Source organism: Pelophylax lessonae, assembly GCF_965119305.1.
Source record: "Pelophylax lessonae genome assembly, chromosome: 3".
Classification (NCBI taxonomy): domain Eukaryota; kingdom Metazoa; phylum Chordata; class Amphibia; order Anura; family Ranidae; genus Pelophylax; species Pelophylax lessonae.
This window is the reverse complement of record NC_138770.1, coordinates 608664548-608808726: the sequence shown is the minus strand read 5'-3', so window position 1 is coordinate 608808726 and position 144179 is coordinate 608664548. Positions and strand designations below refer to the sequence as shown.

At 45.1% G+C, this 144179-nt stretch overlaps 1 protein-coding gene across 1 annotated transcript; it reads right to left on the bottom strand.

The window, feature by feature from the left end:
- Positions 1-35710: 35710 nt before the first annotated feature.
- Positions 35711-116853, bottom strand: LOC309551785 (calpain-8-like). Its single transcript, XM_082252474.1, is given in 21 exon segments — positions 35711-35812; positions 36773-36831; positions 38440-38556; positions 40669-40747; positions 43026-43094; positions 44040-44104; positions 49224-49287; positions 49410-49472; positions 55587-55623; positions 59173-59378; positions 82446-82454; positions 82456-82634; positions 84897-85054; positions 86796-86870; positions 88902-88987; positions 89087-89170; positions 90551-90722; positions 91570-91703; positions 108090-108208; positions 112185-112254; positions 116426-116853. Coding segments are annotated over 21 exon segments (2109 nt in total). The 5' UTR covers positions 116666-116853; the 3' UTR covers positions 35711-35788.
- Between the last annotated feature and the right edge of the window lie 27326 nt (positions 116854-144179).

The window sequence follows — 144179 nt, the reverse complement described above, 5'->3', positions numbered from 1 at the left end:
TCAGCGTTTCTCTACATGACTACTGAAGTGGAATATTTCTGCAGCTGTAAATCCACATCATACATAAAACGCAGGAGCGTTACAGGGATGAGGGAATCCCACAGTATACTGGGGTCTCTCAGCCTCTCAAATAGGTTGGGACTTTTAAAGGCTAATAGTGAGTATTGATCCTGATAGAAATAAACACAACAATTCTCTAAAAAATATAGATCATTTATTTTACATAGACATGCAAAAGTGTATCAATGAACATGTGTTCAATAAACATAATAAATACATGTGCAAAAGACAGTATAGGTTACCCACTGGAACCCCAAAGCTTCTATAATCTGAGGCGGTCCATATATAATGTCTGACAGATCATGATAAAATCATGATACCAATTCATGCAAACATGGGGTACACTAGTGGTCAATGTGGAATCGCGACGCGTTTTGCTCAAGTCACTTCCTCAGACGATTCCTGTAACCTTGTCTATCGAGCAGACACTATAAGTATGCTTCATCTCTAGGTCAGAGTGAGATATCCAATTCATATGAAAACGTGTCACATATGGCTCCAACGGTTTGACCCTTGTTAGCAGCCAAGCACAGATTGATATATCAATATCCGTTTATTGCAAAGGAATCATCCAGTGCATCCTCGATTTGCAGCATATACTAGAAGGGAAATTAAATTGCCAAAGAAGGAGCCCGGTCACGACCGATACTACCAATAGCCTCTCCTCGTGGTGCTCAAGCCGTCTGAGAGATATATTGATATATCAATCTGTGCTTGGCGGCTAACAAGGGTCAAACCGTTGGAGCCATATGTGACACGTTTTCATATGAATTGGATATCTCACTCTGACCTAGAGATGAAGCTTACTTATAGTGTCTGCTCGATAGACAAGGTTACAGGAATCGTCTGAGGAAGCGACTTGAGCGAAATGCGTCGCGATTCCACATTGACCACTAGTGTACCCCATGTTTGCATGAATTGGTATCATGATTTTATCATGATCTGTCAGACATTATATATGGACCGCCTCAGATTATAGAGGCTTTGGGGTTCCAGTGGGTAACCTATACTGTCTTTTGCATATGTATTTATTATGTTTATTGAACACATGTTCATTGATACACTTTTGCATGTCTATGTAAAATAAATGATCTATATTTTTTAGAGAATTGTTGTATTTATTTCTATCAGGATCAATACTCACTATTAGCCTTTAAAAGTCCCAACCTATTTGAGAGGCTGAGAGACCCCAGTATACTGTGGGATTCCCTCATCCCTCTCTTTTCTCTCTTCAAATGCACTTTCAGGGATGTGGCAATAGTGGGACCCTTAGTATGTCTCTTCTATCTTTTAGATATTTAGCTGTCAGGGATGCTGTAGCTGGAACTTTACAATCAGCATCGGAAAATGTGGCAGACTGCCTGCTTACTCCGCGGCCAGTGGCTACAGTGCTCACAGGAGTTAAACATCCACATGACACTTGCAGCCACCAGTGTTAACTAGCAGAAGTGCCAAAAAAGAGTTCCCACACCTTTTGACATCAATAAAGCCCTGGTGTTTGTCGGGTGTGCCTGGGCATTAGGGTGTGAGCTCATGTGCTTGGGGTCTTTCGGCTGGATAGCGGAGTCCCAGGGGGAGGGGGCTGCTGCCTCCTCCTCTGTAGAGGGGCCATGTGGGCTCAAGGGGTCGACCTGAGGGCTTAAGGAGTGCTAGAGAGGAACTGAACCCAGAGGTCCTGTGAAACTGACTGAGAGGGGAGACACTGGAGGATTTGATTCTGCAATATAGTGAGTACAGATCTGTGTCAAGGGGCCTGACCTGAGGGGCCACCCCTGCAGCTAGAAGGGTCAGTGGACAGGTGCCAGTAAAGGGGATGCTAGACAGTGTCCTGAAGAGAATATAAAATCTATTGCTGGAGAGAAAGAGCAAGGAGACTTAATCCTTTCCATACATGAGGCAGTGTGGATTAAGCAGTGCAGCTGCTTCCACAAGCAACCTGGTGTGGCCAAGTGAGAGTTGTCCTTATCCATTGTGAATAGTTACAGTTGGAGTATCCCACTATTCCCTTCTCCCATCCAAGTTCTAAAATAAACACTAAAAACCAATACCCCTGAACTATTTGAATGGCGAGCTATCGGGAGTAAGGGGGGATGTGTGAACTGTACCCTAAGTGACTGTGTGCTGGTAATCAAAGGAGGCCCAACAAGTCATCATACAGCAAGCCCTGCGGGGACAGTGCTACACAAGAAGAGGAGATAGAGTTATAGGTGGTACTGATGGAGCACTTAGTGTGTATGCACAAGGCCTACTGACCTTACTGACCAGGTCACCAGGTTAGCAGGTAAACTAAAGTTGAAAAAAAAAAAAAAAAATGCAGCCACCACATTTAGGGCTACGTTCACACTATTTCTGCTCTGTGCGAGTGCATTTTAATGGGTTAGACATGTGCATGATGAAAAAATGTATTTCCTTTTGTTTAGATTCGGTAATCTAGGTATTTAGTTTAGTTAAATTTGGTTGATTCCCTCAATTTGTATTTGGAGTTCGTATTCAGAATTCGTATTCGCAATTTATTCTATCTATTTTTTTAATTTTCTTAGAATTTACAGATTTTTTTTCTCGATTCAAAATGTTTGAATCAATAAATTTCAAATTAGTCGAATTGAAAATTTCGATTTTTTTTCGATCCGAATGCGGCAGTCTAAAGTAACCAAACATCTGATTGTTATTTGTACACATTAATCTTGTTTGTATTAATAATAAGTTTATTCAAAGTATGCAAAGTGTTCTAATTAATAAAAGTGGTATCTTACTTTCAACATATTACTGTGTACAATACTGTGCAGAAGTTTTAGCCAGCTGAGAAAAAATAATGTCAAGTACAAATGCTTTTAAATATTTATATTTTACTGGTTTCTTTTAATCAATTTTACACTTGCAAAGTGAACGAACAAAAGAAAAATCTTCATCAAATAATTACAATGACTCTTTAAATCCCCTTTGGCTTAACAAAAACAGCATTATTTTGAAATGGTACACGAATAACACACACAGTCTTTGATTTCAACAATGGAATTCAATGTAAAAATCAAGTGAATTTCAATTTGAATTTTGGAAATTCAGGCAAAGTTAGTTTCGTTATTCAGAGAATTCGGTATATCCAAATTTCAAATAGTGAAAAATATGTCCAGAATGAAACGAACCTCACATGTCTACCTTAGATATGGTGGATCAACTATTTACTGTATACAGCAGGAAAACACTTTTCCAAAACAAATTTCAATCCCAGTAGGAACAAAAACATTTTTATCCTCCTTAAGTAGCCTTTTAAACTCTGGCCATTCTATTGGCCTCAGGCTAGGCCGGAGCCTGTCTGTATGTTGATTGCTGTTGTCATGTGGTAGCTGTCTGGTGGCAGATAATGACAGGACATGTATTATTTTCTGTGTTGATAGTGTGTAGATTGTGAAGGAGGGGATGGGGGTTGGGAGAAGAAAGATGTGACCTGCAACAAAACATTTTATAGGGCCTGGGGTCACTTCAAAGAAAGTTACAGGGTAGTAAAGATAAAAGGGCAGAAGAGGGGAGTGACAGCCCTTATTGCAATGGCATGAACAGAATGCATGCAAAGCAAATACAGGATATATGGCTGTAATCAGCAATAGGCGATCTCTAATCTGTTATGTAATTCTTTTTACTGGAACAGCTCCCATCTGTATCTTCTGTGAAGAATCAGCCCATATTTTGGACCTTTTTTATTTTCTACCTTTTTGCACCTTTTTTTCACCTTGTTTGGCATTTGTTTTTCTTTGTACTTTTTTGAAGCAGGGATACTGTCCCATTTGAATGCAGATTTCTAGTCTACGTAATTATTATTATTATTTTACAGGATTTATATAGCGCCAACAGTTTGTGCAGCGCTTTACAGTGTGGGGGAAGACAATACAGTTACAGTACAATTCAAAACAGGAGGAATCAGAGGGCCCTGTTCATTAGAGCTTTCAATCTAGAAGACATTGCTTATCTAAATTCCTTGGTTTGTGCCCTTCAGTCTAATATCAGGAGGCTGTCTAAGCCAATTTGTTCTGTTGAGCTGTCCTGCAAAGGTCCACCCCTTCCTCAAAGACTGTGCAGGATAAGGGCAGTGTGGACAACTGTTGGGCCAAGAAGAGTGAGGCCTGTGGACCATAAACATGTAGCTTTTGTTGTGACACTGCATTACCCCTATAGTATTAATTCTGAGCTAGAAGCAGATACAAAGGTTGCAAACATAGCTGCTTAGGAGATTGGCAACCCTTCTCTGCACAGGAAGGAGGAACCCTGAGAAAAAAAATTGCAATTCCAAAAGTAACTGTTTTATCTGAGGTTGCAAACCAGGAGAGTGTTGTGGATAAGGCTGCTAAAAGGAGAAGTCATCTTCTTGTTGATGATTTAATTGTAAGAGGTATTTCTTTAGCAAATCATGTGAAAGTGTCAAAGAAAGTGTGATGTTTGCCTGATGCTACTGTTAGGAGAGATAAAAGGCGCATTTTAAAAATGGTAAAAAAAGCTAGTGAAAGGTGCAATGTTGATGTTGTTGTGCACCTTGGCACAAATGATTTGTCCTAGAATGATGTGCGTTCTGTACAGAAGGATTTTAAGAATCTGGGCCAGGATCTTCAACAGTTAGGGTGTACTGTACTCTTACCTGTGCATAATGGACAACAAAAGAAAGTACTTTGTATAGCAGAGTTCAATGTTTGGTTAAAGGATTGGTGCAAAGCTGAAAGTTTTGGTTATGTTAGTCATAATGCTATCTGGGGGTCTGACATTGAGCTGTACAAGAGAGATGGTCTGCATCCCTCACACAAGGGCACTGAGCTTCTTATTATGGAATTTAGGATTTTTTTGGACATGCATTTAACCACTTGCCTTCTGTGCACTTAAACCCCCTTCCCATCCAGGCCAATTTTCAGCTTTCAGCGCTCGCACACGTTGACTGACAATTGCGCGGTCATGCTACACTGTACCCATATGAAATTTTTATCATTTTTTTCACACAAATAGAGCTTTCTTTTGGTGGTATGTAATCACCTCTGGGTTATTTATTTTTTTACAAAAAAAAAGAATAAAGACAGAAAATTTTGAAAAAAAAAAAAGTTTTTCTTATTTTCTGCGAGTAAATTTTGAAAATAAATTTTTCTCCCTCACTGATGTGCGCTGATGAGGCGGCACTGATGGGCACTGATAGGCTGCACTGATGGGCACTGATGAGGTGGCACTTATGGGCACTGATGAGGTGGCACTTATGGGCACTGATGAGGAGGTACTAATATGCCACACTGATGAGCACTGATAGGCGGCATTGATAGGCGGCACTGATAGGCAGCACTGATAGGCGGCACTGATGAGCACTGATAGGCGGCACTGCTGAGCACTGATAGGTGGCACTGAGAGGTGGCACTGCTGGGCACTGAGAGGCGGCACTGACGGGCGGCACTGATGGGCACTGATGGGCACTGGCGGATGGCACTGATGGACACTGACGGGTGGCACTGATGAGCACTGATGGGCGGCACTGATGAGCACTGATGGGCGGCACTGATGAGCACTGATGGGCAGCACCATCAGTGCCCACACTCAGTGCCCATAGTGCTGCCAGTCAGTGCTCATCAGTGCCTAGATGAGCAGGCACTGATGGGCACTGACTGGCAGCACTATGGGCACTGATTGTGGGCATTAATGGGGGCACTGATGGCGGGCACTGATGGGGGGGCAATGTGTGTGGTTTTTTTACCTTCAGTAATCAGGGCACTGGTGATCAGTGCCCTGATTACATTGCTGTGTGTCCCCAGTGGCTGTCGGCTCCCTCTCCTTCCTCACACTGCAGGCTCTGTGTGAGGAAGGAGCGCCGGCGATGAGAGATGATCTCATATGTTTACATATGAGATCATCTCTCATTGGACGGCTTGATCACGTGGTGAATGGCCGCTGTGATTGGCCATTCACCACGATCTGTGATTGGCCGTGTCCAAGGGACACAGATTCTCCCCGATGCGCGCTCGCGGGAGCGCACGGGGAGAGTCTTTAAAAACGGCCTCCCGAAAATTCAAGTCCGCGCTGCAGCCGTATATAGGCTGTAGCGCGGATGTGAGGGAGTTAAACTGAAAAACGGGAGAAGATATGTAATTGATGAGGAGCATTTTTGTCCTCAGCAGGTGGAAAAAATTGTGAGGGTTTGTGTTGCTAAGGATTGGGCTGATGGGGTGGTCACTTCAGTTGAAGTTTCTGGTGCTAAAAATAAAGCTGTACATAGCAATGTTTGTCATATCATGTGCATTAATGCTCGTGGTTTAGGCAACAAGCTTTATGAGCTGACAGCTCTTATGTCTAGGGTCAACTTTGACCTTATTACAGAGATGTGGTTCATAGATTTATATGACTCAGAAATAACTATACCACACTATACAGGAATGACAGAGTAGGGAAGAGGGGAGGTGGAGTTGCCATATATGTCAAAAATAGCAGAACGCTAACATTAATTAAAAAAACAAATTAAATACTCAAAACCCTCTGGGTCTGCTTTCCAACTAGAGAGAGATCTTCTCTTAGAATGGTATAGTATACAGACCCCAGGACAGACTGAAGATTATGATAACTTGTTGATTGACAATATAACTCAAATGGCAATGAAGGGAGAGCTTTTGATTATTGGTGACTTCAACATGCCTGACATTAACTGTAATTCTCTAACTGCTATTACAAGTAGGGGCAGGGATGTAGTGGATGCACTGAATGGGGTTTCTATAAAACAGTTAGTAAAAAGCCCAACTGTCTGATGTGGGAGAGAATTTGGGTTCTAGTGATCACCAAGGTCTTTGGTTTGATATTAAAACAAGAACTGAAAAATCATATACAAAAACAAAAAGTTTTAGGTTTTAAAATGACAACTTTTGCTGAAATGGGAACATTTCTAAAAAATTCATTGAAAGGTTGGAGTAAAATTACAGGAGTACCTAATCATTGGGCACTATTAAAGTCTACTATCCTGGAGTCAACTAGGTTATATGTCAGGCAAGTTTGTGAGAATAAACAGAAGAAAAAAACAATATAGTTCACTAAAGAGATAAGTAGGATAGTAAAGAAAAATAAATTAGCATATAGAAGATTCAAGGAAACAGGAGTTGTAGCTGACAGAGAAGAGTATAAAAATAGACAAAAGGAGGCCAAACACATTATCAGTGTTGCCAAAGCACAGAAAGATTAGGAAATTGCTAAATCTAGAAAGAAGATACAAACATTTTTAAATGTATTAGTGATTGAAGAAAAAAATACATTTCTTATTACACTAATTAAATCTCACTAAAATCAAAACTGGGCACAACACATATGTTGAGGGAGACCTGGAGGTAGCAAACCATTTAAACAATACTTCTGTTAAGTCTTCTCAGAAATAAATTGTACTAACAATAACAAGTTGGGGAATCATATTGGTTTTAGTAATGAAGGATAATTTTTAGGATTTCTGGAGACTAAGGTAGCAGAGGAACTGGCTCCGCTAAAGCTTAATAAAGCAATGGGCCCTGATGGTATTCATCCCAGAGATCTAATAGAAGTTTGATGTATAGTTATTGGACCATTATTGCATCTTCAATCTCTTCTAACAGGAGAAGTTCCCCTTGACTGGCGGACAGCTAATATTGTACCTATCCACAAGCAAGGCAGCAAGGTAGAAGCTGGTAATTACAGGCCAGTGAGTTTAACATGAGTTGCAGTCAGGTTATTGGAATCACTCCTGAAAAGAAGGATCTTTGATCACCTAAAAATACACAACTTGCTAGACCCAAAGCTGTATGGCTTTACTGAGGGCAGATCATGTCAGACTAATCTGACTAAATTCTTTGACTATATTACCAATGTTTTGGACCAGGGAGGTGCTGTGGACATAGCATATCTTGATTTTAGCAAGGCATTTGATCAGTGGCGTCGGCAGGGGGGGGCTGACAGGGGCTATAGCCCCGAGTGTCCCTTTGAAAAGCCCCGAGTCTCCTCTTCAAGTTAGAAAACTGTTAGCCCCGAGCCTCCTCCACCCCCTCACCTGGCTGGCTGACTGCCGCTGTGTACTCCTTCGCTGCCTTCGGTCGTTCTTCCTTCCTTTTCGCCTGCAAGCCGTGGAGCCGCTGACACACTGGTTGCTAGCCTGCCGCTTAGCATCTAGCAACCAGTGACGTCAGTACATGAGCGTCAGGTCAGGTCACGTGACAGCAGCAGCAGAGCGCGCGGCGGCCCAGAGAATTCCGCCTCCGCGCCATGAACTGACTCCACCCACCGGCCACCTCCCTCTTCTGGCACTGGTGCCGTTTCCAGTCAGAGAGGGAGAAGAGAGGACATGTGGTGACCACCAGCCAGGACCAGGTAGGCGGCAGGGCGGGCAGGCGAAAGCTTGCCAGAAGCCGGCGATCGTTGGGGAAGAGAAGAGGATTGTTTTGTGAGGGACCAGGTGATGGCTTAGCGTAGAAATTATAGTAGGAGACCCAGTAACATACATGTGCATTAATTTACCACAGTTGGAACTTGGCAGGACTTTCTTTAATGGCTGGTGTGTGTGTCACTGGGACAGGAAGATGGGAGAAATCTCTGTAAAGGACGCACGGGGAGCAAAGAAAGCTTGCCAAAGGTTCTATGCTTCTTTACTTGAGTAGAAAAAAAATGTTACTAGTAGTACTTAACAGCTGAGCTCATACAGAACTGGGCCTGGTTGAAATATATATATTGAATATTTCAACAAGGCCCAGTTCTGTATGAGCTCAGCTTTTAAGTACTACTAGTAACATTTTTTTTCTACTCAAGTAAAGAAGCATAGAACCTTTGGCAAGCTTTGTTTGCTCCCGTTGCATCCTTTACAGAGATTTCTCCCATCTTCCTGTCCCAGTGACACACACACCAGCCATTAAAGAAAGTCCTGCCAAGTTCCAACCAAAATACTGTCAGCAATACAAACCTAAAATTAAAAGAAAATGTTTGGCTGCTGAAATTCCACAGTGCCGGTTCACACTTGTGCGATGCGGGAAGGCTGCGAATATGCAGTGTGTTCCCGCATCGCATTCGCACATCTGGCAGTTCACACTGCCATATGCGATATGCAGGGGGTGTCAATTAAAAGTTGACACCCCCAGTTGCGATCGCATATCGCAGTGCATTCTGGAAGTTCGCACAGAATCGGATCGCACAAGTGTGAACCACTGTGCGATCCGATTCTGAGGCGGCTCAAAAAATGCCTCATGTGCAAGTTTGCTGCGGATGCGCTGCGAATTCAGCCATACAAAGTGTATGGCTGAACTCGCATCCGCACAGGAGATCGCATGTAATGAAGGAGCAGTGCGCTCCGAATTACATGCGATGAGCGCATCCGCAGAAGTGTGAACCGGCACTTAATATTGCCTATATATATATATATTATTTATATTTTCCATCTCCTGTCTGTACCCTATCTTCTACTTGACTACAAATACCTTCTGGCAGTGCACAGGCCTCTCTTTTCTGCTTTTATACTTGCATGTTAGGTCCCTTTCACACGGTCCGCATTCCATTGTGGACCATGCTCTGCTCAGCGGGGATCGATCCGCCGATCCCCGCTGAGCCGGCGGATGACAGCTCCGTCTCGGCACTGTGTGCGGAGAGGGAGGTGTCAGAGCCCCGCTGCTCTCTATGGGGAATCGGATGAGAGCGGACCACCTGTCCGCTCTCATCCGATCCCCAGGACGGATGGAAAATAGGGTTTCCATCCGTCTGGATTTCACGGACAGGATCCGATTCGGATGGCAGCTGGTGTCAGCGGACATGTCACCGCTGACATCCGCTGCTCCATAGGGCTGAATGGGGCATCCGATCAGATCCACCTAAAAAACTGACAGCAATACCCACCAACATTACCCAGCAGCAGTAACCGCCAGCACTACCCACCAGCGGTAATCACCAGCAGTACCCACCAACATTACCCAGCAGCAGTAACCGCCAGCACTACCCACCAGCAGTAATCACCAGCAGTACCCGCCAGCACTACCTGCCAGCAGTAACCCCCAGCACTACCCACCAGCGGTAATCACCAGCAGTAACCGCCAGCACTACCCACCAGCTTTACCCATCAGCGGTAACCACCAGCATTACCTGCTAGAATTACCCGCCAGCACTAACTACCAGCACTACCCACCAGCATTACTCACCAGCAGTACCCGAAAGCTTTACCCACCAGCTTTACCCACCAGCAGTAACCACCAGCAGTAACCGCCAGCACTACCTGCCAGCAGTAACCCCCAGCACTACCCACCAGCAGTACCCGCCAGCACTACCTGCCAGCAGTAACCGCCAGCACTATCCACCAGCGGTAACCACCAGCAGTACCCGCCAGCATTAATCACCAGCACTAACGGCCAGCACTACCCACCAGCATTACTCACCAGCAGTACCCGAAAGCATTACCCACCAGCAGTAACCACCAGCAGTAACCGCCAGCACTACCTGCCAGCAGTAACCCCCAGCACTACCCACCAGCGGTAACCACCAGCAGTACCCGCCAGCACTCCATGTCTGACCCTCTCTTCTCTTCTCCTCCTCTCTCCTCTTCTCCTCTCCATGTCTGACCATCTCCTCTCTTCTCTTCTCCTCTCCATGTCTGACCCTCTCCTCTCTTCTTCTCTCCATGTCTGACCCTCTCCTCTCTTCTCCTCTCCTCTCCATGTCTGACCCTCTCCTCCATGTCTGACCCTCTCCTCTCCATGTCTGACCCTTTCTTCTCCTCCTCTCTCCTCTTCTCCTCTCCATGTCTGACCCTCTCCTCTCTTCTCTTCTCCTCTCCATGTCTGACCCTCTCCTCTCTTCTCCTCTCCATGTCTGACCCTCTCCTCTCTTCTCCTCTCCTCTCCATATCTGACCCTCTCCTCCATGTCTGACCCTCTCCTCTCCATGTCTGACCCTCTCTTCTCCTCCTCTCTCCTCTTCTCCTCTCCATGTCTGACCCTCTCTTCTCTTCTCTTCTCTTCTCCTCTCCATGTCTGACCCTCTCCTCTCCATGTCTGACCCTCTCCTCTCCATGGCTGACCCTCTCCTCTCTTCTCCTCTCCTCTCCTCTCCATGTCTGACCCTCTCCTCTCTACTCTTCTCCTCTCCTCTCCATGTCTGACCCTCTCCTCCATGTCTGACCCTCTCCTCTTAATGTCTGACCCTCTCCTCTTCATGTCTGACCCTCTCCTCTTCATGTCTGACCCTCTCCTCTCCATGTCTGACCCTCTCCTCTCCATGTCTGACCCTCTCCTCTCCATGTCTGACCCTCTCCTCTCATCTCCATGTCTGACCCTTTCCCCTCATGTCTGACCCTCTCCTCTCTTCTCCTCTCCATGTCTGACCCTCTCCTCTCTTCTCCTCTCCATGTCTGACCCTCTCTTCTCCTCTCCATGTCTGACCCTCTCTTCTCCTCTCCATGTCTGACCCTCTCTTCTCCTCTCCATGTCTGACCCTCTCATCTCCTCTCCATGTCTGACCCTCTCATCTCCTCTCCATGTCTGACCCTCTCATCTCCTCTCCATGTCTGACCCTCTCCTCTCCATGTCTGATCCTCTCCTCTCTTCTCCATGTCTGACCCTCGCCTCTCCATGTCTGAGCCTCTCCTCTCTTCTCCTCTCCATGTCTGACCCTCTCCTCCTCTCCTCTCCATGTCTGACCCTCTCATCTCTTCTCCTCTCCTCTCCTCTCCATGTCTGACCCTCTCCTCTCCATGTCTGACCCTCTCCTCTCCAATTCTGCCCCTCTCCATGTCTGACCCTCTCCATGTCTGACCCTCTCCTCTCCATGTCTGACCCTCTCCTCTCCAATTCTGACCCTCTCCATGTCTGACCCTCTCCATGTCTGACCCTCTCCTCTCCATGTCTGACCCTCTCCTCTCCATGTCTGACCCTCTCCTCTCCATGTCTGACCCTCTCCTCTTCTTGTCTGACCCTCTCCTCTCCTTGTCTGACCCTCTCCTCTCCTTGTCTGACCCTCTCTTCTCCATGTCTGACCCTCTCCTCTCTTCTCCTCTCCTCCATGTCTGACCCTCTCCCCTCCATGTCTGACCCTCTCCTCTCCTTGTCTGACCCTCTCCTCTCCTTGTCTGACCCTCTCCTCTCCTTGTCTTACCCTCTCCTCTCCTTATCTGACCCTCTCCTCTCCTTGTCTGACCCTCTCCTCTCCATGTCTGACCCTCTCCTCTCTTCTCCATGTCTGACCCTCTCCTCTCTTCTCCATGTCTGACCCTCTCCTCTCCATGTCTGACCCTCTCCTCCATGTCTGACCCTCTCCTCTCTTCTCCTCTCCATGTCTGATCCTCTCCTCTCCATGTCTGATCCTCTCCTCTACATGTCTGACCCTCTCCTCTCCATGTCTGATCCTCTCCTCTCCATGTCTGACCCTCTCCTCTCCTCTCCTCTCCTCTCCTCTCCTCTCCATGTCTGACCCTCTCCTCTCCATGTCTGACCCTCTCCTCTCCTCTCTTCTCCTCTCCATGTCTGACCCTCTCTTCTCCGCTCCATGTCTGACCTCCTCTCCTCTCTTCTCCTCTCCATGTCTGACCCTCTCTTCTCCTCTCCATGTCTGACCCTCTCTTCTCTTCTCTTCTCTTCTCTTCTCTTCTCTTCTCTTCTCTTCTCTTCTCCTCTCCTCCATGTCTGACCCTCTCTTCTCCTCTCCATGTCTGACCCTCTCTTCTCCTCTCCTCCATGTCTGACCCTCTCTTCTCCTCTCCATGTCTGACCCTCTCTTCTCTCCTCTCTTCTCCTCTCCATGTCTGACCTTCTCCTCTCCATGTCTGACCCTCTCCATCCCACTCCATGTCTGACCCCCCTGTACTCCTCTCCATACCACCCCTTGACTGACCCTTGACTGAGGGGGGGCATTGGGTGGAGCTTGGGCGGTACTTTTAAACGTGGGAGGAGCTTGGGCGGGACTTCCTTTAAAATGTGGGAGGGGTTATCAAATTTACCTTCGGGCTGAAGCCCCTGGTCTTTTTCCCACCTAGCAACGCCCCTGCATTTGATACAGTTCCACATAATGATCTAATACAAAAGTTGTACTTAGGACTTAACCATTGGGTGGTTCAGTGGATATGCAGTTGACTAAAGGATAGATACCAGAGTGTGGTTGTATATGGGGTTTATTTAGAAGAGAGACCAGTCACTATTAGTGTACCACAAGGCTCTGTACTGGGTTCTGTTCTATGTAAGTGATATAACTAAGGGCTTGTTGAGCAAGGAATGTCTTTTTGCAGATGATACAAAGGAGTGTAATAGGGTTGATATCCCTGGAGGGGGTCTGAAAACATGGAACATGATTTGGCATAGCTGAAAGATTGGTCAATACAGTCCAGCCTGCAGTTCAATGTTTCTAAATGTAAAATAATGCACCTAGGGAAAAAATAATTCCCTGAGAGGGTACAACATTGCGGGTACGGCGGGCGGTCGGCTTTCCCATAAGGGTGGTCCCAGCGGATTCGCCGTGGGATCACCCTTCCTGGGCGGCAGAAGTGTTGCCCCAACCCCTCCCCCCCACCGCGTCCCAGTACTTTTCCCTGCTTACCAGACCCACCGGCAGCGGGGAAAACGATCCTCACTCGACTCTATGGTCTAGGAGGACCGGAGCGACAGCAAACGTCGTTGCCCAGCAACCGGTTTAAAGGTCTCTTTTTTTTAATTTTATTACTTTTTTTTTTTCATCTTTTAGTGTACTTGTGAGATCTGAGGTCTTTTTGACCCCAGATCTCACAAAAAAGAGGTCCTGTCGTGCCTATTTCTATTACAAGGAATGTTTACATTCGTTGTAATAGGAATAAAAATGATCACATTTTTTTTTTAATAAAACGGTGTAAACATAAAAAATAATAAATAAAATAAATAGTAAAAAAAAAAATTAAAGCGCCCTGTCCACGTTAGCTCGCGCGTAGAAGGGAACGCATACGGAAACCCCGCCCACATATGTAAACGGTGTTCAAACCACACATGAGGTATGGCTGCGATCGTTAGAGAGAGAGCAATAATTTGAGCCCTAAACCTCCTCTGTAACTCTAAGATGGCAACCTGTAGAAATTTTTAAAATGTCGCCTATGGGGATTTTTAGTACCAAAATCTGTCGCCATTCCGTGAGCATGCGCAATTGTGAAGCATGACATGTTGGGTATCTATTTACTCGGTGTAACATTATCTTTCACATTATGGAAATAAATGGGCTATTATTGCTGGTTTCTTATTTTTTAATTCAAAAAATTGGGCTATTATTGCTGGTTTCTTATTTTTTAATTCAAAAAAGTGAATTTTTTCCCAAAAAAAATGCGTTTGGAAGCGCAAATACGGTGTGATAAAAATATTGCAATAATCTCCATTTTATTCTTTAGGGTCTCTGAAAAAAAAAATATAATGTTTAGGGGTTTTAAGTAGTTTTCTAGCAAAAAAAAATTATTTTAACTTGTAAACAACAAGTGTGAAAAACAGGCCTGGGGCTTAAGTGGTTAGTAAAATAGAACGAGTCCAGAGACGGGTAACAAAAATGGTGAATTGTTTGGGAGATAAAACATATATCAAGAGCAACTTCATGAACTTAATATGTACAGTCCGGAGGAAACAAGGGAAAGGGGAGACATGATTGAAACCTTTAACCACTTTAAGAACGCCCACTGCAGATATACTGCGGCAGGCAGCCAGCCGCTCCTGGGCAAATCGACGTAGGTATACATCGCTCAGGAGGCTAGGGGGTGAGCGCGTGCCGCCGGTGGGGTGCTTCCGCCCCTGCTCATTAGCGGAGAAGCCTATGCGTGTGTCAGGCGACTCCGATTGTCTCCTGACACCTGCGATCGTTCCCCGCTGAGGAAGAAGAATGGTCAGCAGTTGTAAACATGTCTCTATGGTCATTTCATAAGCCCCACCCCCCCCCCCACAGTTGGAATCACTCCCCTAGGCTCACATTTAACCCCTTGATCACCCATAATGTTAACCCCCTTCCCTGCCAGTGTCATTATTACAGTAACAGTGAATATTTTTTAGCACTGATTACTGTAGTAATGTCACTGGTCCCCCCAAAAGTGTCAAAAATATCAGTCAGGGGTCCGATCTGTCCGCCGCAATGTCGCAGTCCCGCTAAAAATTGCAGATCGCCGCCATAACTAGTGAAAAAAAAAAAACAATAAAAATGACATAAATCTTTCCCGTAGTTCATACACGCGATAACTTTTGTGCAAGCCAATCAAAATATGCTTATTGCATTTTTTTTACCAAAAATATGTGCCATCAGTGCCGCTTCATCAGCTCACATCAGTGAAGGAGAAAAATTACTTATTTTCAAAATGTACTCAAAGAAAATAAGAAAAACTTTTTTTTTTTCAAAATTTTCTGTCAAAATTTATTTTTTTTTGGTAAGAAATATAAAACCCAGCAGTGATTATCTTATATGTGTGAGTGGTTCCTGCGCTATCTGAGGTGGTGTATATTTCCTTCTTACTGCTGCACCACGGTACTGGTACCAGGAACCAGTTTATACAGGTTAAAATAGTGTGGGTATGTGGCGCGCTTCGGAAGTGAAAATAATTTAATTATAAAACAGTGTGAATATATATATGATACTTGAATAAAACCGTGTTCTTATTTGCTGAAAATAGGTGATCACTTAAAAATATAGCCGTGATTAAATATATTGCGAAATATAAATAAATAAATTCAATATGCCTCTATATTGTGCTGACTGTATATCAGTAGTGATTAAATACCACTAAAAGAAAGCTCTATTTGTATGAAAAAAATGATAAAAATTTCATATGGGTACAGTGTAGCATGACCACGCAATTGTCATTCAAATTGTGACAGCGCTGAAAGCTGAAAATGGGCCTGGGCAGGAAGGTGTTGAAAGGGCACTGTATTGAAGTGGTTAAACTGATATTTTATCTTATAGATTTTATCTTATTCTAAAGATGCCTGTGTATTATCCTGTTTTAAACATTGTAAAAAATGTTTCAAGCATCAATGTACCATGTATTTATCAAATCGGTTTGGCATATATGACCATGCATTTTTTTTGTATGATTGTTCTTTACTTTTAATAAATTTAGAAACCATTTTTACTATATATATATATATATATATATATATATATATATATAATCTATTGGCCTCATGTGTTCACCTTATTTAAAGTCCCAGGGCGAAATTTTGTTTTGTTGTGTGTATCTATGGGGATGGAGGTGTATCATTAGTCGCACCAGACCATCTTTTTAATTTTTGTATTGAACCCAGGTGGAAGACACCTATATGCCCAACCTGGTCTGTTGCTATCCTTGGCCCTATTTTTTATCTCAACTGACAATTTAGACTTTTATGTTTTATTTAATTGCTATAGGTCTATGCCCTAGCCTGTTTCCTTTGCGATGTTCCCTGCTGGTGTTTGCGATGCTGGCTATGTCCTGGGAGCTGCGATGTATACAGAAGAGGTTTGCCTCCCTCGCTGTCCCCTCCCTTCTGTTGGACAGACGAGGCCTACTTTACATCAGGGCCATTCCTTTGCGTCCATCGTACGACGTCCTTGGTGTCATTAGATTTGGGCGCAACACATCATCATCAGGCAGCTGTTGAATGTTCTCGTATGTGCACCCTGCACTAGGCAGCGAGCGCCCTTTCTCGTTCACATGCCTCTCATAGCCACATGTACATGGTGTTAGGGGTGGAACTGGTCACGCCTGCCTGGGGGTACGAATAGGAGGGTCAGAATGATGGGGATTTGTTTCTTCTATGGCTCCCTATTCACATAGAAGAAACAAAGAGTTGCCTGTTTCAACCTACTAACCATTATGTTGACCCCCAAGGGCGCTACGTGTTCTTGAAGGGCACTATATGCCCCAAACTCGCAGCAGCTTTCATTTATTGATACCATCCTTCATAGGCTGGCAAACTTTCGGGAGAGTAGACTAACCTTGGGAGGCGACTTTAATGTCAGTCCTGATCCCAGTTTGGATACTTCAACTAACCGCTCTACACACTCTTACTCTTTCTTAAAGCATTTTTGCAAATCCTTTCAGAGTCACGCACTTTTTGACTGCTGGGGAGTTTTGCACATTTCAGAGAAGGACTATAGTTATTATTCTAGTGTCCATGGGTTGTATACTAGAATAGACCTGCTGCTGGTGGACCAAAACACCCTGATTCCACTGTAGAACAGATTACCATCTCTGATCATGCCCCAGTGACCCTCTTCATCACATTTCCTCATGTGGCGGCCAAAGTTTGGTCATGGAGGCTAAACGAGAATTTTCTGGATGATGTGAGGGTGGTTGCAGGGGTGGAAGAAAGCTTATCCTATTACTTTGCTAAAAATGCTAATAGGGAGGTCAGCGATGGTGTTCTGTGGGAAGGTCACAAAGTTGTGGTGCGAGGCTCCTGTATTGCTTGGAGTACTAAACTGAAAAAGGAGAGACATGCAGACTTCCAATGAGTTCTCAGGGAATTGCAACAAGCTGAGTTGAAACACAAAAAAAAGCAGATCCAGAGGTGCTTTGACGCATGACGAAACTACGCGCATTTTTTTCTAAACTTCTAGACCGGAGAATAAGCTGACGGTTGCGTTATATGCCTCCAAAATTTTTATGAACATGGCAATAAATATGTAAAGATGTTGGCACAGTCACTCTAGAAAAACCGTACATCTACTCAAGTCAATAAGCTACACTCTTCTTCTGGGAAGCTGGTACAGTACACTTCAAAAATTGCATTATTGTTTTGTGACTATTGCAGCCCTCTACAACCTAGATTTGAATTCCTCTCCTACAGAAGTGGCACAGAAACAAGCGCGCATAGAAGCTTATCTCTCCTCATCAGGCTACCCCAATTTATCCACTGAGCAGCAGGTCGAGCTGGAGCTCCCCACGTCCCCTACAGAGTTGTTGACAACTGTGAAGTCGCTCCCTGATGGGAAGAGTCCTGTCCCAGATGGCTTCACAAAGGCTTACTTTTTACAATTCTTTGCTTTAGGCCCCTTTGTTTACATTTTTCAACTCCCTTGCCACTAACGGCAGGCACTTCCTCCAAGGAGCCTCCTTGGCCTACATCACTGTCCTTCCGAACGAGGGGAAAGATCATACCCTGCTGCAGAGTTACCGCCAAAACTCCTTATTGAACACGGATCTGAAATTATTAGCCGAAATCCTCGCCAATCGCCTTAAACAGCTACTCCCTGAAATAGTCCGTCCTGACCAGATGGGCTTTATAGTGGGTTGGGAGGCAAGCGGTAATTCCATCAGGGCTCTCCAGCTCATTTATTGGGCCCATACACGCGATCATCTGCCTCCCTACCTGATTCTTTCTACTGACGCTAAGATGGCGTTTGATCGTGTGGACTGGGATTTTCTCAATGCTGTGCTGATGAGGCTAGGTCTGGGTCCACATATGATGCATTGGATTTCGGCACTATACACTTCTCCTACAGCTCAGGTCAGGGTAAATGGGGCTTATCCTCACTGTTCTCCATCCGGAATGGCCCTAGGCAGGGGTGTCTGCTATCACCTCCATTGTTTGCACTGTTCTTGGAACCTCTGCTCCGAAAAATGCAAGCTATTTCAAACATTAGAGGGGTCCATGTGGGCTCTTTGGAGCATAAGGTCTCAGTGTATGCAGATGTAAATGGGGGCTTATCCTCACTGTTCTCCATCCGGAATGGCCCTAGGCAGGGGTGTCTGCTATCGCCTCCATTGTTTGCACTGGTCTTGGAACCTCTGCTCCAAAAAAATGCAAGCTATTTCAAACATTAGAGGGGTCCATGTGGATTCTTTGGAGCATAAGGTCTCAGTGTATGCAGATGATGTTCTTTTCCACATCGTTGAGCCAACTGTCTCGTTGCCAAACTTATGGAGGAACTATCGGCTTAAAACCAAGTGTCCAATTTTCAAATCAATTACACCAAGTCAGAGATTTTGCCAATTACTGTTCCCCTGACTCTGGCCTCAGCCTTGAAAGGGGCTTTCCCCTTTACCTGGCCACCCCCCCCCCCCTCTATGAGATACCTAGGAGTATAACTCACAGACAGCGTGGATACTCTTTACACCCATAATTTTATTCCTTTACTTAAGAAGACCTGCCTAGATTTACAATCCTGGGACAATGAGACCTTTACATGGGTTGGTCACACAAATATCATTAAAATTATCATACTGCCCCGTATACTATTTCTTGTGTAGATGATATCTGCCCCCTACCTAGACGCTTTTTTAACAAGTTTCCTAGCCTTTTCATTGGGTTTGTGTGGAGAGGTAAACAACCAAGATTAGCCATGGTGTTGCTGCAACAGTCCAAATGAAATAGAGGGTCTGGGTTAACCCAATAATTCCCCATATTACCAGGCTATAGCTTTGCAACGGGTCCTCAACTGGAGGTTTCATGCTTCCTCTAAGCTTTGGACGTCAATGAAAAAAATTAATTGCAGGTCGGATTCTGTCATATGCTTCATGGATTTCAATGAAAGACAGGGGCTTTTCTGATTGAGTGTCCCCTCTAACTACCCATACTTTGAAGGTCTGGGATAAATTGGATGGGTCCATGGCCTTGGTTCCTCCAACTTCACCCCTGGCTCCAGTATGTGGCTTCCCCTGGTTCGCGCCTGGTGAATGACTGTCCTCTCTTGGAGCCTGGGTGAGTGATGGAACTTACAGTTTAACACATTTCGTGCAAAGTCACACCATAGTCCCACTCACTACCCTTAGGCTGCTATTGTAGCTTCCCATTTGATTTCAGGAGACATCGCCAGCTTGCCGACTTTTTCACTTCAAGGCATCATGAGTCGCAGATTAGGCCTACTCTCACAGAGTTTGAATACTTGTGGGCTGCTCAGGGTCCTCTGCCTCACATGATCTCTGCCCTCTACAAATTGTTAGATGCAGCTAAGCCTAGTTCCAAACCATTCTTCATTAGGGAGTGGGAACGTGACCTGAAGACTGAATTCACCACTGAACAACTGCATCATCTATACCGCCTAACACACTCTAGTTCTGTGGAGTCCAGGACACAGGAGAATAATTATAAGCTGCTGTCAAGGTGGTACCTTGTGACTATGACTCTAGCTAAAATCTTCCCTTCAACCTCCGACCTGTGCTGGAGGGGGTATGAACAGATAGGAACATTCCTTCATTTATGGTGGGACTGCTCTTTAATACAACCCTTTTGGTCCATGGTTTATAAACATGTTTCGGAAGGGCTCGGTGTAGATCTTCCTTTATCAAAACACTTCCTGCTCCACACCCCCCCCCCCCCCATGCCTATATCTCCCTATAAACAAAGTGCTCTCCTTCACCTTCTTAATGCTGCTAACCCCCCTATACCAGTCCACTGGAAAAGCTCATGAATTCCAAGCAAAAAGGAATGGTTCAAGAAGGTGGGGGAGATCATGGAGGCGGGGGAATGGCTTGCCGCTTGCAGGGGTAGGTACCAGAGAAATATTTGACTCCACCTGGGCACTATGGAGAGACCACGTCTCAGAAACATCCCCAGTCCCATCCAGCCTTGACATTGCTTTGCTGGCCCTGGCTGACCCCATATTTAAACAGCTGGTCCTAGCGAACCAAATTCCTACAGGTGACAACTCTTCAATCAAAGTATCTAATCAAGAGACGAACCAGGTGTGAACTTCGAAATTCAGGTTTTGGTTGTGTGAACTACAGTTCAACTTTATCATCATTGTTTATGGTCATCAGTACTCAGTCATCAGTACTTATTTTGTGAGACTTATGTCCATTATAAAGGGGCTCAATGTTAATAAGGTCCTCCTACCCTCTTCCCAAGGGGAGAGTGGTTATGCCCACAGGGTCTGAATGTCCGGGACATAGGGGAACCTCCATATGTTTTACAGTGCGGACATAACTCATCCTCTTTATTAGTTTCATTTGAATGATACATGATGACTCCTTTTTTTTCCTACCTATTTTTGTCATTGTTTTATTAATTTTACTTATGATTTGTACTGTCTAAAATGTTAAATAAAGATTATATTTAAAAAAAACCCATCTCCACCATCAGGAGCTCTGGTGAATACTGGTTTGTGCTTAGACCCCGCACCTCGGGTGAGCCTAAAGCCCCGTACACACGATCAGATTATCGAATGATCTGTCGTCCGTTTTTGTGGCATGCTAGTCTGATGTGGAAAGCGAAGAGGTTATTTTCATACGAATTTTCCCATACGACGGAATTCTACTTCAGAAATGATTTCATGTGTTGGATTGCTTTGTATGTGTTCTTTCGTCTCTGAGCATGCCTAGTCTTGCTCTTAAGATTTTTTCCCGTCAAAATCTGTACAAATGAGATGAAAATCGGACGCTGATTTGACGGACGACAAAAATTTTATAGCCTGCACATCAGGATTTTGTCAGCCGAAAAGTCGGAGTTGGCGGTCGAAAGCACCATACTAACAATCCGAAAATCGACAGATCGGTCGTCGGATGAATTTTCCCTACAGATTTTCTTATCGTGTGTACGGGCCTTAAGTCATTGGCTAGGGTGGGCTGCTTTTGTACTGATCCAGAGGGTCAGTGGGAGCCTCTCTACTGCCATAGCATTTGGTCTCTGAGCCTAACCCCCTCACCATGACACTTTCCCTATCGGAGGTAGTTTTGTAAGCTATGCCTTGTTTGAAAGGAAAAAGAAAAGTGGAAGAACAGTATACACCTAAGCCACTTCACTTTATATCATTTGCGTTCACAGCCCCCAACTCTATATATAAAATAAAAGTTAGGCATAAAACAATGTGGCCTATTATTCCTTATCAAAACTGTCCTTTTCAATTTTACATGGCTGTATTCTCTGCAGTGCCTTGATTCTTGTAGTAAAGTCCCAGTCTTGGGCTTAGTCTTGCTATTTAAAATTGTCCTGCTTATGGCCAGTTTTACACTACTGTGTCACCTGTGGACTCTTATTTCTTGTAGTAAAACACCTGCCTAGAATTCTTTTTTCTAGTACATTACAGTCGATTCTCCCTTAATAAAAATGTCCTGCTGCTGGCCAATTTTACACTGCTGTATTATCTGTGGTTACTTAAAAAAGTAAAGTCATTTCGAGTCATATGTCTCAAGTCAAAGTCAAGTCTCAAGTCATGAATACCAAGTCAAAGTCAAGTAGAGTCTTTTATTAATTTTAGTCAAGCAAGTCTCAAGTCCTCAAACTGGTGACTTAAGTCTGACTTAAGTCAAGTCATGTGACTCAAGTCCCCCACCTCTGCCAAACGGCAAGAAATTCTCTCCCCGACATTTTGTTTTATGTCAGACAGTAGGAGTGGTGTATCTGATGAGATGCACTTGTCCTGCATTTTACGTAGGTAAGAGGAAGCGTTGGTTCTGGGAGAGGATACGTGATCATGTGGGTTATACAAAGGGGGTGATTTGGAGAGTCCTATAGCTAGACATTTTGCACAATCCCATGGTTCCAAGTCCCAAAATCTCAAATTATTCGCACCTGCGTGGTGGACAATTTGACAAAAGGATATTACAGTGGGAGTGCCAGTGGACCTTTAATTTAAATGCATGTACAAAACCAGAACTTAATGAACAATTACATTTTGCTCCCTTCCTCGAGAGTTAGAGATGGGGGGGGGGGGGGAGAGAAGGGTATGATAGGTTTTTCCCACCCTTTTTTTTTCCCCGGCCCTCCTATCATGTACTGCTTGGATATTTATATGTACTAGCATTGGGGGGAGACGCTGGGGTAGCAAATTGTCTACAATGAATGCTTTTTGCCACACTTATGATTTGTGATGGCCATAATTGGCCTTATTTTTACATTTATTTTATATAATATAATTCACCAATTCCGTTAATTTTATTGTAGCACCACCCCCGCAGGAGCTGCTGATTATATTATTGGGTCTACACCCTGCCTAACAACCCAATCAAATTGGCTCGATCCCTCCTCAGGCACAACTGACCCAGAATAGGACTGGACTATCAAATAGATACACAGGTTGGAATACAATACTTCACTATGCAACAATACCTTGTTACCTTCTTGAATAGTAGTCCTTCTGGGTGACACAATGGAACAACGCACAAGATTGTAATTAACCAAACTTAGTTTACTATGTATCAAATTGAATAGGGGAGATACAATACAATACAATACAAGTCCATAAAAGGTTATTTAAAACAGCTTTAAAAAGGTAAAAGAATACCCCCACACTCCTCCTGCATTAAGGCTAGACACAGTACCAGGTAGGTGGGCCTATCTGAGTCCCTCCCCCAGAGTTCTCTTCTTTCTTGTTGATCTTCGCTAGCAAGGTTATTGAATAGAGCTCATTTGTAATCCAGATTAGGAATAAAGATCAAGAGAGAAAAAACAACGAGCTGTTAGTTGTCACCGCAGGGTGTCTGCGTAACTGAGCAATAACTTCTGCGAGAGAGATAAGCCTCTGGCGACTCCTTTACAGACCTTATTGTTTGTCTATGAGTCTCCTGAGAGAGTATGGTGATAAACCCCGGGGTTTTATCACCTCCTGCTGCGCTACCGCTATCTGTAGATAAAACTGTCTCTTCAGCAGATAAAGTCAGTTATTGGGCATGTGCCCTCTCACCAACAGAAGTTTCTCCTTCGCGCGCTTCCACTGCGGTCTCAGTCCTTTGGCTATATGCCAGCCGCGCGGGGTCCTTCTGGCGGATGACTTCCGGTCTCGGCAAACAGCAGTATGACCTCCAGGAATGTGCCTCGTGCTTGAGATGGGACGGTTCCACGTCGTCCCTCCAGGCTAAAAGGCTCTAGCCCAATATCCAGTGTCAGTCCTTCACTCTCGCTCGCTGGTTCCTCAGAGTCCAGCGCAGAAAGGCCCCCCCCCTTTGCGCGCTTCTCTCTTCCTTTAAATAACCTCCCCCATAGTGCCGTGCGGTGCAGCCGTGCACCCTGGATCTTGCAAAGCAGCCTGGGAGATGTAGTTTCTTCATCTTGTGAAAAGGAAGTCACAGCCCGGGAAATTCCATGCAGCTACCACTAGAGGGAGCCTAGTTCCTGGATCTTGCAAAGCAGCCTGGGAGATGTAGTTTCTTCATCTTGTGAAAAGGAAGTCACAGCCCGGGAAATTCCATGCAGCTACCACTAGAGGGAGCCTAGTTCCTTCCCACATATCAAACAGTGTCTTTAGGCATGTTTAACCCCGCTACACACTCCCCCCACTTGAGAAACTTTGGTCCCCAAAGAGGTCAACAGTATGTACCCTAGTGCATAGGTTGGCATTATACAACAAAAACATTAACATTTTGCTGAAATAAGTCAATCTGAATACATCCAATTTTTGTATTCTAATAGCAGTGCAACAGTAAAACGATAAAGTGCAATTAATAAACAAATAAGTGATTTCTACAGTGTTAATATAGTGCTGATTTCTAGTGCTTTTATATAGTGCTCCTTTAAAAAGCACATGTGCCTTTGCAATTTCTTAAACACTTACATCTTAAAGTTTGTGTTGAAAAAAAAACATCAAAAGGTGAGAAAGAAAAAAAAACATATAGTGAGGTCAGAGCAACAAAATGTGCACAAACATTAACTCACAAAGTAAACCAAATTGTGAACATCAAAAACTGTGCTTATTATAATGGCCAAACCCAATATCCTTATGTACAAACTTAAATGCAAACGTTTTCTACTTCAATACTTTGTTCTCATGATCTCTCACAGACCCCCCAAAACTTGGGTGGCTTGTACAGTTGTGCCTGGGGGTGAGCTAGGGTTGTCCCCCACCAAATCTACAGTGGAGGAACTAGGCTGGTCAGGAGATCTTTTGGAGGTAAAAACAGCTTCTTCCGAACATTCACCCAATTGATCATAGGTCAGTCTCTTAGGTGGATGAATGACTCTCCTTTCCCTCTGTTCCCGTGGAGGCATGCTCTCAGAGGTGCTAGGATCAGGCACTTCTGAGGATTCTTCAATGTCCCCCTCCTCATGTTCCAACACAGAGGAACCTGATGGTTCAAGAGAGGTCAGTTCTTCTTCAGAGAAGGGTGCAACCTCCTCCTCAGGATCTTCATCCTCAGCTGCTTCTTCTGGAAGCATATGAAAGGGTATGAATTCAGGGGCTTCTGCCCGAAGGGCTCCTCTATCAGCCAAGTCAGATGAAGACAGGGAGGCAGGTGTGGGTTCTGGCAACTGAGATGACCACAACCAGTCGGGTACCTCCTCTTCATCTTCCAAATCTTCAGATGGAGAACTTCCCTCTCCCTCATCTGGGAGCGTCGTCTGAGATCTGGTAACTGGTCTGGACCGGCGAGAAGTCGAAGGGGCCTCTGACACGTCTTCCACAGGGGGCATACGAACCGCTTCAGAGAGAGGCAGCAAATGGTTCCGATGCCAAGCCTTCAATGGACCCACACTTCCTTCAGGCCGAATTTGGTACACAGGAAGGTTTGGCAGTTGCTTGCAGATAACATAAGGTTGGGACTTCCAGCGGTCTGCCAACTTGTGTTTTCCCGGGACACCCAAGTTTCTCAACAAAACCCTGTCCCCTGGTTGCAGGTCATGGATCCGAACTTTTAGGTCGAAATTTTTTTTATTCCGCAGTCCACGTTGATCAGATGTGGCCTGAGCCTTGTCATAGGCCGCTTTCAGACTCTTCCGCAGTCGGTCCACATATCCTCTATGCGATGCTGAAGAGGTATGATCAGGCGAAATGCCAAAGGCCAAATCCACTGGCAACCGAGCCTCCCTTCCAAACATCAGCCGATAAGGGGAATATCCAGTAGCATCACTGACAGTGCTGTTGTAGGCATGCACAATGGCAGCTACGTGCTTGCCCCAATGCTGTTTCTTCTCTGAGCTCAAAGTCCCCAACATATCCAAAAGAGTCCTGTTAAATCGTTCAGGCTGGGCATCCCCCTGTGGATGGTAGGGAGTGGTTCTAGTCTTTTGAATGCCTAACATATCTAACAGTCTCTTGATCAGTCTGCTTTCAAAGTCCCTTCCCTGATCAGAATGGAGGCGTTGTGGTAACCCATAATGTACAAAGAACTTCTCTACAAGAACTTTGGCTACCGTTGAGGCCTTCTGATCCCTTGTTGGGAATGCTTGAGCATATCTGGTAAAATGGTCTGTTACCACAAGGACATTCCCCTGGCCACTCAGATCAGGCTCTAAGCAAAGGAAATCAATGCACACCAGCTCCATGGGTCCCTGACTTTGTAGATGGCCCATTGGGGCTGCTTGACGTGGCAGAGTCTTCCTCTGTATACACCGGACACAAGAATGACAGTATCCTTCAACTTCGGCCCTCATACAAGGCCAGTAGAACCTGTCCCTGACAAGCTGAAAGGTTCTTTCGGGCCCCAGATGGCCATGATTATCATGAAGAGCGGCCAGAACTCCCTCTCTGTATTTAGCTGGTAAGAACAGTTGCCACTTCTCCTCCAGATCTTCAGATGGACCTCTCCGGTAGGCCACTCCTTCTCTGATCTGTAACCGGGTCCACTCTCTATGTAACAGACGGGCCCCCTGAGGGGAGTCAGTTAGAAGCAACTCAGGGCTCTGGATCTCCAAGGCTTCCAAAAGAAGTTTTCCCAAAGGGTCTTCCAACTGCTCCTTCCGCAAGTCCCTTTTGGACAGCCGGGGCAAACCCTCCCCTTCAACCTGGGTCACCTGGCAGTAGCATTTGGGTACTCCGATAGCCGAAACCCCAATCTCTTCTGCTCTTGACCCTCCTCGGGATCGAAATTCAGTTCCCTGATATAGGGCACGCACCCCTTCTGGAGCCAAATGAGTCCATTCTTCCGCAGGTTCCTGTGGAACATGCAACCTTCTGGATAGGGCATCTGCATCCCTATTTCCGATTCCTGGCCGATACTTCAGGCTAAAATTGAAGCTAGAGAGGGCAGCCAACCATCGATGTCCTGTTGCATCCAGCTTGGCCGTAGTCAACAGATAGGTGAGGGGATTATTATCTGTCTTGACAATGAATTCAGCTCCGTACAGGTAGTCTTTCAATTTGTCAACCACTGCCCACTTCAAGGCCAAGAATTCAAGTTTGTGAGTAGGATAATTCCTTTCAGCAGGCAGTAGGCTTCTGCTCACATAGGCAACAGGTCGCAGATGACCCTCATGCTCCTGATAAAGTACCCCCCCCAGCCCATCTCGGCTGGCATCAACATGCAATTCATATGGTTTTGTGGGGTCCGCATAGGCCAACACAGGGGCAGTGGTTAGGGTTTCCTTCAGCTGGACAAAGGCCCCTTCGCATTCCGGGGTCCACTGATCCTGGATGGATTCCTTAGCCTTCCGGGGGCCTATGGTGGACTTCGCCGGCTTTACCAACTCAGGGACATCATCTTCTTCATTCTTCAGGAGCTCATTTAGGGGTCGGGCAATCTGGGCGAACCCCTCCACAAACCTCCTGTAATAGGAGCAAAAGCCCAAGAATGACCGGAGTTCGGTCACATTTGTGGGTCTCGGCCAGGAAGCAACAGCATCCAGCTTGTCCGGGTCAGTGGCCACCCCTTCTTCAGACACGATATGGCCCAGGTAATGGACCGAGGACTGATAGAATTGGCACTTCTCAGGAGAAAGTTTCAGACCTTCTTCATGTAGCCTCTTCAAGACCTTTTCCAACCTCTCCTCATGTTCTTCTAAAGTTCTGCCAAACACGATAACATCATCCAAGTATACCAGTACCTCTATCAAATTCATATCTCCAACGGTCCTCTCCATCAGCCTTTGGAAGGTAGCAGGGGCCCCGGACAACCCCTGAGGCATGCGATTGAACTCAAAGAACCCCACAGGGGTGATGAAGGCTGTTTTCTCCCGATCTTCAGGGTGCATGGGGATCTGATAATACCCACTCTTTAAGTCCATCACACTGAACCACTTCGCCCCTGACAGACTCTGTAGGGCATCTTCGATTCGAGGAGTGGTATACTGGTCTGGGATGGTTCTTCTGTTCAGCGTTCGGTAGTCGATACAAAGCCTCAAAGATCCATTTTTCTTCCGGACTACCACTATCGGGGAAGCATACGGGCTCCTGGATTCTCGGATAATCCCGATCTTTTTGAGCTCTGCCAGCTGTTGACGTAGATCTTCTAAGTCACCTAAGGGGACTCGCCGGACTCTCTCCCTGAAAGGCTTGTCCTCACTCAGGCGGATCTTATGAGTGGCGCTCCTGGCACATCCCACGTCAAACTCGTCCTTAGAGAATATTTCCCTACATCGAGCAAGTTGTGCCTTGGCCCTCTTCACCCATTCCGGCGGGAGGGCAGCGTTTCCAGAGCAAAGCTCCTCTATAACCGCTTCACCCTGTTCCTTTTCTTTGAAATCAATGGGGGCAACTGGGGTAGCCGGGTTGACTTGGCCCAGGAGCACTCTGGCCGGTACCTTCACTGGTGTAATAGAGGTGTTTCTGACACTCACTAAAACCCTTCCACGGTTTTCCTGTAACACCTTCAAAGGGATCACCTCAGGGATCACTTCTATCCCTCTCTGTCTCTCCTTTTGACCTGATTCAAAGATAATGAAGGGACCCGGCTGTTGCCATGTGAGTTTAACAGAAGCCTTAAAACAGGCCACCTCTCCTGGCTGTAAGACCTTTTCTGCTCTATCCAGCTTCCAGAGTCGTCCAACTCCTTCTGCGGGGGTCTCTTGCTCCAACACTAATCGTTGGTAGGCCTGCCGTAGCATGGGATGGATCCTTGGCGCCTGAGCATCTTGTCCCTGGACCAGTTGTATCAGAAGGCGCCTTACCAGGTCAGTGTTTGTTCCTACGATGAGAGAGCTTTTGTTGGCCCCTGGTGGACGAGGACAGACCACCGCTAAGGTGTCGAAGGTTTCCGCTTCACCAGCCACTGATGGATCAAAGGTCAACTTGATTGGCAGATACCCGTCATAGGGAAAACTTTGGGTCCCAATACCCCATATCTCCAGATCTTCCAACTTCTGCAAAGGTAGATGGGTAAGATATTTATCATAGAAGTCTCTATACAAAAGAGTCACCTGGGCCCCTGTGTCAAGGAGGGCTCTTGTGTAAATTCCTTCCACCTGAACCGAGACCACTGGGGAGGGCCCGACCAAGTTAGTTGGGAATTCTCTTGATGTAGCCTGGTTGTCTGATTCAGTTCTCTGTACCCTGGCCCTCTTCTCCTTTTTCTTCCTTGATCTGGGCCCCCGCTGAACCCGGTGTGCATTGACTTTCCTTCCCTCAGTAACCCGGAGTCTATAACTGGGGGTATTATATTTGGGTCTGACCCCCTGACTCAGTTTCCCTGATCCTGCACCACTTCTGGAGTCCCTTAAGACTGACGGACACCCGGTTGACTCCTTCACCGGTGTCCTCTGAAGTTTCCCGCTGGCTCGCGAGGTTTCGCGGCAGCATTTCCTGAGCTGGGACATACCCTTCTAACATGCCCAACTCCCCCGCAGTTGAAACAAGTTAACAATCTTGCAGGCCGTGGCTCTGGATCTGTGCTGAGACTAACAGGTTCATCTGGCCTCTCCGATATACTCCCCTTGGGTAGAGTGGATACCTGACCAGTCAGGATGGACACCATTTCTATCAACTGAGACACTTGGGTCTTTAGGAGTTCAACTTGAGAGTCACCCTCTTCCACACTTATCACTCCAACCCGGGCAGTTGAGTCAAACTGCCGACTTTTCTTCTTGTTGTCCAACATAACCTCTTCCTCTCTGACCATTCGAATCAGATCGGGGTATTCTAGAATGCCGCCATCTCGACGAGTTCGTAACAGTATGGCAATGGGATCTAAAGGTTGAGCCCCTTTCAGAACCTGTCGTGCACGAGTCTCATCTATTTTCTGGTGGTCTATTCCTTTCTTTAACAGAATCTGGTGGATAATCCTATCCAGACGTTTAATGAATTCGGACAACTTCTCCCCCTCTTCTTGATAACAGTGGTCCAACTGGTAGAGAAGTTCAGCCGCGTTCTCCGTCCGACCAAACACATCTTGCAGAATGTCCAAATAATCCTGTGCAGTGCAGTTCTTCTTGCTAAGCTTTAGATTACGTACAGCCTCTAATGCAGGTCCCCTTAAACTCTCTGTGATTCTCTGCTTCTTGTGCTGTTCTGGTACCTCCCATTCCTCCAAAGCCTGAGTGGCGGTATCTAACCACTCTTCGAACCCATCTTCTGCTGAAGGCACAGGCTGTTTCCCAGAGAATGTCCGGAGCTTCCTATATCCAGTCATCAAATAGCTCGAGGAGTCCCTACTACATTTTGCCACAATCTCCCCAAGAACAGCACACAGTTCTGAGCTAAAAGTCGACAAAGGTGATGACTCAGGATGCCCTTCTTGGACACCTTTTTCTTGGCTGGATACCCCAGGGGTGGTGGATGAGGGACCCGCAATAGGAACTCCTGGATGTATCAGGAAAAGTTCTGTTTGGTCAGTAGTTTTTACACTGTTTCCGTTGAAATAATCAGGGACCCCCTTCCTCCACTCACACAGTGCATACGTGTGTGGGACAGTGGTGTCAGTTTTCATGTCAATCACCCAAAATTTCCTGTCTGTGGATAGTGCCCTCAAAACAGGGAGGAGCTTTTCTTCAGTCCAGGCTTCTCCCTTGATTTCAACCACCAGGCCATTTTCCACCATGACATTCTCTTCCTTGCACCACTCAGCAGCAGCGACAGGATCCATTTCTGCGTGGGAGGGGATTCTATGGCTGAGAGGGTTGTATTGCAGGACTGTAGAAATCCCGGACGAGCCCCCACGTGTAGCACCACCCCCGCAGGAGCTGCTGATTATATTATTGGGTCTACACCCTGCCTAACAACCCAATCAAATTGGCTCGATCCCTCCTCAGGCACAACTGACCCAGAATAGGACTGGACTATCAAATAGATACACAGGTTGGAATACAATACTTCACTATGCAACAATACCTTGTTACCTTCTTGAATAGTAGTCCTTCTGGGTGACACAATGGAACAACGCACAAGATTGTAATTAACCAAACTTAGTTTACTATGTATCAAATTGAATAGGGGAGATACAATACAATACAATACAAGTCCATAAAAGGTTATTTAAAACAGCTTTAAAAAGGTAAAAGAATACCCCCACACTCCTCCTGCATTAAGGCTAGACACAGTACCAGGTAGGTGGGCCTATCTGAGTCCCTCCCCCAGAGTTCTCTTCTTTCTTGTTGATCTTCGCTAGCAAGGTTATTGAATAGAGCTCATTTGTAATCCAGATTAGGAATAAAGATCAAGAGAGAAAAAACAACGAGCTGTTAGTTGTCACCGCAGGGTGTCTGCGTAACTGAGCAATAACTTCTGCGAGAGAGATAAGCCTCTGGCGACTCCTTTACAGACCTTATTGTTTGTCTATGAGTCTCCTGAGAGAGTATGGTGATAAACCCCGGGGTTTTATCACCTCCTGCTGCGCTACCGCTATCTGTAGATAAAACTGTCTCTTCAGCAGATAAAGTCAGTTATTGGGCATGTGCCCTCTCACCAACAGAAGTTTCTCCTTCGCGCGCTTCCACTGCGGTCTCAGTCCTTTGGCTATATGCCAGCCGCGCGGGGTCCTTCTGGCGGATGACTTCCGGTCTCGGCAAACAGCAGTATGACCTCCAGGAATGTGCCTCGTGCTTGAGATGGGACGGTTCCACGTCGTCCCTCCAGGCTAAAAGGCTCTAGCCCAATATCCAGTGTCAGTCCTTCACTCTCGCTCGCTGGTTCCTCAGAGTCCAGCGCAGAAAGGCCCCCCCCCTTCGCGCGCTTCTCTCTTCCTTTAAATAACCTCCCCCATAGTGCCGTGCGGTGCAGCCGTGCACCCTGGATCTTGCAAAGCAGCCTGGGAGATGTAGTTTCTTCATCTTGTGAAAAGGAAGTCACAGCCCGGGAAATTCCATGCAGCTACCACTAGAGGGAGCCTAGTTCCTGGATCTTGCAAAGCAGCCTGGGAGATGTAGTTTCTTCATCTTGTGAAAAGGAAGTCACAGCCCGGGAAATTCCATGCAGCTACCACTAGAGGGAGCCTAGTTCCTTCCCACATATCAAACAGTGTCTTTAGGCATGTTTAACCCCGCTACATTATATTTCAATTTTTTATTTTTTTTTGTGTGGGGCACCATTTTGGAGCTGGCCATTGTCCTCCTAAAAAAGAGGACCCGGACAGTTTGCTGTTAGCAGGGGCGTTGGTTGGTGCTACTCTCTCCTGCATATGGAATTTCTCCTTCTATTGGATATGTAATACAAATCATAGGTGGTGTTTGGAAGTTATATGTCTTTTGAGCTTTGTGGCATCAACGCTTGATTGAATTTATCCTTAGCTGGGTATTTTTTCCTGCAGGGGTTTGTAAGCTCTTCCTCCCTTTTCATACAAATTGTGTATTTCCCTGTATGCTATTATAGATTTTATGGCTTGGCTTATGAGATTTAGCTTGGTGTTTTTATTAAGGGTGTATATATACACTTTGAAAAAGTATTTTCATGTGCTGTTTTTATTATTTTGTCTTTAATAAAATGTATATTTTTTATGATTTGTTTTTCTTTTGATGTTTTTGGGCACATTAAAATCCCCACTTTCCTCGCCTACAGGGTTTTCCCGGTCAGATTTGGTTCATTTTTAGATGTATTTATTTATTAATATTTATTACAGGTACTTATACAGAGTCGACAATTTATGCAGTGCTTTACATATACAGTATATTGTACATGCACATCAGTCCCTGCCCTCACGGAGCTAACAGTCTAAGGTCCCTAACTCACATTCATACAGTACACATACTAGTACACAAAGGCAGCATGCCTTTGGAGTGTAGGAAGAAAACAGTACTTGGCGGAAATCCACGTAGGGAGAACATCCAAACTCCAGGCATTAAAAGACTTTCTCCCCACCATATAATTTCTTTAAAATTGAATTTGCATTGGTTTGTTAACCTTAAAAAACATACCACTTGCCTCATTCCAAGTTTTTTGGATATCTACAGGTCAAACATTATGTGACATACGATGTATGTTTAAAAAAGAACTGTTTACCTCTCAACACCATTTGAATCCAGGTACAAAGATGATCCATACTCCACTGGACTGGTCCCCCTTTTTATAGCACTTTATCCTCCAGGCAAATTCAAGAACCTTTAAACTATGTTAGCAAATGGGAACAAGATTTACAGCTGCCCATAGATCACAAACATTGGGATCAAATCTGAACTACTACTAAGTCCTGCTCATGCAATGCAACTGCCTTTGAAGCTAACTGTAAAGTCCTATTTTGGTGGTACATGATACCCACTTGACTAGCAGTATTAACTCTGATGCTTCTTTATTCTGCTTTTGTGTTTGTTCGGACATGGGTTTATTTATTCATATTTGTTAGACTTACCAGGTGACCCAATATCTTTGGTGGACTTGCCCGGTGGCCCAGCGCCTATGGTAGCAAGTGTACTGTATCTTGAATACCATTCTTCGGACAACACTTCCAATGAAACCACTTAAAGCTCTCCTCAATCGGAAGACTGAGGGGATATCTAAACTTCAGTTTATTCTCATTTCCCATGTTCTCACTGCCACAAAAGAGATGATAGCAAAAGCTTGGCTATGTAAATATATATCAGTGTCTGAGGTTAAATTCGGAGCCCACTGGACTATACTTAATGAGAAATCGACAGCCAGGCTTCAGGGCAACTTGCCCAAATTTCATTGAGTTTGGGAACCATGGATTTCTCATAACCTTCCATGAGAATTTGACCACCCCCTCTTGGAATTGTAAGGATCTCAATTCCTGCACACACTGACATATGGACACAGTGGTCCCCCCTGGCTGACTCCCCCCTTTCCTTTATTTCCCACATTTTCTAAACGACCTATTCTCTCAAATTAATTAATTTCTTGTCTGACTCATTCAGGCCAGTCATTACTCTTGTTGACAATCATAATATGATCCATAATAGTTGTTCTCCTTTTTGAAGTATATTGTGGTTCTAGCGATAATACCTCCTTAAATAAATAAATAAATAAATGTGTTTACATCCCTGCAAACTGCTATTGTTGTGATTGAGAATTCTTTGTAGCACACCGGGATCATCGATTATTATTTTACATTTTCAAATAGGAAGATTGAACAAGAAAAAAAATTGTGTTGGGACATTTGTACAGTTTACGATGCTTTTTTTTTTTTTTTACAGTAGTTTGTCGATTAGCCGTAAATATAACCAGAATTTATTAACAAGATTTGCCACATAGACATCAAGAAGATTCGCCTTTAAGTTCAGGTTCACTGAATTTTCAGTGAGATTTCCTGAACCCTTGATGAATCTAACCTGGCCAGACTCACCCATCACTACCACTCACATCTATGTAATGGAGAAGTGTAGAGGTGTTTTGTAGTACTGTTCTGTTATCCTGATATAGTAGAGTGAGTAGGTGAACGAGCATTATCACCCTAAGGGCTCTTTCACACGGGCGATCCGATCAGATCCGCCTGTCAGTTTTTTAGGCGGATCTGATCAGATCCTCCATGCAGCTCTATGGGGCAGCGGATGTCAGCGGAGACACCTCCGCTGACACCCGCTGCCATCCGTATCCGATCCTGTCCGTGAAATCTGGACAGATGGAAACCCTATTTTTCCATCCGTTCAGGGATCGGATCGGATCGGATGAGAGCGGACAGGCGGTCCGCTCTCATCCGATCCCTCATAGAGAGCAGCGGGAGCTGTGACACCTCCCTCTCCGCTCTGCAAGTGGAGACGGAGCTGTCATCCGCCGGCTCATCGGGGATCGGCAGATCAATCCCCGCTGAGCAGCACAGATCCGCCTACGGAGGCGGACCGTGTGAAAGAGCCCTAAGACAGTACGTGTGTTACTGATTGAATCACCAGGTGAAAATAAAGCAACAAATGCAGCCACCACACCAAGCCTTAAGACTGGTAAGCTGAAATATGTAAGAGTGTGTTTCTCCTTGTCCTGCCAGACATGACTGTAGTATGTGGGAGAACTGTGTAACCCCCAGGACTGGGTGGACAGAGATACACATCTTTTGGCAGGAAAAATGTCTGCCATATATGTATTTCCTCTGTGTATTTAGTTATTTTCTTTATCTGAAATAGTGAGATGTATGACCAGAGTGACACATTCATTTTCAGCAGCAGAGGATTGGCATTGGGAGTTTTTGGATCAGAGCTTCCGTGCCTCTGCCCTATAAGTTTTCTATACACCCCTGTAGAGGATCCATTAGAGGGCGCTTGGAAATACCTTATCCGGATTCTCCATAGGGAGATACAGGATCTATCACAGACTTATGACACCAGTCAAGCTCAGTGCTTTACAGATGTGTCAGAGATGTGTCAAAGTTGGGAGGTGTATGGGTGAATCAATATTTGTCACACTCCAGCCAAAAAACAACAAATCAGATTTATGTGAAGTTGTTCTTGAAATCAGTGACCATCCATTATACCTTCCATTCCAATGCCTAAAGCCAGGGCCAGGTTTTCACTTTAAATCAATAATCCATCTTAATTATTGATTTTATCACCACCAGCGGAGATGTTCTTATAGCTGTGGATGCCCACAAGTCTGTGGTTGAAGGGAATGGGTTTATACATTACAGCTGAAAATATTTACATAGACAAACCAACCATAACACTCATTTTTAATTGACTTTTATTATGTGTTTTTATATGCAGGAAAAAAAGAAGAATTTAAAAGAAAGAAATACACTGGTCATTTGATATATTCCTGATGAGGGTTATAATTATTTAAAAACAAGATACAGTAATTCTGCCTCTGAGCAAACAGGTAGTCTAAAGACAAAGTACAGTCACCCATTCTGTGTATGTGTATGAGGTTTTCATCATATCAGTGCAGCACAGAGCCACTGTAAGAGAAAACAAAATAAGTTACATTAAATGAATTTTTGGAGGTTTTGTGTGTATATATATATATATATATATATATATATATATATATATATATATTGTTTCTTATGGTCAAGACAAAAAATAAAAAATAAATAAACAATTTTCTTTTATATGTGCATGCATCCAGCAGGTGGTGACAAAGATAGTTACCGTTCCAGGTATCAGCATTCCAAATACACCTCCAAGCCGGTGTTGGCTCTGCAACACAGCAGAGAAAAGAAAAAGTTCTGGATGGCCGCACTCCAAAGCAAACACCTTTATTGACGTGATAAGTCCATACAGCATAAAATCATAGGAGATACTAAGAGCAAACAGCTAACGCGTTTCACACCCTTCAATGGTGCTTAATCATATGATTAAGCACCAGTGAAGGGTGTGAAATGCGTTAGCTGTTTGCTGTTAGTGTCTCCTATGCTTTTATGCGGTATGGACTTATCACGTCAATAAAGGTGTTTGCTTTGGTGTGCGGTCATTCAGAACTTTTTCTTTTCTCTATCCAGCAGGTGGTGCTTTAAAGTTTATCCAAATGCCAACCAAAGCCAGACATTCTTCTTAGCTTAGTGACTGACTGGAGAGATCAGCAACTCAATAGGTGAGGTGGTGTGTTGCACTTTTGCAGAGACCACTGCTTCCACACAGAGAGCAAGGGTCCTTCTCAGCAGCATGCTGGCAGGGGACAGGCAATTCTATTCAATCTGTGACTGCTTTCTAAAGAAAAGCAACTGCAGGACTATGCTTAAATAAAATAAAGGTCCAGTTAGGCTTTAAATGGTAATCTGTCAAACAATGATATTTAAATAGTACAAAAAAGCATCACATCTTATTATATCTCTTCTAAACTTTCCCCCAAAATTAGCTGATCCTACGAGTTGTACATTTTAATATGAAGTCCTTTACGCTAAAATGGAGAAAATTACCTCAGATAAGGACAAGCTGATGCTTCCACCCTTGTCTGCATCCAGTATGTCAAACATTTCTAAAAAGAAAAAAAAAAGTATTTTTACTGGTAAGCTGTATTGCTACAATTACTATTTATACAAAAGATTGGAATATAAAAGCTACCACTTAATTGGCTGTCATAGGAGGTGAGGTAACATCTTTTAATGGGGGCACATATTTAAAAGGGAATGCCACCCCCCCAGATGGAGTTGACAATCATATTCAATAATTATTTACTTCCTATAATCGTCAGCACCATCTAGTGGCCATAATGCAGTTATTTTGATTTAGATTTTTCCCCAGTCACAAACAATGAATGCACTTGCTCTTTCACCGGACAACTAGCTCTGTAATGTATTATGAATACACTGCTAAGAATTTGAATAATATATAAGTGACTTAAATAGTGATCTTTAATATCTAATATATGAAGAAGGGTATTGGACTTAACCTATATCCAGGCATCGCATCCCCAACAAACTACTTAATACCACAAAAGAATGTGTTATATTTCAAGAGACTTTTAAGTTGCCAAATTGAAGTATATAAGCATAAATCATATCATACCAGTATCTTTTATTCAAAAATCCATAAAATCTCATAATAGAGTACTTTTAAGGTCACACAAATACCAAAGTATCACTTAGCCTTGGATAAGCTCTGGTAGCCCAGGACCTTCTCTTATACCCCAATGATCTTTGGATGGAAATAGTTTTTTGGTTCATGCCATGTTTGGTTGTTTTTTTAACATCAATAATGTTAATATTACTATTTTTAGCATTAATATATATATATATATATATATATATATATATATATATACAGTATATATATGTAAAATATATTTGAACAGCTAGTACATGTATTTGTATGGACCTTGCAATATTATTATTATACAGGATATATATGTATATATATATATATATATATATATATATATATATATATATATATATATATATATATATAGTGCAAACAGTTTATGCAGCGCTTTACAATATAAAATGGGGGCATAACAGTTAGGGTCCTTTCACACGGACTTTCTGCCGGCGGACTCAGTTTTGCTCAGTGGGGATCGACCTGCCGATCCCCGCTGAGCAGGTGGATGACAGGTCCGCCTCTGCTTACTTTTCTGACACGGACCTGTCAGATCCCCGCTCTCCTCTATGGGAGATCGGATGAAAATGGACCGCCTGTCTGTTTTCATATGATCCTATCCGATCCGATCCTCCAGGGTTTCCATCCGTTTGGATTTCACAGACAGAATCAGATCAGATAGCATCGGGTGTCAGAGGACATGTCACCACTGACATCTGCCGCTCCATAGGGCTGCATGGAGCGTCCGATCAGGTCTGCCTGAAAAACTGACAGGCAGACCGGATCGGAAACCCGTGTGAAAAGGGACTTACAACAATAAAATAGTCTTTTATATGTGATATATAAACTTATTTTGTGATCTTTAATATCTTCCAGGAGTTCAGTTTAAAATATACAGTATTTTTTTAGCACTACAGTATTTTGTTTATATCCATATACAGTATGTATTCATTTACCTCTCCATAGATCAATGTAGTTTTATTTTCCTAGATTATTTATACACAACAAGGATGACAGGGGGCAGTATTGAGCAACTTGCAACACTTACTGAATAAAGTCTCCAAGCGAATCAAACATGCTATAAAATCTTCAAAATTGAGGGACAGCTCGCTGGAGACGTATCGCTGTACAATGATCTCCTGAATCCTGGTATTGAGGTTAAAACCTGAAAATAAAATAAAATTCATGTAACTGCTGAAAATATATTTAAAGTCCCTCTTGTAGGGGTCATCAACCCACAATAATATTCTCAGATTCCCCTCACTAGCATACAGGTGACTTCTGCTAAGTAATCTGCTGAAAATTGCTGTGATCATCCTACATTGGGCCTCACACATTGCAGCAAAGCAAAATACTTCCATTATTGAAATCTCACTTCTAAACAAATGACACACTGTATGCCTGATGCTATAGCGATTTATTTTTTGAAATTCCACCCAAGTTAAACCTGAGCTCTAGGAAGTTAGGCACGTATTTTAGCTGCCAAAGTATTTGTATTTCTGTCCATCTGCTCCTGAGATTTACACAACTCTGCCACACATCACAGCTGGAGGACCTGAATTTTCTCTATTGCAGTTCAGTAACACGTAGGGCCACCGTGACCATACATGTTACAATCTGACATCTTTCTACAATCAACTTTAGATTTAGATTTACCATAATTATATAATATAAGCACCCTAATCTAACTAATCATTTTGTATCCAATCAGGCAGGCCCTTGCACTACATAGTGTTTGGTAGATCTAATGGAGATTGTACAATCAGACTGTAACATGTGTGGCGAGCTTACAGGTCATCTCCCCACCTTCAGCCTGTGACTGGACAGTGAAAGGAGAAGCAGCAGATTGATGAGCTCATCTCTTTACTGTCTCCTTGTGCTGCTTCTCCCTTTCCCAGTATAAGCTCTGCTGTACAAGGGCTGCAAGGGGCTAGCTAATAGATACCAAGTCAAAACTAGGTACTTACACTTCTTGCATTCAAAAATACAATTGCTGATGTATTAACCCCTTCCTTCCCAGTCCTGTAGTTTTTTTAATTGGGGTCATTAACCCTGGGGAGGGAAGGGCTGCCTGATCACATGTCCACGGTGATTGGCTTTCACAGTGACCACATGATCAAGTGTCGGTCTTGCTGGCTCCTGATCATTATTAGAAAACTGGAATCTGTGTTTGACAGTTTTGTCTCTATGCTGGGAACGCACTGTGAGTGGACTCTCCATACAGAAACCTACCTTCCATGGACGCATATGTGTGGCATGTGGGTGTTCAAGCCTTATCGTCATTGCTGCAGCATATATGCATTACATGGGTGGCAACAGGGTAAAGCGGTAGTAAAGTCTGCTCTATGATTTTTACCTACAGGTAAGACTATAATAAGGCTAACCTGTAGGTAAAATGAATATCTCCTGAACCTGCACCGTTTTGGAGATAATCACACTGGATGCAGCTGGTGACATCACCAGCTCATGTGCTCTTAAGCTGCTCACACTTTCATTCTGGTCCTCATCATTTCATTCCATAAAGTATTTTTTAATGTTTATGGCACCTCTGGCATGCCCGGATGTGTTTCGTCATCCTTGTAGCATTTGGAAAAGAATATTTCTTTTCACAATATTTGCAAATTGCAGCTTTTCACTCAACAGAAATTACCCTGTGGAATTGTTTTGAAGCTCTAAAAGTTGGTCTCACCATTTTACTGAGAGGAGGAAGAGAAAAGCTCATTTACTGACCAGACTATAAGGAAATGTTATGCTGTGATGGTGGGAAACAATCATAGGAATCACTAAACGGTTATAAAGATATACTCATTTGTCAGACAAATTATCCCCCTTACCTGTCAGTTAAGGTCTGAGAGGACAGAAACTATCATCTACTTTATCCCAACAATCACCCAAATGTAGGCGGTACAAGACGGAGCCCACAAGCAAACTACACCAGGGCCTTTTCCCTGCAATGCCCCCTAGTGGCAGAAATGCATATTTATCTTGTTTGATAACTGAATTGAGAAGTGTAGTGATACATGACTTGTATTCCAGGATTTGCTTGTCTTCAGAGAGAGATTTTATATAAAGTCTCAGAAGTCATTAATTAAGGTCTTCTTGTTATATAGTTTGAATACCATATTATTGATATATTATTTATCATTGTAAAAGAACATATTTTTTTTTAAATTTCCAGAAATAAATAAATAAATGTTTTTTTTCTCAGTGTTTCCTTTTTTTCCCAGGCCTTTCTATCCCTGCCCCTGTCAGTATGGAAAATTAGGAGTTCGGTCACCTGCTGTTTGCAAGGCATTTCTCATTTCATGGGCATCAATTGATCCTGAGTGATTGGTGTCCACTTCCAGGAAGATTTTCTGCAAAGGGAATCATAAAGAAGAACAAATAGTAATTACTGCTAGTAATATGGGCATTTCTGAATGTGAACTCTAGGCAGCCCAAGGCTATGCACTGAAAGTTTTGGTTCCTTTCTGGCCATTTGACGGAGTGAGAGCCTCTCTGGTGTGACGGTTCATATCTGCTATTACCTCTTCACCTCAACATCAGTGACCTCAGTCATCCCTTCGGATTATCCATCCATTGTACAACAAGCTGATTTGACTCGTATGCAATATGGCATTTTGAGTCCTATCGTTCTGGTGAGCACATTATATCTCTATATCTTGTTGGTGTTGGGATCCAGTGAGCACTTCAATTATCACCGTTGTGGACTGTTTTTTTTCACTTCACATATGGGACTGTTGATTTGATGTTCACTTTTATTCATTTTGCAATTTATTTGTATTTACCTTTCTTGGTTTATATATAAACACGTTTATATTGATAGTATTTATTAGCGCTGCACTTTTTTTCCACATTATGCACTGAAAGTGGCCATACATGCAGGGACCAACGGAATTTCGATCTATGTATGGGCACTATGGGTGTACATTAGTGAATCTACCAGCGCATTTTTGGAAGGGTCCAGTGCTGTTTTGGCGCCACTGCAGTGCGATTTTGACCCCATAGACTTTATTGGAAAGCACCAAAATCATACTCTATAGCCCCGTACACACGTACCGATCGTCGGCCGAACGATCGGCCGTCTTTTGTCCAGGGCTGTCGTGTCTGTTGAAAACTGCAAAAGACTGCACACGAATTTTGTTGGCCAACAACAGCCGACTGCAGAAGTGATGTCATGTGATGGTTAACTTTCCTTGTCTTTTTTCTTTTCTGAGCATGCCCAGTCTTGCAAATCTGCTGTCTGTCGGCCGAAATCTGTACTGACTGGCGAACAATCGGCCGTTCTGGTGTTGGCCAACAAAAATTTTAATGCCTGCATGACAGATTCTGTTCGGCCGAAAATGCGCTGTCGGCAGCATCATACTAACAAGCCTACAATCGGCCGAATATTTACGGCCGACAATCGGTACGTGTGTACGGGGCTTTAGTGCATGTGTTTTTGACAAATTTTTGCAGGTTGTAAGGCTCCCCATCATCCAGCCTCCTTTTTCTACCAAAAATGCATTTAAAACGCAACCAAGTCACACTACATTATTTCACTGAAAATTCAATCAAATCACACCTGCACTAATGTGAACCTAGCCTGAGGGCCTGTTCACAGCTGCTGGACAGTAAACTGCAGCAGCTTACTGTCTGGTAGCTGTCTGTTCTGACTGCAGTGAGCCGGCAGTAGGGGGCAGTATTGTGCACACTTCAACACATCACACAGCTCCCTTTTTTTATTTATTTTAATTGCACAACAGTGACACTTCATGTGAATAGGACTCATAGGAAACAACTGTGTGGAAAAATGCTGGTCACCGCACTGCTGCGAATCGGCCTTTAATATACTAGGGACATTGGGGTGCATAAGCAATTTTATTGTAAAGATGAACTAACCCATATAAAGATTGTCTAAACCCCAAAAATTAAACATATTGCAGTTTACCAGTCCCTAGATACAGTATGATGGCTGTATTGTGTTTCTTTTTTTTTTTTTTTTTTTTTCAAGTTTAGAATATTTTCCACAAGTACAAAAAATTTCCTGTTCATTTTCTCAAAAATGCAGTGTCCTTGTAAAGTCCTCTGGACCTAACTAAAAGCTCAAACAATTTTATCGGCTTTATCAGCTATCTTTTGTGAACTAGAAAGCAACATCCCTCTATGCAACAGAGATGAGGAGAGGGGAAGGTTTTGGTAATCCATATAAGGAGAGCAACGAGGGTGACAACGTATCATCAATAGATACAGTACAATGGGTGAGTGCTGTCACCCATTATGCCTAGAACAGGAAGTTGTCTTTTGGTAGAACCATCAGGTGAAAAATAAAGGAAAAAAGCCTGCTAAAAGAAAACGAATGTAGCCATTACATCTAAAGGTTGCTAAACTTCAATATATAAATTCTTTTGGTTTTTGGGTTTAGATACGCATTAAGCAGAAACACCTGTTAATCAATTAGATTGGGTAATCAATAAGATCAGCAAAAAGTAAATACTGCTTGGCTGGCCTGAATACAGACTACGCTCCTTTTTTTCTGTTTCTGAATAGATTTGTATCGATCTTCTGAAAAATGTTTAAAATGTTTGCATATTGAAAAATTAAAAATGTTCCCATTACAAGCAAAAATTACCATATAAAATAACAGATCTTTACCATGTAGTGATCCAGCTTCATGCAGAGGGTTTTATATTCTTCTGCACTTAGAGTCCCGGTATTGTCCACCTGTACAGTGTGTGGTTAAGGAATCTTCCAAACAGTGGAAAAACAGTACACCACAGAACCCCAGTGCAGGATATAAAGCAATCCCCCTACAGCTGGCCCAGCACAGCACTAAACCCCCAGTGCAGGACATACTGTGGAGCTTGGAGATGTGCATGAGTGATCATTTTTTGTTTTGGATTTGTTTGTTAAATAAATAATTTATTTTCGTCATATTCATTATTTTAGAATGGTTTGTTTTCAGAATTTGTTACGTATATTCGGATTTGTGTTGTATATTTTTTTCAATTCAAATTCAAAAATGAGTTTGAATTTGAAAATTCATCTGAATTCAAAATATAAATATATATGAAATAAGATGATAATTCCTACTTAGGCTGCTTTTTAGAATAGAATATAAAAAAAACAAAACAAAATACAATAGATTGGAAAATAGAATAGAACAGAACAGAATAGAGAAGAAAAGAAAAGAATAGCAAATAAAAGAATTGAATAGAATATTTCTAATCTATTCTATTTTACTCTATTCTAGTCCTTTATTTTCTATTCTATTCTATTTTTTTTCTGTATTCTATAAAGCAGCCTAAATAGGAATCATCATCTTATTTCACTTTTATACCTCATTGTATTTATTGCAATATTTTACCATTTCGAATTTGCATTCATTTTTTTCCATTCAAATTCATGTTCAAACTAGAATTTGAATTAATTTTAAAATTAGAATAAATAACTGCGTTATAATTTATTTCAGATGTATTGAAATTATTGTGATTCGGAAATGCAGCCCAATGCAGGATTTAAAGCTGTCCTCCTACAACTGGCCCAGCAGAGTACAGAGCCCCAGTGCAGGGCATTGAGCTGTTCCCTACAACTTGTTCAGCGCAGCACAGAGCCACAGTGCTTTATACAGTATGAATAGTAAGATTCTATTCAATTTTGAAAGGATACATCCATTAGATTGATCATTTCTCTGCATGTCCTCAGGCCAAATCCATTAGATTTAATATCCTTATCTGTAAAGGGAAAAGTGACAACGTTCTTAAAAAATATATAAAAACAATTATTAATTAAATGGCCCTATATCCACCCTTGATCAATAGTTGTCTACAAGTAGTTACAGACTTTGGATCAGATGTGTTTCAGATGCAGGCTTTCGAATGCTCAGACCTTTGCAACCAGCATCAAACATGTAACACAGGCGCATGAGTCACACAATAGGCCAAAGTCCATATGGATCAAAAACAGTCACTGAGTGAGATAGGAGGGGAAAAAAAGTCCACCAATTTAGGGCAGCCTTCAAGAAACCAAAGCCAGGGGTTCCACAGGGCTACAAGCAAAGAGGCGCTACAGCGATTCCTTGGATTTTCGAATTTCTACAGGAAGTTCATCAGAAACTTCTCTGCCATTGTGAGACCCCTCACACAGCTCACTAGCATTAAAAGACCATTCAAATGGTCAGATGAAGCAAATAAAGCTTTTCCCCTGTTAAAGACAAGGTTTACTTCTGCTCCCATACTACGCCATCCAGACCCATCCCTCCAATACATTCTGGAAGTAGATGCATCAAACATGGCAGTAGGAGCAATACTCTCCCAACGACCAACTCACACTTCACCACTTCATCCAGTCGCCTTTTTTTTCTAAATCCTTAAGCAGTCCAGAGGTAAATTACCCCGTGGGTGAAAAGGAACTGCTTGCTATAAAATTGGCTCTGGAGAATTGGCGACATCTACTCGAAGGCACCCGATTACCAATACTTATATACACGGACCATAAAAATCTTCAATATCTTCAGACTAACAAAACTCTCTCTCACCGACAGGTACGATGGTCACTATTCTTTCTAAGGTTTAACTTCCTAGTGACCTACACACCTGCAGATAAGAACATAAAGGCGGATGCACTATCACGACTAACTGAAGAAAACTACTTTGAAATCCCTTCCGTTCCTATAATACCTCACAAACGCATTATTGGAGTTGTCCGTTCCTTGAAGGAAGAGGTTTTGCATGGTATAAGTTTGGATTCACCCCCACCACAACTAAATACTGATGCAGAAGGCTTCCTCTACTACAACGACAAACTTTACATACCACCTACCATGCGCACCAAGATCTTGGAATTATCGCATGATGTGCCTATGGCAGGACATATGGGTATGACAAAGACTCTTAATCTGATTACCAGGCAATTCTGGTGGCCTGACATGAAAACATCTATACAAAAATTCATCTCTTCATGCAATGTCTGTGCCAGGTCCAAGATTGACACTACGAGACCATCCGGTCTACTATGCAGTCTACCAATACCCCAAACTCCATGGGAAGTTGTGTCCTTGGACTTTATAGTAGAACTACCTCCTTCCAAAGGATTTAATACCATCTTAGTGTCAGTGGACCATCTGACAAAAATGGCACATTTCATTGCTATTCGCAGACTACCTTCGTCCAAACAAACGGCAGAACTCCTGATGAAACATGTGTTTAAGTTACATGGTATCCCAAAAACTCTTCTGTCTGACCGTGGATCACAATTTATTTCCAAGTTCTGGCAAGAACTATGTCACATACTACGAATTGAGCGGAAGCTCACTTCTCCTTACCATCCGCAGACCAACGGACAGACTGAAAGAGTCAACCAATGCATCGAGCAATATTTACGTTGTTACACTTCTTACCAACAGGATGATTGGGTGGATCTTCTCCCTCTGGCAGAATTTGCCTACAACAACGCAACCCACAGTACGACCAAGCAGAGTCCGTTCTACTTGAACTATGGGTTTCATCCCTCTATTCTTCCACCACGCATCCTTCCTTCAAATAACCCAGTAGCCTCAGACTATCTTACCCAAATAAAGGACTCTCTGGGTTTGCTTAATACTACCATTGCACACGCTCATAGTCAACAAAAGAAGTACTATGATCTTCGCAGAAGACCTTCTCCTCAGTATGCTATCGGGGACCTCGTTTGGCTCTCAACAAAAAATTTAAGACTGAAAATCCCTAGCAAAAAGCTTGGACCTCTGTTCTTGGGACCTTTCCCAATCAAGAAACTTATTGGAAAAGCTGCAGTACAGCTTACATTGCCAATAGACCTCAAAATACATCCCATTTTCCATGTGTCGCTACTGAAGCCCCATGTTCCTGACCAAGGAATAAGGCCTACTATCCCACCTCCTCCTCCTGTACAAGTTGAAGGTGGAGAAGAATATGAGATAAAAGAGATTCTGGATTCTCGTATCCACAGAAGAAGACTTCAATACTTAGTTCGATGGAAGAACTATGGGCCCCAAGACGACACCTGGCTAAACACCTCTGACATACATGCCCCTAGATTAATCCGCAATTTTCATGCGAAGTACCCAGACAAACCAGCTCCAGAGGCCTTCAGGAGCCGGCCTTAAGGGGGGGTACTGTAATGTTCTGGTACCTTTGGGTACCCTAATTACTCTTTTCCTAAGTGTATGCGCCCCACCATTCTCTTTTGGTAAAGGTGCGCATACACCTTTAAGACTGATGCTGTCATCACTGAGCGCCGGACTGAACAGCTATTTAAATCACCAGCTTTCACTCACATGTGTTCGTTCAACCTGCTTTGTGCCTTGATGCTAACCTGTCTTGAAGCTCTCATGCTTGCAAGCATACCTCGCTGTCGGAACCACGCTGCGCTGATCCCTGTATCCCGCTACCGGATCATCCGCTCTTGTCGAACTTCTCCTCTGCTACATTGCTACTAGTGATAAGTACCCAACAGGGGAAACCTCTATAACCTTCATACTAAAGCTTACACTATCTAGCTCTGCATACTAAGGACTATTATTACATCTGCATTATCTAAGATTGCTAGCTCTTGAGCCTACTACCATCTGCTCTTGCACTGGGTTGGTCTCTCCTGTATGTTCACCTGCTACTCTATCATCTGCTACCATACATGATTGCTAACCTATCTGCATTCCATCTGCTACTATCTTACTTTCAAGAACATTTCCTTTCAAGTGTCTGTCATCTACCATCTCTACCCAACCTGTCTCTTCAGCCTATCATCACTGTGTTACTATATACATAAGTCACATAATCCACACATGATGAGTCATAATCCACACATGATGAGTCTTGGGAGTTGGGATTGGTGTCTCAGCGTTTCTCTACATGACTACTGAAGTGGAATATTTCTGCAGCTGTAAATCCACATCATACATAAAACGCAGGAGCGTTACACGTACATGCCCCTTTCAATGCAGTGACCAGCATACATGCCCCCTTTCAATGCAGTGACCAGCGTACATGCCCCTTTCAATGCAGTGACCAGCATACATGCCCCCTTTCAATGCAGTGACCAGCATACATTCCCCCAATGCAGTGACCAGCATACATGCCCCCTTTCAATACAGTGATCAGCATACATGCCCCCTTCAATGCAGAGACCAGCGTACATGCCCCCTTTCAATGCAGTGACCAGCGTACATGCCCCTTTCAATGCAGTGATCAGCGTACATGCCCCTTTCAATGCAGTGACCAGCGTACATGCCCCCTTTCAATGCAGTGACCAGCATAAATGCCCCTTTCAATGCAGTGACCAGCATACATGCCCCCTTTCAATGCAGTGACCAGCGTACATGCCCCCTTTCAATGCAGTGACCAGCATACATGCCCCCTTTCAATGCAGTGACCAGCGTACATGCCCCCTTTCAATGCAGTGACCAGCATACATTCCCCCAATGCAGTGACCAGCGTACATGCCCCCTTTCAATACAGTGACCAGCATACATGCCCTCTTTCAATGCAGAGACCAGCGTACATGCCCCCTTTCAATGCAGTGACCAGCGTACATGCCCCCTTCAATGCAGTGTGCCCCCCCCAAGACCAGTGCACTTACCTGGAGCCCTGGAGCAGCCGCGGCGGTGCCTTCTCTTCAGTGTCCCGGCGGCGGCTTCAATCCCCCGGCGTCTCCACGAGTCTTCCCGCTCCCGCCTCCTCCTCGGCCAATGGCATGGGGTTTGCCTTGCGGCCAATCAGGAAGCGCGTATCGCACATGCTCCCTGATTAGCCAGGAGGAGGATCCGTGTGACAATAGTGAATTTTCATTCGCTATTGTCACATAATGGGTGGGCTTGGGACGCACTGCTCTGCGCCCCGGATCCACCCTGTGCATCGCCCTATTAGAGCCTCTGGCTCTAATCAGGTGATGCCAAAAAAAAAAAGCCCCATTGAACTCATGCAGATTAGAGGGCCGGACGCATGGATGGGGGGGCGGCGCCCCTGCGCCCCCAACGCACCGGCTGCCACTGCCCCAATACAATATAATATAATGGCTTCAGTGAAAGGGTCACATCCTCCAGAAAAAGACAGAGTTAAAGCACTGTATCTATGGAGGAGCAGCATTGTCACCCTAGGACAGGAAGTGTGGTATGACTACAGAAGAACAGGTTCTAGCATTCATACAGTGAGTTTAGTAAGTGTGGTTTGGTATGGAGAGTACTTTCCACCATCTAAACCTATAGTGGCTAAGCAGTGGTGTGACTACAATAATAATGCAATTTCCTCAAATGGTTTTGGATATAGCCATCGTCAGTGATTTTACAGGCACATAAGATGTATGACCAAAACCACATGAATCATGTACTGATATCATTAAAGTGGACCTCTGGGCACGATTAAAAAATTGCATATATGATTAAGCTTCATGTACACTAGCAGCTCCTAAACTTGAATTTTGGAGCTTTTGGCAAAGCTCCTAAACTCAACTCCATAATAGCCTATGTGTCCATTTACACATAGGCTTTTAGCAGAGTTTAGGAGCTGCTGCGGTTAGGTGAGGTTCAACCTCCCTCCCCATGTGAAAGGGGCCTAAGCCTTTACCTGATTTAAAATAAAAATTAAAAAAAGTTCTTATCCTGAATGCAATTCTTCCGTGATCAGGGGAGGGAGGTTGAACCTCACCTAACTGCAGGGTGGACAGGGTAGTAATATACCCAAAATGTGGCATGGAGATGAATATCTGTTCTTATTGATACTATTGTAGTGTGAATTTGTTTGTGATACTTTGAGGATGCAATAAATGAGATGCAAAAAATTACTTTCCTTAAAAAAAATTCCAATTCAGCAATTGTGACTGTAAGAATTTTCAACTTACACTTTGATAGCTTTTTGTTCAAAGCTTGGCTCAGGTCTTCTACACTGAACTCCTCTTTCTGCTGCTGCAAACATGATGGGAAACAATGTAACAAGAAGAAAAAAAGTAATTGTTTACATTTATTGCACTGGTAACTGTAAATCGATAAAAGCTGTAATCTGCCTTTAATTAGGATATGTCAGTTACCTCCTCATCTGATTCCTCAACTCCGTTCTGAGGCTCCACTTCTGGGGCTGAATTTGATACAGGCTTCACAAAATAATATATTATTATTTCATTTTTATTCAAACTAATTAGTTATTTTTGAGGATTGATAGATATATATACTGTATATTTTTATCAATAAAAATAAAATAAAAATCTAACAGAAAGAAAGAAATAAAAATAGATAATTCTAACAACAATTAAAATGTATCTATACCCAAAAATAAAAATGTACCGTAGTCCTTAAATGTGGTGGCTAAATAAATTTTCTTTTTTCAGGCTAAAAGTATTTTCATCAAGTACAGAAAATATCTGCAAGAAATCCAACTTCCTGGGGCACTGAAATCTCAAAACGATCAGCCTTCCCATCTATCTTCTATTGGCTACAGACCCCCCCCCACCCCCCCCATGCCCATATGTCATTAAGATAAGGAGATTGGGAGTTGTTTTGTAGTCCTAACACACTTCCTATCCTAGGAAGTTTGTTACTTGCAGGATTACCAGGTGGTACCAATGAAAAATAGGTTGTTGATTTACCGTAAAATCCATTTCTCTGATGTTCATTAATGGACACAGCTCCTGATCTTCTTAACTGTTGGCTTATACTGCCCCCTACAGGAGTAGGACACTATGCAAAAAAAAGTCTGGCTATGCCTATGGGCAGTCCCAGGGGGTATACTTCCTCTCTCTGTACTCAGTTTTGTTACAAGCAGTGTCAGAAGAATTACAACTCCACAAAGGGGTGGGTGCTGTGTCCGTCAATGAGCATCAGAGAAAAGGATTTTACGGTAAGTCAAAAATCCCATTTTCTCTTTTGTTCATTGACGGACACAGCTCCTGATCTTCTTAACTATTGGGATGTCCAAAAGCAGTGTTAAACATGAGGGGTGGGAACAGTGAAAAATAAATTCCCAAGGCTAAACTATTGCCAACCAGGTCAACAGGAGCTCAACCAAAACAAATGGAGCCCACCCAGAAAAAAAACAATGCACCCTCAATGAGGACCAGGTCCTCTAAACAGCAGCCTGCAAAATCTTGCAGCCAAAAGAAGCATCAGCAGATGCCAACACATCCACTTTATAGAACTTTGTAAAAGTGTGCACTGACAACCAGGTGGCCACCATACAAACCTGCGTCACTGACGCCTGATGACGGAAGGCCCAGGAGGCACTGAGCGCCCTAGTAGAGTGCGCCTTGACAGGGAAAGGAGGAACCTGTCCCTTGATGGAATAGGCCTGAACCACCGTCTTTCTGATCCATCTGCAAATGGTCGCAGAGAAAGCGGACAACCCTTTCTGAAGCCCATCCGTGAGCTCAAATAGTGCGTCTGATTTCCTAAAAGACTCCATAGCTGCCAGGTACACCCTAATCACCTGGACCACATCCAAGGCATGAAAAGCAATTGTCCTTTTGATGTTTTGGGCTGGGACACAGGGAAGGCAACACAATGTCTTCATTCAAAAGAAAATCAGAGATAACCTTTGGAAGGAATGACGGACAGGGCCGAAGAACCACCTTATCTCTGTGAACCACCATGTAAGGTGAACAGCAGGATAACGCCACCAATTCTGACATCCTACATGCAGAGGTGATAGCCATTAAAAAGGCCACCTTCTAGCACAGCGTAAGCAAGGGAATCTCCCGAATATTCTCAAAAGGAGGCTTCTGGAGGACTGAGAGCACCAAATTTGGGTCCCAAGGTGGTACAGGAAATGGCACTCGAGGAGCCAAGTGCAGAACTCCCTGAAGAAAAGTATGCACCAAGGAGTGTGTGGCCAAGGGCCGTTGAAAGAAGACTGCCAAGGCTGATACCTGGCCCCTGATAGTACCCAAGGCCAGTTTCTATTTAACCCACTGTTGAAGGAAGGTCAAGATCCGAGCCACCGAAAAAGACCGAGGATGAACCCCAAGAGACTCACGCCACGCGATGAACGTTTTCCACGTACAATGGTAGCTCTTTCTACAAGTAGATTTCCTAGCTTTTAACAGCATTGGAATCACTGACTCAGAAAAACCTCTATCTTTCAGCACCTGAATAGCCAAGCCGTCAAAGCCAGTGACTCTAAAGCAAGATAGAAGATTGGCCCTTGGGACAGCAGCAGATTCTTCCTGAGAGGAAAGCTTCCAAGAAACGTCGGCAACCAGCTGCACCTGGTCGCGTACCAAGCCCGATGAGGCTAATCTGGGGCTATTAAGATGACCGGAATCCCTTTTGCCTCAATCCTGTCTTGGCTGAAGCTTGAGAGGAGGGAAGGTGTAAAACAGACAATACTAACCCCACGGGGCCACCAGCATGTCTGTGGCTTCCGCCAGAGGATCCCATGAACCACAAACCTCTGCACCTTTCTGTGCCGATCCACCTTGGGGATGCCCCACAGGAAACTCAACTGATGAAACACCTACTGATGAAGGGACCACTCCCCTTGGTCCAACGCCTGCTGACAGGTATTCCGCCTGCCATTTTTTCACCCCAGGAATGTGTACAGTGGAGAGGACTGGAACAAAATGTTCTGCCCACCTTAGAATGCCAGGTACCTCCAGAGTTGCCAGGATACTTCTTGTGTCCCCCTGGTGATTGACATAAGCCACAGCTGTGGCATTGTCTGATTAAATGCGCACTGGACATCCCTTAAGACAATCCAATGTTCCAGGCACAGTCAGTTCGCTCGGGGTTCCAGGACATTGATCGGTAGTCTGGACTCTTCCAGTGTCCAGACCCCCTGAGCAGAATGTTTGCCCAGACAACCTGGCATCTGTGGTGATTAATGCAAGGGGAGGAAGGATTTGCCCAGCCAAAGCACCAGAGAATGAGGCCACCCAATCAGGGACTCTTTCGTTCCCTGGCTCAGCCGGATCTGATTGTCCAGAGACTGCAGATTCTTATCCCATTTGCCCAGAATCTCCCTTGGCAGGGACCTCTTATGGAACTGTGCAAACAAAACTGCCTCGAAGGTAGACACCATCAGGCCCAGTACCCGCATGCAAGTCCGGAGGGATGACCATCTGCTGGACAGCAGGAGACGAATTGCAGCCTGCAGTTTCTGGAGTTTGTCCAGAGGAAGGGGCACTCTGACTAAGACCCAGTCCAGAGTCTGACCCAGATAGTCCAGCTTTGTGGACGAAACCAGAGCAGACTTCTGAAAATTCTGAGTCCAGCCGAGTTCGTATGGTGATCTCCAGGTTTTCCACGAGAGCAGTAGGAGACTCCGCTCACAGGAGGTCGTCCAAGTAGACCAGTATGGCGATCCCCTATTGGCGTAATAATGCTAGCACTGGGGCTAACACTTTTGTGAAGACCGGAGGAGCGGAGGCGAGACCAAATGGTAACGCGACAAACTGATAACGCTCCTCTCCCACGGCAAAGCAGAGGAAGCGCTATTGACCGGCACATATTGGAATGTGACGGTAAGCATCCTTGATGTGGATAGAGGCAAGAAAATCCCCCGGATGCAGGGATGCCACCACTCCATTCTGAACTTCTGCACCTGTACAAAGCAGTTCAGCGCTTTGAAGTCCAAAGTTGGATAACCCTTGCCTTCCTTCTTGGGAACTGTAAACAGATTTGAGTAAAACCCCTAAAAATGTTTCGATGTTGGAACCGGGACAATCACCCGTTGAAGTAACAGGTCTTGCACCGCCCGAAAAAGACCCTTTAAGTGGTCCGGGGACAGATGCAAGTTGAAAGGAAAGAACCTTTCGGGAGGGTAAGAATGAAACTCGATCTTGTAGCCAGACCGTATGACCTTGTGGACCCACTTGTCTTGTACCAGGGAAGTCCACGGGTCCACAAACCAGCGAAGATGTCCCCCCACCCCTGATACAGGTAAGGGTGCACCTTCATGCTGAAGGAGCCTTGTTCATGGATCTGGAGAAGCCGGCTCTCGACTTGCCATACCAAGTTTCCTTGGATCCATCAGAGGAGGCGCTGAAAGGCTTAAATCCCTTGTCAGTTGCCCCTGAGGGATGAAAAAACATCTTATGAGTTGAGAAGGATGGCCCACTTCTGCGACGAGGTTCCTTGTCCTTACTAGCCTGCGGAAGAAAGATACTCTTCCCCCCGTGAGACCCCTAATGAGGTCATCCAGGATAGCTCCAAACATTCTATCTCCTTGAAAGGGAAGATCAGTCAAGGCCTTTTTAGAAGTATGGTCCACAGACCAGCATTTGAGTCAAAAAATACGCCGAAGGACCCCTGCTGAAACAGAGAGCCTAGCGACTAGCTGAACCGCATCCAAAGAGGCATCACAGATAAACTGCACTCCCCCTCCAGGTTACAGCGTAAAAGGTAAGCCTACTCGGTCAGAGTTTGCTACACCAGTGCAATGGTAAATACGGGCCTCAGTGCTGAACTAGCCAAAGTGTACATATTGTGGGCCACAGCCTCCCCCTTCCTGTCAGCTGGGTCCCTTTAAAGCCAGGGACTCTTCAACCGGAATCATGGTTGCCTTGTTCAATCTGGGGACCGGAGGTTCCACCACTGATGGACTCCTCATAAGGGTACCGCATAGCAAATCGCTTAGGGACCACAAGGAGACGTTTTGGTCATTCCCACTCTTTAGCAACAATTCTGTCAAAATAAGGGGGAAAGGAAACACCTTTGCCGCTCTGGATGGCTTGTGAGTGCCAAAGGGAACCGACGCCTCCGTTGCAGCTTGAGTCAATAGTGGAACCCCTCAAAAAAGATGTAAAATAACACTGCTAAAGGGACACCCCCACTACTCCAGCAGCACCACCCAGTCACCAGTAACAGAGCATCTAATCGAACCTCAGCAGAGAGGGAGAGGACCCCACCAGATTCACCACCCAGCAGAAACAAGCACCTGCAGCCTCCAGAATAATATGCACTACACATGCGGCGATCAGGAAGTGAAAAGATCCAGGAGTCAGCACCAGGGGATGAGGAGGGGCTCCCATTGCCAAAATCCCCACCCAGAGGGCTCCACTGTCATGGCCGCCGCCATTTTTTAAAGGCAAACCACCGCAAAATGGCCGCCGGACTACACAAACATGGCCGTGCAGCACCACAAGGTTTCCAGGGACCCAAGAGGGATCCCTAGGCCTTAGGAAAAGGCACAGGCAGAAAGGGGGGGCCCTGGCAGTAGCCCGCACCAGGTACAGCCCCCCCCACAGCTGATTGCCCGGTCGCCGGCGGCGCAACCCTTCGTCCCCATTGTCAGCGCAGCACCGTTCCCCCACCCCAGGAGGTGGACCAGACTACCCCACAGCCCTAGAGTAAGTGAAGGAGGGGGGGAGAGATGGCCCACAGGGACCACCAGACCAATGAGGGGGGTGCCTAATGGGAAAGAGACGAACCCGGGGGTCCGACTGTCCCATGGAGGGGCCCAAGTCCACCCCAAAACCCTCCAGAGGGAGAGGGGGGACAGTTACTTACCATATCAGGAACCAGGTGGGCACCGCTCCAGACAGACCCTCCTCTCCATGTAAATGGGGGGCTGTTGGTCAGGAGGAACGCTCCAACTCGGGGCGAGACCCGATCGTATGTGACCTCGCAAGGCGTTTAACTTGCAAGCCAGCCCCCTGTCCGGTGGGGCTATGTCGCGGCTGACCCAACGTGGAGCTGAGGTCTGCACGCGCTTGATGGCCAGACTGGGTTGACCACTGGATCTAGATTATCCAGCTCATCGCTCGGTTCGGCAGTTGATTGTAGATCTCACAGGAAAAAAAAAAAAACAGGAGAAAAAAATCTATCTATCTAAAAAGAAAAAATTGCCAGGACCAGAGATCCCAGCAAGGATTTAGGTTCTTACTCCTGACATTGCAGAAAAAAAGTACCTATTGCAGAGAGAGGAAGTATACCCCCTGGGTCTTCCCATAGCTGTAGACAGACTTTTTTTCTGCCTAGTGTCCTACTCCTGTAGGGGGCAGTATAACCCAATTGTTAAAAATATCAGGAGCCATGTCCTTCAATGAACGAAAGAGAAAATAGAAAACGAATGTAGCCACCACATCTAAGGACTGGGAAGCTGTTAAAGCTTTTTGTTTTGGGGTTTGTATATTTTGCAAATGATAATGTAAAATATACAGTACACTAATAATAATGAAATAATATGAGATCAGAAAAGTTTGGAAGGACATAAAAGGTATACAGGCTGTAGACTCATATACATTATATAAATCAAGAAACCGCTTTGAATTTACCTCATAGATATTTGCTTCCACCACATTGCCAATTTCACTAAAACAAAAAAAAATACATTTTAAAAATTGTCACTGGTTTCTGAATAAGGACAGATTGCCTTTAAGATACACACGCAAGAAAATGCGCAACTGTCCAGAACTAAGCAGTAATCCAGATGCTATTAAAAGGTAGGTCCAAAAATAAAATAAGTAGAATGAATCTAACTATGGGGAGACACTAAGTATAATACAAAATTACATAAGAATATAAATACAAGTGATTCAAAGTCCAATAAAATAAGTCCATACGTATACCTAAGGGCAGCCATCCACAAGGACCAGAAGTAAGTCCCAAAAAGCACTGTGAACAAAATAAAAGACAGGAGGTGCCTCTAAGTGTAATAGGTAGGGTAATTTATTAAGAACAATCAATAAACAACTCACAAACAGTAATGAGTTGAATGCCTGGGATCTATGTCCTAGAGTGAGCCATCTGTAATTCTCCACAGGAGTCCGGCACTGTCTGGGGGGGTCCGACACCGTGATGGAAGAAGCCGGCTGGACGGTGTATAACAGGACCGCACAGAGCGCTGGCGTGTGGGACAGCCGAAAATAAGGCCTGAAGCGCTGAAAGCCGTGAATGGAGGTTGATGACAAAATGCAGTGACGCTCCATTTTCTTATCAGTCCTCTGCTGGAGCGTCACTGCATTTTGTCATCAGCAGCCAGCAAGCTCGGAAACGCGTCGCACAATTAGTGACGACTTCGCCATCCATTCACGGCTTTCAGCGCTCCAGGCCTCGTTTTCAGCTGTCCCACGGATGACTCAACTCCAGGACATCGATCCCAGGCATTCAACTCTTTACTGTTTGTAAGTTGTTTATTTATTGTTCTTAATAAATGACCCTACCTATTACACAGAGGCGCCTCCTGTCTTTTACTTTGTTCACAGTGCCTTTAAGATACACCTATCAATTGGAAATCCTAATTCCATGAAGGTCTGATGAAATATAAAGTGAAAAAACTAACATTTTGTAATACAGTAAAACCTTGGTTTGAGAGTAACTTGGTTTAAGAGCGTTTTGCAAGACAAGCAAAATTTTCAAATAAATTTTGACTTGATATACAAGCGATGTCTTGATATACAAGTAGCCTCAAGTCACAGCTGAGTACAAAAGAGAAGAGAGGCGACTCTAAGTGTAGCAATATGGTTACATTTAATGAAGGTACAACATTTAGCAACTCACATGGTTGATGATTGGAACAGGCACATCTAAGGATGCAGGGATCCGGGGTAAAGCTGTCCACATAGGACCATCCTCCGCACTGTCATCTACGTCATCCCTTCCATGTTGTTCCTCGCTTTCAGATTGCTTTACTGCAGGGTGGTCTTCCCGGTCAGGATTACAGACTGGCAGCCGGCGGTGCAGAAGATGGTCTATGTGGACAGCTTTACCCCGTATGCCTGCATACTTAGATGTGCCTGTTTTATTCATCAACCATGTGAGTTGCTAAATGTTGTACCTTCATTAAATGGAACCATATTGCTACACTTAGAGGCGCCTCTCTTCTCTTTGATACCCTGTAGCTCCTACTGGATTTTGCTTCCAATCCCCTTGTGGAAGCGGCTATTTGTGGATGGACATTTTATGGTTACACAACCTATCGCAATGCTATAATATTTTTGGACTATAAATTGACGGATAATAATTGATGAATAAATGGTTGTGGAACGAATCATCTGAGTTTCCATTATTTCTTATGGGGAAATTCGCTTTGATATAAGAGTGCTTTGGATTACAAGCATGCTTCCAGAACGAATTATGCTCGTAATCCAAGGTTTTACTGTATGTAGGTTGTTTGAAAGTAACACAAGGTGACTTGTACACAAGGAACTTCTTAATTACTGTTATCTCCCCCAACTCTAACACTTAAACTGGCCATAGATTATGTGGCTTTCTCCCGAAAATCGCTCCCCCGCAAAGCTATAGTGTTCTCTTGGCGTTGGGGCGTGGGGAGCCGTTGCTGTCGGGGAACACAATGATTATTGCTAGTGCTATAGCCATTGACAATAATCGCATGCCAAAAATCGGACATGGTGATTGTACAAAAGTCAATCAATGGATTGACTTGGGTATAATCTCCTTGCCCATCAATAGTTTGAATCTCAGCCAGTCCCTGCTGAACTGGTCGAGATTCGAACCATCTATGGCCAGCTGCATACTAAAGCTGGCCGGAGCGATATTTGACTGGTCAAGCAGGGACTGGATGAACTTTGATCAGTATGTGGCCTCCCCAAATCAATTATTTAACCATTTCTGGACTGGAAGGATTTACCCCCTTAATGACAGGCCATTTTTGCGATACGGCACTGCGCTATTTTAACTGACAACTGCGCAGTCATGTGACGCTGTATCCTAATAAAATATATGTCCTTTTTTTTCCACAAATAGAGCTTTCTTTTGGTAAAAAGAATCCCTAATAAGTGTTTATTGATTGGTTTGCGCAAAAGTTATTGGGTCTTCAAAATAGGTGGAAAGATTTATGTCATTTTTATTTATTTATTTATTTTTTACTAGTAATGGCGGTGATCAGCGATTTTTAGCGTTACTGCAACATTGCGGCAGACAGATCGGACACCTAACTGACATGTTTGACACTTTTGGGGGGACTAGTGACATTACTACAGTAATCAGTGCTACATATATGCACTGTTACTGTACTAATGACATTGGCAGGGAAGGGGTTAACACCAGGGGCGATCAAAGGGTTAAGTGTGTCCCTAGGAGTGCTTTCTAACTGTGGGGGGGGGGCTTGCTGCATAAACACAGAGACCTGTGTTCCTAAATAAGAGGAACACAGGATCCCTGTGTTCATTACTGACATAACAGCGGTCTGACTTGTTTACAATGACGTTCTGTCTCCACGGGGAGTGATCGCGGGTGCCAAGCGGCAATCGCGGCAGCCGGACCCGCTGATTAGCTTCCCCTGTGGCGAATGGGTGCGCGTGTGACCCCGCTAGCGGCCCGCGAAGCAACGTACAGGTACGTCGTTTCATGGGACAGAGCCTACCGGCCTCTGTAAAAGTACGGTGGCTGGTTGGCAAGCAGTTAATCAATGTCTGTAGAAGGAACATGTTGGAAAATTTTTCGGACAATCAGCAGGAGACACTGATCAGTGTCTTCTGATGGTAGCAGGTGCTGCTGTCAAAATTCAATGTCTTGGTGGGGGGATTACTCCGTCCACCTTGGCTTAAGATTTTCTAAAGCTGACAAAACATTGAGATGAAGGCAGAAAAAGACCCCATCTGGTTTGGAGACTATGCAGAGAGAACATCAACTTTAAAATAAGGGTTAGCTGCAGTGAGGATTTATCAGCTTAGGTCTCAGTGCTGTCACATGCAGTGAGTCACATTTTCCTCCATACCCAGAAGTATTGGGTATTTCCATTGGCTCCTGGTGCTAAACAGAGTGGTATGGGAGCAAAGGAAAGTAAGCATATGTTGCTGAAGATGGGGGAATCAAAGAAAACCCATTCTTAGGCCCAACTTAACAAACCACAGCATTGCTTTAAATGTGAAAGCATCTTCATGCACTCTTTCTACTTACAGCCCATTGGAGTTCTTTTCTGAGAGGACACGAAGAAAGAAGTCAGCCTCTTCAGAAGGTTTGTAGGTGGTTGGGATGATCACGTAGTCTCCGACAGGGAGCAGGAAGCGGTTGGATACTTCACGGTGATTTTTGTAAACATCCAAACGAGCCACGTCTTTATTTTTTTTCAAGAAATCTTTCTCCAGCTGCAGATCTGTGAGACTCTGGAGACAATATGGAAGGATCCCTATGAATTAAGCTTAAAGAGCACCTGTCATATTAGCCAGAGTGCCTCATAAACAAACACTTTAGAGGGGGGAATGGGTAAAGCAGAACTCCAGGTAAAAAAAAAAAAATTCCCCTGGGGCTGTTAACTGCTTGTTTTGTTCAGAAGCGCACAGAAAGGCTATACTCCTACGATCCTCCAGAAAACTGTGTTCCCCCACTTCCAGTGTTAGACTGTTCTTGCCATCCTCACATCCAATGATGTTAGGAACAGTCCATGCACAGGACCACTAGTGTAAGGGGGTCAGGTGCGGCAGAGACCACCAGACCGATGGATTAGGTAAGTATATCTCTATTTATATCCTCACCCCTAGAAAAAAATGAGCCGTTATTTCATGCAGTGCGGGCACAGCCCACTGCATGTGGAAATATATTTTGTTCTGGAATTCTTCTTTAAGACCCCTGTCAGTTTTTTGTTCTGTCTATCGCCTATTAGAGAGATTTTCCTTCAGTTCCTGTCCTAGAGATGCAGAGGTGATCTCTCCAAAGTGTGGGATATTCCCTCTTAGACAACTGTCATGAGATGAGAACAGGGGTCCCGATTGGAAGAGTTCTCCTCAACTCCTGTTCTTGTGACAGCTCAAACATTTATGTTCTAAAGACAATCGTCATCAGGCCCGGACTGGGACAAAAAATAGGCCCGGGCATTTTAGGCTGAGCAGCCCATTTTTTTTTTTTTTTTAAACAAAATGACCAATGATGAACAACTACCGGTTTCTCTATGTTTTTTTAGTTATATTTAGCCTGCACATCCATGCGATCCGATTCTGCGAATCGCACTGCGTTTTGAAAACTGATTGCGGGGTGTCGTTAACCTAACATACACTCCGCAATCATAAATGTCATCAGTTCAAAGTTAACCATGAATAAGGATCCTATAATTATTGCTCTCATTCCAGTGTGCAGGGTCATATATTACACCTGTAGTAAAATCAAGGTTTTTGTTCACAGGCGCCCCCAAAATGTGTATGTAGTTTCTTATGGTATTGGTGGGATAGGGGTGACATCCGTAGCAGTGGTGGTGGTGGGATAGGGATGACATCAGTAGTGGTGGTGGTAGTGGGGATAGGGATGACATCAGTAGTGGTGGTGGTGGGATAGGGATGACATCAGTAGTGGTGGTGGTGGGATAGGGATGACATCAGTTACATAGTTACATAGTTAGTGAGGCTGAAAAAAGACACAAGTCCATCCAGTTCAACCTATGTGTGTGTGTTTGCTTTTAACCGTACATTGTATACCCCTGTATGTTGTGGTCTTTAAGGTGTCCATCCAATAGTTTTTTGAAACTATCAATGCTCCCCGCTGATACGACTGCTTGTGGAAGAGAATTCCACATCCTTACCGCTCTTACAGTGAAGAACCCCTTACGCACTTTAAGGTTAAACCGCCTTTCCTCTAGTTTTAGTGAGTGGCCACGTGTCTTATTGTATTCCCTTACTCTAAATAGTTTGTTCCTTATGCTAGGGTCGCCAGTACAGTATTTGTACATTGATATCATATCCCCCCTCAAGCGTCTCTTCTCCAGAGAGAATAGGTTCAGTGCTTGTAGTCTTTCCTCATAGCTGATGTCCTCCATTCCCCTAATTATTTTTGTTGCCCTTCTCTGGACTTTCTCCAGTTCCAGCACATCCTTCCTGAGGACCGGTGCCCAGAACTGGACAGCATACTCCAGTAGTGGTGGGATAGGGATGACATCAGTAGCAGTGGTGGTGGGGATAGGGGTGACATCAGTGGCAGTGGGAATTGGGATGGCATCAGTGGCAGTGGTGGTGGGGATAGGGGTAACATCAGTGGTAGTGGGGATTGGGATGACATCAGTGGCAGTGGTGGTGGGGATAGGGGTGACATCAGTGGTGGTGGGGGATAAGGGTGACATCAGTGGCAGTGGTGGTGGGGATAGGGGTGACATCAGTGGCAGTGGTGGTGGGGATAGGGGTGACATCAGTGGCAGTGGTGGTGGGGATAGGGGTGACATCAGTGGTGGTGGGGATAGGGGTTACATCAGTAGCAGTGGTGGTGGGGATAGGGGTGACATCAGTGGTGGTGGGGATAGGGGTGACATCAGTGGTGGTGGGGATAGGGGTGACATCAGTGGTGGTGGGGATAGGGGTGACATCAGTGGTGGTGGGGATAGGGGTGACATCAGTGGCAGTGGTGGTGGGGATAGGGGTTACATCAGTGACAGTGGTGGTGGGGATAGGGGTTACATCAGTGGCAGTGGTGGTGGGGATAGGGGTGACATCAGTGGCAGTGGTGGTGGGGATAGGGGTTACATCAGTGACAGTGGTGGTGGGGATAGGGGTTACATCAGTGACAGTGGTGGTGGGGATAGGGGTTACATCAGTGGCAGTGGTGGTGGGGATAGGGGTTACATCAGTGGCAGTGGTGGTGGGGATAGGGGTGACATCAGTGGCAGTGGTGGTGGGGATAGGGGTTACATCAGTGGCAGTGGTAATAGGAATGACATCAGTGGTAGTGGGGATTGGGATGACATCAGTGGCGGTGGTGGTGGGGATAGCGATAACATCAGTGGTGGGGATAGGGATAACATTAGTGGCGGTGTTGAGGATAGGGATGATATCAGTGGGAATGATGAGGATAGGGGTGACATCAGTGGCAGTGGTGGTAAGGATAGGAATAACATCAGTGTCAGTGGTGGTGGGGATAGGAATGACAATGTCCACTGCCACCGATGTCATCCCTATCCCCACCACCACCGCTACTGATGTCATCCCTATCCCCCCCATCACCGCTGCCTCATGGGAGGGGGGGAGAGATCAGGCAGAGGTATGGCGGTGGGAGAGATGGGATCAGGCAGAGGTATGGCGGTGGGAGAAATGGAATCAGGCAGAGGGATGGAGGTGGGAGAGATGGGATCAGGCAGAGCGATGGAGGTGGGAGAGATGGGATCAGGCAGAGCGATGGCGGTGGGAGAGATGGGATCAGGCAGAGCGATGGCGGTGGGAGAGATGGGATCAGGCAGAGCGATGGCGGTGGGAGAGATGGGATCAGGCAGAGTGAGGGAGGTGGGAGAGATGGCATCAGGCAGAGGGATGGAGGTGGGAGAGATGGCATCAAGCAGAGGGATGGAGGTGGCAGAGATGGGATCAGGCAGAGTGATGGAGGTGGGAGGGATGGGATTAGGCAGAGTGATGGCGGTGGGAGAGATGGGATCAGGCAGAGGGATGGAGGTGGGAGAGATGGGATCAGGCAGAGGGATGGAGGTGGGAGAGATGGGATCAGGCAGAGGGATGGAGGTGGGAGAGATGGGATCCGGCAGAGGGATGGAGGTGGGAGAGATGGCATCAAGCAGAGGGATGGAGGTGGCAGAGATGGGATCAGGCAGAGTGATGAAGGTGGGAGGGATGGGATTAGGCAGAGTGATGGCGGTGGGAGAGATGGGATCAGGCAGAGGGATGGAGGTGGGAGAGATGGGATCAGGCAGAGGGATGGAGGTGGGAGAGATGGGATCAGGCAGAGGGATGGAGGTGGGAGAGATGGGATCCGGCAGAGGGATGGAGGTGGGAGAGATGGGATCAGGCAGAGGGATGGCGATGGGATCAGGCAGAGGGATGGAGGTGGGAGAGATGGGATCAGGCAGAGCGATGGAGGTGGGAGAGATGGGATCAGGCAGAGCGATGGAGGTGGGAGAGATGGGATCAGGCAGAGCGATGGAGGTGGGAGAGATGGGATCAGGCAGAGCGATGGAGGTGGGAGAGATGGGATCAGGCAGAGGGATGGAGGTGGGAGAGATGGGATCAGGCAGAGGGATGGAGGTGGGAGAGATGGGATCAGGCAGAGCGATGGCGGTGGGAGAGATGGGATCAGGCAGAGCGATGGCGGTGGGAGAGATGGGATCAGGCAGAGCGATGGCGGTGGGAGGGATGGGATCAGGCAGAGGGATGGAGGAGGGAGAGATGGGATCAGGCAGAGGGATGGAGGTGGGAGAGATGGGATCAGGCAGAGCGATGGCGGTGGGAGAGATGGGATCAGGCAGAGCGATGGCGGTGGGAGAGATGGGATCAGGCAGAGCGATGGCGGTGGGAGGGATGGGATGAGGCAGAGGGATGGAGGAGGGAGAGATGGGATCAGGCAGAGCGATGGCGGTGGGAGGGATGGGATGAGGCAGAGGGATGGCGGAGGGAGAGATGGGATCAGGCAGAGGGATGGAGGTGGGAGGGATGGGATGAGGCAGAGGGATGGCGGTCGGAGGGATGGGATGAGGCAGAGGGATGGCGGTCGGAGGGATGGGATGGGATGAGGCAGAGTGATGGCGGTGGGAGAGATAGGATGAGGCAGGCTGTCACATCACATGTAACAAGCAAACTGGCATGCAGCATGGCACATGTTTTCTAGCAGCAGTGACTCACTGCTGCTAGAAAACATGTGCCATGCGGCATGCCAGTTTGCTTGTTACATGTGATGTGACAGCCAGGTGCACATTTTCAACTTGAAAATGTGCACCTGGCTGTCACATCACATGCAACAAGCAAACTGGCATGGCATGATGGCACATGTTTTCTAGCAGTGACAGTCAGTTCCAGACCAGTCTTACCAGAACACTGCTCTGCGGTGGAGGCCAGCCCAGAAACACAAATCCCAGCGGTGACGCACGGTGTGTTGTTTCCTTTCCTTACCTTGTTGCAGCAGCCAGTGTTGTTCTTGTCTCTCCCTCTGTCAGTGTCTGGCTGTCTACGGTGCGGTGCGGTGCCGGCGACTTCCTTCCCGCTTCTTGCCGACAACAAGGGGAGGCCTCTAGCTCCACCCCCTTCAGCCTTCAATCACCCGACGCCAGTCCACCCCTCCTGAGCGCCGCGGATGCCGCTGCGGAGCCGGCCGCAGTGAGCGGCGCTGGGCTCAGCTCAGCATCAGCACGGCTGCCAGCTGAGCCCAGTGCTTAGGAGTGAGTGGCGGGGAGTCGGGGACAGCAGCGGGCGGCCTTCAGTCTCCGCTGAATCGGCCGCGGAGAGGCCAGCAGCGGCAACCGCCATTATCGGTACACAGTCCAGACATAGTTACACTGTCTGTCTGTGACTGCACTTCACGCGCCCGGAGCGGAGGCCTCGGCCCACCGGGCATATGCCCGGTCTGCCCTATGGTCAGTCCGGCCCTGATCGTCATCCAGATGAAATTAGTAGAGTTAATCTTCCCAGTGGCATTTCAGCAATAAAAACCTGTTAGGAGTTATAGCCTTAAGAACACTCTATCTAATACTGAAAAAAACAAAACTTTTGGCTTTACATACACTTTACTCTAAACAAGCATGTAAAGTCCTTTAAAATTAGTCCTCAGTCACCTTGGTAGCTGTATGCATTGTGCAGTAATTCCTCTTCACATTTGTGACAAAGAAATCTTAGCTCCTTTCTTTTTTCTTTCTGTTGCGCCAGAATCTTGGCAGGCTTCCAGCCCTCTAATGTGAGCACACAGCATGTGTTTCTAAGGTGATATAAACTAACTGAAATCAGACTTTTGAGCACACACATGGTTTAATACCTTGTTCACATGGGCGTCCTTAAGTTCTCAAAAACGGGAATTGTGCTACTACCCCAATATATTCCAGTTTGCAAGGAAAGACTGTCCTCCTGTAGCCAATCCACAGGCTACACAAGCCAGTAATGAAGATTTGGAAGAGATGCAATCCCTGGCTCATTTTCTTCACAGCATAAAATCCATTTATTAAGTATAGGCAGGGGGAAAAAATCCAGAAGACAAGAAGTATATGTGTCTCTGCCCTCAGGGGGCCTCTATCATAACTAATTGTCTACGATTAAGGCCCCCTGAAGGCAGAAATGTGTAAGCTGCTTGTCTTCTGCATTTTTTACCCCTGCCTATACTTAATAAATAGGTTTTATGCAGTGAAGAAAACGAGTCAAGGATTACATCTATTTCAAGCAATTTGGTTTTACCGACACGGGATGCCCAGTTGTTCCGTGAATCTGCATGCAGGTAATCCCATTCATGTCAATTGTGACGCATCGACTGCTGCTGTGTGGGTTCAAGTTCCTAAAAGCAGACAGTGTGAGCTTGGGGAGTGTGTTGTGCACTTAAAGAGGAGCTCCAGGCACCTATAAAAAAAATAAAATAAAACTCAGCAGCTACAAATAGTGAAGCTGCTGACTTTTAAAAACCAGCCACTCACCCGTTCCATGGTCCAGCGGTGAGCTCACCCCAGCCGTCTTTATCCTCTGTCCTCCCTCGGCGGTGCTGGCATCTTCACTATGGGCTCCTGACTGTGACAGCTTGCGGCCTTTACAGCCCGGTGCCCACTGTGAATGTGCGAGTCACGTATTGCATCCTGGATTGGTGGATGCAGTCCCAGAAGACTGCAGGGGGAGGGAGGACAACTTCCGTTGCTGAGTCCTGCTGCACTCGGAACAGAAGTGGGAGCAGGTACTTGTCAAAATCGGGTACCTTCTCCCCCCTCAAAAGTGCCAATTGTGCAAGAGGAGCGAGGGACGAGTCCTAAAACCAGAACTTTCCCTTTCGGGTGGAGTTCCGCTTTAAGTACGCCCATGTAAACTAAGCCTAGGGCTAAAAAAGAATGCACTAGTGTAAAATCCTGGTGTTTTTCTGTGTTTGAGGAGCTGTAGCTGTACTCTAATATATGCTGATGCATTCAAGCATAAACACATGCATGCACATATGGCACGTTCCACGAAAACAGGAATTTTGTGTTTGGGGCATACATCATACACATGTTTATGCCAATGCATTAAGCATTGGCGTATAGCCATTGTACTGTAGTATTGCATTGTTCAGTCATTCACATCTATGGCCAGATGGATGAGCCACTTATGACTATCCCAGGTGTGGAAAAACCCTGGAAGTTTACGTTAGTGCATTTTTTTAGCCTCAAATTGTCCGTGTACATAAGGCCTAATTAGGCTAGGTACCTTGGTTGGTCCGCAGTAATCCATGAATGTGGTAATAATCACTATGCCAGGATAATGAGTGTATTAGAAACCGAATATACAGTACAACATACTGTAATTAAATTGAGTAACATAGAAAGAATGATATTGACTGTTCTGCATATTTAGAAGTATAGGGTATGCCAGCATACCTTCTGACTGACCATCATTTAGAGACTGTCCCTTTTATTAACCAAATACCCTTTGTCCCTTTTTCTTTGTCAGTTGTCCCTTTTTTGGATGAATGTATAGACCCCTATAAAAATGGTTTATCTAAATATTAAAATTGTCCTAAACCTTTCATCCAGCATCTTAATGATTGCAAATGTTCATTTGAAATGTCAGTACATGGAAGCAAGACTGGTGAAGATGAAAACAGCCTCCAGCTCTGACATCTCGGCACAGGAGGGCTTCGTTTTAAGGTAAGTTTAACATAATGTGCTAGTATGCGATGCATACTAGCACATTATGGCTTTACTTTGCAGGGTAAAACAAAAACATCCAGCGGTTTATAACCACTTTAACAAAACATTTCAGATTTTTTTTTATCATTTTAACCCTTCCCTGGTTCACATAACTGGGAGTTGTCTATAAACTTCTGTTTGTAAACATTGTGCCAGACTTTAGCAACCTTTTGTCCATTGAGGAACCCTTGAAATAATTTTCAGATCTTGGGGAACCCCTGCCTAAAGTTAATATATCAACAGATCATTATATATATTCTATAGTTGGGGTTTGTTAATGGAATACTATTTCTCTTAGATTGGAGGGCAGTGGAAAAGTGCTACTTTACATTGGTGGACAGTATAAAACATTGGAAATCAGAGGCAGGTTTTTCTATTGTTTGGTCAGCAAGGGGCCACTTACAGTGGTGACCAATGGAAAGAATGCCCTGTTACACTGGTAGTCAGCGTAGTGAGTCCCTATTAAGTTTTGTCAGTATTGGAACTTTGCAAGTGCCATCACGTTGTGGATGATCAATCCATCCTTTAATGTACCCATAGCATTCACTGGGTTTTACAGAACCCTGGTTGAGAAAGGCGGCTCTTTACCGTGTTTACTGTATCAAGTTGGAAGGTATGTGCAAGGAGAGAAAAAAATGATTTTCTCACCTGATTAGGGATCTGAAAAAGAAAAAATAATAGCATTGTGTAACTACAAAAACAATAACTATAAAAAAGTTATTATTCAATATTACAAATGAATCAATAACAACAATGATAATTACACATGATCTACTATCCAAGTAATATGATATATTATAAAGACATTTTAAAATCGATTACTTATGAAGTGACCAAGTAAAATTTTGATTTTGGCCTCCCTGCAGGCAGGGAGAGCAATGATTGTTTAGTAGTGTCTGTTCTGAGTTATGTTGGTGCAGACTTGGTTACTTCCCCCTGCATTCCATTGAGTTATGGGATATATAGTGGGTGGAAGAACACAGACCTTGGCCTGCAAATTAATGCCTCTTCAGCCAATCCCTGGTCAGGTAAGTGAGCGACCAGCAAGGGACTGAAAGGGATATAAATAAATATAAATGGGGCCCAGAACAGAGGTTTCTTGTTCCTGGTGGAGTAGGACCCAGCCTGAGGGCTGTGGCATCCCTGGGAGACTACCTGCAGCTGCAAGAATCAATTTTTAGGGTTCAAGCTTCTGTTTTTTTCTGGGGGGCTTCTGGTCTAGCCTTCTGAATATTTGCAGAGCTTATCTAAGGAGCTTATCTAAGGATCCCGGACACAGGCAAATCAAGTACAGAAACTGACTGATATTGCAGGCAGCAACACAGTATTCAGAACACAGTGAGTACCAGCCTCTTGGACTTGGAGACTTTCTTTGGCTTCGTTTGAAAGAGCTTTTTCTTATTACATCCGGGACTATACTACTGTTGATGAGTCTCTGTTTACTTTAAAGGGGGTGCTCTCACCCTGAAGGAGCAGATCAGTTTTAGTTTCATCTACTTCAGTTTGTTGAAGTTTGTTGGAGTATCCCAATGCCCATCCTCACCCTATCCCAGTTCTTTAACAAAATAAAACCACAAAAAGATATGTGCAGCCTGTTCTCTGACTCAGGTGACTGTGAACTACTGTGTGCCTGGCTGCTGTGGGCAAAATGTTGGGATGAGAATGTGCAAGGAGTAGGGAAAGAGAAGATGATCAATGCTAGGTAGGAGGCTAGGGGGGGGGGGGCTTGAAGGCAGGATTTAGGGGGGGGGGAGATTTATGCAGGGGGGGTGATTGGAGTGGGGGAATGCTAGGAAGAGTGATGGGGAGGATTTGTGTTAGGAGGGGGGATTTGGGGAGGTTGTGCTAGTATGGGAAATTTGGGGGGATGGAGTTGTGCTAGGAGGGGAAATTTAGGGGGGAAGGATTTGTGCTGGGAGGGGGGATTAAAGTTGGGGACAGATTCATGCTCAGAGGGGAAATTTGGAGGGTAAAGGATTTGTGCTATGATGGGTGATTTTGAGGAAGGTGGGGCGATTTGTGCTAGGAGGACAGATTAGAGGAGCGAGAGGATTTGAGCTGGGTGGGAGGGTCAACGATTTATGCAGGGAGGGGGGATTTCAAAAGTGGGGAAATTGTACTGGGAGGAGAGGGACATTTTTGTTTGGGGAGAATTGTGGCTTGCAAAGGAAATATATGCTTAGGGACTTAGCTGGCAAATTAAAGTTTGATTTTTATGGAGGGAGGGAGGATTTTTGCTGACACATAAGGCTCATACATCTTTGGGGGGCAGTTTAGCATCTTCGCCCTGGGCGCTAGATGGGTGCTAGATGACCTTGTCCCGGCACTGGCAGGTATCATTCTACATATCTGAGAAAAAAAATTGCCCTCCCATGCTGCTTTTCAGCTGTTATTCTGACCGAAAACCCTGGCGCAACACTATGATGGCAGCGCTACATACAGAACAGAGATGTAGCTAAGAATCAGGGATCACATTTCCCAGGAGTTCAGGAACGGGCCCTGCTGTTAAAAATTCGATACAAATTTGAAATTGCATGTACTTGTCATACAGGTGCAGAAAAATTGAGCCTTGGTTGTTTGTGGTGCCTGAACACCGCAACCCCTCGCAGTTACTCTTGCTGGGAACAGTAACAGGCCCTGCTGTTAAAAATTTGATACAAATTTGAAATTGCATGTACTTGTAAATGCAGGTGCAGAAAAATTGAGAGCAGGAATGGGCCCTGCTGTTTAAAATCAGATTTGAAATTGCATGCACTCGTCATACAGGTGCAGAAAAATTGGGCCTTGGGTATTGGTGGTGCCTGAACACTGCAACCCTTCGCAGTTACTCTTGCTTGGCACAGGAACGAGCCCTGCTGTAAAAAATTTGATACAAAATTGAAATTGCATGCACCTGTCATAAAAGTGCAGAAAAATTAGGCCTTGGGTGTTGGTGGTGCCCAAAACCAAAAACATTGTTGGAAGCTAGCATTATGAAGATTGAGGAATAGGATAGGCAGCATATGCAGTCTTCAAGGGATGGCAGACACCCTAGCAAATCCAATCAGTTACATTAGCATCAGGGGCTTGATAGCTGCTGTTGATCCAGGACTGATTCACTTTTAAAAAAGTCAGCTGGTCAACGGAGTCTGTGAACAGATGCACTCTTTTGTCCATCACATAACCTCAAGCAGCACTGAATGTCAGTTCGGAAAGCATGCTGGAAGCAGGACAGGCCAGTAGCTCCATTGCATATTGAGCAAGTTCTGGCCAGTGGTCCATCCTCAAGAACCAGTAACTCAGTGGATGCTCAGTTGGAAAGGTCTAGAAGTCTGCTCTTGCCCCTAGATAATCCTGCACCATATGATGGAGACGCTGCCGGTGGTTGCTTAAACCTAACAGCCCTGGGCGCTGAGGACTAAAGAATTGGTTAAAGGCATTAGTCAGCCGGCCGCCTTCTCCACCTCTCCTCCTTTGGCTGAACGATGCCTCAGAAACACGTCCAGAGAACGTTAACCTCCCAGTATCTGGAAAGGCGTCCCCAAGATGTTTCATCCTCTGCTCTCTCTGTGAAGGCAGGATGAGCTCTGCAACTTTACCCTTGTAACGTGGATCAAGAAGGGTTGCCAACCAGTAATAATCTCTCTCCTTGATACCACAAATCCTCTGGTCCTTTCGCAGGCTTTGCAGAATCAGGGAGACCATGCAGCATAAGTTTGGGGAGGCATAAGATTCTGAGTCCTCTTTGTCACTAAGGATGACATTGTCAGGAGCAACCTCTCCAGAGCCACGTACAACTCCTGGGGTTTCTGGGGAATGACAACCATCCCTTGAAGACAGGACAGTGCATGCATCCTTTATCAGCAGCCACTGGAGTGGCGAAAAGAAGCCAAGCTCCCCTGAGCCTGTCATTGTGCCATACTAACATAGGTACTCATTGATGGTCCTCTGCTGTGTGTGCAGCCGCTGCAGCATTGTCAATGTTGAGTTCCACCTCGTGGGCATGGCACAAATGAGGCGGTTGGTGGGCAGGCTGAATTCCTGTTAAATGTCAGATAGCAGAGCACTGGCATGGTATGACCGCCGGAAATGGCCATAAACTTTTCTGGCCTGTTCCACAGCCTCCTTGTCTACAGCTACTCCTTCCGTAGCCTCCCCATCATGCACAGGGGAGTCATCTGAATTATTTGATCATAGTGTCAGTTACATAATGCTGGAAGATGAGCAGCAATTTGAATGCTCTGATGTTGGTTCACAGGTTGAGGAAGGGAATAATGTGAGCCTAGAGAGAGAGGGGGTAACAATGACGGACAAGAAACTAGCAGTTATGTTGCCACAGCTGCAGCATACTGCCAAGTTTGCTCTAGTGATGAGGAGGGAGAGGATGATGAGGTCACTGACTGTACTTGGGTGCCTAAGAGAATAGAGGAGGAAAGTGAGGAGGAGGAGAACGATGTGGAACAACTCCAATGAGGCAAGATGTGCTCCAGGGGATGTCTTAAGGACAGCCACTGTATTGCATTACACCACAGAGCTCCACAAGTGCAGGGCGCTGCTAACTCCCTGTTGACTTCCAAAAGTTCATTGGTGTGAGCTTTTTTCAACACATGTGCAGTAGACTGCAGCATTGCTGTTTGCAATCTCTGTCTGAAGCGGATCAAGTGTGGCCAGAACACCAGCCGCTTGGGCACCTCATGTTTGACAAGAGATATGACGACCTGCCATGCAGTCTGTTGGCAACAGCACCAGAAAAACCAACATCATAAAAAAAGCATACTTCACCTTGCTCCTCATCTGGGATCTCTACCCCTACTATACCTCATGTCTTCTCAAAAACCTGCACTGAGAGGGATGATGGTATAGCAATGAGTGCCACAGATACTTGCGCCCAATCTAGTATGAGCCTGTGTAACAGAGGATGAGGATGGCTTAGTTTATCCACTTGGGTGCAATACTTTTGTGCTTGGTGCACTATAAACCTTTTTATTATATATTTTTTTATTAATAAAGAAAAAATGTATAAAGCCAAAAAAAAAAAAGAAAACCCCTGCTGAGGCAGAAGGAATAGCATCTCAGATGCACAAGGGGGGTACAGCATGTATGCACCTAATATAATTGATGCTGGTTCCCCACCAACCAAAAAACACCCACGTCTGGAGCAGAAGGAAGAGCCCCGGAGATGCACAAGGGGGTACAGCAATTATGCCCCTAATATTATTGGTGCTGGTTCACCACCAAAAAGAACCACCCATGTCTGGAGCAGAAGGAAGAGCGCCTGATATGCACAAGGGGGTACAGCAATTATGCCCCTAATATTATTGGTGCTGGTTCCAGTGGCGTACCAAGAGGGGGGGCGGCCCGCCCCGGGTGCCATGCACTGGGGGGTGTCAGCCGGTGTTGTGCCCTGCCCGGCGTGTTCCGTATCGCTGTGAAGGCAGCTCCTTCAGTCAGCGCTGCGGGGGGGGGGCGGAACGGCGGCGGGAATAAGGGGCGGAGCCGCGGCGGGAGAAGGGGGCGGGGCCTCGGCGGGAAGAAGGGGCGGAGCCTCAGCCTCGGCAGGAAGAAGGTGAGTTCCGAAGTGTGTGTGCTGGATAGGAGGGGGATGGGGCAGCTGCATATGAGGAGTTCATCTTTCCCTAGCTCCCTGTCCCCTTCAGTGCTCTCCACCCCCCTGGTTTTCTCTGCCCACCCCCCAAGTGCTACCTGTCCCCCCCCAGTGCTGTCCACCTGCCTGGTTTTCCCTGCCCACCCCTCAAGTGCTACCTGTCCCCCCCCCAGTGCTCTCCACCCCCCTGGTTTTCCCTGCCCACCCCCAAGTGCTCCCTGTCCCCCACGTGCTCTCCACCCCCTGCGCCTTCCAACCAACCCTGCAATGCTTTCCAAACCCCCTCTTAATTCTCTACAGCCCCCCCCCACCACCGTGCCCTTCAGCTCCTCCAGTGCTCTCTGCTTCGCCTGTGCTCTCTGGCCCCCCTAGTGCTCTTCTATCTTCTATCATGTCCTCAGTCTCTGACCAACTCCTGTATCATGTCTGCAGTCTCTGACCATCTACTGTATCCTGTCTGCAGTCTCTGACCATCTCCTGTATCATGTCTGCAGTCTCTGACCATCTCCTGTATCATGTCTGCAGTCTCTGACCATCTCTTGTATCATGTCTGCAGTCTCTGACCATCTCCTGTATCATGTCTGCAGTCTCTGACCATCTCCTGTATCATGTCTGCAGTCTCTGACCATCTCTTGTATCATGTCTGCAGTCTCTGACCATCTACTGTATCATGTCTGCAGTCTCTGACCATCTACTGTATCATGTCTGCAGTCTCTGACCATCTCCTGTATCATGTCCTCAGTCTCTGACCATCTCCTGTATCATGTCTGCAGTCTCTGACCATCTCCTGTATCATGTCTGCAGTCTCTGAGCATCTTCTGTATCATGTCCTCAGTCTCTGACCATCTCCTGTATCATGTCCTCAGTCTCTGACCATCTCCTGTATCATGTCCTCAGTCTCTGACCATCTCTTGTATCATGTCTGCAGTCTCTGACCATCTCCTGTATCATGTCTGCAGTCTCTGACCATCTCTTGTATCATGTCTGCAGTCTCTGACCATCTACTGTATCATGTCTGCAGTCTCTGACCATCTACTGTATCATGTCTGCAGTCTCTGACCATCTCCTGTATCATGTCCTCAGTCTCTGACCATCTCCTGTATCATGTCTGCAGTCTCTGACCATCTCCTGTATCATGTCCTCAGTCTCTGACCATCTCTTGTATCATGTCTGCAGTCTCTGACCATCTCCTGTATCATGTCTGCAGTCTCTGAGCATCTTCTGTATCATGTCCTCAGTCTCTGACCATCTCCTGTATCATGTCCTCAGTCTCTGACCATCTCCTGTATCATGTCCTCAGTCTCTGACCATCTCTTGTATCATGTCTGCAGTCTCTGACCATCTCCTGTATCATGTCTGCAGTCTCTGAGCATCTTCTGTATCATGTCCTCAGTCTCTGACCATCTCCTGTATCATGTCTGCAGTCTCTGAGCATCTCCTGTATCATGTCCTCAGTCTCTGACCATCTCCTGTATCATGTCCTCAGTCTCTGACCATCTCTTGTATCATGTCTGCAGTCTCTGACCATCTCCTGTATCATGTCTGCAGTCTCTGAGCATCTTCTGTATCATGTCCTCAGTCTCTGACCATCTCCTGTATCATGTCTGCAGTCTCTGAGCATCTCCTGTATCATGTCCTCAGTCTCTGACCATCTCCTGTATCATGTCCTAAGTTTCTGACCATCTCTTGTATCACGTCTGCAGTCTCTGAGCATCTTCTGTATCATGTCCTCAGTCTCTGACCATCTCCTGTATTATGTCTGCAGTCTCTGACCATCTACTGTATCATGTCTGCAGTCTCTGACCATCTCCTGTATCATGTCTGCAGTCTCTGACCATCTCCTGTATCATGTCTGCAGTCTCTGACCATCTCCTGTATCATGTCTGCAGTCTCTGACCATCTCCTGTATCATGTCTGCAGTCTCTGACCATCTCTTGTATCATGTCTGCAGTCTCTGACCATCTACTGTATCATGTCTGCAGTCTCTGACCATCTACTGTATCATGTCTGCAGTCTCTGACCATCTCCTGTATCATGTCCTCAGTCTCTGACCATCTCCTGTATCATGTCTGCAGTCTCTGACCAACTCCTGTATCATGTCCTCAGTCTCTGACCATCTCCTGTATCATGTCCTCAGTCTCTGACCATCTCCTGTATCATGTCCTCAGTCTCTGACCATCTCTTGTATCATGTCTGCAGTCTCTGACCATCTCCTGTATCATGTCTGCAGTCTCTGAGCATCTTCTGTATCATGTCCTCAGTCTCTGACCATCTCCTGTATCATGTCTGCAATCTCTGAGCATCGTCTGTATCATGTCCTCAGTCTCTGACCATCTCCTGTATCATGTCCTCAGTTTCTGACCATCTCTTGTATCACGTCTGCAGTCTCTGAGCATCTTCTGTATCATGTCCTCAGTCTCTGACCATCTCCTGCATTATGTCTGCAGTCTCTGACCATCTACTGTATCATGTCTGCAGTCTCTGACCATCTCCTGTATCATGTCTGCAGTCTCTGACCATCTCCTGTATCATGTCTGCAGTCTCTGACCATCTCTTGTATCATGTCTGCAGTCTCTGACCATCTACTGTATCATGTCTGCAGTCTCTGACCATCTCCTGTATCATGTCCTCAGTCTCTGACCATCTCCTGTATCATGTCTGCAGTCTCTGACCAACTCCTGTATCATGTCCTCAGTCTCTGACCATCTCCTGTATCATGTCCTCAGTCTCTGACCATCTCCTGTATCATGTCCTCAGTCTCTGACCATCTCTTGTATCATGTCTGCAGTCTCTGACCATCTCCTGTATCATGTCCTCAGTCTCTGACCATCTCCTGTATCATGTCTGCAGTCTCTGAGCATCTTCTGTATCATGTCCTCAGTCTCTGACCATCTCCTGTATCATGTCCTCAGTTTCTGACCATCTCTTGTATCACGTCTGCAGTCTCTGAGCATCTTCTGTATCATGTCCTCAGTCTCTGACCATCTCCTGTATCATGTCTGCAGTCTCTGACCATCTTCTGTATCATGTCCTCAGTCTCTGACCATCTCCTGTATCATGTCCTCAGTTTCTGACCATCTCTTGTATCACGTCTGCAGTCTCTGAGCATCTTCTGTATCATGTCCTCAGTCTCTGACCATCTCCTGTATCATGTCTGCAGTCCCTGACCATCTCCTGTATCATGACTGCAGTCTCTGACCATCTCCTGTATCATGTCCTCAGTCTCTGACCATCTCCTGTATCATGTCCTCAGTCTCTGACCATCTCCTGTATCATGTCCTCAGTCTCTTACCATCTCCTGTATCATGTCCTCAGTCTCTTACCATCTCCTGTATCATGACTGCAGTCTCTGAGCATCTCCTGTATCATGTCCTCAGTCTCTTACCATCTCCTGTATCATGTCCTCAGTCTCTTACCATCTCCTGTATCATGACTGCAGTCTCTGAGCATCTCCTGTATCATGTCTGCAGTCTCTGACCATCTCCTGTATCATGTCTGCAGTCTCTGACCATCTCCTGTATCATGTCCTCAGTCTCTGACCATCTCCTGTATCATGTCTGCAGTCTCTGACCATCTCTTGTATCATGTCTGCAGTCTCTGACCATCTCCTGTATCATGTCTGCAGTCTCTGAGCATCTTCTGTATCATGTCCTCAGTCTCTGACCATCTCCTGTATCATGTCCTCAGTTTCTGACCATCTCCTGTATCATGTCCTCAGTCTCTGACCATCTCCTGTATCATGTCCTCAGTCTCTGACCATCTCCTGTATCATGTCCTCAGTCTCTGACCATCTCTTGTATCATGTCTGCAGTCTCTGACCATCTCCTGTATCATGTCTGCAGTCTCTGAGCATCTTCTGTATCATGTCCTCAGTCTCTGACCATCTCCTGTATCATGTCTGCAGTCTCTGAGCATCTTCTGTATCATGTCCTCAGTCTCTGACCATCTCCTGTATCATGTCCTCAGTTTCTGACCATCTCTTGTATCACGTCTGCAGTCTCTGAGCATCTTCTGTATCATGTCCTCAGTCTCTGACCATCTCCTGTATTATGTCTGCAGTCTCTGACCATCTACTGTATCATGTCTGCAGTCTCTGACCATCTCCTGTATCATGTCTGCAGTCTCTGACCATCTCCTGTATCATGTCTGCAGTCTCTGACCATCTCCTGTATCATGTCTGCAGTCTCTGACCATCTCCTGTATCATGTCTGCAGTCTCTGACCATCTCTTGTATCATGTCTGCAGTCTCTGACCATCTACTGTATCATGTCTGCAGTCTCTGACCATCTACTGTATCATGTCTGCAGTCTCTGACCATCTCCTGTATCATGTCCTCAGTCTCTGACCATCTCCTGTATCATGTCTGCAGTCTCTGACCAACTCCTGTATCATGTCCTCAGTCTCTGACCATCTCCTGTATCATGTCCTCAGTCTCTGACCATCTCCTGTATCATGTCCTCAGTCTCTGACCATCTCTTGTATCATGTCTGCAGTCTCTGACCATATCCTGTATCATGTCTGCAGTCTCTGAGCATCTTCTGTATCATGTCCTCAGTCTCTGACCATCTCCTGTATCATGTCTGCAGTCTCTGAGCATCTTCTGTATCATGTCCTCAGTCTCTGACCATCTCCTGTATCATGTCCTCAGTTTCTGACCATCTCTTGTATCACGTCTGCAGTCTCTGAGCATCTTCTGTATCATGTCCTCAGTCTCTGACCATCTCCTGTATCATGTCTGCAGTCTCTGACCATCTACTGTATCATGTCTGCAGTCTCTGACCATCTCCTGTATCATGTCTGCAGTCTCTGACCATCTCCTGTATCATGTCTGCAGTCTCTGACCATCTCCTGTATCATGTCTGCAGTCTCTGACCATCTCCTGTATCATGTCTGCAGTCTCTGACCATCTCTTGTATCATGTCTGCAGTCTCTGACCATCTACTGTATCATGTCTGCAGTCTCTGACCATCTACTGTATCATGTCTGCAGTCTCTGACCATCTCCTGTATCATGTCCTCAGTCTCTGACCATCTCCTGTATCATGTCTGCAGTCTCTGACCAACTCCTGTATCATGTCCTCAGTCTCTGACCATCTCCTGTATCATGTCCTCAGTCTCTGACCATCTCCTGTATCATGTCCTCAGTCTCTGACCATCTCTTGTATCATGTCTGCAGTCTCTGACCATCTCCTGTATCATGTCTGCAGTCTCTGAGCATCTTCTGTATCATGTCCTCAGTCTCTGACCATCTCCTGTATCATGTCTGCAGTCTCTGAGCATCTTCTGTATCATGTCCTCAGTCTCTGACCATCTCCTGTATCATGTCCTCAGTTTCTGACCATCTCTTGTATCACGTCTGCAGTCTCTGAGCATCTTCTGTATCATGTCCTCAGTCTCTGACCATCTCCTGTATCATGTCTGCAGTCTCTGACCATCTTCTGTATCATGTCCTCAGTCTCTGACCATCTCCTGTATCATGTCCTCAGTTTCTGACCATCTCTTGTATCACGTCTGCAGTCTCTGACCATCTCCTGTATCATGTCCTCAGTCTCTAAACATCTCCTGTATCATGTCTGCAGTCTCTGACCATCTACTGTATCATGTCTGCAGTCTCTGACCATCTCCTGTATCATGTCTGCAGTCTCTGACCATCTCCTGTATCATGTCTGCAGTCTCTGACCATCTCCTGTATCATGTCTGCAGTCTCTGACCATCTCCTGTATCATGTCTGCAGTCTCTGACCATCTCTTGTATCATGTCTGCAGTCTCTGACCATCTACTGTATCATGTCTGCAGTCTCTGACCATCTACTGTATCATGTCTGCAGTCTCTGACCATCTCCTGTATCATGTCCTCAGTCTCTGACCATCTCCTGTATCATGTCTGCAGTCTCTGACCAACTCCTGTATCATGTCCTCAGTCTCTGACCATCTCCTGTATCATGTCCTCAGTCTCTGACCATCTCCTGTATCATGTCCTCAGTCTCTGACCATCTCTTGTATCATGTCTGCAGTCTCTGACCATCTCCTGTATCATGTCTGCAGTCTCTGAGCATCTTCTGTATCATGTCCTCAGTCTCTGACCATCTCCTGTATCATGTCTGCAGTCTCTGAGCATCTTCTGTATCATGTCCTCAGTCTCTGACCATCTCCTGTATCATGTCCTCGGTTTCTGACCATCTCTTGTATCACGTCTGCAGTCTCTGAGCATCTTCTGTATCATGTCCTCAGTCTCTGACCATCTCCTGTATCATGTCTGCAGTCTCTGAGCATCTTCTGTATCATGTCCTCAGTCTCTGACCATCTCCTGTATCATGTCCTCAGTTTCTGACCATCTCTTGTATCACGTCTGCAGTCTCTGAGCATCTTCTGTATCATGTCCTCAGTCTCTGACCATCTCCTGTATCATGTCTGCAGTCTCTGACCATCTTCTGTATCATGTCCTCAGTCTCTGACCATCTCCTGTATCATGTCCTCAGTTTCTGACCATCTCTTGTATCACGTCTGCAGTCTCTGACCATCTCCTGTATCATGTCCTCAGTCTCTAAACATCTCCTGTATCATGTCCTCAGTCTCTGACCATCTCCTGTATCATGTCCTCAGTCTCTGACCATCTCCTGTATCATGTCCTCAGTCTCTTACCATCTCCTGTATCATGTCCTCAGTCTCTTACCATCTCCTGTATCATGACTGCAGTCTCTGAGCATCTCCTGTATCATGTCCTCAGTCTCTTACCATCTCCTGTATCATGTCCTCAGTCTCTTACCATCTCCTGTATCATGACTGCAGTCTCTGAGCATCTCCTGTATCATGTCTGCAGTCTCTGACCATCTCCTGTATCATGTCTGCAGTCTCTGACCATCTCCTGTATCATGTCCTCAGTCTCTGACCATCTCCTGTATCATGTCTGCAGTCTCTGACCATCTCTTGTATCATGTCTGCAGTCTCTGACCATCTCCTGTATCATGTCTGCAGTCTCTGAGCATCTTCTGTATCATGTCCTCAGTCTCTGACCATCTCCTGTATCATGTCCTCAGTTTCTGACCATCTCCTGTATCATGTCCTCAGTCTCTGACCATCTCCTGTATCATGTCCTCAGTCTCTGACCATCTCCTGTATCATGTCTGCAGTCTCTGACCATTTCCTGTATCATGTCTGCAGTCTCTGAGCATCTCCTGTATCATGTCTGCAGTCTCTGACCATCTCTTGTATCATGTCCGCAGTCTCTGACCATCTCCTGTATCATGTCTGCAATCTCTGACCCTCTCCTGTATCATGTCCTCAGTCTCTGACCATCTCCTGTATCATGTCTGCAGTCTCTGACCATCTCTTGTATCATGTCTGCAGTCTCTGACCATATACTGTATCATGTCTGCAGTCTCTGACTGAGCATCTCCTGTATCATGTCTGCAGTCTCTGACCATCTCTTGTATCATGTCCGCAGTCTCTGATCATCTCCTGTATCATGTCTGCAATCTCTGACCATCTCTTGTATCATGTCTGTAGTCTCTGACCATCTCCTGTATCATGTCCTCAGTCTCTGACCATCTCCTGTATCATGTCCTCAGTCTCTGACCATCTACTGTATCATGTCTGCAGTCTCTGACCATCTCCTGTATCAAGTCTGTAGTCTCTGACCATCTCCTGTACCATGTCTGCAGTCTCTATCTATTTATGCTGAAGGTAGGACTGTGCAGGGGAGGCAGAGAGTGCAAAAGGAGGAACTGCGATTAGAGAGACGGGGGAGGGGGCAGACGGCAAGGGGCACTGTGATGGGGGGGCTGTGAAATTTGTGCAATAAATATTCTTGAAAACATTACAAATTTCTGTGGGTGTTTTTACATTTTAAAGTTGGGGGGGGGGGGGGGTGCCAGATATAGGATCTGCCCCGGGTGCCAAATGCTCTAGGTACGCCACTGGCTGGTTCACCACTAACCAAAAAACACCCACGTCTGGAGCAGAAGGAAGAGCGCCTGAGATGCACAAGGGGGTACAGCAATTATTCCCATAATATCATTAGTGCTGGTGCGCCAATAACAAAAACATCCACGTCTGGAGCAGAAGGAAGATCGTCTAATATGCACAAGGGGGTACAGCAATTATGCCCCTAATATTATTGGTGCTGGTTTACCACCAAAAAAAACCACTCACGTCTGAAGCAAAAGGAAGAGCTTCTGAGATGCATAACGGGGTACAGCAATTATGCCCCTAATATTATTAGTGCTGGTTCACCACCAAAAAAAAAAACACCCACTTCTGGAGCTGAAGGAATAGTGCCTGAGATGCACAAGGCTCCAGCAATTATGCTCTTAATATTATCAGTGCTGCTGCGCAAGAAAAAAAAATTGCTGCTGACGCAGAAGGATGCACTAGCACTTGCGACAAAGGAGGGTGAGTACTAATATTGCTGCAATAGAACCTGATGCTGTTAAAAAAAAAAAACTGATAAATATATATACTGCACTATCTCCTGCAATAGCTGATAAATATATATATCTACTACACTGGCTGATCTATTAATATATAAAATGCACACTCCACTAATTACCCTGACTAATCTCCACTCCTAACACACTACACACTGCTGCTGTGTAAACAGCCTTATATAGTGTGGGGCGTGGACTTATCCCCTGAGCCATGATTGGCTAAAGGCACCCTGCCTTTGGCCAATCAGGGCTCTGACAGGACATTGTGCTGTAATCGGCCAAAGCATACAGGTCAAGGTGCATGCTTTGGCCAATCACAAGCATTGCATTATGGAGGGCGGATTTCCCGTGACTAGCCCCGATTGTTTGCTGTTCTGCGAACGAACAAACACCCGATTTTCGAGTCGAACTTAAGTTCGACTCAAACTCGAAGCTCATCTCTAGTAATATGTTGCAGTGTCTGATTCAAAATATTTAGCTTTAGTGTCCAATTATATCTAGTCTGATGTGGTGTGTTAATGTGCATTACATCACACATTACCATACACTGCGTTAAGGTAGCCCACTTATTTGAATGACTACACACCACAATGGACAACATCATACTTGCGCTCATTTTTTACACATCACAACGTAGAACCCCAGTGCCATCCAAAATGAATGGTACATGATTTAACGTGCGTTGTGGTGGTAATTAATTTTACTGCTAGTGCAAAGCATAGATCTGTATGGGTATCAAATCATAGGTGCTGTCTTTTAAAAATGATACGTGACTAAAACTGTATTTGTACAACATTAATCTTCTAATTTTTCTTCATCTAGCCCCTGTGTGTTATGTTTGAGATTTAAAAAATATAATGTTAAAAAAGAAATGATATATATATATATATATATATATATATATATATATATATATATATATATATTACCAGCGAAGGTGTGCACAGCTTATTGCATTAGGGCGTGTGTCCCAAAGCTCAAATACACATGCACGTGTGTGCATGTGTATATATACTAATGGTGTCAGTAAAGCAATTGATGGTGTCAATAGGGCAGAGATTGGTGTCAGTAAGGCAGTGGTTGGTGTCAGTAATTTTTATTTTTATTATTTTATTTTTTATTATTTTTTACAGTTTTATTTCTTCTATTTTTTTATTACATTTTTTTAGGAGCCCCATTAGAGGACTTTGTTGAAATATCAGGGTCTAAACAGGGGGAATCTGGGCCACACGGGGTGATAAGAGTGTGCCCAGGCACACCTGGCACACCCTGTGCGCACACCTATGATTACCATTCAAAGATTTTGATTATAGAGTTTAACAGTTCAAGATGAATTTACCACACACAACTGAATGAATCAGAACAATGACTCTTCCCTCCTCCTATCTGCGCCATCTCCTCCCAGCAAAGAATGTGGGTAGGGGGCGGGTAAGCAAGCTCTGTAAAGTCCCAATCTGACGGTCAGTAGTGTCCCCAAGCCACAATCCCATACCCCTGCAGCAGCGGCATCTCTCTTAAAACATCTGTTTAGGAAGTAACAAACTTTCAATTTGTCCTAAGCAATTATAATTTCCTTGTGAAGCTGTCTACTTGAGTTAAAGGTTGGCAGCCCAGAATTACACGTGAAGCTAACCTTGTATATATAGTAGCCAATTCTTAACAAGTTCCCTCCTTCCGGTTTCTTTCTCCGACGCTCTTTCTGCATAAGACTGACCAGCACTGTACAGCGTGGCTCCCCACTCGCTCCTTTGCAATCCTCATCAGGGTCCTCCAGGGTGATCCGGAACTGTGGATTTGTCCAAAATGTCACTGCCAGTGAAAAATAAGTCAATTATTAGAAGAGTCCTAAAAAATATAGAATGACTTAATTGAAATTAATACAAATTCCTTTAAAAGTCATGAAATAATCTTTCAATTTAGCTACAGTAAATACTTGAAAGCTTTCTTTATTCGAGTAGCCACGCACTAGCTGAAGGCTGAAGTCATACTGTCATGGGATTGCTTGCTTGGTATGGTGAAGGGTAAGGGGTACTTATGTGAGCTCACAGGGGGATAACAAAGAACTGGAATCATCAATGGAAATGTAATCAGGCACTTGGCTGTGAATGGAGACTGAGAGAAACACTGGCTGCAGCTCCTCTTTGTAGCTGTTGCCCTGTGGTGCTGAACTGGGTAACAGCTATATCAGCTAAAGGAGGGAGCTGCTGAGTAGGAAGATTGGTAGGGAACTGTAGTCCAGAGGATAAAGGCTCTGCTGTAATCAATAGACTTTTAATTGCATTTACCATAGGGGATTGCCAGGAGAAGGGGAAAGAGCAGCATTTTTTCAGGCTCTACAGAACACAGCTTCCTCTTGCCATGAGGGAGCCTGGAGAGTGCATGTCGCTGTTCAGTGTGCACCATCACTGCTGCATAACCGCAGCCTAAGCAAGATTCGGAGTGCTGAGTCCAGGTGTGCCGACAGACAGAGTCACCTGGATGCAGAGAAGAGACTAATCGCTGTGTGTGATGACCAGATGGTGAGCTGCAATATCGCTGGGACTGGTGAGTGGTTGCTTTATGGGTATTTACTATCTGCTGCTAGAGAGACTAAGCCCTTTAGGAATTGAACATACAGCCATCTAGTAGCCTTATTGCTGCCTGCAGGTTTGACTGGGTCTATGCTCATGTGCACCAATGGTAAAATTGGGCTCCCAAGGTTAGCAGAATGAGGAGTTAAGACTTAAGACTGTCTCTTTACAGCTGTTACACAGAGACCTTCACCTATTGCTTATGCTAAGAGGTACCTCTCAGGGGGCACTGCACCATATCCTAGCCATTCTCTAGAGTGCACTCTAGACTAGTTATATCATTATAATTAATTGCAGTTACTGTATGTACTGTTTATTGCTGAATTTGCTGATTTATGAGTAAATCCCAGTCTAGCGTGGGGGTGGGGCCTACTTGCCATGCATGTGGGAGTACCTTTCAGGCAGGGCATGCTAATCAATGCCCAGGACCAGGCAGAGACTGCGGTCATGTGAAAAATCTAAAGTTAAGGCAGTTCCCTGACTTAGAGGTGAGCCTTCACTGCGTGCAGTAAAAAAACATATAGAGTTTTTTCTGAAAAGTGCTGTCCCATGTCACTACACACTGTAGCTTGCATGTTGTATTAGGAGGGACTTGTTAAGGCTGCGCTTACTCCACCAGTCCAGCGTAGCTCTGTTACCTCATGACCAGTAAAAGAATGGGGTCTTGCCGTGCATAGAACAAGGATCTCATGCGTGCACTCATTACCTCCATCACTTCCATACCCATGTGACCAAGCCAAGGATCTCTGTAACGCAGGTTAGGATCCGATTGCTATTGGATACCGACCGCCAGGGAGGGAGCCAGACAAGGACCCCCTCACTACCGGACAACCTGCCTCCTTACCTGGCACTATGCCTTATGACTGGTTGCTTTGTGTCCTAAACTTGTACTCAGTTGCTCTTCACAACTACACTCCTCTTCTTGTCTTGCCGAGGTAACCTTTTGTAGTGGTTTTACTTCATACCCCGTTGTGCTTTTCAGACCCTGGTTCTTTAGATAAACCAGAACCAACATGCACCCCTTTGAATAACTTCAGACCAGGCTAATAATGGTTTACACGGTTTACAGAAGAAGTGTGGTATAACAGTTTTATATGATCAACGTCTTTCCCCTAACTCTAACCATAGTAGTATGGCTGCCCAACCGTACCTCTGTGAGGTGAGAGTCCATTATGGCATTGTCCATGACTTGGATGTGCCCAAAAGTCCAGGTATCTTCAGCAGCTGTCCCAATTCTACAAACTGAACCGACCAGTACAGATGGAAGAATCAAACCCCTGGACCTCAGCCGTCTCTCTCTTTTTATAGCACAGGTGGGCTGCCTAAGATCAAAAGCCCAAGAACTGAGCCTACAAAATGTAACCCTTACCCCAGCCTGTGCCAGTTGCTATCTCACTACTCACTAGTAACCAAGCCCGAATTGGCACACAGGCATTTGCCACCCCTGCTGCTCTGTGCCCCCCCCCCCCCCAGTGTTGTGAGAGTAATTTGTGATTCTTACAGTTGCCTTTGCATCCTCCTGCGTTTACTCCTGATGTCCACTTTCCATTATATCCAGTTAGACTCCACTTATGTATTTCGCTACAACAAACATTGTCCAGATTAAGGTGGCAGATTTCTACCCGATAGAATTCAACCAAGAATGAAGAAAAAGGCATCCTGCAAAACACAAGAAATCCAACTTTGGCAGATTGTATACAGAATATTTAAATAAGTATATATTGCAACATTGTAGTGCAATAAAGTGATTGTGCCTTCATGCTTTTCGTGCCTCTAATTTAGCCCATGGGTCATCTCAGGCCTATAATGATTCATTAAAGTGGTTATAAAGGCTCAAGGTTTTTTACCTACATGCATTCTATGCATAAAGATAAAAAACTTTCAGTGTGCAACAGCCCCCCAGCTCCCCTAATACTTACCTGAACTCAATCTTGATCCAGCAATGTGCACAAGAGCAGCGGCTCCCCTGGGTCTCTTCCTCCTCATTGGCCAAACCCAGGTTTGCCACCCCCCATGCCTCATCAGACATGGGCTGTTTAGCAGGACACTCCCTCCCGTGATGGTGGCGCCCACCTGGGTTTACTATCCCCCCCCCCCTTTGTCTAGGATCCCTACCCCTGGAAGGCACCTGGGGAATCATTTTGATATTTTTTTTCTCTCTCCCCTTTGCTTTTCTATAATGCACTGTAAAGACTATTATATTGATATTTTTTTTTTTTTTTTTACATCAGATGTCAAGATTACCCCACCCTCCCTTACATCACAGTGCACTCCCCTTATCTTGTGCTGTTGCCATGAAGAAGCGGGGGTGGAGTTGAGAAGCAGAAAGTGCAGGGTCTGCAGGTGGACCCGAGGGGGGCTGGAGTCAGCTGAATGCTGGGACCAGTGGAGGCAGAAATCAGGGGTGATGCAGCTGCCAGAGAGGCTCAGGATCTGTAAGAGGAGTTCTGTCCTCCTCTCTGCTGCCGACTGCAGAAAAAAGGTGGAGGTGGAGACCAGGGGGCGCCTTAGCTGCAGGAAAGGTGCAAGGGCCACATGAAATAATCTGGAGGGCTGGATTCGGTCTGCGGGCCTTGTGTTTGACAACTGTGCCCTAGGGGACCAAATGCAAGTAGCATTTGGTTCCATTGTGATCCCCATTGTGCATTAAAAATGTAATTTTTTATTCCTTCTGTGCTTTAGCTTCACCCCAGGGTAAAGCTCAATTTATAGGCTAGCCAAAGTTGAAGCTACAGCTCAGCACAAGACACTACCCCCTCTCTAAGACTCTCATCATGGGCAAAGGGAAATATTTACTATCAATGGCGTTTACTGCCCTTCCTGTATTCGATGTCAGTCATTGCTGGTGGGGCTGTGTGATCTATCTGCCCATGCAGTGGATGTTTTCTAACAACTCACACATAGATCATACAGCCTCCCCAGTGCTGTTTTTTTTACTAATGGTTTGTGTTATGAATGGAGCTCACCTCTCACCCTGCTGTGCTGAATTACGGCATATGACTCCAACATGTATCTGCTGCTAGAGACGAGCGCTGTCAATCAACCCTCATTAAATATTCTGCACATCTTAAGCAGAATGGATAGACAGCAGTAGGGGCCATTCTATTTACCAAAATAGTCAATGAATAAAAGCATATACAGTATCAGAATGGGACCAGGTGCTCCATGCACTTGGTCCCCTGGGGTAATTGATAATGATTTTTAAGATGTAGTGATACTTTAAAACTTACATGAGATTTTATTGATTGAATTTAGATCTATTTTAGGCTTGTAGAGAACATGTGTTGGTGTGTTTAAAGCAAGCATTTAATACACGTTTAAAAGTTTGTATATGAAATGTGATCATGACACAGCAGGAGAACTTATTGATGATGCATTATACATTTTCCCTAGAATTTACCAGGTCTCTCCATCATCACACTGCAGATTCAGCTGAGCTTTAACTTCTGGGTCAACTTCATTCCATTCTGGAGCACTGTAGGAGGTAAAAATGGCAAAACTCGAATCTGCTGAACTTGTTTAAACACAGAATACAGTACTAATCCATTTTACTTGAAGCAAAACTCCAGTCAAAAAAATAATCCATTGAAAGATTTAAAAAAAAAAAAAAAAAAAACATTACTGTAATACTCACCTTAAAAAAAAAAAAAAAATTTTAAGACCCAGGGAGCAGTGTGAAGTTGCAGCCTTTTAACAAACATGACACCAGAAAGCATATTGCCTTTACTTACAGGTGACACTGTGGTGACAGGGTCACTTTAAAGCACAACTCCAGCAAAACTGGTTTTACATGTGTAGCCTGGTCGCATGGCTGGTATTGTTCAAACTGTTATTTGTTATTAAAGTTCTGCAAAGACAGTGACTTTGGAATTATGGGAGATGTAGTTCCGGGAGGAACCAGGATCATAGACTGCTATGTAGAGAGACACTTCTCCCAGGGAGCAGTGTGACACGGAGCCTGCTGAGAGTGTCTTTATAAAGGGGGGCGGGATCTAGTTTCGCTTTCTTGCCTCGAGGACAGCGTGCTGTAAAGAAGGGGAAGAGCTGTTCGGATCGCAGAGGAGTAGGCCGGAGGCCTAGTGGTGGACACCGGAGCTGAAGCGGGTGGTGTGAGTGCACGGAGGAGTCTCGGTAGCGTGACTGAGCGGAAGGTCATCTGACAGGCTGAGGGAGATGCTGAGCAGAGCGGGGCCTGGTGGCAGCGGAGAGAGAAGAGCGGAGTTCCTGGTTTGGGTGAGAGACCTCCAGTATCTACATCTGCACTAATCACAGACCTAGGCTGAGTCAGGGCAGGACTGCCAAACTGTTTGCTTAAGAAGGCCATATGGAAATTTAGATATACCACTGGACACTGCAGTCATATATATAGTGCGAGGTGGGTGAACTAGGCCTTAAGCCCTCTGTCCAGTCCCAGGCTGTTAGTCTGTTGAGACACATCAACATCTATTTTACACTGGTTTCTGTGGATTACAATTATTGATTACCTTGGGGATCACAGTTCATCATCATCACCTTTATTGGATTATAATTACTTTCCTTGGATTGTTTGTTTGCCTGTGTTCCCATTTTAGAACATTAATTTTATTTATCTGAGTGTCAGACAGAACAGGAAGTTAGAGAAAGATCTTCCCACATTCTATATATTCAAATGTCCTCAGAACAGAAATTGAGGGGATATTTCTCCAATCAGGTCAGATACTGCCACAAGCACATGCCAACTTTCCAACCCAATTCAACCCTAAATCAGGCTATTTACCAAATTACCAAATTCCTTCGAACCATCCTTGTAAACCCTTATAAAAGGTGTGAAGCTTGATTCTTGAAAAATGTTGAGTTTCTCAAACAATATTCTACATGATTTTACATTGGAATAAATGTGTATCTTTACTCTGTTTTCCATTGGCAGAAATCCCCCTCAATTTCTATCCAGTTGGTGATTTTCAAATTAGACAGGCAACCCAGGTGTAGCACCCTTCTAGTATAGAGTATGCTGCTAGGTAAATTTGGTTTGGCCACGCAGTAATCAGAGGTTGATTGGTCAGGGGTTGATTGGTTAGGGCTGCTCAGTGATTCACAGGCTGCTGCTCTGTTGTTAACCCCAGGCTTCTAGACGATTCTAGAATTATACTGGGAGGAAGAACAGAGAAGTTAACCTGAAAATGTATTGGGACACCAGCCAATCCCTGAGGAGGTGTGCTCAACAGGTGATGGGAGAGTCTATAAGTAGTCCGAGGCCTGAGGCAGCAAGGTAGTGTTCCTAGGTCAAGTCATACAGGAGGAGACCCCTGTGTGAAGACTCTGCCCCTGGGACAGAAGTGCTAGAGAAGCCTTTGTAAAGACATTGAGGTTCCAGCTTAGCTGGGGGGTCTATTCACAAGTTCAAGTCCAGGGATCAAGTTGGGTTTGGAAAAGCTCATGGGAGAGAACCAGGATAAAGTTCATGAGGAAGGGTCTAGCAGTCCTATAGTGGTGTGAGTCTTCATCTCCCCCACAAGGAAGAACATACTTATCACTCCAGGCGCCATTCCACTCTTTATAACCCCAGGGATTCCTCACTCGGACAATCTGCACTGTCTCTCCACGATAACTGACCTGAAATACACAAACCACAGCACATAAACTGGCATAATATACAGTAGCTCTGAAACACATTTCACAAATCAATGTAGATGGCAGCTGCCAATTCTTTACCTCTTCAGCACCGATCAGAGAATATGCGTGATTCTTCACGACATTGGTGTTTACAACTATTTCACCAGACCCAGAGTCCGATTTCTGTTACAAGGGAAAAGAAGGACCATTATTAGATTTAAGAGGAACATGCAAGGTTTTTATAATTTTTTTTAAAGTTGAACTCTAGCCTTATCCTCAGTCTTGTCCCATTGTACAGGCTACTTTACTTTACTGTAATTGCCTACTCTAATTTTTTCCTACCCAGCCTTACTGTCCCTTTTCTGCCTCTTTATTCACTGGATTTTTGGTCCTTAAAAGCATGGAGGCCTAGCATCACATGTCGGTGTTGCTTAGGGCATGCAAATACAGCCTGCCCATCCCTTCAGACTGACATCCACTTATCAAGGCTTTTTAATATTGCCAGGCTTTACCTTACTATAGGTCACGTTGAGTCCATTGGACCTAGGCAGTACTTTGAGAGGGGCAGCACATTTACAATTTTTTTTCCAGCAGCTTTGTGTGTCATCCAGGGGTGGCTGCTCCGCTACTCTGTAAAAAGGCCGCCTTGCTGTCCTCAACAGACATACTCATAGTTGACGGGCACAAGGGTGCTCGCACACAGTTTAACACGGGCTGTTAAACACCCAAGCACAAATAAAGGGCTCAGGTGTGTGTGCCGGGGGTGGGGTACCCACAGGAGTCAGAGAGCAATGAAAGATCCATCGTCCCAGGCACCACAATGTCTTGGGCCAGCCCTAAATATTGCATAACTCCTCCCCTATAGCCTACTCACTGCTTGCATCAGGTCAGATGGTTTTTGAGAGGAGTACTGAGGCAGAGTTCTGTGATGTTTTCCACACAGGCAAGGCAAAATATAAGTGGATTAAACTTCAGCTCTAACATTTACAAAATGAAACCGGTCATACATGGATCGAAATTCAGCCAGCTCAACAGGGACCGGATAGATTTTGGTCCATGTATGGGCAGGCTGGTTGTACACAAGTCAATCTATCGATCAACTTGTGTGCAACCAGCTTGTCAGGTTTTCCTGAATGATCATTGCTGCCAGCTATAACCGGTAACATTGATCATTGTATTCTGATGGTTGTGAAGCCTCCTCGCTGTCAGAATACAATACCACAGCCGGAAGCATATCCCCATCCACCTCAAATATGTGGATGGGAGAATCTAATTCATTTTTTTCCCCTTCAGGTCACTTTTAGAAAAAAAAAAAATCAATCTATGGGCTGCGTAATATACTAATATTTGATTTTTGTATTTATTTGTGTAAAATGTAAAATCTTTACAAATGAAAATTGCACACAGAGGACTTCCATGATGCTCTGTGCTTAGCATTTATTTTTATTTTATTTGCAATGTCTGTACAGTTTACTATACTTTATAGACTTGTCTCTGCGCTGAGATTTTTTTTTTTATCAAATATAGAATTATTTATAGATACGAAGAAAAGATGGGACTCACAGTGCTGCAGGTGATCAGGGACTTTGCATTCAAGGCCTTACGAATGATCTGGAACAAATTTTTCGGTGCGTTTTCGTTTTCAAAGTAATATAATTCACCGACACCTCCAGTGAAGTCTTCTAGAGCTTCCAAAGGTAAGCCGCCTTTTAGAGCTTCATAGGACCCATTCAGCCTGCGTGATAATACAAGAGGTAAATTGTGTCTATAATTATTCCATTACTGAAATAATAAAACAGCAAAGAATGGACTTTGGTGCAATATCTTCCCCAGTGAAAATTAGTATGGCAATTGTGTATGTATTAAAATTTTGTTGAAAGTGTAACCCTTTCCATATTGCTTTGAAACGGTTTAAATAAATATATTTAAACCATCTTTCCTGCCATAAAATGTCATATTCTGTTCAGAAAGACTTGTGATTGAATGATGAACACCCTCGTTCACTGCATAGCCAGAAGGGTGATACAGCAAACCACTGTCAAAGTCCTGAAGCGTTCTGTGTCATCTGTTGGCCATAAACTATGAGCATTGTCACACTCCTGTGCTCCTCCATGTTTCCTGGCTGGTTCTGCACTCTTCTGGATGAATGGAATGAGTATATACAGTTCATGAGAATAAATAGGGTCATAGTGCTTTTGAGCTTTTGATCACTTCCTGCGTTCCTGCAAACGCACTTCAGGAGAGGATAATTTTGGCAAAATAAAACACCAAACACATGCAAACGCATCCAAATGCGCCTAAGCATTAGGTATGTTTAGTACTTGAACATTTATTCATTTAAATGGCTATAATAAATTAATATTTTGGCTAATGAAATGAATAAACACCCAAGCGGCTTATGTGCATTTTTGAAGCTGATTTTCTCCTGCCAGTAGAAGAGCATTTAGATGAGCTGAGCAAATACCCAGTGTGCATGGGGCTCCTATTAATCACAGTTTTGGCCAAGGTAGAAGTTTCATCTCAGGGGAGAATTTTTTTTCTTTGGTAAGTCTCCTGATTGGGGGGCATCACATTGCACTTACTTGGCATAAGCTTTCTCCAGGAGGGCGCTCCAGAATTCACAGGCGGTTGCTGACTTTACAAAGAGCAATTTATCTTTTCTTGTTGGCAGCCGATCGTCCACCACAACATCCACCCACTGCCCATACTGCCAGAACTGGGGGAAACAGGTTAAATGTTAGTGTAGACATTGGTGAGTTATGGTTGTAGCTGAATTATGTAACAAATGCTGGGTTTAGTGATGCTTGTGAGGTGATTGGGTGGTTTCATTTAGTTACTTTTTCATAATCTGCAAAATGAATCTCTTGATATCCTTCCATGTAAATATATACCACTCTCCCGTCCCAAGTCTTTTTCCATGCTATACTTTTATTGTGGAACCCTCTTATGTGCTATTAGACCACCTGTTAGGATTAGATACCTTAAAATGTATGTCTATATGTCTTTTAAAATGTTGCAAGCACAGAAAAAACAAAAATCCAGTGAGCACCCAACTTCCTGTGTGAGCTGACACACTCTCAGCACTTTTACAACAGGAACTCTCTAAGGCTTGCGGGATTATTACCACTGAAGTTAAGCAAGATCTACAATCTTTGGGAGAGGGGCTTGATGCTATAGAAAACAAGATGGATAGCATAATTTCAAGGGTCAATAAGAATTCTGAAGTCATTTCTGATTTACAATCTCAACTTGACCAAACCAACGTTAAAATTGAAGACCGATCGAGGAGCCAAAATATCCTCATAAGAGGTCTTCCAGAATCCCTCACTGACATAGAAAATGCTGTGCACACCTTGATGAAGGACCTCATACTGGACATCTCACCACATCATTTGGAGGTGGATAGGGCTCACCGAGCCCTGATAGCTCCCAGATCTGATGGCTTGCCAAGAGACATAGTCGCCAAGCTTCATTTCTACAAAATTAACAAGAAACTTGCAATGGCAAGATCCAGACCTGCTATCACATTATTGGGTCTTGCTGTCCAGTTATTTGTGGATCTTGCACCATCCACGATACAGAAGAGAAGATCCTTGAAACCCTTCCTTGCGCAGCTCACGAAGCAGAATATCAAATACTGGTGGGCATTTCCTTTACGGCTTCTCTTCATATACTGTGTCAAAACGCTTTCCTTTTCCCCCAAACAGGAAGGCAAAAAGAGACCCTTTTAAGCTTGGGCATCATCTCCAGAGAATCACCCCACCAAAGATCTTCTCAAGTGGACTCTGATCACCTGTCCCCACTGTGGCAACAGCAGAAGAAATCCACTCCTAGGAGAGCATCGCCCAATACCTGAACCTTTTTTTTTTTCACACTTGGCTCCTGCGTAGACACTAGATCTAGTTGGAAATTTTTAGTGTTTCTGTGATAACTTTCCCCAACCCATTAGAAGAGTTTTTAATATGGGGACAGAATGGAAAAGCATGTCACCTTCAGTGGACTTGCACCCATTGTAACGATGGAGGCAACTTCACGACGATATTTTGGGGATTTGACCCTCACCATTTACGAAAGATTTTTATCGTTGCACTGTTATATATTTGACCAGCGCACAGTATCTCAAACGAGAATGGCACTTATTGTTGTTCTTAGTAGTAATGCCTTTCCTTTTTCATTACTGTATCTCTGCCTCTTGCACACTCTTCGGGAACCATACGTTCCTGACGACACACTAAACATTAGGAGCCCCATCCCATAGACACTTGAGACTTCTGGAAGATCGTCAAATGGCAAGTACTTTCTATCGAACCAATATAACGCATACACTAACTTCTATATTTAAAATTCTGACCCACAACATGCAAGGTTTTAACTCCCCACCTAAATGCACAAAAGCATTTAAATAATACCATAGATTGATAGACAAACACACTTCTCGCGCTCCTCAGCGCCAAAACACCTTTCTTATACTGTAGATTCCCTACCTTTTACCTTTCTAACAGCCAAGATAAGAAACGAGGAGTGGCAATTTGTATTTCTAAAAGAGTCTCATTCCCACCCAACAATGTTATTAGAAACAAGGAGGGTAGATATTTGATGGTCATGGGTAAGATCAACGATCACGCAGTCACCCTCATTTCCTATTATGCACCCAATTCTGGACAAATAGTTTTTTTTCTTTGCTCTACGTTAGCTCTTCTATTGCCCCATGCATCTGGTTATTATTTTGGGGGGTGACAGCAATCTCTTTCTTGATCATATTCTTGATAAGTCTAATCCTGACAAGAGGATCCTGAAGCACCCTCATAAACAAAGTCACAAGCAGTGGCGGCCGGTGCGTTAGGGGCGCAGGGGCGGCGCCCCCCATCCATGCGTCCAGCCCCCTTAACTACATGCGGGGCGCTGGACGCATGGAGCTCAATGGGTTTTTTTTTTCAATCACCTGATTAGAGCCAGAGGCTCTAATAGGGTGATGCAAAGGGTGGTCCCGGGGCGCAGAGCAGCGCTCCCCGAGCCCACCCATTGTGTGACAATAGCGAATGAAAATTCACTATTGTCACACGGATCCTCCTCCTGGCCAATCAGGGAGCGGTTGGCCGCAAGGCAAACCCCATGCCTTTGGCCGAGGAGGAGGCGGAAGCGGGAGGACTCGAGGAGACGCGCCGGGGGACTGAGGAGAAGCTGCCACCGCCGTTGCTGCTCCAGGTAAGTGCACTGGTCTCGGGGGCCACACTGCATTGAAGGGGGCACGCACGCTGGTCTCTGCATTGAAGGGGCCATGTACGCTGGTCACTGCATTGAAGGGAGCATGTACGCTGGTCACTGCATTGAAGGGGGCACGCACGCTGGTCACTGCATTGAAGGGGGCATGTACGCTGGTCACTGCATTGAAGGGGGCATGTACACTGGTCACTGCATTGAAGGGGGCACGCATGCTGGTCACTGCATTGAAGGGGCACGCACGCTGGTCACTGCATTGAAGGGGGCACGCACACTGGTCTCTGCATTGAAGGGGGCATGTACGCTGGTCTCTGCATTGAAGGGGACATGTATGCTGGTCACTGCATTGAAGGGGGCATGTACGCTGGTCACTGCATTGAAGGGGGCAGGTATGCTGGTCACTGCATTGAAGGGGGCACGCACGCTGGTCACTGCATTGAAGGGGGCATGCACGCTGGTCACTGCATTGAAGGGGGCACGCACGCTGGTCACTGCATTGAAGGGGGCACGCACGCTGATCACTGCATTGAAGGGAGGAAGTACGCTGGTCACTGCATTGAAGGGGCACTTACGCTGATCACTGCATTGAAGGGAGCACGCACGCTGGTCACTGTGCATTGAAGGGGGCACGTACGCTGGTCACTGCATTGAAGGGGGCATGTACGCTGGTCACTGCATTGAAGGGGGCACGCACCCTGGTCACTGCATTGAAGGGGGCACGCACGCTGGTCACTGCATTGAAGGGGGCACGCACGCTGGTCACTGCATTGAAGGGGGCATGTACGCTGGTCTCTGCATTGAAGGGGGCATGTACGCTGGTCACTGCATTGAAGGGGGCACGCTGGTCACTGTTTTGAAGGGGGCACACTGGTCACTGTGCTTTGAAAGGGGGTACGCTGGTCACTGTGCATTGAAAAGGGGCACGCTGGTCACTGTGCATTGAAAGGGGGCACGCTGGTCACTGTGCATTGAAAGGGGGCACGCTGGTCACTGTGCATTGAAAGGGGGCACGCTGGTCTCTCTGCTTTGAAAGGGGGCACGCTGGTCTCTCTGCATTGAAGGGGGGCACGCTGGCATCTCTGCATTGAAAGGGGGCATGCTGGTCTCTGTGCATTGAAAGGGGGCACGCTGGTCTCTCTGCATTGAAAGGGGGCACGCTGGTCTCTCTGCATTGAAAGGGGACACGCTGGTCTCTCTGCATTGAAAGGGGGCACACTATACCTTAATTACTAAAGGCCCCTTTCACACTTTTACGACCTCAAAGTCACACAATTTTTTACAGCATTTTTTGCCGCAAAGCAATGTCTATTACATTTTTCTGTTTGCACCCCCCCAAAAATTTTGAGCACCAGCCGCCACTGGTCACAAGATTGCAAAGTTGCTTCATCAGCATGATTTAATGAATGTTTGGAGAAATTGCAATCCCACTACGAGAGACTACACATTTGTCTCACACATGCATGGCACATACTCATGTATAGATCATCTTCTCACACTCTCTTCCCTGCTCCTATTTATAGATTCATTCTCCATACGCTCAGTCCTGTGATCAGACTACTCTCCAGTGCAGCTTCCTCATTCGAGCCTATGGTCTAAACCGCAAGCGTCCGCATGGCGCATTAATGCTTCCTTGCTACATGACCCTGTTATTGTAAAGGAAGTGGGATCTGCAACCAAACTATTTTTTCAAGATAATTTTTCCGAAGGCACATCTCCTGCCACCAACTGGGAGGCGCACAAGGTCACAATTAGGGGCAGATTTATTTCAATTGGCATCAGCAGTTAAACGTAATAGGGTGGTCACTATAAAACAGCAGGAGAGAGGACTGACAAATCTTTTGAGAGAACAGAAAAGGGACATACACAAAAACTTACAATGTCAGATAGAATTGGCCCGCAACACTCTAAATACTAGCCTCACGACGAAAGCGGACATATCCCTTCATTGGTCAAGGCACAAATATTACACTTGGGGAGACAAACCTAGCACACTTGGCAAGGAAATTAAATCCACGTTGCTATAACTTTCCCAAACTGCGTATCAGCTCTGGCCTACCCACTCAAAACCCACAATTTTTACAGGAATTTTTAAAATTTATTCTAGACTCTATTCTGCACCCGATCATTTCTGAAACACATTAGCTGACCAATTTTTTCATGTCTTTTCCTTACCCATGCCTTCGGGGAGAACATAAGGACCTTATGGAAAAAGCCTTTATGATACAGAAGCTCATTCCATCAAAGGCCCAGATGGCTTTTCCTGTCTCTATTATAGGAAATACTCTGATCTGTTGTCCCCCATCTGTGCAATTTTTTCAATAGCGTACAAAAGGGGGAACATTTACCCCCATACGAAAACATGGCTTATATTCATGTTCTCCCAAAGCTGAGGAGGGATCATGGAGATTGTGCAAACTATCGCCTTATATCATTATTCAAATTGGATTTAAAAAATATGACCAAAATTTTAGCCACCAGACTGAACTCCATCCTTACTCAATACAATCATCCCGACCAAGTGGGCTTCATTCCACACAGGCAAGTGTCGGATCAAACTCGGCACATCATTGATATTATCTTGGTGGTTCACTCTGACTGGGATTCTAGGGGACTGTACTCCACTACAATTGGCTTTTGGTCCTCATTTCCTTTTGATCTTCAGGTTGTTGTATGAGAATCCTTTAGCCTCCTTGTCAGTGAAGGGCTACAGATACCGAACTTTGCAAATACACAGGGGTACCAGGCAGGTAGGGGCTGACTGGCAACTTTCGTCCCAGGGTGCAAGTACAAACCAGAGGCCCATGGTGCAGCGACTTGGCCCCCCACCCACAGTCCATCTTCCCGGCCTCCTCCTGACCCCCATTCCAGGCTAAAGCTCCGCTCCAGGTACTCTCTACTCACCGACCTGGCCAGCAGGGGGCAGTAGGGGGGAGCTGGGACAGCCTGGTTGGGGCTGGCTGGGGGAGGAGAGTCTTCAGTAGGGCATGGAACTGGCTCTGCTCGGACACAGTTTACACCATCCATGTGGGTGGGAGGCCTGCGCTCTGTCCTTGTCTTCAGCCCACACTAAGTAGGTCAGAGGCAGGGACCTTTTACTTCTCTTCACCAGGAAACCTTTAGGTATGTCTTTGGCAGAAGTGGTGCAGCCTTTTTATGGGGCATCAGAGTGGCCCAGGGAGCCATTGCCCCCCTGCCCCCTGGCCCAGTCCTCCCCTGCAGGCATGGGTGCCCCTTGTCTCTCCTCTTATTTATATTAGCATTGGAACCATTAGCTATTAAGATTAGGCAGAATCCTAATATTAGAGGCATTTTGTGTGGAGACAGGAAACACAAGTGTGCCCTTTTTGCAGACAGCATCTTGTTGCTGTTATCTTCACTCATCTTCACTATCCCCAATTTTTCAAGCCCTCTCAATGCGATTCTCTGCCATATTAAATCTGAAAGTAAATCATAAGTAATCCCAGGCAATAAATGTGTCTTTAGATGGTCAGGACTATGCAGAGAAATTTTTACTTTAGTTGGCAATCTGACTCCCTACCCTATCTAGGCACTCACCTAACCCCTTCCCCTGTCCATTATCTATCAAAAGAATTAACCTCTCATCTATAAGCAACTAATAGCAGACATGGATCGATGGCTCACGTCACCACCTTCTTGGTTCGGTAGATTGTATGCTATGAAAATGAGTATCCTAACTAGGCTCTTATACGGTGTTTGTTCAGAACCTTACTGATTGCAATATCTTCTTTAGATTTGCCAGAGTTTCAAAATATGGTATTTTCATTTGTTTGGGGGAATAAGAGCCCCAGGGTAAACAAACGCACACAATATGCCCCCAAACTTAGGGGTGACCTAGGAGTCCCTGACCTTTTGAAATACTTTCAAGCTGCTCAAATGGTGCAATTGATTCATTTTCAAACTCGCAAATCTTTTCTCCAGTGGATGTCTATAGGATCTTACCTGTATCCTTCCATACCAATTAGTCACCTAATGTGGCTACCGGCTAGAGATAGGCCTCCCATATTGTGCTCTACTTTATCCTTTTCGCTGAGCTTGTGGGACAGACTGTGTAACTTACATACATTCAAATCAGCTCATACTCCTCTAGCTCCTCTATTTTTCAATCCACAATTTAAATGGTGGCAAAAATAAGTTTTTTTTAAGGATTTCAGATGTGTGCAAGGGTGATAGCATTCTATCCCAACAATTATTGAGAGAGAAATACCAGTTCCCTGACACTGAAATGATGAAATCTACCAATACTTATAAATTTCTCACTTCATCACTTCCTTAAAACACAACCTGTCCTGCATGACTGCTTTTGAATCTTTGTGTAAGAATGTGAATAAATATTCTGCTCATATTTCTGTATTGTACCTCAATACATCTATCATCGAGGCTAATTTCTAAAATACTAAAATAAATGGTATATAGATCCGACTAGATTGGTCTCCTTTGTCCCAGGAGCCTATGCATTGTGCTTCCATGGTTGCGCTCAGGAAGGTACACTTTCCCATATAATGTATAGTGGACGTGCCCGAAAGTAAAGCAATATTGGACGCGCATCTATAATTTTATTTATTCCCTGACCCAATCAAACCTTAACCACTTAAGCCCCGGAGGATTTGGCTGCTAAACGACCAGAGGGCATTTTGCGATTCGGCACTGCGTGACTTTAACGGACAATTGCGCGGTCGTGCGACGCTGTACCGAAACGAATTTGGCGTCCTTTTTTTCCCACAAACAGAGCTTTCTTTTGGTGGTATTTGATCACCTGTGCGATTTTTTGATCACGCGCTATAAACAAAAAAAGAGCGTAAATTTTGCAAAAATAGCAATATTTTTCCCTTTTTTTTATATGAAATTCCCCCAAAAAAAAATGTAAAAATCAAAATTTTTTAATATTTTCGGCCAATTTGTTTTATGCTACCTATGTTTGGTAAAAAAAATCGCAAAAAGCGTATTTTGATTGGTTTGCGCAAAAGTTATTGCGTTTACTAACAAAGGGAAAGATTTTTGTCATTTTTGTTGTTTTTTTTTTTAACGCGTAATGGCGGCGATCTGCGATTTTTTTTGCGGTACTGCGACATTGCGGCGGACAGATCGGACCCTTGACTGACATTTTTGACACTTTTGGGGTTACCAGTGACATTTCTACAGTAATCAGTGCTATACATATGCACTGTTACTGTAAAAATGCACTGGTAGTGAAGGGGTTAACTTTATTTGAGAGGGAGGGGCTGTGTGTGTCCCTAGGGGCGTGATTCTAACTGTGATTGGCTGTGGCTTCAACTGTATGAGGAGTGATCAATGGATCTACATAGTAGATCCATGTGATCAGCTCTCATACAGAGAGGAGAATGACAGGCAGCTTGTTTACACAAGCTGCCTGACTTTCTCCCTCTCCCCCGCCGATCGCAGAGTGGCCGGCGGCGATCGGGTCCGCCGGTCACGCGCGCGGGGGGGTCCGTGACCACGCGGGAGCGGGAGCGCGCCTCCGGCGGCGCGCGCTCGCTCCCTAAACCCTCACAGGCGAGCGACGTAGACCTACGTCACTTTGCCTGTGAGGGGCTGACCGCCCACGTAGATAGTCGTGCGGCGGTCGGCAAGTGGTTAAAGCAGGGTTCCACCCAAAAGTGGAACTTCCGCTTTAAGGCCTCCTGAAATGCCACATTTGGCAAGTCATTTTTTTTGGGGGGGGGGGAGCGGGTACCTAGTTTTGAGAGGTACCCACTCCCATTTCCCCTCGGCTCGCCTAGGAGGCTCAAGCGGAAGTTCTCCTCTCCCCCTCCCTCCCTGCAACCTTCTGGGACACGTCAGAGGTCCCAGAAGATTGCCCGTCCACTCAGGACACGCAGCGCAACTCACACATGCCCAGAATAGCGCAACACCTGTTGCCCAAAAGAAGTACAAGAACCTCTTTTGCGCGACAGGCATCCTGCGATTCTGTTTGCGTGATTTTACTGCGATTCCTTGCGATGTGTTTGGGGTGCCATTGGAAGTGATGGGAATCCCACAGGCGTCCTGCAATTTGCCATGATTCGGGATCGCAGGCAGAATCGTGGCGATTCTGCCTGTGACCTAAGATGCCAAGATGTGAACGGAGCCTAAGTGAATATCTGGGCAAAATTATGAAAAAAAAAAAACATGTATCACTTGAAAGTACAGATAAAAGATCCAGTGAATACAAAACTTCCTAACTAAGCTGGCAACACCGACTTTGCTGTATTGAAATCCCAACCAGTATGATCAGCCCTGCCCAGTTCTCCCCTGCTGGACTACAGTACACCCCCCTCTACCCCATCCTCTTCATGTTGATGAAATAAAGAAAGAGATGGAATGACCCTTTAATACAGCCCAGCCCCAGACTGCACAGGGAGGAAGGTCCGGCATAAATATTATAATACAGAATTTATATAGTGCCAACAGTTTGCGCAGCGCTTTACAACATAATGACAATATCTGTAAATCCATCTAGCCGCCTGCATGGCTTCACTGTGTTCTGTTTCCACAACATAAAATCTTCATAGCATTTCTTATAGCGTGTTATAGCTGAGTTCTCTCTCATTTTTCTCTGACATTTTGTTGCATTCCTGACATGTTACGCATTTGTCTCCTACATTACACTAAAGAATTCCGCCTCCTTGTCTCAGCTCATCCCTTTATATTGCCCCTGCCTGACATCCATGACACGAGTGACATCACTGCCATTAGTCACAGTGAGCATGATAAAAACCCTCCAATTACATAGGTCACTCTGGAGGACATAAATCAGGCTTTTTCCAAATAATAAAAAGAGCAAAGTGGAACAGTATCGGTCATCCATACAGGGCTGATCTAAGGCTACATGCACACAGGCGTATGAATTTATGCTCCAAATATGCTGCTGGAGGTTGACAGAAAAAATGCCTCTAATGTGCATATGTTCGCGTGTTTATGCATGTTAACATGCTTATGGCGTTTAGAAGCGTAAGAGCATATACTCATCCTGTTGGCTAGAATAATAATTTATTCTAGCCACTGGAATAAATTTAGGCGCATATGCATGCTTCTATAAGGGTTTAGGCCTAACATACAGGCATTTATGCGGTGCACTAGCAAGAATGTTGCAGAGGTGATTTCTGGTGTGTTGTGGTTCATTAACCATCTCATATGAATGCACTGCCTCACCACAATATACAGACCGCCCTGGTGTAAATAGGCCCTTGATACCAGAGTTAAAACCAACATTTAAAAAAAAAAAAAATATATATATATATATATATATATATATAGATATATATAGATATTATATATTTATATATATATATACTCTTTCCAATAGGTAGTTGAGAGAACCCTCTGGGACGTAATTGTGTATATCACTGTTTCTCATGATTTTCTGATGGACTCAGTAAGGAGATTACACAGGTGCAGGCCATGCTTCAGCTGATTGGCAGCTCTTCCATTCTCTGACTTGCACTATGTGAAGTGGCTGTTTGAGCCCGGCACTCTGCATCTGACACCATGTGTGGAGTTCTCATGTGATATAGAGGATTTTACCTGGATACCTGGTCTCTGGAGGAGGTGATCCATTTGGAATTATTGCTTTAGCGCATGTGGCCATTCCATTAAGTTGGAGGCCTGAGCTGCTGGTAAGCTGCCATTTTTGCTACTTACATCCCACGGGTGTACCCCTGCCTTTCCCTTTGGATTCCAAGTTTCCGGGTCTATCATCACCTCTCTAGGACTTTTTATCACTATTCACCATTAATTTTCGGAACACATTTCATGGACTTTTATGTTTATTGTGTTATTTATGCCATTTATGCTTTACTTTGAATTATGGGTTACACCATATTAGATAGCGCTGCACTATTTTTTGCTTTAACATACAGGCATAACTGAGCTAAAAAAAACCTTCTTTCTGAACACAGGTTTGGTGCATTTTCCTTGTATTCCCCTGATCACTGCTTCCAAATAAACACAATGTGCAAATGCAGCATTTTTTCTGCTCATGTCTGTAAAGTCTTAAAGTGGTTGTAAAGCCTAAACATTCTTTTACCTTATGCATTCCTTGCAGTAAGGTATAAAAAATGTTAGGTTTGAGCATCCCCCCTCCTTTACTTACATTCGATCCAGCACCGTGCTCCTCTTATCTTCCCTCACTTCCTGGTCTTGCTGGCTTTGCTGGTGCACCGGGAGCCATTGGCTTCCACTGCTGTCAATCAAAGCCAGTGACGAGGGAACGTTGGGGGTGACGAGTCCCGCTGTCTGTGTCAATAGGTGGGGCTGGAGTGCAAGCAGGCATGAGTACCCATAGGTGCACTGGACAGAGGGGAGGTGCCAGGACCCGAATAGAGGAGGATAGCGGATGCTCTGTGCAATTCTATTGCACAGAGCAGGTAAGTATAGACATGTTTGTTTTTTAAAAGAAAAAAAAATTACCCTTACAATCGTTTTAAGCTGTCAGCAATCCACTTGTTGGTATTACTACTCAGTCTAGCCATAGAGGGGCAGATGTGTCTATGAAAAGGACAGATGAGGAGACATTTTCCCATTCCGAGGAAGTTACGAGGCTGAAGTTGGTTTCTTATTCGGCAGTTTCTTATACATTACATTACTATGACAAATAAACCTTTTTTCCTCTTATTCCTCTGCAGTAAGTCTGTTTTTTTTCTACATAAATGTTAAATATTATTTGTGAACAATCAGATTAATACAAAAAAATCTAGATTATTTGTGTTTTTCTGAAAAAAAACGATAGTGAAAAATGGATGAAAAAATATGCATTTTGAATAAGTAACTGAGGAATTTAAGAGGTTAAACGCTGTTGGGTCACTAATCTATTGGTGGATATACATAGAGTAAGGACCTCTCCATAATACCCAACTGAATCCAGCCTGGCCCAAACTGTGGATTGGCATTAAAACAGGTGCCAACCTTGCCAACTATATATATTTTCAGCATTTTGAATAAGTAACTGGTGATTTTAAGGGGTTAAACGCTGTTGGGCCACTAATATAAGGGTGGAAATATAAAGAATAAGAACCCCTCCATAATACCCAACTGTACCCAGCCTGGCCCAAACTGTGGATTGGCAAGAAAACAGGTGCCAACCTTGCGAACTATATACATTTTCCTCATTTTGAATAAGTAACTGAGGAATTTAAGGGGTTAAATGCCGTTGGGCCATTGATCTAAGGGTGGAAATACAAAGAGTAAGGACCCCTCCATAATACCCAACTGAATCCAGCCTGGCCCAAACTGTGGATTGGCATTAAAACAGGTGCCAACCTTGCCAACTATATACATTTTCAGCATTTTGAATAAGTAACTGGTGATTTTAAGGGGTTAAACGCTGTTGGGCCACTAATCTAAGGGTGGAAATATAAAGAATAAGAACCCCTCCATAATACCCAACTGTATCCAGCCTGGCCCAAACTGTGGATGGTAAGAAAACAGGTGCCAACCTTGCCAACTATATACATTTTCAGCATTTTTAATAAGTAACTGAGGAATTTAAGGGGTTAAATGCCGTTGGGCCATTGATCTAAGGGTGGAAATACAAAGAGTAAGGACCCCTCCATAATACACAACTGAATCCAGCCTGGCCCAAACTGTGGATTGGCATTAAAACAGGTGCCAACCTTGCCAACTATATACATTTTCAGCATTTTGAATAAGTAACTGGTGATTTTAAGGGGTTAAACGCTGTTGGGCCACTAATCTAAGGGTGGAAATATAAAGAATAAGAACCCCTCCATAATACCCAACTGTATCCAGCCTGGCCCAAACTGTGGATTGGTAAGAAAACAGGTGCCAACCTTGCCAACTATATACATTTTCAGCATTTTTAATAAGTAACTGAGGAATTTAAGGGGTTAAATGCCGTTGGGCCACTGATCTAAGGGTGGAAATATAAAGAGTAATGGCCCCTCCATAATACCCAACTGCTCCCAGCCTGGCCCAAACTGTGGATTGGCAAGAAAACAGGTGCCAACCTTGCCAACTATATACATTTTCCTCATTTTGAATAAGTAACTGAGGAATTTAAGGGGTTAAATGCCGTTGGGCCACTGATCTAAGGGTGGAAATATAAAGAGTAAGGACCCCTCCATAATACCCAACTGTATCCAGCCTGGCCCAAATTGTTGATTGGCATGAAAACAAGGACCAACCTTGCCAACTATCTACATTTTCAGCATTTTGAATAAGTAACTGAGGAATTTAAGGGGTTAAATGCTGTTGGGCCACAGACTTAAGGGTGGAAATATAAAGAGTAAGGGCCCCTCCATAATCCCCAACTGTACCCAGCCTGGCCCAAACTGTGTATTTGCAGGAAAACAGGTGCCAACCTTGCCAACTATATAAATTTTCAGCATTTTCAATAAGTAACTGGTGATTTTAAAGGGTTAAACGCATTTGGGCCACTGATCTAAGGGTGGAATTATAAAGAGTAAGGACCCCTCCATAAGAGTGGGCCAGGCTGGGTACAGTTCGTTATAATGGAGGGGCCCTTACTCTTTATATTTCCACCCTTAGATTAGTGGCCCAACAGCGTTTAACCCCTTAAATTCCTCAGTTACTTATTCAAAATGCTGAAAATGTATATAGTTGGCAAGGTTGGCACCTGTTTTCAGGCCAATCCACAGTTTGGGCCAGGCTGGATACAGTTGGGTATTATGGAGGGGTCCTTACTCTTTATATTTTCACCCTTAGATTAGTGGCTCAACGGAATTTAACCCCTTAAATTCCTCAGTTACTTATTCAAAATGCTGAAAATGTATATAGTTGGCAAGGTTGGCACCTGTTTTCCTGCCAATCACCACTTTGGGCCAGGCTGGGTACAGTTGGGTATTATGGAGGGGTCCTTACTCTTTATATTTCCACTCTTAGATCAGTGGCCCAAATGCGTTTAACCCCTTAAAATCACCAGTTACTTATTGAAAATTCTGAAAATGTATATAGTTGGCAAGGTTGGCACCTGTTTTCATGCCAATCCACAGTTTGGGCCAGGCTGGATACATTTGGGTATTATGGAGGGGTCCTTACTCTTTATTATTCCACCCTTAGATCAGTGGCCCAAATGCGTTTAACCCTTTAAAATCACCAGTTACTTATTGAAAATGCTGAAAATGTATATATGTGGCAAGGTTGGCACCTGTTTTCCTGCAAATCCACAGTTTGGGCCAGGCTGGGTACAGTTGGGGATTATGGAGGGGCCCTTACTCTTTATATTTCCACCCTTAAGTCTGTGGCCCAACAGCATTTAACCCCTTAAATTCCTCAGTTACTTATTCAAAATGAGGAAAATATATACAGTGGGTACGGAAAGTATTCAGACCCCCTTAAATTTTTCACTCTTTGTTATATTGCAGCCATTTGCTAAAATCATTTAAGTTCATTCTTCTTCCTCATGAATGTACACATAGCACCCCATACTGACAGAAAAACACAGAATTGTTGACATTGTTGCAGATTTATTAAAAAAGAAAAACTGAAATATCACATGGTCCTAAGTATTCAGACCCTTTGCTCAGTATTTAGTAGAAGCCCCCTTTTGATCTAATACAGCCAGGAGTCTTTTTGGGAAAGATGCAACAAGTCTTTCACACCTGGATTTGGGGATCCTCTGCCATTCCTCCTTGCAGATCCTCTCCAGTTCTGTCAGGTTGGATGGTAAACGTTGGTGGACAGCCATTTTTAGTTCTCTCCAGAGATGCTCAATTGGGTTTAAGTCAGGGCTCTTGCTGGGCCATTCAAGAACAGTCACGGAGTTGTTGTGAAGCCACTCCTTCGTTATTTTAGTTGTGTGCTTAGGGTCATTGTCTTGTTGGAAGGTAAACCTTCGGCCCAGTCTGAGGTCCAGAGCACTCTGGAGAAGGTTTTTGTCCAGGATATCCCTGTACTTGGCCGCATTCATCTTTCCCTCGATTGCAACCAGTCGTCCTGTCCCTGCAGCTGAAAAACACCCCCACAGCATGATGCTGCCACCACCATGCTTCACTGTTGGGACTGTATTGGACAGGTGATGAGCAGTGCCTGGTTTTCTCCACACATACCGCTTAGAATTAAGGCCAAAAAGTTCTATTTTGGTCTCATCAGACCAGAGAATCTTATTTCTCACCATCTTGGAGTCCTTCAGGTGTTTTTTAGCAAACTCCATGTGGGCTTTCATGTGTCTTACACTGAGGAGAGGCTTCCGTCGGGCCACTCTGCCATAAAGCCCCGACTGGTGGAGGGCTGCAGTGATGGTTGACTTTCTACAACTTTCTCCCATCTCCTGACTGCATCTCTGGAGCTCAGCCACAGTGATCTTTGGGTTCTTCTTTACCTCTCTCACCAAGGCTCTTCTCCCCGATAGCTCAGTTTGGCCAGACGGCCAGCTCTAGGAAGGGTTCTGGTCGTCCCAAACGTCTTCCATTTGAGGATTATGGAGGCCACTGTGCTCTTAGGAACCTTAAGTGCAGCAGAAATCTTTTTGTAACCTTGGCCAGATCTGTGCCTTGCCACAATTCTGTCTCTGACCTCTTCAGGCAGTTCCTTTGACCTCATGATTCTCATTTGCTCTGACATGCATTGTGATCTGGAAGGTCTTATATAGACAGGTGTGTGGCTTTCCTAATCAAGTCCAATCAGTATAATCAAACACAGCTGGACTCAAATGAAGGTGTAGAACCATCTCAAGGATGATCAGAAGAAATGGAAAGCACCTGAGTTAAATATATGAGTGTCACAGCAAAGGGTCTGAATACTTAGGACCATGTGATATTTCAGTTTTTCTTTTTTAATAAATCTGCAACAATGTCAACAATTCTGTGTTTTTCTGTCAGTATGGGGTGCTATGTGTACATTCATGAGGAAGAAGAATGAACTTAAATGATTTTAGCAAATGGCTGCAATATAACAAAGAGTGAAAAATTTAAGGGGGTCTGAATACTTTCCGTACCCACTGTATAGTTGGCAAGGTTGGCACCTGTTTTCCTGCCAATCCACAGTTTGAGCCAGGCTGGATACAGTTGGGTATTATGGAGGGGTCCTTACTCTTTATATTTCCACCCTTAGATCAGTGGCCCAACGGCATTTAACCCCTTAAATTCCTCAGTTACTTATTCAAAATGAGGAAAATGTATATAGTTGGCAAGGTTGGCACCTGCTTTCTTGCCAATCCACAGTTTGGGCCAGGCTGGGTACAGTTGGGTATTATGGAGGGGCCCTTACTCTTTATATTTCCACCCTTAGATTAGTGGCCCAACAGCGTTTAACCCCTTAAATTCCTCAGTTACTTATTCAAAATGCATATTTTTTCATCCATTTTTCATTATCGTTTTTTTCAGTAAAAACACAAATAATCTAGATTTTTTTTTATTAATCTGATTGTTCACAAAAAATATTTAACATTTATGTAGAAAAAAACAGATTTACTGCAGAGGAATAAGAGGAAAAAAGGTTTATTTGTCATAGTAATGTATAAGAAACTGCCGAATAAGAAACCAACTTCAGTGAATAAGAAACTGGACGAATAAGAAACCAACTTCAGCCTTGTGAGGAAGTTACATCTTCCACATCTTACCACCTCTCTACTTCCTCTCACCGAGAATATCTAACAAAGTGTCACTCATAAACTGCTACAGGTTAGGACAGCTTCAATATGTGAATAAGCCCCTTGCAAATCTAAAATTTGTACAGTAAGCAGCCACATCCACATTGATAGAAACCAATTACAGGAAAAATGGAGTCCCTTACTGTTCTTTTTTAGTTGTGGCAGAATAACTGGAAATAACTGTTTGCTTTAGCTTTCTTCATTCCTCCTATAGCCTAGCCTGGATTTTTTTTTTAATATTGGCTGATATAAGACAATATTGTCCTCCAGAGCAGATAAAAATGGGACTTGAGTTACCTTGAAGTGGAAGATCCCTGCATAGTTGTTGTCAAAGCTTTGATCTCCTGGAATCACGCGGTTCAAGCACTCTTCATTTAGGGTGAGAGATGCGATGGAGCAAAGCAACCAGCAGTCACCTGTAAAAAAAACGATAAAACGTTATAACTGTACAGCTTAAAAGATGAAGGCATTGTCAGGGGAGAACGTTCGCTCGATTTTCTGTTAATGGAGTCAAATTGATATTCTAAAATTTGTAGAATTTGTAGAGTAGAAAGAAAACATTTTCTTGCACAAATGAATTTTTAACTGTATGTGGTTATTATTCAGAAAGTCCATTCATTCCAAAATCAAATGTTAAAAGCAAACAAATTTCAAATTACATTCCCCAGGTCATCGAATGTACTGACAATTTGCATATGAACGTTCATATGAATGCTGAAAATTTGCTAGTGTATGGCCAGCTCTACACTTACACATTAGTTTGCATGTACTTAAGCTCTGAAAGTAAACCCTGCATGAAAAAATGAGAAAAAAAAAAAACTGTTAGACAAAGGCATAATGAGCTAGTATGCATTGCATACTAGCTCATTATAAAATACTTACCTTAGAACAAAGCCCCTGCAGTGCCGAGCGCACAGCGTCAGGACGGCCGACATGTTTGACCGTCCTGCTTCCTGGTTCACGCCCTCCGGCCATCTGATTGGCCGGAGGCGCGGTTACATCACTCTCCGCATGCGCGCGGTAGCCGCCGTTCATGGCACAGGGCTCTGAAGGAACTGCACGGGTGGCCGTTCCTTCAGGGCGAATGCCCGAAAACGTAATCGGCTGCATTAAAAGTAAATATCTCCTAAACGGTGCAAGTTTAGGAGATATTTACAGTACCTATAGGTAAGCCTTATTAAAGGCTTACCTATAGGTACAACTTCCAAGAGAGGGTTTACAACATCTTTAACAAGGAAAATACACTATATTGTCAAAAATATTGGGACGCCTACCTTTACACACATGAACTTTAATGGCATCCTAGTCTTTGTTCGTAGGGTTCAAAATTGAGTTGGCCCACCCTTTGCAGCTATAACAGCTTAACCACTTAAGCCCCAGCCCTATTTCGGACACTTTTTGTTCACACGTTAAAACCAGTATTTTTTCCTAGAAAACTACTTAGAACCCCCAAACATTATATATATTATTTTAGCAAAGACTCTGGAGAATAAAATTTCGGTCATTGCAATAATTTTTGTCATGCGGTATTTGCGCAGCGGTCTTTAAAGCGCCATTTTTTTGGAAAAATTTTGAAAAATCACATTTCACTGCATTTAAAAAATACTAAACAGTAAAGTTAGCCCATTTTTTTTTGTATATTGTGAAAGAACATGTCACGCCGAGTAAATAGATACCCAACATGTTACGGTTTAAAATTGCGCCCCCCGTGGGATGGCGACAAACTACGGTCAATAGAGATCTCAATCTGCAACGCTTTAAATTTATTTAACGGTTACCAGTTTAGAGTTAGAATGTAGCTCTTTTTTTACAATTATTGCTCACGCTCTGGCGATCGCGGCGATACCTCACATGTGTGCTTTGAACAGCGATTACATTTGCGGCTCGACTTGCGTATATGTTTTTTTTTGTGCGCGAGCTAACGGTGTCGGGGGCGGCTAAATTTTTTTTTTTTTCCCCATTTATTTTATTTACTTTTTTAACTTTATTACAGTTTTAAAAAAAAATAAAAAATCTGATCACTTTTATTGCTGTCACAAGCAATGTAAACACATCCCTTGTGACAGCAATATGTGTGACAGGTACACTTTATGGAGGGATCGAGGGTCTAAAAGACCCTAGACCCCTCCACTACACTTCCCTGTATGCAAAACGCCAAAAACGGCGTTTTTGCATACAGCCGATTTTCAAATTTGCCGCCTTTTGCAGCACAGTAACCCGGAAGTGACGTCATGGACGCCGCCTCCGGGTTACGTCAACGGAGACCCGATCGATGCCGTTTCCGGCATTCATCGGGACTCCATCCAGCCGGCGGACGCGCCGGCTGGGTGCTCGGGGCTCCCGGTGGGACGGGAGCCCCGAGCAAAGCCACGGAAGGTGGCGGAAGGGGGGGGACGTCCCCTCCCGCCCCCCCGGGTACCGATCGAGCGGCACCCGAGCCGCATCGGTCGGTACCGATGGAAAGCCAACAGTCGGCTTCAAACCACGGTACCGGGATGGTGTCTCTAGCTAGAGCCATCATCCCGGTACACTACCGCAAAGTTTACCGACGTAGACCTACGTTAGTATGCGGTAAGTGGTTAAACTCTTCTGGGAAGGCTGTCCACAAAGTTAAGGAGTGTGTCCATGGGAATATTTGATGTGGATGAGAAGGCCTGGCTTGCAATCTCTGCTCTAATTAATCCCAAAAATTTTCTATCGGGTTTAGGTCAGGGCTCCAGTCCTGTCAAGTTCCTCCACCCCAAACTCGCTCATCCATGTCTTTATTGACCTTGCTTTGCGCACTGGTCCAAATCATTTGGTGGAGGGGGGATTATTGTGTGGGATTGATTTTCAGGGGTGAGGCTTGGCCCCTTAGTTAACCTTACCCTTTAAAGGAGTCAGCATACCAAGCCATTTTGGACAATTTCATACTCCCAACTTTGTGGGAACAGTTGGGGATGGCCCCTTCCTGTTCCAACATGACTGCGCACCAGTGCACAAAGCAAGATCTATAAAGACATGAATGAGCGTGCTTGGGGTGGAGGAACTTGACTGGACTGAGTCCTGACCTCAACCCAATAGAACACCTTTGGGATGAATTAGAGCGAAGACTGGAAGCCAGGCCTTCTCGTCCACCTCAGTGCCTGACCTCACAAATGCGCTTCTGGAAGAATGGTGAAACATTCCCATAGACACACTCCTAAACCTTGTGGACAGCCTTCCCAGAAGAGTTGAAGCTGTTATAGGTGCAAAGGGTGGGCCAACTCAATATTGAACTCTACGGACTAAGACTGGGATGCCATTAAGGTTCAAGGAGTTGTAAAGTCAGAAGGTTTTTATTATCTCAATGCATTCTATGCAATAAGATAAAAAAAAACTTCTGTGTGTAGCAGCCTTCCTTTAACCCCCTAACATTTACCTGAGCTCCATCTCTTTCCAGCAATGTCCATGAGTCCCTCGGCTGTCCGGGACTCCCTCTCCTGATTGGCTGAGACATAGCGATGGCGCCATTGGCTCCCGCGGCTGTCAATCAAATTCAGTTAGCCAATCAGGAGAGAGAGGGTGCAGGGTCAAACAGCAGCTACGTGTCTGAATGGACACACGGAGCTGCAGCTCAGCTCGGATGCCCCCATACCAAGCTGCATGACCTGAGAAGAGGAGGATCCAGACTGCCCTGTGCAAAAACAACTGCACAGAGGAGGTAAATATAACATGTTTGTTATTTTATTTTATTTTTTTAACAAGACGTTGCAATCACTTTAACTGAAATCAATACACATTTTTATCTTGTCAACTACTGATCCCCCCCATGTAACAGAGATGAGGAGAGAAAGACATGTTTGTAGTGTAGTCTGTGTGACAACTAATGCTCCCTTCCACTGGTGTTGGTATTGGAGAAGGGAGTGTAGCCACCTTAGGAGAGGAAGTGCGTTACTTGCAGAATCACCAGGTGAAAATGAAAGGAAAAAAATTCTGATGAAAGTAAACTAATGCAGCCACCACATCTAAAGACTGATAAGATGCAATATATTAAATTTACATTCTTGGGTTTAGATACATTTTAACTGCATATTCCAAGCTGAACTCGTCCTCAACAGAAATTATATGACCAAATGCAAGTGACAGATCTGAACATCGCTTTTGATCATGGATACATGCACAGAGCCACCAAGAAAGAGAAGGAAATGGTGGTATATCTCTGTGCTACCAATTTCCTTTAAATGGAGCGATAAGACCTTTCATCACACACACACCACATCCGCTCATAAGGGTGCTAGAAGAAAGGTTGTAGGGGGTCTCTATAGTACAGCAAGTAGTGCGGATGGACTGATCTCTACTTGCTGACAGATCTTCCCATCTATAATCGCTCTCAGGAATACTGAACACAATTTGCTAAAACTTGCTACTCACCTAAAGATCCTTGTCGTACATCAGTTCGATTTACTCCCTCGTTAATAAATTGAGGCTTTTGCAATAATTCCTAAGAGAGAATATAAAATTTAGATGTTACAGGATGCTACTGAAGCATGATGCAAAAAAAAGTATGACTTTGCCCATCACTGAACTGTTCTGTCCAGTTCTGGAAGGGTGCTGTTGGTTGAAAGGAGACCTTTCCTGAGAGGACCATGGAGGTTGCCGCTGCAGGCTCCTTAATCTGCAGATCCTTGTTCCCTGGCTGTCATAGTGATCCTCTGCAGATCCTTGTTCCCTGGCTGTCATAGTGATCCTCTGGAATCAGTCATTTTAGCCACTAATCCAAAACAACTATACAGATAATGACTTTACTCAAACCTTATTTGCCTAAATTCCATGCCAGCAGTTTGAAGTATTAAGGATGAACAGAACAGCCTCGCTATTCTGACTCCAATTGTTGTAATAGTGACTTACCTTGCTGAGACCTATTCCTGGCCTGTATGAGCATATGCAATCACCGCGGACAATCGTTATCAGATAGCTGAACTCACCAGACACCGTTTCTTTCTATCCACATAGGTTTTATTTCAAGCAGTAGGTATAGCAGACAACAAAATGTGGCAGATGATTGAAAGATGGTATCTGCAGGTCAAAACATGGTAATGTGTTTCCTCAGATATTTTTTTAGGAAAAAGGATCAACAATGATACTACTTTTAGGAACTGTTTGCTTTTAGGTGTGTGTAACGCTCCTGCGTTTTATGTATGATGTGGATTACAGCTGCAGAAATATTCCACTTCAGTAGTCATGTAGAGAAACGCTGAGACACCAATCCCAACTCCCAAGACTCATCATGTGTGGATGATCTCAATTCAGCAAGTAAATACACACACTCAATAAGATGTTCCTAGAGTGACTTATGTATATAGTAACACAGTGATGATAGGCTGAAGAGACAGGTTGGGTAGAGATGGTAGATGACAGACACTTGAAAGGAAATGTTCTTGAAAGTAAGATAGTAGCAGATGGGATGCAGATAGGTTAGCAATCATGTATGGTAGCAGATGATAGAGTAGCAGGTGAACATACAGGAGAGACCAACCCAGTGCAAGAGCAGATGGTAGTAGGCTCAAGAGCTAGCAATCTTAGATAATGCAGATGTAATAATAGTCCTTAGTATGCAGAGCTAGATAGTGTAAGCTTTAGTATGAAGGTTATAGAGGTTTCCCCTGTGGGGTACTTATCACTAGTAGCAATGTAGCAGAGGAGAGGTTCGACAAGAGCGGATGATCCGGTAGCGGGATACAGGGATCAGCGCAGCGTGGTTCCGACAGCGAGGTATGCTTGCAAGCATGAGAGCTTCAAGACAGGTTAGCATCAAGGCACAAAGCAGGTTGAACGAACACATGTGAGTGAAAGCTGGTGATTTAAATAGCTGTTCAGTCCGGCGCTCAGTGATGACAGCATCAGTCTTAAAGGTGTATGCGCACCTTACCAAAAGAGAATGGTGGGGCACATACACTTAGGAAAAGAGTAATTAGGGTACCCAAAGGTACCAGAACATTACAGTGTGTAGCACTGCCCCCGCAGGGACTGCTGGTTATTAACTATGTGGGCTCCCCTGGTTACCAACACATGGTTATAAGTCAATAGAGTTCTTGAATCCCTCCTTGCTTCTGTTGGCTCTTCCCAGAAATAAACATTCTAGGGGTGTTGGTTTTTTTTGTTGTTTATTTTATAATTGGGAAATTGGGATAGGAGAAGGGAATAGTGGGATACTCCAACTGAACTATTCACATAAATGAAGACTTCTATCTTCAGAAACTTCTTTAGCGATCAGGAACAGCCAGGCTGTTGATCCACACTGCCACAAGTGTAGATGGTGTTAAATCTCTTGCTCTTTTTACTCTCTGATAAGATGGCTTGGTGATTGATATCTTATCTTCAGGACACTCTCACTAGCATCTCCTCTCAGCTGACACCCGTCCACTGACTATCCTAGGAGCAGGGGTGACCCCCCTCAGGTCAGGCCCCTTGACACAAGTTTCTGTACTCACTGTACTGTAGAGACAGATCCTCCAGTATCTCCCCTCTCAGTCAGCTTCTCTGGACCTCTGGGTTCAGCTCCTCTCCACTACTCTTCCAGCCCTCAGGATGACCCCCCCCCTGAGACCACAGAGGAGGAGGCAGCCGCTCCCTCCCTTCGGGACTCCGCTCCCCAACTAAATACCTCAAGCATGTGTGCTCCTGGCTTTTATACAGTGTCCCAATATGCACCAAGGCGACTTTCCGCTTCCAATCATCAGGACTGTATCAAACGCCCATGCACCCATTCGTCAGGTTTCCTCCCACTGTCCAAAATGCCTCCATATTGGACCAGTGTGAAACACTTTCTAGACTGAATGAATTGCATGCTGAGCAAAATGAGAAGACCTAACTAACAGATCCTGCCCTTTGCTAGGCAGAGAACAATATAGATTTACCTGCAACTCTTCTGGTAAGCAGACAGAGCTCAAAACTATACTTTCTCACTAGCACCTACCTAGGAGGGTGCTACAGGTGTATGTCAGAACAAAAAAAAAATATGCATTACATCCCTGCAACACGTGCATTTTTGCACATTTTATGTCTTTAAAGACTCTGCAAGTACAGCAAAATACTGCTTGATGGAATGAAAGGCAATGTGCTCCTAAATTCCTGTGGTCTACTAGGTTGCCTCCATTCTTTCACTCATGTCAAATTGTATTCATTAATGTTGAAAGTTGTTGAAATTGCTTAAAAACTGCTATTTCTATGAGCAGCTTAAGACATCCATGCACATAGCAATTTTTAATTGATTTGACTCATTTTCAAGCCACCTGGAATTGTAATCTCGCGACAGTAAGGCTGTTTGAACTGTGTGTGGACAGGCTGAATGTACCAAGTTGATCAATCAGCTTGGGTACTACCAGCATGCCGGATTCATATGCGATTATCGCTTGCACCTTTTATAACTGCTAGCAATAATCAGTGTCTTCCCCCAGGGGGAGCAGCTTCCCCCGTCTGCCACCCTGCCCACCTGCCAGTAGCAGACAACTGCTCGGCAGGAGGGATTCCCCTGTCAGTACCGTCTGTGTTGACAGAGGAATCGTGCAAGCCATAGCCATGGGCTTTCGGCAAGCCATAGACGGTGCGAATCTGAACCAGCCAAGATTCAAACCATCTATGGCCGGCGTCAGAAATACCCAAAAAAATTAAGTCAACCACTAGATTTTGGATAATTTTGAAGTTGAAACTCAGTAATAAGCTGATAGTTTTAATACAGTGTATTGAAAAATCAAATTGAGATGAAAAAGAAACTTGGCAATAATATTTTTTCAAGATATTTTTTTTGGGGCAACTTCAAACCAATGTGCTTGCATTTGAGCAAAACCACTGCTTTATAATTGTGATTGCCTTTCAATTTCAACAAACAATGGTATTGAAGTTCAAACATTCTATCAAATTGTCACACGCATGTCCAGCTTAAAATGAGACTAAACTAATGATTACTCAGCTATATTCCAGCAGTCTGATGCCTGGGAGGTCCCTCCCTGGTGCCGACATCTTTTCACCCGCTTCTTCTTGGTGGCAGTCTTTGGCCATCTAGTCTGCCCGGCGCAGAGTGATGTCACTCTTGTGCATGAGTGTGAATCTTTCAACATGGAACACTGGCACCATGCCGGATATGTAAGCAGAGTTGCGTATGCAAAGTTTAGTGTGCAATTTGCAAAAGATTGCTAACAGGCAGGTAAGTTTATTTTATTGCAGTTGGGGCACTGCATGTCTCTTAAAGAAGAATAAAGAGCCTGCCTATTCATATTTTTTAATAACCCTTAAGTTGCTCTGACCCTTTATTAGGTCTTTTTATCCTCACCAGTTCTATGGCCTGTGGGTATACATATGATCACTACATGGTTATGCTATCCCATTTTCCCCCTCTCTCTTAATATTGAGCCTAAAACCGTGACAGGGAAACTTGAATATACCTACCTTTTTTTTGTTTATTTTTTATTGTTTATTTTGTTATTGCTGAAATATATAGCCCTGATTTACCTTTATGATCCCTTGTACCTCGATGTATATCTATAGCATACTGGTTTATTTTTTCTATGCTAGTAAGTACTGGAATTTTGTATTTTCCCTTGAAATCTTCAATACAATTTATTGTAAAAGAAAAAACAAATAAACCGCAGGTATGATATAAAAGTCTCACTTACCGTAGGTCTTTTCCAGACTAGCCCTTGCACCTTTTCTAAATTTGGTCCAAGCTCGTTAACGCCCAGAGAAGACTGAGCAGCTGGAAATGTTGGATCTTCAAATAGCTTTCCAGATGCCAGGCACTGTGCCCGCAGCTCCTCATAGTCCTGGTTCAAGTATTTTGTCGGGTTTTTATTGGTGCCAATGCCTAGAGCTGATGAGTACCTATCATTAGCAAGCTGAGCAGCAATACTTGCCATAGTGTAGATGCTCGGTACACTGACGTAGAGGGGAGTGAAGCTGCAGAGGCAGATTCAGTTTATATATAAAGAGAAAACTAGGTGTCAAAAACCTAAGGGCAGCAGGGAGGAGAAAGGCCGGACTCAGATAGGAGGAGGGCAATGCTCAGTGAGGTGGGACAGGGTGTGTATTGAAGGATCTGAAAAACATTATCTTTAGAAAGTTACAAGTGTGTTTAGACCTCTGATAACACCAGAAAACACAGTCAAAGTCATCATAATCCTTATATAAGCATCGAGTTCACTACTAAAACAGTCAGGGTAAAAAAAGTGAAAAATAATATAACATTAAAAAAAAAAAATAGAAAACAAAAATAAATAAACAAAGAAATGTAATTATGAATGAACATAGATGTATTTGATAAGGAGCATTTTCGGGTAAAAACAAATGTGAGGTTTTGTGTTTCTAAGGACTTGGCTGAGGGGGTGGTCCATGCAGTTAAAAATTCTGGTAGTAGAAAACCAGCAATAGATAGCAGTGTATGTCACTTTGTGTGCACTATTGTTTGTAGAATGGGTAGCAAGCTTTGAGAGCTGTCAGCTCTTCTGTACAAAGCTAATGCAGACTGTGCTGCGATTACTGAGCCATTGGTTCAGGGATTTAAATGACTTGGAAATAACTATACCAAGGTATACCGTATGCAGGGAAGAAGAGTAAGAAAGATGGGAAGTGGTGGAGTTGCCATTTATGTCAAGAATTGCATAAAACCAACTTTTAGTCAGAAAACAAATGAACTACTTGAAACCCTCTGGGTTTGTCTACAAACCAGAGAGGGATCTCCTCTTAGAACTGGTGTAGTATATATTAGGGATCGACCGATTATCGGCAAAGACCGATATAGCGGGGGCCAATCTGCACTTTCCCCAATATATCGGAATCAGCCACCAAGGTGACCGATATTGCCAATATTTAAGGAATGTGCTTGTACTGGAGTGATGCCTGCAGCTTGTACCCCCCCCCCCCCCTCCCGCCAACTTCCGCGGCTCGCCGGGTCTCCCGTCCCACCAGGAGACCCGGGCAACCAGCCTGCACGGCCGCCGAAGAGGAGACCCGATCAAAGCTGCATTCGGCTCTGATCGGGTCTCCATGTAAAAACCCAGAAGTGATGTCATGACATCACTCCTGTGTACTCAGCGCCAAATTCAAAAAAATTACAGCATTCAAAACAGCCAAACTTGGCGTTATGAATGCTTTTAAGTGCAGAGGAGGGGATTGGGGACTATTAGATCCCCAGATCCCTCCACAAGAGTACCTGTCAAAAAAAAAATTAGGCCGATACCAATATGCATTGGCCAAAATATCGGTATAGGCAATAAAAAAACAATATCGGTCGATCACTAGTATATAGCAGCGGCGTAGCATGGGCAGCCGGTACTTTCGCCCCAGGCGCAAAATTTTGAGGGGCACAGAAATTTGTCCCACTGCCGTGCCGTCCCTGGGTCCGATGCCCCTGCCAGCCGCAAGAGGTACATTAGGCATACACAGGATACAGAAGTAAGTGTCGGCCAGTGCAGGCCCCAAAAATTATCCCACAGGCGTTCACCTGACAGCAAAGAACTTTGTATTCTGTGGCTTGAGGTACATTAGGCATTCACAGGATACAGAAGTAAGTGTCGGCCAGTACAGGCCCCAAAAATTATCCCACAGGCGTTCAACTGACAGCAAAGAACTTTGTATTCTGTGGCTGGAGGTACATTAGGCATACACAGAATACAGAAGTAAGTGTCGGCCAGTGCAGGCCCCAAAAATTAGCCCACAGGCATTCACCTGACAGCAAAGAACTTTGTATTCTGTGGCTGGAGGTACATTAGGCATACACAGGATACAGAAGTAAGTGTCGGCCAGTGCAGGCCCCAAAAATTATCCCACAGGCGTTCACCTGACAGCAAAGAACTTTGTATTCTGTGGCTGGAGGTACATTAGGCATTCACAAGATACAGAAGTAAGTGTCGGCCATTACAGGCCCCAAAAATTATCCCACAGGCGTTCAACTGACAGCAAAGAACTTTGTATTCTGAGGCTGGAGGTACATTAGGCATACACAGGATACAGAAGTAAGTGTCGGCCAGTACAGGCCCCACAAATTATCCCACAGGCGTTCACCTGACAGCAAAGATTTTTGTATTCCATGCCTCATTCATTTTTAGAAATGTGAGGTAGTCAACACTGTCGTTAGCTAGGCGAGTGCGCTTATCAGTCACGATCCCCCCTGCTGCGCTGAACGTCCTTACGGATAGGACACTGGACGATGGGCAAGCCAACAGTTCCATTGCAGATTGTGCAAGCTCTGGCCAGAGGTCAAGCCTGCCCACCCAGTAGTCCAGGGGTTCATCACTTCTCAGAGCATCCACATCGGCCGTTAACCCGATGTAGTCGGACACGTGGGTGCCCACAAGAGAGGAAGAGGAGGGGAGTTCAGAGGGAGAGATGGACCAGCAGATAGGGAGGAGAAGCAGGTCGAACTTACATTGCACAGGAGGGACAACCAGACTGCTAATGTATCAGGAGTGAGCCATCAACCATGTACGGTCACATCTGGCGCTACCAGGATGCCGGCACATGGCTCCGCAGTGTGGGCTTTTTTTAACCTGTCTGCTGCTGACTATAGTGTTGCCATCTGCAGCCTTTGCAGTCAACGCATAAGTCGCGGTAAGCCCAACACTCACCTAGGGACGACCGCCTTAAGAAGGCACCTGGACTCTCCATCACCGAGCCCAGTGGGAGCAACGCCGTCAGAACCCACAAAGCCACACTCCAGGCTCTCGCCGTCCAGCCTCTTCTCCTTCTCCTTCTCCTCTCTCCTCACAATTGTCCTCCACTCCACCTTCCATCATGTCGTCCTCAAGTTTTTCTGGAAAAAGGAAGGCTTCCATGGCCCAAATGTTTGAGTGTAAAAAAACGATGACGCCGGATAACTTTCTTGCCCAACGGTTGACCGCTGGCCTGTCGGAACTGATAGCCCGCCAACTACTGCCATATAAACTGGTGGACTCGGAGGCCTTTTGAAAATTTGTGGACATTGGAACATCACAATGGAAGGTCCCAGGAAGGAAATATTTCTCGCAGAAGGGCATCCCAGAGCTATATGGCCATGTTCGGCGGCAAGTGAATGTATCTCTGGCACACAGTGTCGGTGCCAACATACATCAGACCATAGTCACATGGTCTAGCAAACGCTGGCAGGGAAGGTATATAACTTTTACTGCTCACTGGGTGAACCTTCTGACGGCCGTCAAGCATGTAACCCGTGGCACCCGTGTAGATTTGGTTTTACCGCCACGGATTGCATGCTGGCCTGCCTCTTCTTCTCCTCCTCCTACTCCATACTCCCTCTCCTCCTCTGCTGACTCATCCTTTTCCTGCTACTACCGTCTCTTCCGCTGCACCGCCCAAGATCCCCAAAACCTATTCGACATGCCAGATGAGATGTTGCCATCCTGTGCTGCGTCTGTTGTGCCTGGAAGCCAAGAGCCACACTGGTCCTGCACTCCTTTCAGCTTTGCGTTCACAGGCAGATCAGTGGCTAACACCGCTCAATTTGACAGTTGGAAAAAGGGGTGTGCGACAACGGTGCTAATCTGCTGAGCGTGCTGAAACAGTGCAAAATTACACACGTGCCATGCATGGCACACGTTCTGAACTTGGTTGTGCAGCGATTCGTTGTCAAATACCCTGGGGTCCAGGACGTCTTGTCGCAGGCCAGGAAAATCTCGGCCCGTTTCAGAAGATCTTACACAGCCATGGCTCGCCTTGCTGACATTCAGCGGCGACACAACCTGCCCGTCAGACGTCTTATTTGTGACTGCCCGAAGAGATGGAACGCAACCTTGTATATATGCTTGATAGGCTGCTCCAGCAGAAACGTGCAGTTAACGACTACCTTTACAAACTCTGCGGCAGGACAGGTTCTGGGGAGCTTGGTTTTTTTTCCACCGCGCCAGTGGCTGCTCATGCGCGACGTGAAGTGCAGACTTCTGCGGCCATTTGATGACATTACCAAACTGGTCAGTCGCAGCCAGGGCGCCATCAGTGACATCGTACCTTATGCCTTCTTTCTGGAGCGTGCATTGCATCGTGTCATTGATCAAACCGTCGAGGAGCAGGAAGATGAGGAAGTCGCAATGCTGGATGAATATAGAAAGCATATTATAGTGGATTTGTATTGTGCAGCATTGTGACTGGTGAGCGGTTCTGCAGCGATACTACAAAGAGTGACAAACGCAATTAGAGAAAAGTATTATAATTGGTGTGATAGACCAGTGGCCCCCCAAAACGACAGATTGAAGAGGGGTGTTATATAACAATATACTTTCATTATAGTGTATTTGGGTACTGCAGAAATTTTGCCTCTGCATCATCTACGTCACCTTCCCCACCACTAACATTACAGATCTCGGAGTAGGCAGCAACAGCGGGGACCAACCTCCTTGGGCTGATCTGCGTACTGTCGTCTGACTGCTGTTGCTACCTCCTCTTCCTGATCCGATGCCAAGAATGGCTGCGCATCGTAAATGTCTTGTGATGGATCAGAAAATAATTCCTGTGACTCAAGCAGAGGGTATATGGTGGTGGTGGTGTCTTTGGGGGTGCACACAGCAGAGTGAAGAGGGTACAGATAAAGAGGATGAGGAGGGTGCAGAAGAGGAAGGCTGAGTGAGCCACTCAACCAAGTCTGGTGCGTCCTTTGACGTAATTGAGCGCACCTTCCCACTTTGGCTCCGGCTTGGTGCCTGCCCTACCCCTACCACCCCTGCGGAAGGGCCTGCCTCTTCCTCTGCCTGTCATTTTTTAAATGACCCTGTGACAAAAGTCTCTAGAGAGGCGCAGTATATGTGGAAGAAGGTATATAACACCCGCTTCAATCTGTCGTTTTGGGGGGCCACTGGTCTAACACACCAGTTATAAAAAAAAATTCCCAGTAACTTTTGTCACTGTGTGTAGCAGAGTTAACGCAGCGAAAGAGGCAAAATGTCTGCAGTACCCAAATACACTGTTATATATTGTTATATAACACCCCGCTTCAATCTTTCGTTTTGGGGGGCCACTGGTATATCACACCAGTTATAATACTTTTTTTCCCCAGTAACGTTTGGCGCTGTGTGTAGCAGAGGTAACGCAGCGAAAGAGGCAACATTTCTGCAGTACCAAAATACACTATTATGAAAGTATATTGTTATATAACACCCGCTTCATATCCACTATAATATGCTTTCTATATAAGTGTATTACATCCCTATATACTGCACACCAAACAATAGTACACCTATTCCAGTCCTTAAAAGGACTTTTGTGAACCTATTACCTAGTGATTTGTGTCACTGACAGTCTGTCCCTGCTCCACACAGCAACCTCTCACCAGTCACAATGCTGCACAATACAAATCCACTATAATATATTTGAAAGTATAATATAAGCAGTGGCGGCCGGTGCGTTCGGGGCACAGCCCCCCCATCCATGCGTCCGGCCCCCTAATCTGCATTCAGGGGCGACGGACGCATGAAGCTTAATGGGGATTTTTTTTTTTTTTTTACATAACCTGATTAGAGCCAGAGGCTCTAATAGGGCGATGCAAAGGGTGGGCTGGGGGTGCAGAGCAGTGCGTCCCGAGCCCACCCATTGTGTGACAATAGCGAATGAAAATTCGCTATTGCCACACCGATCCTCCTCCTGGCCAATCAGGAAGCGCGTCCGATACGCTCTTCATGATTGGCTGCAAGGCAAACCTCGTGCCATTGGCCGAGGAGGAGGCGGGAGCGGGAGGACTGCAGGAGACGCGCCAGGGGACAGAGTGAGGAAAAACTTCCGCCGCCGGGACTGAAGAGAAGCCGCTGCCAGGTAAGTGCATTGGTCTCGGGGGGGGTGGGGGAAGCCCACACTGCATTGAAGGGGGCACGCACGCTGGTCTCTGCATTGATGGGGACAATGCTGTGGCGCTCTGCAATGATTGGGGACAATGCTGTGGTGCTCTGCAATGATTGGGGACAATGCTGTGGGCACTCTGCAATGATTGGGGACAATGCTGTGGCGCTCTGCATTGATTGGGGGGCATGCTGTGGCGCTCTACAATGATTGGGGACAATGCTGTGGTGCTCTGCAATGATTGGGGACAATGCTGTGGCGCTCTGCAATGATTGGGGACAATGCTGTGGCGCTCTACATTGATGGGGGCATGCTGTGGCACTCTGCAATGATTGGGGGCACACTGTGGAGCTCTGCATTGATTGGGGGGCATGATGTTGCACTCTGCATTGATTGGGGGCATGCTGTGGCACTCTGCATTGATAGGGGCATGCTGTGGCACTCTGCATTGATTGGGGGGCACGCTGTGTAATTCTGCATTGATTGGGGGGCATGTTGTGGCACTCTGCATTGATTGGGGGCACGCTGTGAGACTCTGGATTAATTGGGGGGGCACGCTGTAGCATTCTGCATTGATTGGGGGGCATGCTGTGGCACTCTGAATTGATTGGGGGGCATACTGTGGCACTCTGCATTGATTGGGGGCAATGCTGTGGCATTCTGCATTGATGGGGGCATGCTGTGGCACTCTGCATTGATTGGGGGGCACGCTGTGGCGCTCTGCATTGATTGGGGGCACGCTGTGGCACTCTGCATTGATTGTGGGCACGCTGGTCACTCGTTTTTCTGTTTGCGCCCCCCCGCCACTGGCTGAAAGGAAAGGTCAGAGCCCAGGAACTGATAATTGTTTTATAGATTTAAACAAAAAAAGTCAAGGGAGGGGGCACGAGAATAAAGAAACATTTGGGTTCCAGTAATAGAAATAATTTTAGGAAGTGGTGTGACATCCATACTGATATGCCATTGCAAACAAACGCTATGCTGGGTGTGGAGTCTCAGGTGTAAAGGATAGGACACCTGTACTCACTCACCTAGCTACAGCCTATAGAGGATATACCCCTCACAGCAATACAACCTACCTTGGTTCTGAATCTTCCCTCTCCAGTATGGAGCACATTAATTTTTCAGGCTTGACACACCAAAGCTGTGGAAGTTGTGATTCTCATTATGTCACCGGCTCTTTGGTAGGGACGGATTGCACCTAAATGGGGTGGGTGCAGCCGTACTGGGTGCGAGGATGGCCGAAAAGTTAGAGGGGCTTTTAAACTAGGGAATGGGGGGGAGGGTACAGATGTAGAATTACCCAGTGGAAAGCAAGTTTCAGAGGGCAGAAATGGGGGCATTAGCGATAGGGTGTGCGGAGCTCCTATACCCAGGGTGGGTACGGGGAAAAATCAAGAGAGCAGCCTAAAAACATCAAAAGAGGATAAATATAACCGATCAAAATTACGAGGTTTGTATACCAATGCCAGAAGCCTGGCCAACAAGATGGGAGAGCTGGAGCTGCTGATATTTGAGGAGGACTTAGATTTTGTGGGGATAACTGAGACTTGGTTTGACAGCTCTCATGACTGGATGGCGTCCATTCAGGGGTATTCCCTTTATCGCAGAGATAGAGAAAGTAAAAAAGGGGGAGGGGTATGTTTGTATATTAAGAACAGTATACAGGTAAATATGAGGGATGATATTAATAATGGAGCTATGGACGAGGCAGAATCCCTATGGGTAGAGCTTCAAAGGGAAGGCACGGCGGGGAAGGTAATATTGGGCGTATGCTATAGGCCCCCCAACCAGAGGGAGGAGGGTGAGGCGGACCTCATGTTACAGATAGGATTGGCAGCAAGGATGGGAAATGTCATTATAATGGGGGACTTTAATTATCCAGATATAGACTGGGCAGAAGGAACCGCACACTCAGCCAAGGCTCGGCAGTTCCTAAATGTTTTGCAGGACAATTTCATGGGTCAGATGGTGAATGCACCGACAAGAAGCAATGCGGTACTTGACCTACTGATTACCAACAATACAGACCTGATCACGGATATAGAAATACGGGACAACTTAGGGAACAGTGACCATAGGTCAATTGGTTTCAGTATTAATTACAGTAATAGGAAACACAAGGGTAATATAAGGACGCTGAATTTCACAAGAGCCAATTTCCCTAAACTGCGCTCGCTGCTAGAAAATATCAAATGGGATAGAACCCTGGGAACAAAGAACACGGAGGAAAAATGGGAGTGCTTCAAGAGCATACTTAACAAGGGAGTGGGCCAGTGCATTCCACAGGGAAATAAATTTAAAAGAGCAAAACTAAACCCTGGGTGGCTAAACTCCAACATTAAAATGTATATTAGAGCTAAAGAAAAGGCCTTCAAAAAATACAAGACTGAGGGGTCATTGGCAGCATTTAAGCACTACAAAGAGTGTAATAAGAAATGTAAAGATGAAATCAGGGCGGCTAAAATAGAACACGAGAGACATATAGCGGAGGAGAGCAAAAAGAACCCCAAGAAGTTCTTTAAGTATATAAACAGTAAGAAAGCCAGGCCAGAGCACATTGGCCCCATAAAAGATGATAAAGGAAAAATGGCCACTGAGGACAGAGAAAAGGCGGAAGTGTTAAATAATTTCTTTTCTTCAGTCTTCACAAAGGAATCGGGGGGCTACACGAAACCCGCTTGTAAGGCCGAACTAAATAATACACCTCAGGAAGTGCCGCCATGGCTAACAGAGGATAGACTTAGAGCTAAACTAGAGAAACTTAACATAAATAAATCCCCGGGACCGGATGGCTTGCACCCGAGGGTTCTTAATGAGCTCAGCCAGGTGATTGCCAGACCATTATTCTTGATCTTTAAGGATAGTTTACAGACGGGTATGGTGCCAGCTGATTGGAAAAAAGCCAACGTGGTACCAATATTTAAAAAGGGGCCGAGATATATCCCGGGTAACTATAGGCCGGTCAGCCTAACATCAGTAGTCTGCAAAATTTTGGAGGGGATGATAAGGGACCACATACAAGACTTTAGTAATGAAAATGGTATTATAAGTAGAAATCAGCATGGATTCATGAAAAATCGTTCGTGCCAAACCAATCTGTTAACCTTCTACGATGAAGTGAGCTGCCACCTAGATAAAGGTAAGCCTGTGGATGTGGTGTATCTGGACTTCGCAAAGGCCTTTGACACCGTTCCTCACAAACGCTTACTGTACAAACTAAGGAAGGTAGGTATGGATCATAAGGTGAGTACCTGGATAGAGACCTGGCTCCAGGGGAGAGTCCAGAGGGTGGTGATTAATGGGGAGTACTCGGATTGGGCGGGTGTGGAAAGTGGGGTCCCCCAGGGTTCTGTCCTGGGACCAATCCTGTTTAATTTATTCATAAATGATCTAGAGGAGGGGATATCTAGTACAATCTCAGTATTTGCAGATGATACTAAATTAGGCATGCCAATATCTTCTATGCAGGATGTGGAAATCTTGCAAGCAGACCTGAACAAAATAACGGGGTGGGCAACCACATGGCAGATGAGGTTTAATGTAGAAAAATGTAAAGTAATGCACTTGGGTGCCAGAAACCAGAAAGCAAGCTATTCACTAGGGGGTGAACCTCTGGGTGAGTCTAGGATGGAAAAGGACTTGGGGGTACTGGTAGACAACAGGCTTGGCAGTGGCATGCAATGCCAAGCCGCCGCAAGCAAAGCCAACAGAATACTGGGATGTATAAAAAGGGGGATTCACTCCAGAAATAAAGAGATTATTCTCCCGCTCTACAAGACTCTGGTCCGGCCACATCTGGAGTATGCTGTCCAGTTCTGGGCACCGGTCCGCAGGAAGGATGTGCTGGAACTGGAGAAAGTCCAGAGGAGGGCAACAAAAATAATTAGGGGAATGGAGGACATCGGCTATGAGGAAAGACTACAAGCACTGAACCTATTCTCTCTGGAGAAGAGACGATTGAGGGGGGATATGATATCAATGTACAAATACTGTACTGGCGACCCTAGCATAAGGAACAAACTATTCAGAGAAAGGGAATACAATAAGACACGTGGCCACTCACTAAAACTTGAGGAAAGGCGGTTTAACCTTAAAGTGCGTAAGGGGTTCTTCACTGTAAGAGCGGTAAGGATGTGGAATTCTCTTCCACAAGCAGTCGTATCAGCGGGGAGCATAGATAGTTTCAAAAAACTATTAGATGTACACCTTAAAGACCACAACATACAGGGGTACACAATGTACGGTTAAAAGCAAACACACACGCATCATGGGTTGAACTGGATGGACTTGTGTCTTTTTTCAACCTCACTAACTATGTAACTATGTAACTATGTGGTATCCCCTTTGGATCAGCATTGGAGGAATTGGTATTGTTCCCCACGGGCCTGGCAGGCTATCCAATATCAGCACTGCATATACTCCCTTTGCAGTAACTTTTAGAGGATCTGAAGCCCTGATGAAGTGGGCAGCTGCAGAGAACAGCATGGCGCTGTGGCATTGTGTGGTTTTTCTCACCCAAAAATGTGCTTTGTTTTTAGATGTGTGGGAGTGTCATTAAGAATTAATGGCTCCCCTGCGTGTCTGCTAAAAAGCAGAACATTTTGGCTGTGGGTGTGGGAACGTGTGCAATTTACATGTGCTCCCACACCTGCAATACTGTGAACCTAGGCTAAAATAGTATTAAAATGAAACTTTTTTTCCTTAATCAGATAAAAATAATATTCACAAACATTTATTGTTTTATTTTTAATTTTCTACTCTGAGCTTCCTTTTTGACTTCATTCCCTGTGCCGCTGGGAGCTATAGGGTCCTGTGTGAATCTGCAATTCCTTGTGCAGCCATTCAGAGTGCTGCACACACAGCCAGTGCTAGAGGGACACAGACTTATAGGCATATCTCCCAACAGTCCTGCATTATAGCACTAATTCATATGCAAATTCCCCTGTGGCTCATTCATAAGGAAAGCTGAGGGAAGCTGAGGGAAGCTCCTCCTTGGCTCCAGTCACATTGCACAGCCGAGGAAAGACTTTCTGCTGCTGCTTTCCATTCATGGTGAGCGGACTTGTGCCGGGTTCACATATGTCTGCCCGCAGTTCACAGCATGGGGTCCGGTGCCTTCCTGTTCACCAGTTCAGTTCAAAGGCGCACAGGACCCTGTGTGAACTGGCTCTATTGAGAGCCGGTCACAGTCATATGTCATGCAAATTGGATGCGGGGAAATCCACATCCGAATTGCACATATGTGAACCCAGCCTTAAGGGGGGAAGGTTCTGCACTGGTGCATGGGAAGGGAGTCTGCACTAGAGGGGAGGGTGTAGGTCTGTACTGGAGGCAGAAGGGGAGGGAGGGTCTGTACTGGTGGGGAAGAAGGGGTCTGTATTGGAGAAAGGAGGTCTCTACTGGGGGTATCTGTACAGGAGGAAGGGTCTGTACTGAAGGCAAGGTATTGCTGGTATTTAGGGGGTCTGTACAGGAGAGAGAGGGACTTAGACAAGGTTTGTACTGGTGGGAAGGGAGGCGGTCTGTATTGAAGAGGGGGTTTGTACTGGTGAAAAGGAAGGGGGGTCTGATCTTGAAGAGGGATGTACTGGTTGGGAGGGGGTTTGTACTGATAAAGGGATGGGAGAGGGCTCTGAGCTGAGGGTGGGCTATGGGGGAAACTGTACAGGAGAGGATATGAACTTGGAGGGAGAGGGGATTTGGACTGGAAGCAGGGGGTTTTTTTGGTTGTAATCTGTACTCTCGTCTGGGCGTTACGTACTTCTGATCTCTGTACTCTGTGTTATGTACTCCTGACCCTTGTTCCCTTGTGTGTTATGCACTTCTGACCCCTGTACTTTGTACGATAACCACTTCTAACCCATGCAATCTGTATGAAAACCACTCCTGACCACTGCACTCTGTGCGATATGCACTCCTGATCCCTTCATTCTGTGTGTTACACACTTGTGACCCTTTACACACACTGGTTTTTATTTACTAAAGGCAAAAAGACGGTGCACATTGCAGAGCTTAGTAAATGAGGTGAAGCTTCACTTTGCAAAGAATACCCAATCACATGCAAAGAAAATAAAAAGTAGCATTTTGCTTGCATATGATTGGATGATGGAAGTCAGCAGAGCTTACCCTCATTTACTAAGCTCCAGGAGCAACTACATTTGCAGAGTACTTGCCTTTAATAAATCAACCCCATTTTCAAAACTGAGTTGATCCTTATGTAGCACCCTCATAGGTAGGTGCTAGAAGAAAGAATATTGTTTTTGGATCTTTTCTTATCAGAGAGATTGCAGGTACATTTATTTTGCTCTCTACGTACCAGAGAGCAGGATCTAATAGTGAGGTCTGCTCATGGTGCTCATGTGCAGCTCAGTTTCTCTGAAGTGTTTCACACTGGTCCAAAAGGGAGGCATATTGGACAGTGGAAGGAAACCTGACAAATGAGTGCACAGGCATTTAGTACAACCCTGGTGATTGGCAAAGGAAAGTGCCTAGTTGCATGCTGGGATACTGTATAAATGCCAAGGGCACATCTGCTCGGGGTCTTTTAGCTGGAGTGTGGTTTACCGTAGGAAAGGGGTGGCTGCCCCTCCTCTGTAGAAGCTGCCATGCGGCCTCAGGTGGTCAACCCGGGGGCTGAACCTAGATGTCCTGCAGAGCTGACTGGAAGGGAGACACTGGAGAGGATCTGATTCTGCCTACAGTGAGTACAGAGCTGTGTCGTGGGGCCTATTCTGAGAGGGCGACCCCTTCTGTGGAAGAGTCAGTGGACGGGTGTCAGTCAAGGGGATGTTAGAGATTGTCCTGAAGATAAAGTAGTTGCAACAAGTCTGCTTCTAGAGAGAGCAAGAAGCCTTAATTCTTCCATACAAGTGGCAGTATGGTTAAAGCAGTGTGTCTGCTTCCACAAATAACCTGGTGAGGCCAAGTGAGAGTTGTCCTTATGTACTGTGAATAGTTCAAGTTGGAGTATCTCACTATTCCCTTCTCCCATCCAAGTTCCACAATAAATATAAAACCAAAACCGCTGGACTGTCCCTAAGTGACTGTGTGCAGGTAATCAGAGAAAGCCCAAGAAGTCATCACACAGCAAGCCCTACGAATACAGTGGACACTTACCAACTAGGTTACAGCAGGAAAACCTTTTTCCAAAACAAATTTCAAACGCAGTAGGAACAAAAACACTTTCATCCTCCTTAAGTGGCCTTTTTATCGCTGACCGTTCTACTGGCCTCAGGCTAGGCCGGAGCCTGTCTGTATGTTGATTGCTGTTGTCATGTGGTAGCTGTCTGGTGGCAGATAATGACAGAACATATTGTGTTATTTTCTGTGTTGATAGCGTGTAGATTGTGTGAGAGGGGATGGGGTTTGGGAGAAGAAAGATGTGACCGCAAAAGACTTTATAGGGCCTGGGGTCACTTCAAAGAAAGTTACAGGGTAGTAAAGATAAAAGGGCAGAAGAGGGGAGTGACAGCCCTTATTGCAAAGGCATACACAGAATGCATGCAAAGGAAATACTGGATATATGGCTGGAAACAGCAATAGGCGATCTCTAATCTGTTATGTAATTCTCTTTACTGGAACAGCTCCCAATCTATGAAGGATCAGCCCATATTTTGGACCTTTTTCTTTTCTACCTTTTTTCACCTTAGCTGAATCTATTCACTCCATTGCAGTGTGTCAGCACATGCATGTAAATATGTATTTAATCTTTCAATGCATTAAGTCAGCCCAATTTTTGAATTCACTGCATAGCACACCAAAATCGCTAAAAATGGTGCATGTACCTTTTCTGGCAGCACACCACCTAGCAAGGTGCTTTGGAGTGCCATTCAGAATAAACCCCAAAATAGTTAATTGCCGCAATATGTGTATTAACGTAATATAACAGTCTGAATGGCCTTGCAAACTGTATGCAAATCTATTTTTTAGATTATTTGGCTTTGTGCCTCACTGTTGACAGTTTCCATAAGCAATTTGTTTTTCTGAATCTGAGGCAAAGTTTTTTCTTGGAGGTCCAGTGTTCTGCCGAAAACTCCAACTTGCCAAAATCTCTAACCATGTCTTTTTTGGTGACTGTACAACAGGAATAATTGGAGATTTTGACAAGTTGCTGTTTTCACAGACCACTGGCAGCCTGTACACTACAGTACATGCTTTAATAACTTGACATTAGTAGTAATGCCCACTACTAACCAACAACATGGCCGCCTCCAAGGCAGCAACAACTTTCTTCCTCCTTACCTGGTGTTCTGTGAAAAGAGGCAACTGCTTGTATACTGTGGTGTACAGGCTGCTGGTGTCTGTGAAAACAGTAACTCATTGAAATCTCCAATTATTCCTGCTGTAGACTCACCGGAAGTGACATGGTTGGAGATTTTGGCGAGTTGGAGATTTCGGCAGAATACCGGCCAGTAACTGCACTTTCTGTTACAGATGTACAACGTTAATATCCTGCTTCTCATTTATCAGCAATGTTGTCAACCTGCCAAGTGTTCTTTCAGTTCATTGTTGGGCCATATATTAGGTGTGCATCTCAATAACCAATTAGGGAGCATATGCAGCAGGCTGACAATGCTGCTGCTAGTTGAATGATAGTAGTTTTGCGTTCTCAGTCTGTAACAGTTAAGCCGACCATACATAGTTCAAATTTTGGCCAGTCTTTGTCAAACCGGCTGAGATTTAAACTATGTATGTAGTTGCAGGGAAAAAAAAATGGCTCCATCTATGGCTGGCCTTAGTGCTTTTACTGGCAAGACCTCAAGATAAGAAACTTTATCATATATTCACAAAAAAATGATTTCATTAGGAAAACTGTTAGACGGTGAGGCAAGGTGACAAACAACATAAGGCTGCACTATTGATGTGATATAAACTGACAAACATATAAAAAAAGACATTTTGGGGGGCGTGGCTTCCACTGTATCAGCCAGATGTGACTAGTGGCTGTGGTAGCTGCCGGATGTGGCTCTGAGATCAGCCTGAGCCTCCAGCAGCATCCTGAGTAGGATTAGCGACTACCGAGACCTGTATACCCGGGAGCTTAGAAGGTCCTGGAAGTGAGATGAGTAGACAGCACTCTGTGGCTGAGCGCCTCATAGAGAAAGCAGACGGTTTGGAAAACCATATGCACTGCAACAATTTATGGATAATGGGACTGCCAGAGAAAGCGGAGGGGTACAACTCAGGGAACTTTGTTGAAAAATAGCTGAAAGGTATATTCCCAGATGCAGAGTTGTCAACAGCATTTGCAGTGGAAAGGGCACACAGGGTGCCCGCAGCACCACCACCAAAACCAGGTGCACCCCCTAGACCACTTCTAGGCGACTTTTAAACTTTAGGGACAGAGACCTGATTTTGCGGAAAGCGAGAAAAAGCGAGAGATAAAATACGAAAATAGTAAAGTGTTAATATTTTCAAACTTCTCCTTAGAGCTACAAAAGCAACGGGCATCTTTTAATGAGACAAAACTGAAACTGAGAGAGAAAGGAGTAGAATACTCTATGGCTTATCCAGCCCAGATGGGAGTGGAAGATGAGGGAAGATTATGTACTTTAGCACACCGGAACAGGCCCAAGAATGGATTCAGACACTTAAACCTACATCAATTAAATAATGGGTTACAGGAGAACTGAAAAATTACCTGATAAGGACACCGTTGGAAGGATTTATTGGAAACACACTGGAATATTTTCTTTTTTTTTTTGCATATGGACATAATGACTGAGTAAGTGAAGTGAAATGTTTTTGGCTTAAGCATGGCCATATACAACATATGTATATATGATAATAATCAACTTAAGTACACTAAAGATAATAGGGGTGGAATGAGCTAAGATTGATCTATATTGGAGGGAAGAAAGAGGTAAAGAGAAATTAAATATATATAATGAAGAAACATACATGCTGGCCCTCTATTGCCTTCCCCCTTTTTATTATTTTTTTTGCTCCTGCCTTGTTTTCTGTTGTGCGCTCTCTTTTCTTACCCCCTTACCCTGCCCCCCCCCCCCTTTTGATTTGTTGGTTGGTATGATCACTGTGGTATACTGGTATTGAATGAAGAAGAGTTTTGAGTTAAGCACAGGGAAGAAATATGTTGGTGTTGGTATATGGATACACAGAATTTGCATTTAAATACTTAAATGATAAATGAAGGATGAAAACACTGTAGACAGGGAAGAGGAAGGTAACGGAAATAAAAAGAAGGAAGGAAAAGGGAACGGGTGAAGGGGAGGGAAGGGAGAAAAGGGAAGGATTTATTTTATTTTTTTGTGGGTTGATATGAGCACTGAGGTGTTTGAGTGATTTAAAAACAATAAGAGCTTGAGTTTAGCACAGGGAAGGAAGGTGGTGGTGTCGGTAATTGGAGGCACAGTATATGCACATAAATATTTAATGATAAAAGAAGGATGAAAAACACTGCAGATAGGGAAGGAAAAGGTAGGGTAAATACAATGTTTGCACTATAGGAACCTACTAGTTATGTAGGAAGGTATACAGGCGGAGGAGGGGGGATAAGAGAGGGAAGAGAGGGAAAGAATTGAGAGAATTATGATGGGGAAATTGGAAGGATATGGCAGGAGCACTGTAAAGGGTTGCACAATATGTGTATCAATAGGAGAGGAGGAGGGAGGGAGATAAATGTGCTTGAATTGAGGGGTACGACCCCCCCTATGCCTTGCTAACCCACTCAGTATCTCTTTGGAGATATATATATATTTTTTTTTTCTCCCAGTCTGATAAGATAGGATAGATAGGAGGGGGGAATTTATACAAATTACCCACATAGAGGTAGATGCGATATGTTGGTAATGCCCTAATTTTTTTTTTTTTAAATGGTTGTAGGGTGAATGGATATGAGGGGAAAAGTTATGAGTTGAAAGAAAAAGAAAGCAAGTGGATGGGTGGTCACTATTACAAATTAGAATATGGCACCATCTGTATGTGTATGTGGGAGGAGAATTACCTGAAAGAGTTATGGCCTTAGGCATTCCTGGGAAAGACCGTAGATTTCGCTGATCAGTGTACTTTGTTGTCACGGAATGTGAGAGGCCTGGGAACAGCATTGAAGCATACGCAGGTCTGCACAGAGATTCGGAAAGCACAGGCTAAAATAGTATGTATTCAAGAAACAAATATTATTAAAGATAGACTTGATTACCTTAAGAAATCGTAGATTTAGAGGTCCTGCCACTCTTGCCATACAACTTACTCAAAGGGGGGTTTTCCTGATGGTACATAAGACAATGGCATGGGAATGTATCAGGGTAAAAAGAGATCTAGAAGGGAGATGTGTTTTTGTTTATGCCTCAGTATACTCATTACCATTTGAAATTATGGTGATATACAATCCCCCTCCAGCTACACTAGGGGTATTGAAGGAAGCAATGCTATTTATGACACAACACCCAGATGCATACATCTATATCTGTATGGGAGACTTTAACATGTGGTTGAACCCAAGGATGGATAGCTATGGAAAAACTCCCCAGAAAGGAACAGTGGGATCTGATATTTTAGAGAAGTTTATAAAAGAAGGTTGGGCTGATTCACGGAGGATTAAAACTAGGGAAAGACCGATTATCGGCAAGGCGGATATATCGGGGGGGCTGATATGCACATTCCCCAATATATTGGTATCGACCCCGGAACTGGCCGATATTGCCGATATTTTTGTGACGTCATTCTGCCTGCTTAGGCCACCTCCCTCACCTTGGACAGTCTCGTCTGGAGTTGGGACTAGTCTCGTGGCAGTGTATGACAGCCATACACCCACCTACAGCAACCCGGTGCCAGCCAGCCACCCACATCCAAAGGCCCTGTACCAGCCAGCCACAGGCACTGTAGTTAATACAATAGATGAGATACTTATGTGCTTCCATAGATATTATGTCAATATGTATATTTCATGTATACTACCGATATGTACAACGGAAGAGATAAAGAAATACCTGAAAGATTTAGAATTTCTTAAACTTACAGACGAGCAAAAGGAGATGATGGAGAAGGAGATTGAGGAAGAGAAAGTACAACAGGCCATCCTTTCTTTAGAGAAGGGTAAGTCCCCGGGACCAGATGATCTAATACCATTAGAGGTGTATCAGCGGTATATAGATATTATGGTATCAGTCCTGACTAGGATGTATAGGGAGATCTTCTGGCAGGAGATGCCCCCCAGTGCCCCCACCATGTACGAGGCCTACTGTACCTCTAGCCATCATATACTATGTTCTTTACTGTCAGTTTAACCCATGTGAGCTCATGTTTGTGGCCTAAACAGCCCGCCACCAACTTGTGTATACTGTGAATGCCTACTGTCAGTGGCGGCCTGTGCATAGGGGGTGCCAGGGTGCCGCCCCCCTACCCCTAAAAAAAAGAAAAAAAAATTACAAAAAGAACAAATAAAGTTGTGAAAAAAAAAATTGTGTTCGCAGGCCTATGCGGTGGCACTGTTGGCTATGGGGGGGGGGGGGTTTACGTCCCAGAAGAGGCGCCGATTGGCTGCCTTCTGGGGGCGTAACCTGGGCGCAAGTCATTGCGCTAGGACACCCCCACTTTACTGATATCCTGGCTGTGATTGGTCCAGTCTCCAGCCTGGACCAATCATCATCCAGGACATCCGATTGCGACGCCGCTGATGTCGCAATGGGGGCGGTGCCAGTGCGTGCATCAGTCACTCACCGTCACCGCCCGGTCAGCTTCCCGACGCCGAAGAGGAGTCCAGTCCGGAGAAGAAGCCGGCGCTGGTCACCTTCCCGCCGCCCGTCACCCGCCGCAGAAGAGGCCGAGAGGGAGAAGCGCCGCTCACCTTCCCGCCGCCGAAGGAAGAAGAGGAGAGGGAGAAGCCGCCGTGACTCACAGGTAAGTGCACTGCTCTCAGTCGGGCACGCACGCATAGCTTTGCATTGGGGTACATGTATACTGGCTGCACTGGAGGCACGCACGCATAGCTCTGCATTGGGGTACATGTATACTGGCTGCACTGGAGGCACGCACGCATAGCTCTGCATTGGGGTACATGTATACTGGCTGCACTGGAGGCACGCACGCATAGCTCTGCATTGGGGACATGTATACTGGCTGCACTGGAGGCACGCACGCATAGCTCTGCATTGGGGTACATGTATACTGGCTGCACTGGAGGCACGCACGCATAGCTCTGCATTGGGGTACATGTATACTGGCTGCACTGGAGGCATGCACGCATAGCTCTGCATTGGGGTACATGTATACTGGCTGCACTGGAGGCACGCACGCATAGCTCTGCATTGGGGTACATGTATACTGGCTGCACTGGAGGCACGCACGCATAGCTCTGCATTGGGGACATGTACGCTGGTGGTCATTGCATTGGAGGCACGCACGCACACATATCTCTGCATTGGGGACATGTACACTGGTGGTCACTGCATTGGAGGTACGCACGCATAGCTCTGCATTGGGGACATGTATACTGGTCACTGCATTGGGGACATGTATGCTGGTCACTACATTGAAAGGGGGCATTCATACTGGTCACTATATTGAAGGGGGCATGTACTGTCGGGTTTGTGCTAGGGCCTGTACTGTGGGGTTTATGCTAGAGGGCCTGTACTGTGGGGTTTATGCTAGAGGGCCTGTACTGTGGGGTTTGTGCTTGAGTTGTTTGTGCGGGGTTTGTGCTTGAGGGGTTTGTACTGTGGGGTTTGTGCCACTCTCAGTCCATGTATCCCATAATAGGATGTCTCTCACAGTATATCCCATAATAGGGCCCCTGTTCCCTATTATGGGATATACTAGTACTGATGGACCCCTTAATATGTGATATATTGGGAGAATTGGTTCACGCAAGCAAAATACAGGGGACAAAATGGGTGGAGTCTATAAGGGGTGGGGCTTCTGAGAAATGGGAGGGGACAAAATGAAAGGGCGTGGTCTTGCGCCCCCCCATCTTAAAACTTCACCAGACGCCACTGCCTACTGTACCTCTAGCAATCATATACTACATTCTTTACTGTCAGTTTAACCCATGTGAGCTCATGTTTGCGGCCTAAACAGCCCGCCACCAACTGCTGTATACTGTGAATGCCTACTGTACCTCTAGCAATCATATACTACATTATTTGCAGTCAGTTCAACCCATGTGAGCTCATGTTTGCGGCCTAAACAGGCCGCCACCAACTTGTGTATACTGTGAGCGAACGCCTACTGTACCTCTAGCAATCATATACTACGTTCTTTGCAGTCAGTTCAACCCATGTGAGCTCATGTTTGCGGCCTAAACAGCCCGCCACCAACTTGTGTATACTGTGAACGGCTACTGTACCTCTAGCAATCATATACTACGTTCTTTACTGTCAGTTTAACCCATGTGAGCTCATGTTTGCAGCCTAAACAGCCCGCCACCAACTTGTGTATACTGTGAACGGCTACTGTACCTCTAGCAATCATATACTACGTTCTTTACTGTCAGTTTAACCCATGTGAGCTCATGTTTGCAGCCTAAACAGCCCGCCACCAACTTTTGTATACTGTGAATGCCTACTGTACCTCTAGCAATCATATACTACGTTCTTTGCAGTCAGTTCAACCCACGTGAGCTCATTTTTGCGGCCTAAACAGCCCGCCACCAACTTGTGTATACTGTGAACGCTTACTGTACCTCTAGCTATCATATACTACGTTCTTTACTGTCAGTTCAACCCATGTGAGCTCATGTTTGCGGCCTAAACAGCCCGCCACCAACTTGTGTATACTGTGAACGCCTACTGTACCTCTAGCCATCATATACTACGTTCTTTACTGTCAGTTCAACCCATGTGAGCTCATGTTTGCGGCCTAAACAGCCCGCCACCAACTTGTGTATACTGTGAACGCTTACTGTACGTCTAGCAATCATATACTACGTTCTTTACTGTCAGTTCAACCCATGTGAGCTCATGTTTGCGACCTAAACAGCCCGCCACCAACTTGTGTATACTGTGAATGCCTACTGTACCTATAGCCATCAAAAACTAAGTTTTTTGCTGTCAGTTCAAACCATGTGAGCTAATTTTTGGAGCCTATCTGAGTATACTTTTACAAGTGTATTTGTGTCCTGCAACAATATTGCCTCTTTTGCTGAGTGAAGTCTGATACACACAGTGCCAAACTCACCGGCCAATTTTATGAACAACTGGTGTGATAATCCAGTGGCCCCCCAATACCACATATTGACATGGGGTGTAATCTGAGTATACTTTCATAAGTGTATTTGTGTCCTGCAACAATATTGCCTCTTCTGCTGAGTTAAGTCTAGTACACACAGTGCCAAACTCACTGGCCAATTTTTTGAACAACTGGTGTGATAAACCAGTGGCCCCCCAATACCACATATTGACGTGGGGTGTAATCTGAGTATACTTTCATAAGTGTATTTGTGTCCTGCAATAATATTGCCTCTTCTGCTGAGTTAAGTCTGGTACGCACAGTGCCAAACTCACTGGCCAATTTTTTGAACAACTGGTGTGATAAACCAGTGGCCCCCCCCAATACCACATATTGAAGCGGGGTGTTATTTAACAGTATACTTTTCTAAGATTGTATTTTAGTCCTGCAAAAAATTGGCCTCTTTTGCTGTGTTAACTGTGCTACACACATTGACAACAGTTACTGGCCAATTATTTGTAGAACTGGTGTGATAAACCTGTGTCCCCCCAATACCACAGATTGAAGCGGGGTGTTATCTACACAGACACATGGTCTAGCAAACACGGGCAGGGAAGGTATATCACTTTTACTGCCCACTGGGTCAACCTTCTGACGGCCGTTAAGCATGCAACCCATGGCACCCGTGTAGATTTAGTTGTACCGCCACGGATTGCAAGCAGGCCTGCCTCTTCTTCTCCTCCTCCTCCATCCTCCCTCTCCTCCTCGGCTGACTCCTCCTCCTCCACTGCTACCGTCTCTTCTCCTGCGCCGCCCAAGATCCCCAGAACCTATTCCACATGCCAGGTGAGACGTTGCTTGCCATGCTGTGCTGTCTGTTGTGCCTGGAAGCCAAGAGTCACACTGGTCCTGCACTCCTTTCAGCTTTGCGTTCACAAGTAGATCAGTGGCTGACACCGCTGAATTTGTCAGTTGGTAAAGTGGTGTGCGACAACGGTGCCAATCTGCTGAGCGTGCTGAAACAGGGCAAAATAACACACGTGCCATGCATGGCACACGTCCTGAACTTGGTGGTGCAACGATTCGTTGCCAAATACCCTGGGGTCCAGGACGTCTTGCGGCAGGCCAGGAAAATCTCGGCCCATTTCCGAAGATCTTACATAGCCAAGGCTCACCTTGCTGAGATTCAGCGTGACACATCCTGCCCGTCAGGCGTCTTTTTTGTGACTGCCCGACGCAATAGAACTCAACGGTGCATATGCTCGATAGGCTGCTCCAGCAGAAACGTGCAGTTAATGACTACCTGTTCGAACTCGGCCGCAGGACAGGTTCTGGGGAGCTTGGGTTTTTTTCACCTTGCCAGTGGCTGCTCATGCGGGACGCATGCAGACTTCTGCAGCCATTCGATGAGATCACCAAACTGGTCAGTCACGGCCAGTGCGCCATAAGTGACATCATACCTTACGCCTTCTTTCTGGAGCATGCATTGCGTCGTGTCATTGATCAAGCCGTCGAGGAGCAGGAGCAGGAAGATCAGGAAGTCGCAATGTTGAATGAATTCCCAGGGGGTGCTACTCCTTCTGAAACAAATCAACAGCAGGAGTCTGAAGAGGAGTCAGAGGAGGAGGAGAATGGTGCTGGGTGGGGGGGGATGAGGAGGAGCAAGAAGAGCATGCTTTAAACCTTTCTGGGATCCCTTGTGTTATCTGTAGATGGGGGAGGAGAACGAGGACGACATTATCCTGGATGATGAGCTGGAAGCAGGCCACTATACCGCTTCCAGTTTAGTGGGAATGGGGGCCTACATGCTGCAGTGTTTTAAGGGGGACCCCCCTATAAAACGCATAAAGGCCAAGGACCAGTAGTGGGTGGTACTTAGACCCCCGGTACAAACACAAAATGGTGGAAATGTTACCACAATCACAGAGGGCGGTCAAAATGCAGCACTTCCAGGCCTTGCTGCGGGAAATGCTGCATTCTGCTTTTCTGTGCACTGGCAGAGGAATTTCCAGTCACAGAGAGACAGTTGCGGGTAGCAATCCAACAGCGCCTGCAAGAAGAGGGCGGTTGGAAGATGTCTTGGTCACTTCAGATATGAGACCCTTCTTTCAGCCGAACCATCGACAGCTGTACTCCCAATCCAGCATGAGGGAACGCCTAGACCAACAGGTGACCGACTACATCGGGTTAACGGCCGATGTGGACGCTCTGAGGAGTGATGAAGCCCTGGACTACTGGGTGGGCAGGCTTGACCTCTGGCCAGAGCTTGCACAATTTGCAATGGAAATGTTGGCTTGCCCCCCATCCAGTGTCCTTTCCGAAAGGACGTTCAGCGCAGCAGGGGGGGATCGTGACCGATAAGCGCACTCGCCTAGCTCATGACAGTGTAGACAACCTCACATTTATAAAAATGAATGAGACATGGATATCTGAGGAATTCAACACATGTGACCAGTAGACCAGGTTTCATCGAAATTCCACCACCCACAACAATTCCTGGTCCTTGGCTTTGCTACATACAGCGGCATAAAAGGCATTTCATGTCCATTGAATGGCAAATTTTTGGGGCCTTTCAGGGCCGACAATTATTTTTTCTGTGAATGCCTAATGGACCTCCAGCCACCAAATACTAAGTTCTTTGCTGTCAGTTCAAACCATGTGAGCTAATTTTTGGAGCCTATACAGGCCGACACTTACGGTTCTGTGTACTGTGAACGCCTACCATACCTCTAGCCATCAAAAACTACGTTTTTTGCTGTCAGTTCAAACCATGTGAGCTACTTTTTGGAGCCTATACAGGCCGACACTTATGGTTCTGTGTACTGTGAACGCCTACCATACCTCTAGCCATCAAAAACTACGTTTTTTGCTTTCAGTTCAAACCATGTGAGCTAATTTTTGCAGCCTATACAGGCCGACACTTCTGTATACTGTGTGAATGCCTAATGTACCTTCAACCACAGAATACTACGTACTTAGTTGTCAGGTAAACCCATGTGGGCTAATTTTTGGGGCCTATACAGGCCAACACTTCTGTATCCTGTGAATGCCTAATGTTCCTTCCGCAACAGAATACTACATTCTTAGCTGTCATGTAAACGCATGTGGGCTAATTTTTGGGGCCTGGAATGGCCGACACTTTCTTCTTTATCGTGTGAATGCCTCATTTTTCAGACTGGAAATGAAACACAATGGGTCTGTAAAGGTTCCCCCAAATGGTGAAATGGATGCGGACCCATTTTACAGATGTGTGAATGGACCCTATATGTATTAGACAATGTATTTACCGGCTGCTGTCAGTTCTGGCTGATTTATGAAAAAAATATATATATTTTTTGCTGTAAAAAAAAAAAAAAAAAACCATTTAGGGCAACTTTTTCAATTGCAATACTTCTGTTATGACATTGTCCATGTGCTGGGACTATTTGTGCACAGCTAGTACGTCTTTTGTGGCTGCAAATATGACCTAAAGGTTTTTAAAGTTCGCCTCCCAATAAAGTCAATGGGGTCCGCCGCAAACTTGCGGTTTACAGACTTTAGGGAAAATTTGCGACTGGCGTTCGCGAACCGCCCCGGCCGATGTTCGTCCATCACTAATAATGACTGAGTAAGTGAAAAGTTTTTGGCTTAAGCACGGCCAACATATGTATATATGATAATAATCAACTTAAGTACACTAAAGATAATAGGGGTGGAATGAGCTAAGATTGATCTATATTGGAGGGAAGAAAGAGGTAAAGAGAAATTAAATCTATATAATGAAGAAACATACATGCTGGCCCTCTATTGTCTTTTTTGCTCCTGCCTTGTTTTCTTTTGTGCGCTCTCTTTTCTTACCCCCTTACCCTGCCCCCCCCCCCCTTTTTGATTTGTTGGTTGGTATGAGCATTGTGGTATACTGGTATTGAATGAAGAAGAGTTTTGAGTTAAGCACAGGGAAGAAATATGTTGGTGTTGGTATATGGATACACAGAATTTTCATTTAAATACTTAAATGATAAATGAAGGATGAAAACCCTGTAGACAGGGAAGAAGAAGGGTAAAGGGAATAAAAGGAAGGAAGGAAAAGGGAATGGGTGAAGGGAAGGGAAGGGAGAAAAGGGAAGGATTTATTTTATTTTTTTGTGGGTTGATATGAGCACTGAGGTGTTTGAGTGATTTAAAAACAATAAGAGCTTGAGTTTAGCACAGGGAAGGAAGGTGGTGGCGTCGGTAATTGGAGGCACAGTATATGCACATAAATATTTAATGATAAATGAAGGATGAAAAACACTGCAGATAGGGAAGGAAAAGGTAGGGTAAATACAATTTTTGCACTATAGGAACCTACTAGTTATGTAGGAAGGTATACAGGCAGAGGAGGGGGGATAAGAGAGGGAAGAGAGGGAAAGAATTGAGAGAATTATGATGAACATTTGTCCAGATGGGGAAATTGGAAGGATATGGCAGGAGCACTGTAAAGGGTTGCACAATATGTGTATCAATAGGAGAGGAAGAGGGAGGGAGATAAATGTGCTTGAATTGAGGGGTACGACCCCCCCTATGCCTTGCTAACCCACTCAGTATCTCTTTGGAGATATATATATATATATATATTATTTTTTTTTTTCTCTCAGTCTGATAAGATAGGATAGATAGGAGGGAGGAATTGATGCAAATTACCCACATAGAGGTAGATGCGATATGTTGGTAATGCCCTATTTTTTTTTTTTTTTAAATGGTTGTAGGGTGAATGGATATGAGGGGAAAAGTTATGAGTTGAAAGAAAAAGAAAGCAAGGGGATGGGTGGTCACTATTACAAATTAGAATATGGCACCATCTGTATGTGTATGTAGGAGGAGAATTACCTGAAAGAGTTATGGCCTTAGGCATTCCTGGGAAAGACCGTATATTTCGCTGATCAGTGTACGTTGTTGTCATGGAATGTGAGAGGCCTGGGAACAGCATTGAAGCATACGCAGGTCTGCACAGAGATTCGGAAAGCACAGGCTAAAATAGTATGTATTCAAGAAACAAATATTATTAAAGATAGACTTGAATACCCTAAGAAATCGTAGATTTAGTGGTCCTGCCACTCTTGAAATACAACTTACTCGAACGGGGGTTTCCCTGATGGTACATAAGACAATGGCATGGGAATGTATCAGGGTAAAAAGAGATCTAGAAGGGAGATGTGTTTTTGTTTATGCCTCAGTATACTCATTACCATTTGAAATGATGGTGATATACAACCCCCCTCCAGCTACACTAGGGGTATTGAAGGAAGCAATGCTATTTATGACACAACACCCAGATGCATACATTATCTGTATGGGAGACTTTAACATGTGGTTGAACCCAAGGATGGATAGCTATGGAAAAACTCCCCAGAAAGGAACAGTGGGATCTGATATTTTAGAGAAGTTTATAAAAGAAGCAGGTTGGGCTGATTTACGGAGGATTAAAACTAGGTAAAGACCGATTATTGGCAAGGCGGATATATCGGGGGGCTGCAGGGCCGCCATCAGGGGGGTACAGCCAGTACTCCTGTATGGGGCCCCGGCACATAGGGGGGCCCGGACAGCAGAAAGATTGGTAGGATGACAGCATACCTCCCAACCTGGTGTCCCGCTGTACAGAGTCTTTGTCCGGCATAATTCTGGTGATAAATGTTACCTTCTAGCTCAGAAAGACCTGCAGCAGTGGGAACATTTAGAACAGCCAGGGATTGGCTAACAAACCAGCTGGGTGTGCACTATGCAGCCACAATGAGAGACTGCACCTGTCAAATTCATGCTGTGATGTCGGTAATGGACGGGACTGCTACTCAGACCCGCCCCCTGTGTCAAGCAACACGTGCATAGGGAAGAAGGAGAAGGAAGATATGGCAGCCAGCAACAGAAAGATATTTTAGAAAGGCAATCATGTGGAAGATGGGGGACCTTTGGGGAAGATAAGGGCAGAGGAGAGGTGTGTGTTGCAGAGGTTGTAGCAGCTGGGAAGAGGTGCAGTACAGAGGCATTTACGTACATTTGCTACTATGTACAGCTTGGTATGGCACTACTCCCGATTTTTAACATTGGCCTCAATGGGAAAATTGGTCACCTTGGTACAGCACTACTCCCGATTTTTAACATTGTCCTCAATGGAGAATCTTGGTCACCTTGGTATAGCACTACTCCCGATTTTTAACATTGGCCTCAATGGAGAATCTTGGTCAACTTGGTATGGCACTGCTCCCTGTCTAACATTTGCATCTATGGGAAATCTTGGTCAGCTTAGTAAGGCACTACTCCCTATCTAGCAGTCTCCTGAACCCTGTGCATAATGCACTCCAGAACCCTGCATTCTGTATCTGGCATTCTCCTGAATGCATTCCTGACCCCTGCACTCTGTACATAATGCATTCCTGACCCCTGCACTCTGTACGTAATGCATTCCTGACCCCTGCATTCTGTACATAATGCATTCCGGACCCCTGCACTCGGGATGGGGTTGTGAATTTGTGG